At 57.4% G+C, this 135,079-nt stretch overlaps 30 protein-coding genes across 30 annotated transcripts in view; 14 read left to right on the plus strand and 16 right to left on the minus strand.

Moving 5' to 3' along the window:
* Positions 1–1,873: 1,873 nt before the first annotated feature.
* Positions 1,874–3,964, minus strand: DCS_03635 (uncharacterized protein; the record flags this gene model as incomplete). Its single annotated transcript, XM_040800952.1, has 4 exons — positions 1,874–2,916; positions 2,991–3,152; positions 3,232–3,681; positions 3,925–3,964. The coding sequence occupies 4 exons, from the start codon at positions 3,962–3,964 to the stop codon at positions 1,874–1,876; spliced, it is 1,695 nt and encodes a 564-aa protein (XP_040655985.1).
* A 2,669-nt stretch (positions 3,965–6,633) lies between these two features.
* On the minus strand, positions 6,634–8,679 carry DCS_03636 (serine palmitoyltransferase 2; the record flags this gene model as incomplete). The annotated part of the gene is made up of 1 exon (XM_040800953.1): positions 6,634–8,679. One exon carries the CDS (start codon positions 8,677–8,679, stop codon positions 6,634–6,636), a length of 2,046 nt encoding a protein of 681 aa, XP_040655986.1.
* Positions 8,680–12,242: 3,563 nt separating this feature from the next.
* DCS_03637 (uncharacterized protein) lies at positions 12,243–14,531 on the plus strand (the record flags this gene model as incomplete). Its single annotated transcript, XM_040800954.1, has 3 exons — positions 12,243–12,470; positions 12,616–14,348; positions 14,420–14,531. The coding sequence occupies 3 exons, from the start codon at positions 12,243–12,245 to the stop codon at positions 14,529–14,531; spliced, it is 2,073 nt and encodes a 690-aa protein (XP_040655987.1).
* A 4,232-nt stretch (positions 14,532–18,763) lies between these two features.
* On the plus strand, positions 18,764–20,171 carry DCS_03638 (G protein beta subunit; the record flags this gene model as incomplete). The annotated part of the gene is made up of 5 exons (XM_040800955.1): positions 18,764–18,893; positions 18,986–19,704; positions 19,770–19,859; positions 19,940–20,059; positions 20,151–20,171. 5 exons carry the CDS (start codon positions 18,764–18,766, stop codon positions 20,169–20,171), a joined length of 1,080 nt encoding a protein of 359 aa, XP_040655988.1.
* A 3,143-nt stretch (positions 20,172–23,314) lies between these two features.
* Positions 23,315–24,267, plus strand: DCS_03639 (phosducin-like protein; the record flags this gene model as incomplete). The annotated part of the gene is made up of 2 exons (XM_040800956.1): positions 23,315–23,944; positions 24,019–24,267. 2 exons carry the CDS (start codon positions 23,315–23,317, stop codon positions 24,265–24,267), a joined length of 879 nt encoding a protein of 292 aa, XP_040655989.1.
* A 2,550-nt stretch (positions 24,268–26,817) lies between these two features.
* On the plus strand, positions 26,818–28,773 carry DCS_03640 (uncharacterized protein; the record flags this gene model as incomplete). Its single annotated transcript, XM_040800957.1, has 1 exon — positions 26,818–28,773. One exon carries the CDS (start codon positions 26,818–26,820, stop codon positions 28,771–28,773), a length of 1,956 nt encoding a protein of 651 aa, XP_040655990.1.
* A 1,797-nt stretch (positions 28,774–30,570) lies between these two features.
* On the plus strand, positions 30,571–31,576 carry DCS_03641 (uncharacterized protein; the record flags this gene model as incomplete). Its single annotated transcript, XM_040800958.1, has 4 exons — positions 30,571–30,663; positions 30,777–31,197; positions 31,297–31,425; positions 31,488–31,576. The coding sequence occupies 4 exons, from the start codon at positions 30,571–30,573 to the stop codon at positions 31,574–31,576; spliced, it is 732 nt and encodes a 243-aa protein (XP_040655991.1).
* Positions 31,577–33,095: 1,519 nt separating this feature from the next.
* On the plus strand, positions 33,096–34,800 carry DCS_03642 (uncharacterized protein; the record flags this gene model as incomplete). Its single annotated transcript, XM_040800959.1, has 6 exons — positions 33,096–33,107; positions 33,689–33,723; positions 33,804–33,952; positions 34,033–34,422; positions 34,488–34,573; positions 34,666–34,800. 6 exons carry the CDS (start codon positions 33,096–33,098, stop codon positions 34,798–34,800), a joined length of 807 nt encoding a protein of 268 aa, XP_040655992.1.
* A 785-nt stretch (positions 34,801–35,585) lies between these two features.
* Positions 35,586–37,937, minus strand: DCS_03643 (bifunctional purine biosynthetic protein Ade1; the record flags this gene model as incomplete). The annotated part of the gene is made up of 1 exon (XM_040800960.1): positions 35,586–37,937. One exon carries the CDS (start codon positions 37,935–37,937, stop codon positions 35,586–35,588), a length of 2,352 nt encoding a protein of 783 aa, XP_040655993.1.
* Positions 37,938–42,945: 5,008 nt separating this feature from the next.
* On the plus strand, positions 42,946–46,257 carry DCS_03644 (C6 transcription factor; the record flags this gene model as incomplete). The annotated part of the gene is made up of 4 exons (XM_040800961.1): positions 42,946–43,592; positions 43,651–43,962; positions 44,031–45,787; positions 45,851–46,257. The coding sequence occupies 4 exons, from the start codon at positions 42,946–42,948 to the stop codon at positions 46,255–46,257; spliced, it is 3,123 nt and encodes a 1,040-aa protein (XP_040655994.1).
* A 1,662-nt stretch (positions 46,258–47,919) lies between these two features.
* On the minus strand, positions 47,920–52,030 carry DCS_03645 (prolipoprotein diacylglyceryl transferase; the record flags this gene model as incomplete). The annotated part of the gene is made up of 4 exons (XM_040800962.1): positions 47,920–47,966; positions 48,024–51,575; positions 51,686–51,873; positions 51,960–52,030. The coding sequence occupies 4 exons, from the start codon at positions 52,028–52,030 to the stop codon at positions 47,920–47,922; spliced, it is 3,858 nt and encodes a 1,285-aa protein (XP_040655995.1).
* Positions 52,031–53,503: 1,473 nt separating this feature from the next.
* Positions 53,504–55,561, minus strand: DCS_03646 (protein phosphatase 2C; the record flags this gene model as incomplete). Its single annotated transcript, XM_040800963.1, has 3 exons — positions 53,504–53,638; positions 53,809–54,189; positions 54,245–55,561. 3 exons carry the CDS (start codon positions 55,559–55,561, stop codon positions 53,504–53,506), a joined length of 1,833 nt encoding a protein of 610 aa, XP_040655996.1.
* Positions 55,562–57,854: 2,293 nt separating this feature from the next.
* DCS_03647 (SNF7 family protein) lies at positions 57,855–58,597 on the minus strand (the record flags this gene model as incomplete). The annotated part of the gene is made up of 3 exons (XM_040800964.1): positions 57,855–57,995; positions 58,054–58,311; positions 58,385–58,597. The coding sequence occupies 3 exons, from the start codon at positions 58,595–58,597 to the stop codon at positions 57,855–57,857; spliced, it is 612 nt and encodes a 203-aa protein (XP_040655997.1).
* A 1,084-nt stretch (positions 58,598–59,681) lies between these two features.
* DCS_03648 (uncharacterized protein) lies at positions 59,682–62,436 on the plus strand (the record flags this gene model as incomplete). The annotated part of the gene is made up of 2 exons (XM_040800965.1): positions 59,682–62,049; positions 62,102–62,436. 2 exons carry the CDS (start codon positions 59,682–59,684, stop codon positions 62,434–62,436), a joined length of 2,703 nt encoding a protein of 900 aa, XP_040655998.1.
* Positions 62,437–63,208: 772 nt separating this feature from the next.
* Positions 63,209–63,738, minus strand: DCS_03649 (mitochondrial import receptor subunit tom-22; the record flags this gene model as incomplete). The annotated part of the gene is made up of 2 exons (XM_040800966.1): positions 63,209–63,585; positions 63,651–63,738. The coding sequence occupies 2 exons, from the start codon at positions 63,736–63,738 to the stop codon at positions 63,209–63,211; spliced, it is 465 nt and encodes a 154-aa protein (XP_040655999.1).
* Positions 63,739–72,129: 8,391 nt separating this feature from the next.
* On the plus strand, positions 72,130–75,470 carry DCS_03650 (NAD+ dependent glutamate dehydrogenase; the record flags this gene model as incomplete). The annotated part of the gene is made up of 3 exons (XM_040800967.1): positions 72,130–72,325; positions 72,396–75,312; positions 75,377–75,470. 3 exons carry the CDS (start codon positions 72,130–72,132, stop codon positions 75,468–75,470), a joined length of 3,207 nt encoding a protein of 1,068 aa, XP_040656000.1.
* Positions 75,471–77,549: 2,079 nt separating this feature from the next.
* DCS_03651 (SH3 domain containing protein) lies at positions 77,550–81,125 on the plus strand (the record flags this gene model as incomplete). Its single annotated transcript, XM_040800968.1, has 6 exons — positions 77,550–77,577; positions 77,944–78,384; positions 78,545–78,796; positions 78,850–79,209; positions 79,275–79,348; positions 79,401–81,125. The coding sequence occupies 6 exons, from the start codon at positions 77,550–77,552 to the stop codon at positions 81,123–81,125; spliced, it is 2,880 nt and encodes a 959-aa protein (XP_040656001.1).
* Positions 81,126–82,370: 1,245 nt separating this feature from the next.
* Positions 82,371–83,121, minus strand: DCS_03652 (60S ribosomal protein L32; the record flags this gene model as incomplete). The annotated part of the gene is made up of 4 exons (XM_040800969.1): positions 82,371–82,479; positions 82,554–82,675; positions 82,801–82,925; positions 83,076–83,121. 4 exons carry the CDS (start codon positions 83,119–83,121, stop codon positions 82,371–82,373), a joined length of 402 nt encoding a protein of 133 aa, XP_040656002.1.
* Positions 83,122–83,527: 406 nt separating this feature from the next.
* Positions 83,528–84,269, plus strand: DCS_03653 (Ribosomal protein S9; the record flags this gene model as incomplete). Its single annotated transcript, XM_040800970.1, has 3 exons — positions 83,528–83,599; positions 83,717–83,788; positions 83,979–84,269. 3 exons carry the CDS (start codon positions 83,528–83,530, stop codon positions 84,267–84,269), a joined length of 435 nt encoding a protein of 144 aa, XP_040656003.1.
* A 758-nt stretch (positions 84,270–85,027) lies between these two features.
* Positions 85,028–86,548, minus strand: DCS_03654 (uncharacterized protein; the record flags this gene model as incomplete). The annotated part of the gene is made up of 1 exon (XM_040800971.1): positions 85,028–86,548. One exon carries the CDS (start codon positions 86,546–86,548, stop codon positions 85,028–85,030), a length of 1,521 nt encoding a protein of 506 aa, XP_040656004.1.
* A 5,304-nt stretch (positions 86,549–91,852) lies between these two features.
* On the minus strand, positions 91,853–93,299 carry DCS_03655 (uncharacterized protein; the record flags this gene model as incomplete). The annotated part of the gene is made up of 3 exons (XM_040800972.1): positions 91,853–92,283; positions 92,531–92,915; positions 92,979–93,299. The coding sequence occupies 3 exons, from the start codon at positions 93,297–93,299 to the stop codon at positions 91,853–91,855; spliced, it is 1,137 nt and encodes a 378-aa protein (XP_040656005.1).
* A 13,426-nt stretch (positions 93,300–106,725) lies between these two features.
* DCS_03656 (uncharacterized protein) lies at positions 106,726–107,100 on the plus strand (the record flags this gene model as incomplete). The annotated part of the gene is made up of 1 exon (XM_040800973.1): positions 106,726–107,100. One exon carries the CDS (start codon positions 106,726–106,728, stop codon positions 107,098–107,100), a length of 375 nt encoding a protein of 124 aa, XP_040656006.1.
* A 4,482-nt stretch (positions 107,101–111,582) lies between these two features.
* On the minus strand, positions 111,583–114,071 carry DCS_03657 (ATP-dependent RNA helicase dbp-2; the record flags this gene model as incomplete). Its single annotated transcript, XM_040800974.1, has 7 exons — positions 111,583–111,623; positions 111,691–111,837; positions 111,896–112,024; positions 112,479–112,586; positions 112,646–113,614; positions 113,669–113,799; positions 113,974–114,071. 7 exons carry the CDS (start codon positions 114,069–114,071, stop codon positions 111,583–111,585), a joined length of 1,623 nt encoding a protein of 540 aa, XP_040656007.1.
* An 845-nt stretch (positions 114,072–114,916) lies between these two features.
* On the minus strand, positions 114,917–116,797 carry DCS_03658 (putative NDE1-mitochondrial cytosolically directed NADH dehydrogenase; the record flags this gene model as incomplete). Its single annotated transcript, XM_040800975.1, has 3 exons — positions 114,917–114,990; positions 115,066–116,370; positions 116,437–116,797. 3 exons carry the CDS (start codon positions 116,795–116,797, stop codon positions 114,917–114,919), a joined length of 1,740 nt encoding a protein of 579 aa, XP_040656008.1.
* A 3,146-nt stretch (positions 116,798–119,943) lies between these two features.
* Positions 119,944–121,760, plus strand: DCS_03659 (uncharacterized protein; the record flags this gene model as incomplete). Its single annotated transcript, XM_040800976.1, has 3 exons — positions 119,944–120,477; positions 120,540–120,924; positions 120,973–121,760. The coding sequence occupies 3 exons, from the start codon at positions 119,944–119,946 to the stop codon at positions 121,758–121,760; spliced, it is 1,707 nt and encodes a 568-aa protein (XP_040656009.1).
* Positions 121,761–121,893: 133 nt separating this feature from the next.
* DCS_03660 (putative hydroxymethylpyrimidine/phosphomethylpyrimidine kinase 2) lies at positions 121,894–124,150 on the minus strand (the record flags this gene model as incomplete). Its single annotated transcript, XM_040800977.1, has 9 exons — positions 121,894–121,932; positions 121,991–122,070; positions 122,153–122,368; positions 122,737–122,891; positions 122,964–123,123; positions 123,208–123,619; positions 123,684–123,766; positions 123,835–124,016; positions 124,098–124,150. 9 exons carry the CDS (start codon positions 124,148–124,150, stop codon positions 121,894–121,896), a joined length of 1,380 nt encoding a protein of 459 aa, XP_040656010.1.
* Positions 124,151–124,830: 680 nt separating this feature from the next.
* Positions 124,831–129,162, minus strand: DCS_03661 (cytosolic regulator Pianissimo; the record flags this gene model as incomplete). Its single annotated transcript, XM_040800978.1, has 3 exons — positions 124,831–126,612; positions 126,671–128,171; positions 128,222–129,162. The coding sequence occupies 3 exons, from the start codon at positions 129,160–129,162 to the stop codon at positions 124,831–124,833; spliced, it is 4,224 nt and encodes a 1,407-aa protein (XP_040656011.1).
* Positions 129,163–132,072: 2,910 nt separating this feature from the next.
* DCS_03662 (uricase) lies at positions 132,073–133,146 on the plus strand (the record flags this gene model as incomplete). Its single annotated transcript, XM_040800979.1, has 3 exons — positions 132,073–132,856; positions 132,935–133,037; positions 133,101–133,146. 3 exons carry the CDS (start codon positions 132,073–132,075, stop codon positions 133,144–133,146), a joined length of 933 nt encoding a protein of 310 aa, XP_040656012.1.
* A 377-nt stretch (positions 133,147–133,523) lies between these two features.
* Positions 133,524–134,114, minus strand: DCS_03663 (ribosomal protein L13; the record flags this gene model as incomplete). The annotated part of the gene is made up of 2 exons (XM_040800980.1): positions 133,524–134,042; positions 134,094–134,114. 2 exons carry the CDS (start codon positions 134,112–134,114, stop codon positions 133,524–133,526), a joined length of 540 nt encoding a protein of 179 aa, XP_040656013.1.
* Positions 134,115–134,692: 578 nt separating this feature from the next.
* DCS_03664 (uncharacterized protein) overlaps positions 134,693–135,079 on the minus strand; it is a gene marked incomplete at both ends in the record, with an annotated part of 1,063 nt that continues 676 nt past the window's right edge. Inside the window, one exon of the mRNA XM_040800981.1 lies at positions 134,693–135,079. This exon is cut by the window's right edge and continues 128 nt beyond it. Coding sequence (XP_040656014.1) covers positions 134,693–135,079 — 387 coding nt within the window.

Below are 135,079 nucleotides of genomic sequence, written 5' to 3' on the forward strand. Positions count from 1 at the left end.
TGCTTTGGGCACCGTCGAACGCCGTGTGGATTACGACGAGCTGGGAAGAAGCCGAATGGGTAGAACGTATGGATAGAAATCGAATCTTCGATGTTGGCAACAGTGATCCTCGACCCTGACTTTGGCTTGACCGAGGAAGTGCTCTGCTGCGGCTGCAGGTGCAAGTGCTGTAGTGTACGTCATGTGCTCTCACACTGCGCCACAGCTGTGCTCGAAAGGGGGGGTGGCCAAGGACGAGATACGGGTACGAGATGCTCCGCACAGGCTCCACCACATGGCAGTGGCACAGTTGTGCTTGTATTACTACAGTTATGAATTATTACTGTACTTACTTGGGGCACGGAGCAAGTACATGTACAGAACTCTCCGTATTAATTAGGTGCAAACCTACCTTGACACCCACAGCTATTACACCTGCTTGTGCGGAGTACTTGCTCACTGTACCTGGTTGTGCAGTATTCGAGCGAGCACCTTCACCTGGCACCTTCACCTGGCATCGCCACGCATCTACCCTCCCAAGACATGTACATACTTGCTTGCACAGGCAGTGCCAAGATGTACAAAGCAGTCACTGTTAGCACCCCTTCACCACCTGCATGAGCCGTTCGGAGTCAAAAAGGTTCGTGAAACTGGCTAGAAAAATAGCTATGCGAGGCTGTGCGGCCGGAAATTAATTCTTCCCCAGTGCTGACTAGTGCCGCCTTGCCGCTGCGCATACCGAACGTGCGTACCCAACGCTGATGGAGGAGGAGCCTAAATCCTCACCGCCCCGTTTCGGCAGAATGGACAAAGCAAACGGCTTGGGCAGACAGGTGGGCAGACAGGCGGATTCATAGCATGCCTGCGAAAGGGGGGGCCAAGATGACTTTGGCAGTGTGCGGTCAAGTAGGCGTGGCTGCCTGCTTGTGAGCATCTCTCTGCCTTGCTGCCCACCGTTGGCGTCGTCTCCCGGATACCGGTCAAGGCTATTTCACCTTTCTTGCATATGCATGCAGTATGAAGCGCGGCCTTGCTTGTGCACGTTTGCTCGCAGCGAGACTACTCACGTACTCTAGCCAGATGACCGATGATCATCAAACGTCTCCCGTGGCCCCAAGACCCCCATCATGGGGTATGGAATGGAACGCCTGAGCAAGCCTAACCTGGAGAGCCTCGCCTCCCCGCCTCGGTGCGAGTCGGCTGATGGATGCATTCCCCAAAACTGCAAATGCAAATGAACTCGGGTCCTCTAGGCTGCGAAAATACTCGTATACACTCGAGCAGGGCCGTTCGGTCGCAATCCCCGACTCTGGTAGGCCGTGGCAGGCAGAGCTTCAAGTCGTCCGCTGCCTCCGTCGCCGGTCCTCGCCATCAGCCTTCAGGTCGGTCGCTACCTATAATATATTCGCTCGCATGCATACATGCACAAGTATACATACAGTACAGAAGCACAGGGCCGCTTAGCCAGCTTGCCCTCGCCTGACGAAAGAAATAACCGCTGCTGACTGCTAGATCCCTCCACCGTTCCGCCCCCTCTCTCCAACCCCCCTCGCAGGCATGGGCGCTCTCTTGGTATCTCCGAGCACCGACGTGAGGCGACGACCATGAAAGAAGATAATTCTAGCAAAAAGGCGCGCATCATCACGAACGGTCTCTGCCCACAGCGATCCATTCCAAGCCGCCAACGGCCCCCATCCCCCTCCCCTCGCCCTCGCCCTCGCCCTCGCACTCGCCCTCGTCTCCCATCACCATCAGACTGCTTGGGGTCTCCGTCCGTCCTGCGGCCGCCACCGACGTGCCTTCCCTCTCTCCACCCGGCAGGCGGCCAGATCCAAAGGGCCTCGGGGATGAAATCCTGTTGGGGCTTCCGCTTAAAGGTAATTTTCCTCTCGATTCATATGATGCCTCCGGGAGGGTCGTATCCCGTCGGCGCGCCGCGCGCCGCTCCGCTCATGCCGCCGGCGCTTCCGGGCTCGTCGGCGCCGGCGTTGTTCGTTTTCCGAAGCATAAACATGGGCTTCTTTCCTTCCTTGTCGAGTTGCTTGAAGAGAATCAGAGGCTTCTCATCCATGCCGAGGCAACGCTCCTGGTCGCCGTAGACGATGTACAGGGCGTACTGGTCCCAGGGCGCGTTGATCTGGTACTTCTTCAGCGCCGCCGGGAGCACCTTGTAGCACGGGTCGTCCATGCTGACGCGGAACGATTTGAATATCTCGACCGCCGCGTTGCTCGTGCTCGGCGTGTCGGGCACCGGCGTCTCTCGCCGTCGTGGCGGCGCTCCGGCCGATGACTTTTCGCGCGCCGCGTAGTTGGCCGCGTCCGTCTCGTTCAGCGTCGACCTGGCCGACGGCGCTATCGAGTCGCTGCGGTAGGACCGCGACGCGAGCGTTGTCCCGCTCAGGTGCAGCTGCGGCGACGTGGGGGACGGCATGTTCGGGGACGGGTACGGAGCCGCGTTCTGGCCGGTGCCGTTCATGGCCGCGAGGTGCGACGACGAAAGTACGGCGCGCTCGGCCGCGTTGGCCGGGTCCATCGTCTGTTCCACGATGCTCCTCTCGTGCGTCGGCTGCGTCGGCGAGTTGCCCTTGGGCGGTGCCGCGCCGATCAAGATCCGGCGCTGCGAGTAGGCCCGCATCACGCCCGGGCCGGGGCCTTGGCCGGGCGGCGGCGTCGGGGCGGGCGGCGACAGGGCCGCCGGCTCGTAGCTGTACGCCGTGCCGCCGCCGCCGCCGCTCAGGTTCGGCAGCGGCTGCTGCGCATCCTTGACGAGGCGCAAGGCCGGGAGCATGTCTTCCCGGAGCCGTCGAAAATCGTCCGTCATCCTCCGCAGCTCTTGCTCCAGCAGACTCATCCGCTCGTCGCGCAGACGCAGCTGCTCGGCCAGGTGTTTGACGTCCTGCAACGTCGCCGTCGCGTTCTGGGCTTCGGCATCGGCCGCTGCGGAGTATTCGTCAGCAAGCACCTCGGCGTGGGCGAACGGAAAGCCCAAGCCACGGTCGGGGACGACGTACACAGTGGAAGATAATGGTCGCCCTCAAAGGGAGCATCCTGTGCCTTTTTGACATCGTACACGCTCTTCAGGATCGTCAGTCGATGGCCGACGCTGACTATGCCCATGCTCTTGAGGTCTTCGTGCTGGAGCGCCACCAGCGCCTCGCCGACGATTTCGTTTTCTGTCACGGCCGTTGCCTGTCAGCCTCGCCCGGACGGCAGCCGCAAGCTGGAGCCGAGGGCCCGCATTCTCCAACCCACCTAGGAAGCGATCGGCGTATTGGGCCAAGCCAACGGTGCCGAGGAAGTTGGCGCACTCATCGGCGGTCCAGTCGTTGATGATGGCGTCGGGCAGTTTGTCGGCACCGCCGCTCTGGCCGTACGTCGTCGGCGTGTGCTCGGCCGATGTCGAGATCTCGGAATCTATGGGCGAGGTCTCGGCATCTCTCAAGGGAGGGCGGTCGTCGACGCTCCGCTCGTACTCGTCATCGGCGTCCGACTCGGCAAAGGCCGTGCCCCCCTCGAAGCTCATCATCGCCGCCGGCGGAGCGAATGCACGCAGCCCAACGGCGAGCGAGCGAGCGAGCGCTTGTGGCTCGAGCCCGCGATTCGACTCGGTCTTACCACGAGCCTGCGTCTGGCTCGGCTCCGACGATTGTGAGCCGACAGTCGAGGTTGGCACGGACGGCGATCGGCGGGTGGAAGGCGGCGCTGCGGGACCGGTCAATCAACAGGCACCGGGCATGGGGCGTCGCTTGCGGATCGTCAGAGGGACTCGAGCACGAGGGGCACCCGAGGTTGGTGTCGCTTCCGAATCGTCCAAGGAGTTGGTTGTGCTGTATCAATCGAACGTTTGGATCGAGGTTGAGGTTCGAGGTGGTGGGTGCTCAGAGAGGTGCCATGTACGGTACGTACATGTAGGTACCTTCTCATTGCCTACCGACTGTCACTAACCGGTTCTGGTAGAGAAGGAGGGGCAGAACTGTGGTACCATCGTCCGCTACGGAGTATCCTAGTCCAAATTACGAGTGCAATCAAGTAAGTAAGTGCGCAAGACAAGTACTGTACCTTGTACTCCGTACTTGGGTACAATCCAATACTTGGATACATGTACAGTACATGTACGAGTGCAGCAGGGCCGTGCTCTGTACTAGTACCACCAAGCCTACAACGTAGATATTATATGCAAGAGTACCAGTACATGTGGCATGCAGTAATACCAAGTATAGTACTCCGTATGCATTCGCGAGGCTGCTCCCTGAGAGAGAATAATACTTCTTGTACATACAAGTACTCCGTGCTCTACGCGTACTCGCACTTGAGCACGAAGTACTTACAATGCATGTTCTGGGCACTTGCTGTATAGTTCGCCTACAACTACAACTACAGTACAGTATCACTCCGTAGGTGTACTTTTCAGTACTTGAAGGTGTACTTACAGCTAAGTAAATTGTAATGTACTTACAGTACAGTACTTAAGCACTGAACACTCGTACAAGTACTCCGTACTGTACTTGTTAATATCAGCATTATTACTATTGCAATGCATACTACGGATCCGCCTCAACCATTGAACATGCGAGCATGGCTTGTCTATCTGACGGACGGAAAACGGGTATCCAGGCAGATACTCCGTACGGTACGTTGTACGCGTACGTACCATCAGCTCGAATAAATGGTACGTTGGAGTCCGGAGATGTGCACTGATACGTTGTTCAGTTGTCCGTTGGAATAAAGCAGCAGGATTATTACATGGATTACTGTACCCATCATCAATGCGATATACTTACTTACAAATTAACATGTACTCCGTGCCTTGTACTCCGTACTTCCATTACATACTGTACAGTACTTCATGTCAACAAACGTCAAACAATGTACCCCGTACTCGTACGTAAGTACTTGCAAGTACGGAGTACAAACGGTAAATACATGGGTACTAACTACTAGGTACTCCGTGCAACGTCGCCGACACCTCCAGTGGCATGTCCAGATCTGTCGTTGGCAAACCACCATCCGAAATCCGCCGTCAACGACGCTTCAACCCAGCTCCTTGAACGACGCAAAAGTGCATCAAACACTATACAGGAAACCGATGTCGTCCGCTTGCTTCTCCAAGAATCAACAAGGCGAAAGTACCTGGCTTGCCGTCGTTCAGGGCAGGAGGCCCTTCGCCATGTCATCAATCTGTGAATGGACTACGCCCCTCTCGCATAGCAGTTTCAAACATGAACCAACGTCCTAGGTACCCAGCATCGTGGTGGAAAGGGCATCTCGGACTTGCACATGTTGGTAATGATAGTCGCCCGTCGCGCCATCATCACCTCCTGACCACGAGCTCCGGGTCGGCCGAGGAACGAATCAGCCCTTGACATGACCGTGCATGAGGCTGTCTGACCGACATCGACGCCGCCAACGCAGCAACAACTGCTCGCACCACTGCACGATTAAATAACGCCCAACTCTGCGAGGCGGCAGAAGGTCTGATCTGCCGCCATGCAGTTGCAGGCATCATCCATCATCCCTCGTGCGCAACCGACGAACCGATCTTGCGGGAAACCGGCTTGAGCTCATGTCGGCCAGCTTGAAACACCGCTGCCAACTCAGACACGCTGCTTCTCGAACCCGTAACCGCTTCGTGCCCGCGTTTCAGGCCCTCTCCCTCTCTTCCTCACTTCCATCTCCACCTAATCCGCGACTACACCCATGACGATTGCCGGTATCTTTGCACGCATCAGTGACACACCATGCCAGGTAGGCCCTTGTGAGAAGCGGCAAGCATACAAATCCTCGGCCAGGCTCAGTCATTCGCGTCTTGCAACGACCAAGTGGCCGTCCGTCCCTGGACACACAGATACACAATCACATGGTGTGCATCTACGTGTCCATGGACAAGCATCCATCATAGCGCGACGCCTCCGATGCTTCGACTGATGCCATCACAAGCATACCGAGACACCGAATGTGGGTTTGGCTCCGTCACGCCATGCAGTGTCCAGGCAGTCCGCACCCCCGTGCTCGTACGTACATACATGCACTCGTCGACGTGGCAGACAATGGACGTGGAGGACGGTGGACGTGGCGAGATTTCCCGTCGCGTGCCAGCGTCCGACGGTGGATACAGGAGAGGCATGGGCGATTCCATCAGTTCGACTTCGTCCTTCGAATTCATTAGTTTTTCTACTGACGGCTTGTCATGGGTCGATATCTACACTGCCTTGTACGTCATTAGTGTTATGTATACATTCCATCCATCAGAACCATCCGCCGCTCCGCCGCCGCTCCGTCTTCATAGGTAGGGCAGGGCGACGAAAGCAGCGGCCGCACCGACGCATCAGCCTCCCACGTGCCTACCTACGTGAACGCATGCCCCCCGACGCCCCGGCATGCCCTGGCAATTATTGTTGGGTAAAGGTTGTAAGTGGTAAAACGCTCCGGGTGTTTCCCGACGAGCCATCTGTCTGCCGGCGCAAGCAGGGCGAGAATGAAACGATAGGGGAGGGGGGAGGGAAGGAGGAAAGACGATGAACGCTCGCGACCCGTGCAGGGTTGCAAATGGGTGCCGAAAACAAAATGCGGCTGCTCGATTCATGCGTACGTACTGCCTTGTGAGGGGCGGCAAAAAACGTGACCTGACATGTGCAACGTGCTCCCGGGGCCCTTTCACCGGAGAGGTTGCTTGGCGTCGGCGACGCCTCGGCGGATGACGTCGTCCAAGGCCCATCGCGGCGGCTTGACGGGGATCCCGTTCGTCCTCCTCCACTCACGCTCCTCCTCGGGCGCGACGCCGTCGGGAAGCGGCTCGAGACCGCCGGCGACGCCGGTCGAGAACCTGAGCTGCAGGATGTCGGCGACCTCGTCGCACGCGGCCAGCAGCCGGTCCAGGTCGTCCTTGTTGTGCGCGGCCGAGACGCAGAATCGGGCGCGAGAGCTGATGAGGGGCGTGGCGGGATAGCCGACGACGACGACGGAAATCTTGCGCTTCAGCATCTCGTGGCTAAAGGCCGGCATCTTCCCGGGGTGGTAGAGCATGACGGGGATGATGGGCGAGTCGTCGTGGCCGTAGACGATGACGCCGAGACGCTTGAGGCCGAGGCGAAGGTAGCGGGAGTTGAAGGCGATGCGCTGCAGACGCTCCTCGCCTTGGCCGGGGCAGAGCTCGCCGGTGATGAGCTTCAGCGAGGCCAGGATCTGCATGAGAACGCTCGGCGTCGGGGCTTCGCCGTACTGCGTGGCCGCGTTGGTGGCGCGCAGCTTGTCGATGATGTGCTTCTCGGCGGCGACGTAGCCCCCGTTGGCGCCAAAGGACTTGGTCAGGGTGCCCATGAGAATGTCCACCTCGGCGGGATCGATGCCGAAGTAGTCGCAAACGCCGCGTCCGCGGGGGCCGAGGGCGCCGATGGAGTGGGCCTCGTCGACAAAGAGGTAGAACTTGTACTTTTTCTTGAGCGCGAGGATGCCGGGCAGGTCGCACATGGTGCCTTCCATCGAGTACAGGCCCTCGACGACGACCAATATCTTCTTCCAAGGACGATGAGTCCGCGGCTGGCCCTGGGAGATGGCCTCGCGGAGGACCCGCTCGAGGTCGCGCATGTCGTTGTGCTTGAAGGACGAGATGACGGCGCCGGAGAGGCGAGCGCCGATCCGGATGGACGCGTGGTTCAGCTCGTCGGAGATGATGAGGCAGCCTTTGGAGACGAGGGCGGGGAAGGAGGCGGCGTTGGTGACGTAGCCCATGGAGAAGACGAGGGCCTCGGGCTTGCCGACAAAGTCGGCGACTTCGCGTTCGACCTCGAGGGCGAGGTCGGTGGTGCCGACGTCGGCCCTCGGGCTGCAGACGCTCACGCCGTACCGCCTCAGGCACTCCTCGACGGCGTCGGCGCAGGGGCCTTCGGACTGGGCGAAGCCGAGGTAATTGTACGAGCTCATGTTGAGCGTCTCGGTGTGGGTCCCCGTGTACTGGTAGGTTCGGTTGAAGTCGTCGGACCGGCGGTCGAGCAGGGTGATGAAGCGGCCGGGAACGCCGATGGTGGTGCGGGCGAAGCAATCGTCCAGCCTCATCTTCAACCTCCTCGTGTAGAAGCTGTCAAAGTCATCGTTGAGGGGAGCGTATCCATTCTGGACCTTGAGCGAGTTGTAGACCTTTTTGTCGCCGAATCGCTTGCCGAAGAAGTCGCGGATGTGACCGAGCAGGATGAGGATGAGGTAGCTGATGTAGGTGGTGAAGATGTAGTAGTAGGGCGGCTCGTCCTCGACGGGCGCCTCGAGGGGTTCGCCGTGCGACTTGCTGACGTAGAGGTGGCTCGGGTGCACGAGGGGGCCGAACTGAGCGTCGACTCGCCTCCGACGGTCCATCTCGGCGGCCGACTGAGGCTTGAACAGCGTCGTCGTGGCCGGCTCGACGTTGTGGTCGCCGGCGACGGCCGTCGAGAGGGAGATGGTGGGCAGGGAAACGGGCGACGGGGAGGTGGCCGAGGTTCCCGAGCCGAGGAGGAGCAATTGCTGTTGCTGCTGCTGCTGCTGCTGCTGCTGCTGCTGCGCCATGGCCAAGAGCGCCTGCTGAGCCGTCATGTGCTCCTTGGACTTGGGGCTCGAGAAGAAGTGGGCGAGGCGGTTGCCTTTCGAAGTGGAGGGACGTCTCTCGGCCGTCCTTTCGGACTGGGGCATGGCGGAAGAGGCGGAAAAGGGGTTTGCCAGTCTGCGGGGCATGTCTTCGGGAGGCCACAACTCGATCGGTGGTGGTTGAGCCCGTCGCAGTCGCAGTCGGTTGGCCGCAGCGTGTGTCGAACTGGGAGGCAGCAAGCCGTTCGTCACGCCTACCTACTGTAGATAGCAAGTGCCACTGGGTGTCGGAAGCGCATCCGTCCTGCGAGTGGCGGGAGTCAGCAAGGGGAAAACTGCACAGCGAGAAGCGAGCAAACGACTGGCGGGAAAGCCAGGCCACGCGCACAAATTCCACACGAGTCGACGGGTTCCTGCTCGGCAGGCAGGCCCGTCGCGGCAGGCAAAGGAAGGGGGGGGTCGGACGCATCGTGACAACGAGGTCGGCGGCCACGCCACCGGAAGACAACAAGAGGCAAGGATGCAGCCATGCCGAAGCGGCCCTTTGTCACGGTCGAGGCCAGCTCGCGGTTGCGAAGCACGAGATGGACGACGAGACTCGGCGAAGGCTCCCGACGAAGGCCCCAAGCCGGCGGCGGTGAGGACGAGCGAGAACGGCGTCGCGGACAAGAGAGGCGACAATGGTGATGGACGAACGGGCAGACAGGCAGACTCACAAGAACAGATGGCCGCTCGAAAATCGATGCGTACGTTGTTGGGGGTTTTTTTTCAATTGCGTGTCAACTTGCTGCTGGTGGGTGCGGTGGGTGGGTGATTTCAATCCGTCACGGTCGACGCTGATGGGTCCGGTTTGGTCGCAGGGCACTTGACGCGAGCGGCGACGAGTTCGCGGGCGGCGTAAAGGAAGGGAGGCCAAGCGCGCGCGCCCCCGACGGGCCAAGGCGTGTATTGATTGGAAAGGAACGGGACGACGAGCGCGGAGCAAGACGCTGAGCGCGGGCAAGCAGGGCGGAATGAGCAGAGAGCAGAGGCCAAGGACTCGCTCGTAGGTCGCAGGTCGGAAGGTCGGAAGGGGCGGGAAAAAGCAGAGCCAGGTTTTCTGCTGAGCGGGAGGATTTGGTGAGTGGCGAGACGGCAAGCCGAGCGAGCGAGAGAGCGTGAGTGCGAGGGATCCAGGGGCTTGGGCATCCCCCATTCGCCAGACGCGCTCCTCCTCCCATTCGGGCAAACAACCGGAGCAGGCCGCCGGCGGCGCCACAGCCAGAGAGCGAGCGACGCAGCCAAGGCTGGCCGATGCGAACTCGCACTATAGGGGTGCTCGTAGGAATATACAGTGCTACTCTGCTGGCGCTTGTAAGTACTTACATGTACGTTGTACGGAGCGCGTGTACATGCACAGCAGGTAATGAGGTGTACTCCGTACTTGGACTGCGAGTAATTGTCGTCGGCACTACGGTACAGTGCATTGAGGAGCACATGTACTCCGTACATGCAGGTACTTGCCACGACATGTACTCCGTAAGTACGGAGCAGGCCAGGTACTAGTGGAAGGCGCAGTACACCTACTGACCTTGGTACTGTACATGTACAGTACGCCTACAATACTTGCAGTGGAGGTGCACCAGGTCTACCAGCACCACCACTCGCCTACTCCCACGGAGTAAGTAATACATGTTATGTACGGAGTACGGCGTACTGTACCGTACAGTACTTAGTTGTAAGTAAGTGCATCGACTCGTGCCAAGCAAGAGTCCCTACTATAGGTACGGGGCTGTAGTTGTACAGAGTTTTACATGTCACAACAACGAATACTACTATTGCAGAGTATTAATACTAGGTAGTAATTCTAAGGAACCAGCTGCGGTACAGGACGCGCTAGGTCAGGATAGTGCGCACTTAGTGTCGGTTACGGGGCCGTCGAAGCGCATTCGTACGAGGCCCGTTGAGTTTTACTGGTTCCCCGCGCTGCTTGGGGCCTGGCTTCGGCGGGACTGGGGGGGGCCTCCCCTGAGCATCAAGGATCTTGCCTCCGTACTCCGTGCCTATCCAAGTACTGTAGCAGTAGTGTTCCATCAACGTCGAAGGCTAGCTCCACCCGTAATTTGAGCCTTGCTAGAACTCTTCCTCCCGCCTCTTTCTCGGCTATTTTCAGACCGACAAAAGGACGAGAAACTGACGGATGGCTGATGCTTCTCGTGCCCGTTATCGCTCGATGACCCGAGAGGCCTCCGGTGATGGATCCTTTGGACGACCGGCACCCGATCTCTAGTAAGGACTTCTTGGCGCTCGCGCAAGAGGGTGGCCCCGTGACGGAACAAGAGACGCCCCCACCAGTGATGTATAATATACTTTAGCCTCATAATTGCTTGCGGGAAAGGAATCTACTGTAGTGCGACGGTCGCAATGCATGCTCAGGTATTACTTGGCCACACACGACTGGCGGCAACGCAACGTCAATCTCGTGGCATCATCAAGTGCATGTACGGAGTATTAGAGCTATTGTAGACTGCATACTTGTACCAAGTACCTCGTAGTAGAGCAGAGAACGGAGTGCGGATATTTCATGCTCATTTCATACTCTGTACTCCGTACCATTTCCGCGGACATGTAGGAGTACTTGTACGAGTACTTAGGTAATACGGAGCATTAAGTAATACGGAGCACAAGTACAACTACTCCGTACTCCGTAGTAATATTATCTTCGGCACAATGACTTGAGGGAGTCCACATTTTGGGACTCTGCCTTCATCATGTCGGTCGCTTCTGTCAACTCGTCCGTTCACTGACTGCGTGCTGCTGCCAGTTCTACAGTACTTACGTGTACTCTCCAGCACAGAATATCCGCTTCGAGTGCCCCGTTCAAGTTCTCGCTGGCCTGCCAATTCTGAATATCTACAGTGCAAGAAAACGGAGATGGGGATGTAAATTTCGTCCTTTCACCTTTCCCTCGCCGCGGATTTCGGAGTCACCATCGTACGGCGCCCGGCAACTTGTGTGGTCGTTCTTGGGAAGCAACTGGTTGGGAGATGGTAGAGATGATGGCTTGCATCATATCTGCAGTCGATGCAAGTCAACAGCATCAAATGCAGACCATGGTACTCCGTACTCTGTACTTCGTACTCCGTACAGCACTCCGTACAGTACAGACGACTCCGTAATACTTGCAAGTACTGTACATGCAATACTGCTTACAACTACGGAGTGCAAAGTACTTGCTTGTACTTACAGTAAGTACTTGCAGTATGCATACGGAGTATCATCGGTGAGGTGGCCATGGACTTTCGTAATTGCGCGCCCAGCCACGTTCCTCTTGCTCTCCGCCACCCGCCGCGCCACACCTGTACCTGGCAACGGCAGTCAAGGGTTGCACCGGCTTTGCTGCTTGCTGCTTGGCTTGGCTAGCTGCCATCGGAGGACATCATCGTTCAACAAATCTAGCTGCACTTCTCGCCATCGTAACCCAATCCCCTGCATCGATTCCCCCAATCCCTTGCGTTTCCGCCGTCGATTGGTCGTTGCCACCTCGTCTTCGCCACCTCGTCTTGTCGCTTCTTCCATCCATCTCAAATCCTCCTCCCTCAACTTCCTCCCCTCGGTCGAAACCCAAGCGAACCGACAACGGCCCCCTCGCTTCCGGTGTTCGGCCATCCGACAGACAGGCAGACAGACGCGGCGAACGACGTCTTCAAAGGTCATACGGCAAAGGGAACATGGGTGAGCTCGTCAACGGCCACCGCGATGCCTCGGAGGAGCTGTGGAGGCATCCCAGTCCGGCGTCGACGCCCATGTGGGCGTTCCTCCAGCACGTCAACAGGAACCGAGCCGTCCACCTCTCTGGCTATCCGGCCCTCTACTCCTGGTCCGTGAACAACGTCTCCGCCTTCTGGGAGGAGGTCTGGGATTTCGTCGGCATCGTGGCCTCCCGAAAGGCCGACAAGGTAAAACTCACGGTCACGCCGCACGCCTCGACGTCCGAGTCCCGGCCCGACTTGTCGGCGGGCGTCCGGTTCGAGCGAGCTGCGAGGCTTCCCATCCGTGCATCCGCGCGCCATCTGCTGACGGGTCCTCCCACGGCGTGAACAGGCACTCCCCGCCGACGCCCCCATGTACCCGCGGCCCGACTTCTTCTCCTCGGCGCGCCTCAACTTTGCCGAGAACCTGCTCTTCCCGCCGACGGCGACGGCCATCGACCCGTCGTCGCCCGCCGTCATCACCGCCACCGAGCTCCAGGGCGACCTGCGCTTCACCTCGTGGGCGGCCCTTCGCGAAGCCGTCCGCCGGTGCGCCAACGGGCTCCGCGCCCTCGGCGTGCGTCCCCGCGACGTCGTCGCCGGCTACGTCTCCAACCACGTCGAGGCCCTCGTCGCCATGCTCGGCGCCGCGTCCGTCGGCGCCGTCTGGACCGGCATCAGCCCCGACAACGGCGTCTCCGCCGTCCTCGACCGCCTGAGCCAGATCGCGCCTCGGGTGCTCTTCGCCGACAACGGCACCGTCTACAACGGAAAGGAGTGGTCCGGCACGGCCAAGACCAACGACGTCGTCGCCGAGCTGAAAAAGTCGGGCCTCGAGACCGTCGTCGTCGTCGGCAACGTCAAGGGAGAGCTCGGCACGGCCGAGCTCGAATGCCACGGCGTCAAGGCCGTCGGCTACGACGCCTTCCTCGCCGCCGCGTCGGCCGACCCCCTCGTCTTCGAGCAGCTCCCTCCGTCCCACCCGCTCTACGTCCTCTACTCCAGCGGCACGACGGGCCTGCCCAAGGCCATCGTCCACACGGCCCTCGGCACGCTCATCCAGCACAAGAAGGAGCACATGCTCCACTGCTCGCTCTCGGCCTCGTCTCGCATGCTCTACTACACCACCACCTCGTGGATGATGTGGCATTGGAGCGTCGGCGCCCTCGCCGTCGGCGCCACCCTCGTCCTCTACTCGGGCTCCCCCTTCCGGCCGCACGGCCAGCTCTCCCTCCCCAGGGTGCTCTCGGACCTCCGGGTGACGCACTTTGGCACCTCGGCCGCGTACCTGACGGCGCTCGAGGCGAGCAACACCCGTCCCGTCCTGGAGGCGGACGTGGACCTGTCCCGGCTCGAAGCCATCTACTCGACGGCCTCGCCCCTGCCCCCCTCGACCTTCAAGTTCGTCTACGAGGCCTTTCCCAAGACGGTCAACCTCGCCTCCATCACGGGCGGCACCGACATCATCTCGCTCTTCGGCGCGCCCTGCCCGCTGCTCCCCGTCCGCACCGGCGAGATCCAATGCGCCGGCCTCGGCATGGACATTCGCGTCGTCGACTCGAGCACGGGCGAGGAGGTTCCGGCGGGCGAGGCGGGCGACCTGGTTTGCGTGAAGCCCTTCCCGTGCCAGCCGCTGACCTTTTTCGGCGCCGACGGCGAGGGCAAGTACCGGGCCGCCTACTTCGACCGCTTCCACGACGTCTGCGGCGTGCGGGGCCCCGTCTGGCATCACGGAGACTTTATCAAGATTCCCGACGCCGCCACGGGAAGCCTCGTCATGCTCGGCCGATCCGACGGCGTCCTGAAGCCGGCCGGCGTGCGGTTCGGTTCGGCCGAGATCTACAACACCTTGACGCGATTCTTCGCCTCGGAAGTGGAGGATGCCGTGTGCGTCGGCCGCCGCAGGGAGAAGGACACGGACGAGTCCGTCTGCCTCTTCGTCGTCATGGCGCCGGGGAAGGTCTTTGGCGAGGAGCTCGGGGCGCGCATCAAGGCCAAGATTCGCAACGAGCTGAGCCCCAGGCACGTGCCTTGCGTCGTCGAGGAGTGCGCCGGCGGCATTCCCAAGACGGGCAACGGCAAAAAGTACGCCTCGCCCTCCACGCCGCACCCGGTCCCCCGCTCCACGCCCGTCGCGCCGCTAACGAGAGCTCCAGGATCGAAGTTGCCGTCAAGCAAATCATCTCGGGCTTGACCGTCAAGACCAACGCCAGCGTCGCCAATCCGGAAGCGCTCGAATGGTTCGAGAGATGGGCACAGAAAAACTGACAGGGAGCCAGGCGAGCTCGAACGAAAGGCGTGAGGTGAGAAAGGACGGGGCGGCAGGAAGGGTTAGAAACCATGTGCCCCGAGCGAGAGGAAGACGCATTCTCCACAGGGGTGCCGCCACGCACAAGGCGACGGCGGGTCTCGACCTCCTCGATGGGGAGGGAGTCTTGACATGGCCAGCAATGGTGGCCAGCGAAGCGTACCATGGCAAGAGATGGTGTTGCCAAAGCATCGCCTTTATCCACGGCATGGTTGTTGCCATCGGTTGCCTGTCGTGACTGTCTACCATGATTGCGTGGCGGACGGGAACGGATCTACGCTTCTTCCGTAGCCGTCGGTCCACCTGCATGGAAGCGGACGGAATAGAGTTGATCGACTTGAACCTGTTGATCGACTTGAGCCTGCCGCGCACTTTTGCAACCTGACAACCGACTCTCGTCCCGCTCGGTCGGGACGTGAAGAGGTGAAGGGATTGGCAACGGTGAGCGGAGCATGGAATGCCGACGACACCCACGCACCACAACCCTTTGTACCCATCGAGTTTTGAGCTCCCCCAGCGGGTTCCCAGGTGCGGTATTTCCTCGGTACGATCGTGCCGGCGCGCTCTTGGGGGGGGGGGGGGGGGGTGCCTGGTCTGGCGTTTTTCGAGACTGCCGGGAACCGCCAGCAGAACGACAGGAATCCCAACCCCTTTGCGGTCCCGGCGACGGGCGACGGTTTGGATATGTGGCGTGGATCGGCCGGAATTCCTTGCAACGACGACACGGAGAGGAGTTAATATAATATTCACTGGGGATTTCGATTCCATTCCCGCAAGATGCCGCACAAGGCCATCCATTCCATTGAGCAAAGTAGCAGGTGCGGAAGCGGAGGATCGTTGCGTTTCGAGTCACGACTGGATAAACAATAAGGGGGGGGGGTTGGGCACGGAGTGCGAGGAATTAATCAAAGAGGCGGGGGCATCTGAGAGCGCAAGCACGAGCAGATCGATAATTCCCTGTGGCTTTGGGGCACGGAAGGTTCGAGCGTACGGTAGAAATTCCACCCGTTGCGATGAGATGCCGTGAGATGCCACCAAAAAGCAAGGCAACGCTCGGCCCACCGAACCCACCAGGACCCCGGCAAGCGCCGGGAGTGGCTTTCACGGCTGGCCCTGGGACACCTCGCAGTAACAAGCACAGCACATGTACTCGCGTACCATGCAGGTACTTGCAGCACAACTACTTACACCCACTGTACATGCACTATCGAGTATACCTGCAGGCCCTGTACTCGCATATAGAGTACAGCGCAGGTGCAGGAATATGTACCTGTACACGCCGACGGCCCCTCGCGTAGCGTGAGTTGCATGAATTGGATATAATACAAGTACACCTTGGGACGTGATAATACTGAATATTGTACTCCGTATCACAGAGCACACAGAGCACACGCCAGGTGCTTGCATGTGCCTGCACATTGGCGTACGGGGACAACCGCTATTAGCACCTGCGCAGACAATGGCAGGGCTCCTATCGATGCACTCAAGTACTTGCATGCACAACAAGCAAGTACACGTACTCTGTGCCTGTGCCAACTAATGCGGCGTACCTCGATGCCAGCTGCAGCGGTGCAAGCACCTACTGTAGAACAACGACAACCACGCCTACGCCTACGTAGTACCTAGGTACCTGTATACAGTACACCTGCACCACTCCTCCTGAGCAACCCTCTGCACGAATGCCGATGCCTACCTAGTATTTTCCGATGCAGGCTGCAGATGCATGGTTAGTAGCGTCTTTTACCTCCTTTCGCTCGCACGAGTGTCTGGACTCCTGTGGCTGCCATCCAGCTTGCCGTTGCCGAACCGCATCGTAGGGTTGGCATCGCATATGTCGATGGAGCCCGAGGATTGCCCGCCCCGGTGCTCCGTATACGCATGAACCATGGAGGCCTTGTCTTGATACGGGCGAACCATGATTGGAGCGCAGAGCCTCCGACCTGGCAGGCTACAAGTGCTGTCGGTATCGGAGATTTGTGTGCTGGCACTGGCGACAAGGCTGCCTCCCGACACGACACAGCATAACGGCAGCCGTTGGCGAGTGATGCGCGTGCGTTGTACCTTTCTAGATCTAGGCACCACGGAGCTAGGCACCACGGGGCATTTGCATCTGCTTGTTGGTGTACAAGCACCACCATACAAAGGGACTTGCGGGAGCCAGCCCACCATGCAAGCAGAGCATCGCCATGGTCTGTACTGGCTTGGATTGGTATTATTACCTAGTACCGGTAAGTACCAACCTCGGAGTGTTCTTGGAAGCCGACCAGTGGTGAGGGTGAGTGCTTCCTTGGCGGCTAGCACTGGAAACGATGGAAACGACCCAAGTGCTAGTAATACAGAGTACGAGCACTGTACGGAGTACCTCATGGGCACCTCGTGCACAGGCAAAGTACTAGGTACCTACAGTGCTGTCCCCGTACTAATAGAACGGAGTATTCGTGCTAGCATTGGCACCGATCCTAGGAGCCAGCGAGAGGTCCCTGTCGCAACTAACCACCCATCCCGCTCGGTTCGCAGTGCGGAAGCCAAAAAGCAATCATGAATCCAGATGACGAGTGACAAAGCCTTTCATCAGCGTGTGCCTTGAGGAGCAAGCTATTTTTGCATTGCCTCCTCATTTTCTCGACGGCGCGCCTCCCTGTCCTCAGCGTTGGGCAAGTAAAAGCAACTACTAGGTACTGAGGTAGTGGAAAGGGGAGACAGACACCTACGACGGGCTGAGGGCTCCTTGCCATGGTAGAGTGCCCCGGCGGACGGCAATTGTGGCTACCTTGGTACCTACTAGTATATTAGTACCTACCTAGTACCTAGTATTTACATAGTACCTGCCTACCTAGCGCTTGCAGCAGTGACGACGTACTTGCATCTCGTCTGGCAGGCAGCGGCCTGTAGCTTGTGAGAGCCATCCTCTCGCCGCCTGCTAGGTACCAATGTTAACTTGCAAGCAGTAAGTAGTACCTGTTGGATGGAGCAGTTGTACTTGGTTGTAGATGTACTCCGTACTGTACGGAATACCATGGTTGGTTATACGTTGTCCCTGCAGGTTGGTACCTTATACAGTAGTACCTAGTGTGTACGTAGTAAGTAAGCATGTACGGCCTGCAGCATGTACCCCTAGCTGCCATTACTTGTACAATTGCCTACTGCACTTGGCAGGTGTTGCGCGCAGTGCTTGCGGATACTAGGTACTCCGTACAGTACCGAGTATTAAGTACTAGGAAGGCATGTACAAAGTAGGTACCTACCTCGTATCGAGATGGCAAGCACGCAACATCCACCGCCAGTGCCCCTGCACGTGCACTGAATACAGGCACAGCACCATGCACCACGGGCCTGCCCCTCCTGCCTACAGCGCATGTACACCTACATCAGTACCTGTACCTACCTCCTGGGCAGGCATGTACGAGACCGTGCAGCAGGTGTTGGTACTTGCCTGTACACCAACAACAGTGTGCATGTCCGTACGGTGCTGGTACCAAATCACTAGGCGCCACCAAATCATCCACTCCCCGCCCCGCCCCTTTCTAGTACATTCATTAGTGGGTTTACACGTTCGAGATGCCGCAACTGCAATTTCGGTGCCGACAATCTTGCTGCCGCTTCCAAACGAAAGGACGCGACGCCTGCTCTGCGGTGCCGTCGTGCTGGCACCTGCTTACGCGTGCACCCACGGCATCCCGTGTGTCGGAAGCGCTCTCGTCTGCCTGCAGCCGTTCCCGGGGAGGGCTTCTGGACCTGGCCGCCAACGAGTCCCGGCTCGCGCGAGGTGCCACGACTGGGCCGCCGCCACGCGAAGTCGCCTGTGGGCAGAGGGAACCACCGCCCACACCTCCATCCCCCTCCCCCCCCCCGCCCGCGCCCGCCCACCATCATTCATTCGCCCGCCCGCCTGCACCCCCAACCACATTCGCTGCCGCCCGGCCCTCCGCTAAGCCGTTCTCCTCTCCTCCTCCTTCTCTCCCTCTCCGCCCGCCTCTCCACACAGCTCGTCAATTCCATCGCCGCCGCCGCCGACGACGACGCACTCGCTCCCCCCCCAAAAAAAACGTCTCCCTCTCCCTCCTCCCCGTCGAAGCTTCCTGCCCTGCGTCGACAACGCTCGACAAGGCTCGCCGCCGCCCGCCCCGTCCCCCTTCCCCCCCCCCCCCCTCCTCTCGACTCGTCCGTCCGTCCACAGAGCCGGTCCGTCACGATGAATTCGCAGGGCACCAACGACGTGTCCCCCGAGGCCATGCAGGCGCGGGTCCAGCAGGCGCGTCGCGAGGCCGAGACGCTCAAGGATCGCATCAAGCGCAAGAAGGACGAGCTGTCCGACACGACACGTACGTGCCCGCCGCCCACGCCCTCCGGCCTCGGCCTCGTCGCCTCGTCGTCGCGGCCCATGCTGACCGTGGCGTCCTCGTCGCCCTCGCAGTGCGCGCCGTCGCCCAGCAGGCGCACGAGCCCATCCCCAAGAACCAGCTGATGAAGGCGAAGCGCACGCTCAAGGGCCACCTGGCCAAGATTTACGCCATGCACTGGTCCACGGACCGGAGGCACCTCGTCTCGGCGTCGCAGGACGGCAAGCTCATCATCTGGGACGCGTACACGACCAACAAGGTGCACGCCATCCCCCTGCGCTCCTCGTGGGTCATGACCTGCGCCTACGCGCCGAGCGGAAACTTCGTCGCCTGCGGCGGCCTCGACAACATCTGCTCCATCTACAACCTCAACCAGCAGCGCGACGGGCCGACGCGCGTCGCCAAGGAGCTCTCGGGCCACGCCGGCTACCTCTCCTGCTGTCGCTTCATCAACGACCGCGCCATCCTGACCTCGTCGGGCGACATGACGTGCATGAAGTGGGACATTGAGACGGGCCAGAAGGTGACCGAGTTTGCCGACCACCTGGGCGACGTCATGAGCATCAGCCTCAACCCGACCAACCAAAACACCTTCATCTCGGGCGCCTGCGACGCCTTCGCGAAGCTCTGGGACATCCGTGCCGGCAAGGCCGTCCAGACCTTTGCCGGCCACGAATCCGACATCAACGCCATCCAGTTCTTCCCCGACGGCCACTCCTTCGTCACGGGATCCGACGACGCCACCTGCCGTCTCTTCGACATCCGCGCCGATCGGGAGCTGAACGTCTACGGCGTGAGTGGAGAGTCGCCCGCGCCCCCGCATCCGCCGCTTTGCTGACGGCGTCGCCGCCACCGCAGTCCGAGTCCATCATGTGCGGCATCACATCCGTCGCCACGTCCGTCTCCGGACGGCTCCTCTTCGCCGGCTACGATGATTTCGAGTGCAAGGTACGCATCGCCGTCGGCCCGAGCCGCGGCACCGGCCAAGCCCGTCCGATGATGTGCCGACTGCTGACCTCGTCGCGCAGGTCTGGGATGTCACCCGGGGTGAAAAGGTCGGCTCGCTCGTCGGCCACGAGAACAGGGTCAGCTGCTTGGGCGTGAGCAACGACGGCATAAGCCTGTGCACCGGCTCGTGGGATTCCTTGGTGCGTGCGCCACCGGGCTCGTCCAGCCTACGCGCTTGCCGCCCGCCCCTGTCTCCTCTTTCTTTCCGGCCCTTTCGCTGACCGGATGCAGCTGAAAATATGGGCCTATTAACGTGCCACGGATGCGACCACGATGGACGTCCCGTCGCCTGGGGGGGTGCCTTGGCTCCGGGGGCTCGTCGAGCAATCTGCACCCAAGCGAGGGCCATTCTGCCCGCGAATCTCAAAGACTCCCATGACGCCACGACGCCACGTACAGCACGCATTCCCGGCCAGCACAGGACAAAGTCACGAATGACACCTCTTGACGCACAAGAGCTCCGTCTTCGACCGTCGTCTGGGTCTAAAACCGACCATCTGCATGCAGCACGCTCCGGGGACTCTGGGGCAGGTTGTCGGCGATGGCTGCCGCATGGACCGGCCGATGCGGTGCCACTTTTCTTGTCTTTTTTCCTTCCATCTCCTTTGATCTTTCCGGCCGAAGAAGGCACTCGCCTACGCCGACGATGCCTCGGCCGTTTGGCAAAGCCCTGCTCCGTGTTGTATGATGGTTTCCTATGTCCCTCGGCAGCCTGTTTTGTTTTGTATTGACCGAGCTCTTTCGAAGCCCCCCACCCGTCCCTCGGCCAGATGTTGCCGTGCCGGACGACGGAAAAGGCGGCCCCATAGAGCAGGATGAACAGGTCCAAGTGAAAATCGAAAAAAGGGCCTAGAACATGGGCGGAGGGGGGGGCAGCGCGAGAGCGGTGGGAAGGAGTTTTGCTGGCACATACCAAGAGCAGAGCCCCCGACGTAATACACAGCCATGATTCGAGTGCGTCGAGTGTTTTGCTTGCGAGATGACACGCCTAGGGCGAGCGATGCACAGTCGGCACCTGCACGGCGAATGGATCATGCCCGTACGGGGGGGAGATGCCAGGCAAGGGATGCGGCGGAGGTGTTTTTGGTTCTCTACCTCTGCAAGGTACCCAGGAGTTGAGCCAGTCAAGCAGACGGCAATGGTAGGGAATGACGAAAGGAACACCGCCAAGGACGAAATTATCCCACTGGCTTGGTCGAGCGGCAAGGGTGGAGTCGCGGCGGGTACCACGATAGGTACAAGCATACCTCCAAGTATCGCTACGATTTGCTACTGTAGTTACATGTACTCCGTACTTGAGTACTCCGCAATTACTTGGTACTCCGTAGTACTTACTTCAGGACTCCGTACAACTTGCACGTAGGTGTACTTGCAGAGTAACAGAGGTAGCTGTAGGAAGTATTCCTATATTATTAGTAGGTACTCCGTAGTGCTCCATACTAAGTACAGTACAGTACTCCTACAGTACAGTACACCTACAGTACAGTACACCTACAGTGCAGTACACCTACAGTACGGGATACTTACTCCCGGTATAAGTACTTACTTCTGGTATACTGTACAATACACCTACAGCAAGTACATAGCATGTGCTTGAATCGGCCACGGTTGAGCGATGGGCACAGGCGGTGGAATCAGGTGGCATGTCGTGGAACACCGGCGAAGAGACAACCCCCCCGATGCGTGGATGGGATTCATTTGCAATGGCTGCGTATCGATGCGCAATGCTGCGAGTAGTCATGCGCATGCATCGTTCAAGCCATTTCTTCGAGGCCAGAGAATACCTTTTCCCGCATCAAACGCGCTCAGCTATGCGCTTGACGCGGAAAATTCACACGGCACCCGGCTGAGCCACCTGCCAGTGGTGTCGTTACCTAGAACTTGCCTTAGTACCTCGCACCTCGTACCAGAACGTTCTCGTCTCGTTGGTTCCTGCTAGAACTTCCTACCTCACACCCACCTGGAGCTCTCTCACCTCGTAGGTACCGGTAGGGTCGTGGCATGTATTTAGGAAACACATGTACATGCAAGTGGGTGAAAGCCGCGTGCCTCACTAGGTACCATCAAGGCATGCCAGTACTGCCTTGAACGCACAAGTACTTGTCCAGGAGAGGGAGAGTAACATTACCAATTTTCCGTCCAGAGTTTGATGGCGCTACGACTTGGGTGTATTTCGGAGTTCTGGTGTGGACGGTGCAACCAGGTGGTATTGTGTCTATTGCGGTTCCATATCCAGCACCCGAGTCGCCGGCCCAGGTAGCTTTCATGGCATGCGAGTTTTCCAGGTTGGAGAAAATGCACGTCCAAGTACTTGCAGCGCAGCACGCGTTTCAGCAGCAGTCGTCCTCGCTCAGGCTGGTTTCATAATAATACCCTCTCGAACTTTTCGGGGGGGGGGGGACGAAGCGGGGCGGGGAGGGGAGAGGGGCGAGCGTTGGGGGGTGCGATTTGGCAGCTCTCAGTGGCTACTTGCACCTGCCATCCATCTACTTATGCATCATGAAACTCTGGACGGCTTCACAGCGTGCCTGCACTGCCACGTCACCTTCCAGATGCATCGAACGGGACTGGCAGCAGGGACGAGGAGCGGTAGGAATGGCATCATGCCAAAACGCAGGCCGTCATTTTTCGATTCCTTGCCTCGTCCAAAGAGCGTTATCGGTTGCCCCAAAACACGGCCGCCACCAACGAGCGGCTGCTTCTTTTCTTCTCCCTCGCCCGCAACGTGAGCTCGAGGCGAGCCGGACGGCACGAGTCTGCCGACTCCTCTTCCGGCAACCACCATGATCCATCCATCGGCGGCTCGGCCTCGACGAGTGCCAGCGCGCAAATCCAGCGACAATGCGAGCGTCCGTGACAGTGCTTGTGGTGGTGCCCGCAGGCTACAATGCACCCCTCCACTCGCTCTACTTCGTACCCTCTCTGCCCTCCCCTCTCTCTGCCCTCCTCCCCTCTCTCTGCCCTCCCTCCCGCTGCCCTCCCCCCTCTGGCCGCCCTCACCTCGCTACCCTCCCCTCGCTAGCCCCTCCCCTCCCCTCCATTAGGTGTTTAATCCTGGCTGGTTAGCCTAAGATTCGCCGACCCCTTGCCATCTGGGAGGGAGGCCACCCCCCCCCCCCCCCTCCCCCACGCGACAGTGTCACCGCGTCGCCGCTGAAACTACCATTGCTGTCGCATCGTAAGGGCGGCCGCCGCCGCATCGCTTCGTCCCCCTGCCCACTTCATTCTCCCACCTGCTCCACCCTTGCAACGAACACCGTCCGACTCGCACGAACGGCTTGCCGGCTAATACCTGCTACAAAGGCGCATCCCGCATTGTGCAACCCCCCGCCCCGTCGTGGTTGTTTGATCTTTAATTGTTATCTCTTGCTTCCTGCCATCGCATATAACCCGCCATGGCTTCCACCGCCGCCCAAGACGAATTTAACAATCTCGTGAGCAGAAACGCAGCGCGCTCGAAGCTGCATCCCGAAGATCGCGACGACGCCAGTGCCAGTGACAGAGACCAGCAGCAGCGGCGGCGCAACGACGACATCGACGAGGAGACGTACCATCAGAGGGCCCAGATCGACGCCGCCATGCGCGTTCCCACCGGCGCGGCGGAGCTCAAGCTTCCCCCGGCCTCCTTCGACAGCGGCCGCACGACGGGGGTCAAGGGAGTCATCGCCGACGCCCGATCCTTCCAGGCGGCGCGCCAGATGAAATGGATAGACCGTGCCCGGTCCGCTCGGAAGACCATCTTCGGCGGCGCGGCGAGCAACGGAGCCAGGAGCGACAGCGAGACGGATGACGACGCGCAGGGCGCCGCCAACCACTCGGACGAGGAATCCTTCCTGCAGCAGTGGCGGGAGAGCCGGAGGCGGGAGCTGGAGAGCAGCTCCACCTCGGGCGTGCGCAACAGGCGGACGAGCCCGAGCGTGCGCGTGTACGGCCGGCTGGACGAGGTGGACGCCATGGGCTATCTGGACGCCATCGAAAAGGTGCACCGCGAGGCAAAGGTCGTCGTCTTCGTCCACGACAACGAGGTGAGCAACCCCCGCCCTCGGGATCCCCCGCCGTCGAGTCCTCGGGGCCCGCGCTGACCGTCGGCCGACGACAGTGCGCCGTCTCGGCTTCCATCGAGGAAGCCATCCTGCCGCTCGTCAGGGACCACCCGACCATTCATTTCGTCAAGGTTCACTACGACGACATCGAGTTCGACCCCGCCGCCGTGCCGTCCCTGCTGGCCTACCAAAACCAGGGAGACCTCTTCGCCAACCTGACGGGCATCATCGAGATGATGCCCAACGACGACACTTTCGGCAGCGACGCGCTCGCCAAGATCCTGCGCCAGCACAAAGTCCTGTAGCCCTCCTCGGCCGCCGCAGCCTTGCTCTCATCCCCCGACCCTACCCTACCCTACCCCCCGACCGGCATCGTTTCCTCCGCGCCGGTCCGCTCTCCGCTCTCCCCGTCATCGCCACCCTCGCGGAAAGCGAGGTGGCATTTCCGCCTCCTTCGCCCTCCGGCTGCGCCTTGCCTGGACCACCATGGCCGGATCGCGGCGACGCCGAAAGGGAGGGCGGCGAGGGGGGGGAGGGGCATCTGGGATGTCAATGATGATTTTGTGTGAATATCTTGCCTGCCCCGGGCTGACGACGACCCGGCAGCCGTCGCATCGGATTTTTTTGGTCTGTTTTCTTGGCTTCTGTTATTTATTGCCGGCCTGTGTCTTCCTGCAGCTGCAATTTTCGGTGTTCCACCAGTTCGTGCGCGCATTGCATCGTGTACATTGTGTACGCCCATTTGCTTCGGAGTTTGGATTTGCCACGAGTGTTAATTGGCATGACGCATGGAGGGATTCTAGCATGCGTCTGGGTGCGCAAAAAGTCGATGAAAGAATACGAATAGAGACATGCGAAAATTATTGTCCATCGCCGACATCGTTTGGCTTCTATGCATTCTCTGCGTATTTCATTCCTTTTCGTCTCCTGATGTTCAGTCGCCCGGAATTACACGTCAGCAGAGCGTGATGCCGACTGCCCGTACCTAGTAGAGTGCTCACACGGGGTAGGGAGTACATGTAAGTACACGATACCACAGGTGTAGGGGTAAATTGTAATGCCGAGCAAGTACTCCGTACTCCGTACATGGACGAGCACTTACTAAGTACGTCAAGTATTGTACACCTACGTAACCTTAGTAGGTACTAGTAGCCTAGAACTCCGTATTTACCTGGCGATACCTGATGTACAGTAAGTACTTGGTACTCCTTACTCCGTACATTGCAGAGACTTCTGTTGGTGCTGGTGCTGGTGCTTCCAAGTGCTCTCATCAGTGTGCTAAACTTTGCGGCAGTCATCAAGTAACGTGTCACCACGCTCGGGGCGTGAATCTGTCGAATCCAGAGACTAGCAGCAGATAGATCGCATCTTGCACCCTCCAAGCCTGCTTTCAGCGTCACTAGCTTACAAGCTTTTGGTTGTCACCGATCCACCGCCCACACGCATGTGCCAGGGCCATGTCACCAGCAGCGGCAGAAGTAAATGTACGTGTACGTAAATAGCAACCTCCATGCCCTCGTGCACATTGCTTTGTCACGGCCTGGAAGGTGGTATTCATCCCCATGAGTGCTCGCCAACTAGAAATTCACTGCAAGTTCAACCACATCATACGTATGGCGAGCAGGGAGTGGAGAGTGCTGTAGGTATGTACTGTACTGTACTTGTAGATGACCAAGGTAGGTACTTGTGCTGGTACCTCTCATCTGCCTCGCCGCCCCTCATCGAACCTCTTCTCGCCAACGGTTGCTGCAGCGCTCTGGATGGTGACAAGAGCGCCAGGTGCTGCCACTACTTGCATGCGACGGCGGTGCCAATCACGCTCGCTCACTGCCTGCCTCTACTGCCTGAGCCAATTCTATTTCCTGCTAACCCGCCAAACTGCCAAGGGAGACGGATGGCAAGTGGCGGAGACGTACTCCGTACAACATACCAAGTTAGGCCTCATCCTGCTGGGAGGCACTTGGGTTGCAAACTTTGGTAGGTAATTACTATTCTTCCCGTCGGATGCGTACTAGGTATTGCTCCCGTCGCCGTAGATCGTAGGTACCTACGTAGCAGGTACTGGTGGCCGCTGTGGCCAGGCACCCGCGCTGATGCCATGCCTTGCCTTCACCCTCGCCACCCGAGCACTTGCTTCACCCATAACCTTGCACTGTAGGCACCCATCACTAGCATGTCGGTTCCCACCCACCCATCTCGCCAATGTCCTGCGTTCCCTTCATCCCGCCAAGTACGGCACGCAACCACCTGTCCACCCTTCCATCAGGACCACATCCTCGTTCCCTCGTCGTCGTCTTGCGCGACGATCCCCTCTTCCCTCACCAACGCAACAGTACACCACGGTGCCAGCGGACCGCCAGCACTGCCTTCTCTCCAGCACAGTCTGATCCTCGATGCTCGTGCCCGACCCAAGGTCACCACCACCCGAGGCGTGCTGACGTTGCTACCCCACCTCCATCTACCTACTGTACGCCTGTCGACGAGTCAGCGCCAGTCGTGCATCTCGACCGTAACCAGGCCACGGCGTACGAGTATATTCGAATGACATTCGCTTGCCTCCCTCACCCTTCTGCTTCGTCAACGCTTCTCTTACATGGTGGTTAGTTCCCCGTCGTCTCTTCCGTCTTCGCCGCCAGCCTTCACCACCCGCCAACTCCTCCTTCACCGAGCCCCCCCCCTCGTTCGCTGTTCTGCCGCCTCACGGCCCCTCTTCTGCCCGCCGTTCACACCGCACCCCCCACCAAGGAGCCCAACACCACCTGCTCGTTCGGCTTCCCCCTCGACCTGCTCCATGGTAGCCCAGGCAGCAGCCCTCCTGCAGGATCTTCGAGGGCTTGACCCGCTGATGCTTCGTCATGGAGGAGCAGATTCCGACTTCTTCCACGCCGCCGCCCGCGAACCGCCGCCTCACCCAGTCCAGCCGACTTACACCCCCTGAGCCAGCTGCGTCGGCAGCGGCACTCTCCAGCTCCGAGCCGTCCCTTCGATTCCCTCGCCCGCAGGGAAACCGCCGTCTCGCCAACTGGGTTTCCAGCAGCAACCCCGACGTCATGCGTCTCGCCGCGACTGTCGAGGAGACGGGCCTCGCCGACTCCGCCTACGAGCTCATCAACGGCACTGACGGCGAATCGCCCGACGACAACTACGCTGGGTCCATGGACGAGTCCGTCGATTCTCTTGACTTCCAGCGCCCTGATGACGTGCAAAGTCTCGCCGGCACGGAGAACACGCAGGACGATGACTCGATCGCCGACGAGGCCGACACGCTACCCCCGGCCTCGACGATGGACTTGCGCAAGGATGGAGAGGTTGAAGAAGGAGTCGTCAACGCCCCAGGTGACGACGCACGTCACGAAGCATCGTCAAACGGCTCCGAGGCTGACGAAGCCCTCCCTTCGCTATCGTCCCTCGAGTACACGCAGATCAGCCTCGGCACGCCTTCCATCGCCACGCCCGAGGCGAATAAACGTGCAGCGGCGGCGGGCGTCGAGGCCGCCCGCAGCGCGTTGGAGGATCAGCATCAAGATACGGACAGTTCCGAATCCGCAGCGGCCTTTCAGTTCCCACCGAGATCGAGCCCCGCCCTTACGCCCGATGGCAGCATTTTGTTGGAGAGACGGTCGGTGCCCGAGCCTCCTCGGCACGGCGGGCGATGCAAGAAGACGAATCCTGCTCGGGCAAAGTTCGCCGCGAAGCTAGCCGACGATGGGGGAATTTGGGCTCACTTCAAAGATCGCTTGCCGAACACGACATCGGCGACCCTTCCGGGCCTTTTGCTCGCAACCGCCCTGGCCATTCTCATCCCCATTCTATACTCGCCCCCTGCTGACGGCCCCAGGCCGGAGATGGCCACGGTGACGACGACGATTACCGCCACGACAACCTCGGTCGTCATCGCGACGAGCACGCCGTCCTCCCTCTCTCGCCCGAGCACCTCCTCGACGACCGGCGGCATGGGGCTGATTCCCGTGGGTGACAACAAATCTGACGAGGGGCTCTTCGGTGCCAAGAGACCCATCCTCACCTTTACGCCTCACGCGCAAACCGACATCTTGATCCGTGTTCCCAGCAGCATCAAGCAAACGTGGCTTGCGAAGAACTGCCTCGTCGTGGATGCTACCAGGGGAGACCAGCAAGTTCAGGCGGTCCTGTCCCCCGTCGGCGACGGCATTCTCGTCAAGTTTGCCAAGAAGGAGGCCTACGGCGTCATCAAGTTGTCGGTGCGCGCCACGTGTCGCCCGAGGGTCCAGAAGATGATTAAAGTTCACTTCGGCAGGGGTGTCGTGGAGGAAGCCTTGCAGATGACCAAAAACTTGGCTCAAGATCTGTCCGGCCTGGTGCCTGCCGCGGCCGAGGAAGCCGGACGCTGTCTGAAGAGAGCGAGACGGTCGCTCGGTGCCGTGTCCGACACCATCACCAACAACGTCGTCTTCTCCTCCGAAACCATGCTCGGGAGACTCTGGGGCAGCGTTGCGGCATCGCAGGGTTCGTTCTTGAACGCCAACGCCGCTGTCCTCGGTCGCATCAGGGGTGTCGCCGAAGACTTGGCGGAGAGCCTCGGCACGACGTCTCGACAGGCGAGGGAGCATCTGCATAGGGTGCAGGACATTCAGGCAGGGCTCCGCCTTCGGCTCCTTGGAGCCCAGGTGTCGGCAAAGATGTGGTGGCTGCGAGCGACGGGTGGGGAGAAGGAGCATGAAGATTACGAGCACAAGGCCAGAGAGTTTGTGGCAAGCCAGCACGCTGCTGCGAGGGCCGCGAGTTGGGCCAGACGACCTCGGGAGGACGTCGACGTCGACGCCCGATCTTGATGGCAACTGCCACGGCATGGTTCGTGCGAGGCTCGTGGCGAATGCGGACGCCAAACGCCACACTGGCACGAGGTGACGGTGCAGCAGCAGCGAGGGGGTATGCGACGTCGGTGACCAGGGTTGTCGCGGTGCTTCTGTGCCCTGTTGGGCTTGGTGGAATGGCATGAACACGGCTCGAGCCGGTGCCGTTGTCGGGTTTCGTTTCTGTTTTACGCCTTCACTCGCTCTTACTTCTTTTCTTGTTCCTCTCTTGCTTTCGAGACTATTTTTTTTTAAACAACGAGCATGTCATAACTATCTTCAACCCTTGCCGGCTTGGCTTTGCCACGACGGATCATCATGTACAGTAATTTGCCTGCCGTGGAACGAGTATCAGGACTTTGACGTCATTGCGCGGTGCGTTGACCGAGCAGCACATACAACTACGCATGCACATGGCGTAGTCAAAGGAAAGGCGAAACTGTTATTGCTCGACGAACCTTGACAACGGGCGTGTCTCCCGCAAACCACAAGCAGTCGTGGGGGTTTGGCCGACAAATTCCGACAGTGCCAGTGCAGGGTATGTCTTTCTACCGTCTCGGTTGTCACACAACACCAGGCACAGGCAGACGAGACCGGCCGATCCTTGGATGGTACTGCCGCATGCGCGTTGAGATGATTCAATCTCCGACTCGAGACCAAAGATCTCGGTAACTGCTTTCAATCCTTGTCCATCATTGGCTGCAAGACTGGTTGGCAGGAGGGAGGGTTGGATAGTATTATTACAGTACTGTATGTACGGAGTAATACTGTACATCTAGAGTGTTACGGAGTACAGTACTGTAAGTACTGTAAGTACGAACATCGTACCCTTAGTCAGCAACATCGCTCGTATGCAAGTACTTACTCCGTATTACTCGTGTTCCGTAAATGTACGGAGTACTCCTAACTGTAATTACTTACGGAGTACTCCGTAGATTGCGATGAATAAGGCATGGTACAAGCAAGTGCAACTACTTACTTCATATTACTCCGTAGTGACAGCTTATACTCCGTACTATACGTACAAGTACAGTATTTTGCAGGCAAGTAAGTGTACGTGTGCAGTAGCTGGTAAGTACAGTACTCCGTATTTACAGGCAGGCATTGTCTACTGTACTCCGTAGCTGTACAGTACCTGTACTTACATTCTTATCCACTGTAAGTAGTGTACTAGGTGTACGGTGTACTCCGTACCGAGTACCATAATTGTGGTTGTGCAGTATTACTGGTACTTACTCTTGCGGCTCCTCTGGCGGTGCAGAGGAACCTCTGGTCACTGACTCGCCCCCACCAAGACATTTTGGGCTTCGGCCTCTGAACCCCCAATCAAAATGGCTCTTGACCAGTCTCCAGCAGGGGCGGGCTCCTGAGAGGAGGGGCAAAAATCAACCACGTTCGGTCCCCCCCCCCACACACTGCCTTCGTTGCAGTAGCAGCAGCAACAAGCAACTCGTACCTTTGCCGAAACAACAACTTCGCCCCCTCGACGACGGAGTTTGTGCTTTCAGTACTACGTCCATCTTCAGAAGACGGAAGAATATTGCACATAGCCGATGTGAGTGGCCCCACAAGGTGAACTGTTGGCCTGTCTAGCTTTGCACGCCCCTCCCCCTCCTTCTGGTCGGTGGTGGAGCAACCGCAAGCTCCTGGTGCTGGAGGGGTTTTGCAATAACAAATCTAAATCTGCTGGGTCGCGACGCTGACCGGTGGGGGTTTTCCCTCCTTCTCAACCCAGACCGCGAGGAAAGCCAACAGCGACACGCGCAAACCAACAGCATGTCTTCCACCGACAACACCGAGCCCAAGGTCGACGAGACCAAGGCGGCCACGGAGACCAAGCCGACAGAGACCAAGCCGACGGAGACCAAGGTACGCCGCCCACACCGCTTTCCGTTCCTCCTGGCGAAGATGGACGGCCGAGCGTGACATTCTCGGCTGGGAGTTTGAGAACCGTCGTCGGGCTGACGTGGTGCTGTTCGTAGGCTCCTGCCGCCGCCTCCGCGGATGAGTCGAAGCCCGTGACCTCCTCCGCCGTCTTCTCCATGTTCGGCGGCGGCGCCAAGAAGGAGAAGAAGGAGGAGGAGGAGCGCGGAGATGTGTCGGGCAGTGCAAAGGCCCAGCGCGAGGCGGCCAAGGGCGAGGAGGATGAGGCGCCCGAGAGCGAAGACGTGCACTTTGAGCCCGTCATCAAGCTGACGGAGAAGGTGGAGACAAAGACCAACGAGGAGTTGGAGTCGCAGGAGTTCAAGATGCGCGCCAAGCTCTTCAAGTTCATCAAGGAGAGCAGCGAGTGGAAAGAGCGTGGAACCGGCGACGTTCGGCTGCTGAAGCACAAGGAAAACGGCAAGACGAGACTTGTCATGCGCCGGGACAAGACGCTCAAGGTCTGCGCCAACCATTACAGTGAGCAGCCGTGACCATGACCATTCTTTGCCTTCCCCCTCCCCCGGGGATCGAGGCGGAGTGCGGTTGCGAGATTGCTGACGCCAACGCCTCCTCCAGTCGTTCCCGAGATGAAGCTTTCTCCCAACGTTGGATCCGACCGAAGCTGGGTGTGGAATGCGGCCGCCGATGTCAGCGAGGGCGAACCCGAGGCGGTCACCCTGGCCATCCGCTTTGCCAACTCGGAGAGTGAGTTGACGTTCACGGAACGGCGGCACGCGGTGCGCACGAGACTGACACGTTCGCTGCAGACGCCAACCTGTTCAAGGATGCCTTCATGAAGGCCCAGAAGGACAACGAGGCAATCTTCAAGAAGACATCCGAGGAGCCTTCTTCCTAGGCGACCTCGGAGCCGTCGACGTCGGCAGAGCAGCAGCTCGGTGCCGTCGAACCGAGCCACCCCCCTCCCCATTTCCCCTTCCCCCTTCCCCTTTTCATGGCCACATCAACCTTCAGCGTCGCTGCAGCGATGTGTGCAGTCCCCGATCAATAGAAAATTCCCATCACAACTTACACGCAACCGATCCGCCCTGGTGGAGCGACGGCTGGGACAGGATGACGAAAATCGTGCGCGGCGTGGAGAATATAGCATATGAGAGCATAGAGCCACAACACCCGTAATCAGAAAACAGCGGAAGAGGAAAAAAAAATGAGGAAGCGACGCTGCGTCTTGCGTGGCGCCCAATGACGCAACTGGTGATTCGTCTTGTCCGTCCTCGGCCCTCCGGGCACGGAGATGTGGTCTCGTGAGTGAATTGAGCTCGTTCTCGTCAGGTCCAATGGAGAGATGGCGCTGGTGAATGAAGAATGAAGCACGCGTCAGCCAACAGGCACGGAAGGGGAGCGAACCCGCGACGCCAGCCCAGGCTCCGTGGGCGATGACGTTGAACAAGACATGTCATGGGTGACAAGGTACTCCGTACTTGGTTGTGGAAACTGTTGAGGCGATGGCGTGAACGTGGATTGATGGATGGCAGGTGGGACTTTTTCGTCCATCGTGGGGGAGACGAGTTGGTTGGGTGGTGATTTTGTGTGTGGTGTGTCTGTCCTCCGCAGCACGGTATGGTGGCGGTACTGGTGTTGGTGGTAGCGGTGGTGGTGGTAATAGTGGTGGTGGTGGTAATAGTGGTAGTGGTGGTAATGGTGGTAATGGTGGTAGTGGTGGTAATAGTGGTAGTGGTGGTAATGGCGGTAGTTGTGGTAATAGTGGTGGTGGTGGTAGTGGTGGTAATGGTGGTAATAGTGGTAGTGGTGGTAATGGTGGTAGTGGTGGTAATAGTGGTAGTGGTGGTAATAGTGGTAGTGGTGGTAATAGTGGTAGTGGTGGTAATAGTGGTAGTTGTGGTAATGGTGGTAGCGGTGGTAGCGGTGGTAATGGTGGTGGGTGGTGGTGTAGAATACGAACTAGTACCCAAGGTCTTGACCGCACAAGTGGTGGACGCTAACATTGCAGCCTTTCAGCCTCTGAACAGCCTGCGCACGTCCATCTCTCGACATATCACCAAGCCAACGACCAGCTCCGTCCGACTCGTCGTGCTCAAGGCACTTCGGTCGCCATCCGATCGCCATCGCCCCTCGCTTGCTAGATTCGGGCATTTTCCAGAAATCGATTGACAAACGGTCTACGTGCATCCCTTTGCCTTGGTGGTCATCCTGCGCATCCCTTGTTTGCATCGAATCGCAACCGTGTGGAATTTTCTCTACCGTCGAAAAGAGCGTGCAGAGAGACAGAGACAAAGAAAGAGAGAGCCGTGGTAGCTGGACGAGTAACGTGGGACAATCGAAACGAATAGACGAGCCTCAACACTTGGATACGAGCCGGGAAGAGAAGGGAGATAAATACGGGAGCCATCATCACCATGTTGGTCGAGGTACGTCAAAGTCGCCGCCCTACGCGTCTGCTCTGCCGCGCGCTGCATTTTCTGTGCATTCGGTGCATTTGGCCGTTGCCGAGCGAACGAAAACACGAACGACCGACGACCTGCTCACCTCGCCGGCGGTCGCGGCTCTGGTTGCCGTGCCGGTCGAGTTGCCGTCGCTGTTTACCCTTTTGCCGTTGCTGCTGCCATGGACAGCAGGCAGCCTGGAGAACCTTGGCTTCGCAGCCGGGAGTTGCTTCAGTTGCTGCCGTGGCCGCCTCGCCGCCGTGCCATGGACGCATCTGTTTCTCGTCCCTGTCCCTGTTGCCGCTTTCGTTGCAGTTCCGTCCCCGACCCCGTCCCCGTCCCCGTCGCCATCCCCGTCCTTCGTTACCTTGCCTCAGCGCCAGCTCGCTGCCTTTCCGTCTGCCATTCCTCGGCCACAACCAGCTCTCGCTTCTGGGAGCAATTTCTCGATCCTGCTCGTTACGCACCACGCACCCGCCCGTCTCCGTCCCGTCCCATCTTCTGTCATGGCTCCTATGACCCGAGGGCGGACGAAGGTGATATTGAGGACTAACACGTCCGTCCAGCGCAAAGTCAAGGTCGTTACGGACCAGCATCCGATGTACGCCAACCCACCCCCAGCCCTGCCTGCCCGGTGCTGCCCAACGTGCGGTCGATGATGCTGACGGTGACCTTGCGTAGCGACAAGCCCTCACCGGTCGAGGAGTTTCCAATGCGAGAATGGAGCCTGCGGTTGCAGCTGCTGGACGAGGATGGCAACGAGCGACCTGCCGACGTCTTCACCAAGGTCGTCTACCATCTGCATCCGACATTTGCCAACCCCGTCCAGAGTGAGTTCAATCCTTGTCCTCGGGACCGTTGGCGCCACCTCCGGTCACCTTCGCTCGCTGACCTCGTCGTGTACCGCCAGCCTTCACCAAGCCCCCCTTCACTTGCACCAACGAGGGCTGGGGAGAGTTTGAGATTACCGTCGAGTGTTTCACGACGGAGAAGACGAAGCTGGCGCCCATCATCCACGATCTCAACTTCCAGCTGGAGAAGTACGAGGTGACGCATACCGTCACCTTCAAGAACCCCTCCCAAGCGTTGCAGGAGAGGTTGCGCGAGACGGGACCGCTGCCGACGGACGAGGATCGCCCCAAAAAGAAGGGTCTGGCGACGAAAAAGGGGACGCAGAAGCATGACTACGAAAAGATTGCCGAGGCGCTCGAGAAGCTCGAGGAGGAGGACCTGCTGCGCGTCATACAGCTCATCAACGAGAACAAGGGACCGGACACGTACATCAGGAGCGATGTCGAAGGTTCGTGCCCTCCTTCTTTGGAACGCCGGCACCTGCTCTCTCATTGATGCATCGTTGGCTAATAGTTGACAACCTCGGTGAAGCTGGCGAGTTCTCCATCGACCTGTACACGATGCCAGATCAACTCACGACCAAACTCTGGGAGCACCTTGTGAGTTGAGCCGCGCCGGAGCCTCTCGCATCAGCTGACCGTCCGTCCTCTCCGCCCAGTCCAAGAAGGGTCTCGTAAGTTGACCGCCCAAGCCTTTGCCTCGCCGGACTAGGACTGGGACTGGAGACGTCTCGAGCATCGAGACTCTGCAGCCGCAGTCCGTGAAGGAGCCGCCCCGAGCAGCCCGAGCAGGAAGGGTCGACAACGAGAACACCGGAAGGAGTTAAGGTAATGAGGCCGGGCCCGTTCTTGGGCATTGACAGTGCTCGTGTTTTGATAAAGAGCTGGGGAAGGGGAATGAATGGCCTTTAATTTCTTGCACAACCACGTCGTAGGACTCGAGAAATGGCAAATAGAACTATCTTCCTTTCCACCCCTTGATAGAACGCCGTCATCTGCAAGAAGAGGTGCCTTGATCACGAGGGCCTATTGATCAACGAGGACGACGCAGTCGCCTCGAGCCGACGCATCGGCTGTGCCTGGAATGCAAGCCGTGCTGTATGAAGTACGGAAACGAGTGATGAAAGGTGGGCACCCTCGCCCTGGACGCCTGGAAACTGTTCCGTCCTGGATTTGTGTCCAGATGAGGCGGCAAAGCTCTGCTACGGCGCAGGCCTCGAGCTACATGCACTGCTCGTCCTGTTGCCTGGACACGTCGACATGCCAGGCATCTACCATATCCAGAGCCGACTCTCTTGGTGCCGCGGCGGCACCTTGTACCTCGTGCACATTGAGTCCCATTTGATCCCCTGCACCAGCTACGACAAGGGTACTCTATGAAGCAACCAGCCCTCCCCCCCCCCCTATTTGCGCAAGAGACGTCAGGTCCGTATTGACTTTGCATTGAATAACGTCCTGGTTAGGAAAGATGGCGCTGTTACAACTTCGCGACACGTGAACAAGGCGCATGGTGCCGCAACAACTGTTCGTCCATGTTGTATTGTATATCCATCTACCCGAGTTCCATACGCTTGAAGCAACTTGATATCTGACGACGGTACCACCCGCCCTACTACGCCCAGGAATCCAGCTTTTGGATGCTGCAGCCGGCCTGCCCCTGACTACGCTGGACCAGCCGACCCAGCCGGAACACCTTCTCCGATGTCTCGAGCGCCCGCGTCACAGCATTGGCCTTGGCCGCGTCGACGGCGATGACCATTCCGATGCCCGAGTTGAAGGTGCGGCACATTTCTGCCGGCGCAACGTTGCCGTTCGTCTTGAGCCATTGGAAGACCGGAGGAACCTCCCACGTGCCAAACTCAATCTCGGCCGCGAGGGTGTCGGGTAGCATCCGCGGCACGTTCTCGAGAAGACCGCCGCCCGTGATGTGGGCGAGGCCCTTGACCTGATCCAGAACAGGTAGAAGGCTCTTGACGTAGATCCGGGTCGGGGTCAGGAGCGATTCGCCCACCGTCTTGGACTCGTCCCAGGGCGCCCGAGACTCGTACTGCAGGCCCGCACTCTGCACAACCCTCCTCACGAGCGAGAAACCGTTGGAGTGGACGCCGTGGGACGCCAGGCCCAGGAGGACGTCGCCCTCGACCATGGCCTCCTTCCGGGGTAGCCTGAGCGAAGGCGTCACCGCACCGACAGCGCAGCCGGCCGCGTCGTAGTCTTCCCCCTGATACATGCCCGGCATCTCCGCCGTCTCTCCGCCGACCAAGGCGCACCCTGCTTGCCGGCAGCCATCGGCAACGCCCTCGACGAAGGAGGCGGCGGATGGGAGGTCCAGCTTGCTGCAACCGTAGTAGTCGAGGAACATGAGCGGGGTGGCGCCCTGGACGATGAGGTCGTTGACGTTCATCGCCACCAAGTCGATGCCGACCGTGTCGTGCTTCCTCATCGACTGCGCGATCATGAGCTTCGTTCCGACACCATCGATGGCACCGACGAGGATCGGGGCGGCCGCGTATCCGCACCGGGAGAGGTCAAGCTCGCCGCCAAAGCCACCGATCTCGGCGTCGGCACCGGGGCGCTTGGTGCTGGCGACGGCCGTCTTGATCTTCTCGACAAAGTCGTTGCCCGCTTGGATGTCCACGCCCGCCTGCGCATACGTCATGCTCTCCTTGGTCTGGTCGCGGAACGCACGGTGGGCAATGTCCTTTCGGAAGAACATGCCGTCAAAGGTGATGATGTTGGAGGACAGGGCGTCGTAGGCGCCGTCGACGGCAGCCTTGAGCGAGTCGCCGACCGAGTTGACGGCGATGACGCGGCCTCCCGATGTCTTCAACCGATCCCCGTCCAGGGTGGTGCCGGCATGAAAGACGGCGGTGCCAGGCTTGGGCGGCTGGACGTGCATCGGCGTGCCCTTGGCGTAGGAGCCGGGGTACCCTCCAGCGGCGATGACGACCGTCGCACTGAACTTGTTCTCCACCTTGAGATCCAGGTTGTCGAGGTACCCATGGGCGCACGCGAGCATGATTTCGGCCAGATCCGTGTCCGCAGACAGCAGCGGCAGCACCGTCTGGGTCTCGGGGTCGCCGAACCGCACGTTGTACTCGAGCACCTTGGGGCCCGAGCTCGTGATCATGAGGCCGGTGAAGAGGACGCCGCGGAAGGGCTGCTTCTCCCGGCGCATGCCGGAGATGGTAGGGCCGAGAATCTCTCGGTCGATCCTCTCGACCAGCTCCTCGGTGGCGATGTTGGTGGGCGCGTAGCAACCCATGCCGCCCGTGTTGGGGCCCTGGTCTCCGTCGAAGATGCGCTTGTGGTCCTGGGCGAGGGGTAGTGACTTGAAAGTGTAGCCGTCGCAGAAGGTGAGGACGCTCAGCTCGTCACCGAGGAGGAGCTCCTCGATGACGACCTCGTCGCCGGCGGCGCCAAACTCCTTCTCCACCATGAGCTGCTTCAGGCCAAGCTTGGCCTCCTCCTTCGTCCGCGGGAGGATGACGCCCTTTCCGGCGGCGAGGCCGGAGGCTTTGACGACGACGTCATGGTCGACGCCGTCGAGGTAGCGGACGGCCTCGTCGTAGTCGGAAAAGTTCCCGAAGGCGGCCGTCGGAATGTTGTACTTGTTCATGAAATCCTTCGAGTACGTCTTGCTACCCTCGAGACGGGCCGCCTCCTTGGAGGGGCCAAAGCAGGGAATGCCGGCCTTTCTGAAGAAGGCCTCGATGCCGTCGACGAGCGGCGCCTCGGGTCCGGGCACCACCAGGTTGACGCCATTCGACACGGCAAACTGGACGAGCCCGGGGAAGTCCTGGGCGGAAACGGAAGTGACGTTGGTCACCTTGGGGAGGGTCGCCGTTCCACCATTTCCGGGGACGGCAAAGATGGAGTCGACTCGTGCTGACTGGCTCAATTTCCAGGCCAGAGCGTGCTCACGGCCTCCGTTGCCGATGAGGAGGATGCGGACGTCGGCCATGATTGGCTTCGGCTCCGAGGGTCAGGATGGCCAGGTGGCCCGACTGCAACGCAACTGTACAGACGCAAGTGTGCGTGTTTGCCGTTGGGGTTTCGCAATCGTACTCGTCGAAGTCGCGATGTCGACAAAATTTTCGCCGCTTGACGGACGGGACGATCGATGGGGCGGACGCGAACGGAAAAAAAAAAGGCCAGCGCAAGGTTAGCTGGCTGGCTCATGCCGGCCACGCTGAGCCAACCAGCGGCTCAGTGGTCCATCCAGTGGTGTGCAAGTGCAGTACTGCACTTGAGGGGTGTCGGTGGTGGGTGAGTCGTGTCGCGACCAGGCTAACTTGGGCACATCATTCAGACTCCCACCACTCTGCACGGTAGTTGCAAATCATGCTTCTCTCCACCACAATCGTTCGTTCAGTAAGTAGTGTACTGGATAGGCAATTTTATGCACGCACCATGCTTGCGCGAGTGTGTGTGCCCATAGGTTCCATCGAGGAGCTCGTGCCGTCACGCCGGGGTTCTCGTCGGATTCGCCAGAGTGAATGCAGGTACCTGTACGTTTTACTGGCTACCTAGTAGTTTGTACGGTGTATTGCATACAAAGTACTGGTACGGTACGGAGAAACTATGGAGTATGGAGTACTGTACGGAGTACGGAGCAGGTGTGCAGTATCCGTACTGCACAGTAGCATATACTCTCCACCATCACATTGAGGGGCTGGCAGTCTCGTGGAGGAACGATGTGACGGAGGGGAAGATTTCTCTCAAGCGGTCGAAAGCTTCGTCGAGCTCGTGCGGCTTCGATGAGATGGACCAGTTCGAGTTTCAAGAGGATGGCCATGATAAAAACACCAGAACCGAGCAGTGCTTTGTTATCTTATTAGGTAGTATGCACTGTGTGCCCTCGACCACCCGACACTGCTACTGTAGAGGGTGCAAATGCTCTCTGCCAACTCCGTCGCGCCTCCATGGTCGGGTTTACAGGGATGATATCTCGTCCCGTACCATCTTCCATCATCAAAGTCCCGACGGATCCGAACCCATCAGCAGTCTCACCTTCAGCAGCTAGAATGGTATATTCTGCTTTCAAGAGATTGCGAGTACCCGTAGACATACACGGTCAGTGCAAATAGGAGCCGTGAAAAACCTACTGCAGATACGATAGGTCCGGTATAAGTAAGTACTTAAAACCAGGTACGAGGGCAAACAAGTATTGTACATTCATCGTGCATGCTTGCCGAGTACAAGTTAGTACTTACAGGTAGAGACTAGCTGCACCTTATACGTTACAATCGTGACTGACGAGAAGGGCTGGGAAGCCGGAAGGCGGTGAGCCGACTGTCGCATTAGTACCTGCAGAGTCCGTACAAATGCACGCAAGTACTTGCAAGTATACTCGAGTAACCACTGTACATATAACACAAGTATTACTAGGTGTAGTCATCACATCCTACAGTAGGTGTGCATCCGGGATACGAACGGGGTGCTGGTGCTTGCAATACTTACAGTTGTGTGGATGACTGCACACTTGTTGTTGTACATGTAATGTAGATGTACAGTATATTTAGAGGTACACTTACACTTACTTAGGTGCGTACGGAGTACTTCGAAGTAAGTACATGGCGGCGCGTGTATTTACTACGTGCTTGTGCTTGCCAGCCTTGCAGAAACTGAGCAATGCTTACTTGCTTACTACAAGTACAAGTACTCGTATGCCCCCTACTGCTGATATTACATTACAGTAGGGAGGGTCTCTTGGGGCGAACGCTTGTCTCTGCTGGCAGTGCGAGTGGATGGTGGGTTCGTTGGACGATGATCGTACGAAAGCGCAGGTACTGTAAGTGTGTGCGTGCGAGAACAAAAGTAGTTGTACTCCGTACTTGTACTTGTACTTGAATGTCCTAGTTCATTGTTACACACATGCGTATGTGTACATGTACGTGCAAGCATACAACGGACTTGATCAAGTACACGCAGGCAGGCAGGTGGACGGACAGTGGTAGTTTGTCACAAAAACGTGATTGCCTACTCAGGAAAGTACTCTCTGTACATGTACTACAGTAGTTGTACTTAAGTACTGTACTGTGCTTGTATGCACGCAGGTGCTCGTAAGTAACATGTGGGTGGTAAAGGTTACCACCAGCAGGTTAAGAGTACAAGCAGGCCTTGGATACCAACACGTGCATCTATACATGCTCATGTGTTGTGGCAGTCTTCCTACTACAATGCAGCGGCTATGCAAGTAAGAGAGACTACTGTACTTGCAGGTACAAACAGATACCGTAGGTGCACTTGCAGGTACATGCACGCCAACAGTAATTGCACTGCCGTGGTTATCATGGTAGTAGGGGCTGACAACCAAGCTGAAGATGGATGCTGCCGTTGCTCGCCAGGGCTTGTGCCCCTTCCCCGCCAGAACGCGGTGGTAATTCTCCTTGTAGGTGAACATGGAGGTGTACATGTAGGTGCACTGTACAGTACATGCAACATGCACTCCGTAGTAATAGTGCAAATACATGCAAGTATGTAGCTGTAATAGGAAATAGTAGGTAGCAGTCTGAGCGGACTTTTGAGAACGCATGGATCGCCCCTGTTGGTCCCTTTGGGCGAAGTGGCGATTGTGTAAGTGCTGCACTCCGTGCAGCTACTCCATACTGTACATGCATGTGCATGTGCGGAGTACCTTGCACCTGAACGATGCAAGTGCTGCCTGTAAGTACAGTGCACGCGCACCTACAGTACTGCTGCGTAGTAGAGAGGGAAAATCGAGACGTCGAGTACGGGTGCTTAATGGAGAATTGGGAAAGGGCACGTTGCATGCTGGCACGTGGATTCGGATGTCGTTTTTGTACACTTACTTGAAAGTACTAGCCCTGCAGCAGCAGTCTGTTGCTTCGAACTGTATGACCTACCCAGCCATCCAAGTAGGGACTGGTAGTGAGGAGGTATTGGTACTATCCTGATACTGATGCAGTACAGCAAGGCAGGGCATTTCTAGGGCATTTCTAGTGGTAGTTACCAGGTACTAGGTACAGTAGGTCCTCCGCTCGTACTAGTTGTGGGCAAGTACCGCTACGCACATGCACTGGTAGCTGTATCCCTCACTGCAGCTCTCGCTTTCTTTCACATCAGGTGCCCGTTCAGAGCGGGGTAGGTGCTGGGCTGTGTGCGGATTGCTCTGCAGTGCGCGTTGGCTCGCCTTTCACTTGCCAAGTACCGATGCAATTTGACCCAACAGTCCGCCCGTCCTGGCAAATTACATGGTTCCTACAGTAGTACTATACCTACGTACTAAGGTAGGCACTCCTCATGTGCCGTGCTTCCATGCTGGCTGTTAGCGGTTGACAGGTGGTGTCGGACCCGATTCGGGTGCTGGCCAGGCCGCATACGATTCCGCCTCGATTGGCAAAGGAAACAATCATCCAATGGCGTGTCTGAGTCTGCGTGATGTCATGCCGCCGATCCGCAGGCAACATCGTCTGCACAACCTGCAACAAAAGGCTCAACGCCAACGACCAACGATGCTGTAAAAAGGAGGTACATGTGCTACCGGCACCAAACGGATGATGAGCTGCGGCAACACCCTTGCCGCTCAGTACCATAGTACCGTGACGACCCTCGTGCCTCGGTACCGGTACATGCACGACGACACACATGCACCTCTCACTTCATATACCTGCCGATCTACAGTTTAAATTGCGAGCAGATACTTGCATTGCCGACGCGATGGAAGGGTGCCTGGAAGGGAGAATCGATGCCCATTCTCTTCTCGTACTGTACTGGTACCTCGCATCGCCAAGCTAGCGAGCCGATTCTGCATCGAGCACATGGAGTACAAGTACATGTACGTGGTGTTGCATGCTGCTGCTACTGCTACCAACGTGACCCTGCAGACTTGATGACCCCAGCTGGTGGCCAGGGTGTGAGCGGCGATTGGTCACGATTGAATCTTGATTGGCTGCTGGCGCTGCAATGCGACTGACTAGATGCTCCAGCGTGCTCGTGCTTGTACGGTAGTAGTAGGTACAATGGGTAGAGAGGACAGTAGTTGTACAGTAATACGGAGGATTACGGAATGCTACGGAACGAGTTCTTGCATGGACACTGACATGCAAGTACGGAGTGCAGAGTACTCCGTACTCCGTACATACTTATTTATCTACATGTATTACTTTTTGCATTGTACCGTACACCTACTGTAGTCGTAAGCACTCCGTACGGCAAGTAAGTACATGTACAACTACATATGCGAACTGGACTGGTGCTTGTAGCGGCGGCCACGGGTTGTACGAGAGTACCTAAGTATGTACTGTATGTACCCCATCCTGGTGGTACATGTGAGTACTTGCTGTGCATGCACATATCAAAGCCATCATCGATTGGTAGGAGAATGAAGCGCCTGGGCAAGAACGACGGGGCAACAGTGGCTTCGGGGAGCTGTCGAAAGCGCAGGAGCAGACCGATCATCCGGGTCGTGCCCCCCCTCTCCGGCCCTCACTTGCAACTCGGAGCCCCAGTCGAAGAGGAAAGCACGCCCGATAGACGGACGCACTTGCCTTTTCCCTTTCCAGCCTGGAGACAGACATCAATTCTTCCTTTCCCCCCTCACAATCGCGGCAAAAATCATAGACTGCTCGGCGTCGATTTGTTTTCCGCTTCGTTGCGTACGCTGCGGAGCGAGAGCACACGCCATTCGATCGATGCCTTCGCATTTCAATTCCCGAACAGTACTTGCCTCGTTCCTAACCGGCGCCCGCTGTCGCAGCAGCTGAGGCGACCTTTATTTTTAGTACATGTACGACGCGGAACGGCTTTCCAGGTGCTGGATCCGCTGGGGGCCACTCGTCGGAGAGGAGGCAGCGAACCCCGCTCCCAGCCCGCGCTCCCAGCCCGATATCAACGCTTGACTTCGGTCCGTCCTGCGCATCCCCAAGCAAGACCCTCCGACCTCGCCAAACTGCCGCAGATCGAATCGCCATCGCCCGCCACGCCACCGTAGTTTCGGTCTGCCCATCATGGCCCAACCTCAGTACGGCACCGCGCAGTCCAGTCCTGCCGTCTCGTCGACGACGCCCGGCCCGCGGCAGCAATCGCACGACGACGCCCAGCTGGCCGCCGGAGCACCGGCAACGACGGCGGCGGCGGCGGCGGCAGCGGCGGCGGCGGCAGCAGCTGCCCAGCACAAGCGTGTCTACCAGGCCTGCATTCCCTGCCGCCGCCGCAAGGTGCGCTGCGATCTCGGGAGCGTCGACAACCCGCACGATCCGCCGTGCGTCCGCTGTCGCCGCGAGAGCAAGGAGTGCTTCTTCAGTGCCACCCGTCGCAAACGCAAGACCGACGACGTCGAGGGCAGCGACGTGGACGAGTACATCATCCGGAATGGTCGCAAGAGAGCCCATGGCTCCGCCACCTCGCCTCCGCCCCTCCTGGACCGTCGCTATTACAGCGAAGTGCCCTTGACCCCGGGCGGATCCCACGGCAGGAGCCAGCCGCTGAGGCGGCCCGAGGGCAGCGCGTCCAGGGATGGCGGAAACGGGGACTTTGATGGGGAGGGCGATGCGAATCAGCAGCTCGAGAACCTCGAGGCTCAGACGCTCATGCGTCGCGAGATGTACGGGCCCCACGATGCCCTCGATCTGCTCTACAAGGCGGCGACGGATAGGTTCGTTCTCCCATCCTCGAGCGACATGTCGACGGACGCACGAGGCTGACCTGGCCAGCCCGGCCACTCACCACAGGCGAGAGGGCAGCACGACCCCCGTCACCACAGCCCCCCCCCTCCAGCCGACCCCCAAAGCACCCGCGGCGACGAGGGAACCTGCTCGGCTGACGTCCATGTCCATAAAGCTGGAGCACCAGCAGCATCAGCACCAGCAGCATGCCATGCGTCAGCCCATCGATCCCGAGCTGGCGCGGCAGCCTGGTAGCAGGGCAACCCCCGGATACATCAGCGCCCTGAAGGCCTGGAGCCGCTTCCGCTTCGTCCGTGCAGGCTGGTTCACTGCGCAGGAAGCCATCGAGTACATCGACTAGTGCGTCTTCTCTTCTCTCCCCTCCACCCGGCCTCGTGGCTCGCACCGGCGGTGCTGACGGCGTCTAGCTACTACAAATACCTTTCACCCATGACGCCCATATCTCCTCCGACCTTCAGCGACCCCACCTCGCACATCACTCTTCTGACGGAGGAGCCGATCCTGACGGTGACCTTGCTCACCATTTCTTCGAGATATCGCCAAATGCCCGGCACTGGTGGCCACTGCCGGTCCCACGCGATCCCCGACCAGCTCTGGAACTACCTCCGAGGCATGATCGAACGATGTCTGTGGGGTCAGGAAGCCTTTGGCGGTGGCTTTTGCGGCTCAGGGGGCTCGTCCGCCATCATCATGGACGAGTCGGATTCGAACACCACCGCTCCCTGGCGAGGCATGCGCAAGGGTAGCCTGAGGACGCTCGGCACCATCGAGTCGTTGTTGATCCTCACCGAGTGGCACCCGCGTGCCTTGCACTTCCCCCCGCAGGAGGCGACCGACGAGTTGATGCTGCCCGATTTCGACGTGACGCCGGGCATGACCGACACCGATCCGACCAGAAACGTCGGCGCCGGCTTCGGCGGGAAGAGGATCGAGAGCTGGCTTGAGCCGGCCTGGAGGAGCGACCGCATGTGTTGGATGCTTCTCAGCACCGCCATGGGCTTGGCCTACGAGCTTGGCGTGTTCGACGACATTGACGAGCTTCTCAAGGACGACGCCCTCGCTCGACCCGAGTTCCAGGATGAAGGCTACCGGACGAGGGCAAACCGCATCAAGAGGCTGCTGCTCATCTACACTTCCCAGCTCGCTGGACGCCTCGGCTGGACGAGCATGACCCCCGAGCACTTTCGCAAGAACGACCCGGCCGTCGCTCGACGGCGGACAATGTCCAGCGACGGGGCGACGCCGAGCACGTCGTCTTTGGCGAATGGCTTCAACTACGTGCCCGACCTGGAGCTGGATGACCAGATAATCCATTGCTGGGCGGGCATCAGCAACGCGATGCATCTCGGAAACGAAAAGCTGTTCCGATCGCGGAAGCACACGACCGAAATCATCCAGAGCGGCAAGTACGTCGAACTTCTCGGTGAGTTTGGTCCCATGCTTCGGGACTGGTACCGGGAATTTGAGCTCTTCCGGCTCCCTCCCTTCATTCGACACATCCTCACCATCGAGTACGAGTACGTCCGGATCTACGTCAACTCGTTATCGCTGCAGGCGGTTGTCGAAAGATGCACCAATAATGCCGGGCAGACGGCCGCGGCCGCCAGCGGGGATGGACAGACGGCCAACCAGCAACTGTCACCCCAAACGATGATCACGTTCGGAAAGCTGCCCCTGGGACAGCTCGGCGGCTTCACCGTCCACGACCAGGAATACGTTCGAGAGGTCGTCGACGGCTGCAGGAACTTGCTCCGGACCGTCGTCCAGGGCCTGCTTCCCGGAGGATACCTCAAGCATGCACCCGTGCGAACCTATTTCCGCATCATCAGCGGTGCCATGTTCCTCCTCAAAACCTTTGCGCTGGGAGCGCCGCGATCCGACGTCAAGATGAGCATCGATCTCATGGACGCAACCGTCGAAGCGCTGCGAAACTGTGTCGTGGACGACGTGCATCTCGGCATCCGGTTCGCGGACCTGCTCGAGACGCTGACGAGCAGGTTGAGGACCCGCTTCATTCAAGCGCCGACAATGCAACCGTCTTCGGGTAGAGCGCAGAGTCCCGCGCCCGAAGGACTCGGGGTCTCAGGTTTGCCGAACGGCGAGAGCGCCACGAATTGGGTTGGCGGTCACGCCCAAAAGCTGCGAGAAACCCTGAACGGACAATGTACGTGTTGGCAGGTCACCCACGTTGCCTCGCGTGCATTCGCTAACCGATCGTGTGATGCAGATCGGACGGGATCCCCCACTGCCGAAGGGAACAATATCTCCGCTACACCATTCGACCTTTCTACCGGAAACTTCCCGTACCCCGGCGCTTCCTCCATTGGGCCCTCGACGCCGGCAGCTCATGTCGACAGCAACCAGCCCCCGGCCCAGGGCACCAGCACTTACATCCATTTGCTTGAGGAATGGAATAACCCCGGGAATGAGATGTGGTACCTGCCACCCGGGCCAGCTTTTTTCCAGAATATGGAAAACAGCTCGGTCGCCATGACGGCCGAGGGCATTAACGTGGGCGGGTTGGATTTGCTTGAGTATATGGCCATGGATCCTGTACAATTTTCCGGCATGGAAGGCCCGGTGCCTGCTGTCGAGAGCACCAACGGCAATGGAGGAGCCAGCGGTGCTGTCTGAGGGTTGCGATACGAAACGTCGGCGTGTTGTCGGCCACTTATGACTAACGAGAGAGAGAGCCAGGAGAGAAAGGAGAGATGAGAAAGGTCAGAACATATCTGTCCGACGTAGGAGCACTTCTCCTACCACGACGCCGAAAGCTGCCGAGGCAACAATGCCTCGTGCCTCAACCAGCAAGCAACGGCGTTCCGCGCAACCAGCGAGCCGTAAACACCACAAGGCTTACCTGTTGAGATGCGATGGCATTAACTTGGTTGCTCCACCCCATTTTCTTTTACCTCCGGCCTGTGTCGGTTGATCTGTCGACGGCTGGCCATCAAGCATAGATGCAACCGAGCTTGATAAAGGGCTATTTCAGGATGCGACGGACTCTAACATCACATGACATGGCGATGTGCGTATTTATTTACTCTCTTTCAATGCAACATAGGGTGAAACGGCGCATTGGAGTATCAGGCTTGTGGATGGAAGTATCGGTAACAAGGCACTACACAATATGTACCCTTAGATATTGCTAGGCTAGGTATACTTATGGTTGCTAAGAATCAACCACGATCCCTACATGCATTCCAGCCCATCAGAGAAAGCTTTGCAACGTTTGGCGATGGCTCTCAGCAGCAGTGCTTTGGTAGCGGACAATACTATTTAGTGCAGAAGTAGGCCTCGGCCAAGGGAGAATATTCTCTGACATCAGCAGTAGCTAATATCTGCCAGTAGCACCATCATTTTACGTGAGCGAACTGCCCAACGACGAGGCCTGACAACATAGCGGGTGGTTGGTGCACGGCCTTGAACAAAAGAGTTCGAATATCACCATCAGTCAGTCGACATATTATTGAGGGGCATGCATGCTTGCGAAAGCAGTAGCGTCTGTCGAAACGACTGCTGTAAATTCATCAGCGGCCTCGCCGATACTGAACACTAGCCTTTTGTGAGGCTCATCCGCAAGCCTCCTTCTGCCTTCTCTATACAAGTTAACCAACTAACTGCCACCGCCGCTCTTCATCCCAGCCAAATCATCCTCGCCTATTGCTATAACAGACTGACAGAGCTGTAAATTGCAAACGTCGAAAATCGGGTAGAAGGCGCGAAGAAGTAGGAGAAACGGGTGACATCGAAGGTCACGATAGTCACCCCCGATCAGTTCCACAAGGCACACCCGGAAGTATCGACAGGAGAGGCTATTCCGGCTCTGTAACAAAGGAAGCCGTAATGGCCGGCGAATGTATCGAATTGGAAACAGAGGGGGGGAAAGTGAGCAAAAGGAAAGGTAATCGCTGCACGGTAATTATTAATGGTATCATTCCATTTTGGCTCCCGTTTCCGAGTTGAAGGAAGACGACGAGATGTAAGGACAAAGCGGCATAGAGCCATGGGACGTCAGTAGCCAAGGCCTTGAGAAGAAAAAAGCCATGGATGCCAATGCATGGAGGGGGGAGCTAGAGGGCAAACCAAAATGTCAGACGGACAGATGCGTTTTTTGGGCCGACGAGATAGGAAATGCAGCAAGTGTGTTCCTTGCTGCGGTGGAAAACAAAATACGGGGAATGGCGGGAAAGATGACGTCGTAGTCAGTCGTGGGAATTATTTTTGGCAGAGTGCTGGGGTCGTCTAATAGCATGTCGGCGGCACGAAGTCCTGTCTCGACGTCGAACCGAAGGTTCAAAGCCCGTAGGTGGCTCCACGAGTGAGATGGGCGTCTTGTAGAACTGCTTCCAGTGTCAACGCGGCTCCATTTGTATAATTCTCATGGGACAATCACTTACTGTTCAGCGCATTCATCTGCCCGGCCCTATCCTCGCAGGCGATCTGAATGCTAGTGCCTCCGATAAAGTCCAGGACAACGCTATTTGGCAGTTCCTGGACCTCCACATCAGGTATGTACGGAGGCCGGAACTCTCCGAGGTGGTACCGCTTGGTGCCTTGTGCCTGGCGGTTCCTCTGAGCCGGCAGAGTGCCGAGAATGAGGAAACCCTGGGAGTCGAGACACATGCAGCGGCGCTTCCAGAGCAAGTTATCGGGGAACTGCACATTCACGTCCCCCACGTAGGACACAATAGTGGGCGATCCAGTTGTGGCTGGTCTCGTCGCCATGTGCTCTGCCATATTCTCCTCCGTGACTGTGGGCGAGATTCCAGGAGGTGAGATTTTGGTCCGGGATCCAGACAGATTGGACAGGCGACGCATGAATCGTCCCGCTCGAGACAGCTTCTTGTCTCCGTTAGCTGACTTGGCGTCCTCTCCAAAGCTATCCTGAACAGGAGACACCATGATATCAACATCTTTGCCAACGGATGAGCAGTGACTGCTGACAGATACCCTAGGGGAGAAAGCACCAGCTTGGTTAGCAGACGGAGGTCGAGAGGGCGACCGTGATGTATTGATAAGAGCCGGTCCCGGGAAAGTATCTCCTTGATTCGGCGTGACAGACTTGCGACGGTCCTTGAGAAAGTCCTTGACGATGCTCAGAGACGGGTGTGATTTGGTAAGCTTGCCACGCTCCCGAGACCCGGATCTCCTTTCCGAACCTGGGTCGACGTCCACCGGCACCGGCTCAGGAGTTGGCTTTCGGTGGTCGACTAAGAGCGGCGATTGCTTGAGATCTAGGTGTCTGTATTCTGAGGGATTTGTGGGGGGTGCATAGCCAGCCTTGATTTGCTGATTCGGATCTCGAATAATTTTGGCGGTGACAGAGACGTACTCGGAGCGACCTCGCTGAGAGAAGCCCGAGGCAGCGGCACCAGGCGACGACTCGAACATGGACAGGCGACTCGTCACCGAGCCAGAACGCTCTGGTCGTGTCAGCTTCGCAGTATCTTGAGATGATTCCATTGATCGAAACGGTAGATCGGGAGCGTTGCGCAACGAATTCGCCCTCTCCATAACAGACGCCGTCTTCGGTGGTTCCCGTTTTTTCACGGCAAAGAAAGCCGACGACGGCCGGTCTCGTGTGGTAGAAGATGCCACTGGTTCTCCGGTTGCAGCCGACAACTTCTCCAGCGCCTTGATTCGCTGGGAGATGCTCGAGCCAATGTTGGATTTCTTGGCCAAGTTGGAACCGGGTTGTAGATGTTTCGAGGACTGTTCCGGGTGTCCCGTCCCAGTGCTGGCCGACCGTGTCGATTGATTGTTCCGGACAGCAAGGTTGCCCCGAACAGGATTAGAAATGGTGCGAGATATGGACGGCTTCGATGCGTCGAGTTCTGCAAGTTCCTCCTTGCTTTCGGCTGTGGGGAAAGTGGCCGAGCTCGGCGTCATCGCCACAAGCACTGGCCTGGCTTCTTCAACAGCTGCACCCTGCAATTCATCCATCAGCTCGTCGTCATCCGAGAAGTTGGCCTCCGAGCGGGCGTCTTCCCGGCCGTGATGTGCAGGGTTTGTGTCGATGGGTTCAATGATAGGCCTTTGCTTGGGCTGGTCCATCATGGCTGAGATTATCTCAGGCTCGACGCTGGTTGCCCCCTCGTCTTGTCTCTCTTCGGTAGCATCCTGTGAGGAAAGGCTGGGTATTGTTTCAACAATAACGCTCAATTCTTGAGACGCCCCAATTGGCCGTGCGAGATCCTTTCCAGGTGATGGCAAATCTCGTGCCAAGCTCTTGGTTCCCAAGACATATTCTTGTTCAGAAGGAGTTGCTTGATCGTCTTGCGCTGTTATGGTGGTCTTAGCATCAGCCGGTGGCGACTCCTGAATCGAATTTGAAGCCGCGCTCTCAAGCGACTCGTTTGCAATTTCCGTATCCGGCGGGGCGCTGGTAGAAGCTTCTGAACTTGTCGCAGGAACAAACTTTTGAGAGTCGTCGGCATCGATGTTGACCGTTTCGCTAGCACATGAATCTGTGCACGGCGTGGTCTGTGTCGCGTACTCTTCCTGGGCGACGCTCTCGAAGACGATGGAACTTGATGGATCCGAAAGGATAGTACCATGTTCACGTTCTTCCGTTCGAACGGCGGCGACGATGAGGTCAGATTCTGGAACAGCCAGGCCGAGCTCAACGCCGGCTTCTGTCCGATCAACCAACGACGGAGCCGTCGTTTCTTCACGTATTGGCTCGCTCGAATTCTTGTCTTGGAGCATAGTAGTTTGCACCAGATCTTCGTGATGAGGTTCGAGTTCAGGATTGTCGTGATCCAGCGGCGTTTCCGCATTCTTTGCTCGCACCGTGTCGTCGGTTGACTCTGAAAGCGACGACGCCGTTGTTGACTGCTCCGTCTCCGAGGATGCGACCATTGGACTTGGTGGTCGAGAATCCGGCTGTGTCAAACATGGTGTTCGATCCGCCATCACAGAATCAACCTTGGCCGTGCCATTCTCGGCATCGCTGCTGCAGTCTGCGTTGGCGGGAGGCGAGGCTTCCTCCAGATCCGTGGCTCTGTCCCGGATGTCCTCCGCACCAGGCTCCCCGGCTTCCGTAGTGGGTTCGCTCAGTGTGGATGATGCGATCGGCGTTTGCAAGCTCATCTTCTTCTTCTTCTCCCGCAGCTGCATCGCTTTGATCAGGCGCGCCTTCTCGGGAGAGACGATTGGCTTCCTCGTTGCCGGTGGGGGCATCGACGGTGATTCGGTAGAAGCACCGGAACTGGTGGCCGGTCTCGCTCCGACGCGTTCAACCCGCGATAGTGTTTCGGGAGCGGTGGGGGTCGACAAGGAGAAATTGAGATCTGCGCTCCCCTCCTGAAGGGAAGCGGCGGGAAGAGTGTCCTTGCGTCCATGGCTCTTATTGCTTCCTCTACTGAAGAGCTTGAAACCTGCTGGTATGGCGGAAACCGGCCGGAAATTTCCCGCAGTCTGTGGCCGACCGCCGTTCTCCAGCGAAGGACGGGGCCCGAGCTTGATCTTGGGTCTGCTGTAGGGGTACGAGGAGTAGCCGAGTTGGCTCGTCTCAAGCCCGCTCAGCGTAGCAGGCGAGGTTGGCCGATTGCCCATACCCACAAACGTTGGCAACTCTGATGTTGATCCGGCAGAAAACCTACTGTTCTCGGGTGATTCGGCAAGCTGTGAATCAAGCGTCACGGAATCCACCCCTTTCGTGTCGTCCGCTGGTGATTGGGGGCAATCACCGCCGAGCTTCTGAATGGACTGTCTCTTCGTTGCTCGTTTTTCCTCCCCTTCCCCTCCTTCCTCCTCCTCGGCTATCTCCACCAAGCGTCTCCGGCGCAGCGAGCTGGTCGAGGATGAGGTAGAGCAGGAGGCGGCATGCAGCGAGCACAATGCTGACAACTTGGAGTCTTTGAGCTCGGCGGCCTCTGATATTTCGAGCTTGGCGTCATACGGGGAGAATTGTTCGCAGATGGCATTGAAATGGACGGCCACGCGAGCTGGAGAGAACGACGGCGATAGGTCAGCATACGACGTCAAGAAGGGAGATGGCACCGGCTCGAACGATGTGGCACAACGGCCTAGGCGGCATCGGTCGTCAGCTACTGACCTTGGATGAGCCTCGAGCAGCCCTCTGGCAAGTATTTGACGATGACATTCCTCCTGCGGTATTTCAAAAAGCCATAGAGAGGACTCGTCTCGTCGTATTCGGTCACAACGTTGCGCATCTCCCCGAGACCGCCACTGCCAGAGCTCAGAAGCTCGACCTCGTCACGAGTGGCATACTTGAGGAGGAACCTGTTTGGACAAAGGCGGAAGTGCGTCCATGGTCAGCTGTTGTTCTGTGACGAAAGTGCAGGCAGGTAGGTGTGTGCGCGTCATACCATCCAGGCTCTGATGTGGCCGCCCGAAAGGCTTCCGCGACCTTGGGATCGTCGAGTCCGTTGAGCGACATTGTGCCTCAGCCTGCCCCTCTCCTTCCCAGTCAATCCGGAAGACCGACAAACCTGTCGATCGCGTTCGTCGTCCAAGAATGGGGCTTGAGACGCGGCGAGCCCGGGAGCTCGAGTGCGATGGTCGTTGGCTCGCTGTGAACGTCGGTGCCTCGGCGTAACGGTTTGACGTAAAGACGATGATGGAGCGGCAGGGACATGGAAACAACCCAGCGTCAGAGTATCAATGCTGGAGGGATTTCCTTTGTACTCGTCACGCCAGCTTATTCTGAGGGAGCTCGGCGACCGGAACGGATAGGTGCGAGACAAGGGTCAAAAGGGAACGAGTGTAGTGCTCTAAAAAGGGGGTTGGCGTCGGCTTGGGCTGGCATCCGTTGGCTTCGGTCGTCGACGGCGCATGAGCTTTCGGGGCACTTCAGTGAGCGTACGTGTTAATTATTAGTTGCAACCACCACACCGGAGGCGTAGGATTGCCGCAGCGTGTGGTTGGCGTACCTCTTTCCAGGCGGGCGCCCACCCTGCGTAGTACCGACGAAGCCAAGACGCGACCTCAGTTCAGGTCGGCTGAAGGGGAGGGAGAAAGGAGAAATAGGCAGCCAGGCCCGGACTGGTTCTCGCCTGGAGACCGGAGAAACGAGTGGCGTACGGACGACCTTTGGTTTATTTTATTCACCTGGCTTCCCTGCCAAATCCGCGAATGGACGAGGGAAGAAAGGAGGCTGGCAGATTACAAAGTCGGTACCAACATATGCTGGAGACTCCACTTTATCTAGTTGCTCCGCCAGGGTCAGGCAACGGGGGCCTGAGCACCAACGCACCACCACCAGCCGGTGCGCCACAACAAAGCGGATCACAGCAGTCCAGCGCCACGGCGAGCTGCTTATAGGGAGTTGGTGGTGTTCACGATAGAACCACAGCCTGAGCCCCATTACTCGCTCACAATCCGGTCCAAAAGGGTTCTCCATTCCATGTTGGCACACCAGCGAAACAACTCCTTCACTGCCTTCTGATGCAGATGGCATCGAAGCATGCTTGTTCCGTGCCTTTCGGTGCGAGCTCGAGCGGCCGTTACGAAAAATGTCATCAACGTTTCGGGTTCGGGAGGTAATCTAATTCACTCCCTGGATGATGGATGCTGCAGTGCTAAACCCAAATTCACCCGTCAGAACTGCCACCCAACCATGCGGCAGCACACCGACCGTGCGGCAGTCATTACCAGTGGGCATAGTGCGTACGAGTTTGTGCGGCTCGAAATCAGGACTCTTTCCCCGCCGTCCCACGCTCGACGCAGAGCTGGCTCGTCGATATCGTCCGACGCGGTCGAGTGTACGGAAACGGATGTGATGATGACAAACGTACGCCCGGCACAAGCCAGGCCACGCCTCATCTCGGCAAGCACCTAGGAATGGGAGCCAGTCGATGCAAAAGCGCAAAAGCAACATCGTCATGGTTCTTGAGTGGGACAACGATGACCCTCAGGCTGTGGAGTATATTGCTTTGACGCTGCTGGACAACTCTCCAAATACTGTGGTATGCTTGTATGTGTGAATGCCGATACGGGACGAGCGAGATACCATGTACAGGCGGCCTGCCTTCCGTCCCGTGGCATACTGACCGACGTAGCAAGACTCTGCAACTTGGAATGAATAGGGCCAACCTCCAACTTCGGCCACTGCTCCTCCCCCCCCCCCCCCCCCTCTCCTTCGGCACAGGCACACTACATAGCCTCCTTTTCCGCTAGGAAAGGTGCTTTCGAACCATCGTCCTCCTTGCCGACGACTGGCTCTTCTTCCACAGTTCCATCAAGCGTCGTGGGCACGAAGCTACCCTCGTCGGAAGCTACAATATCGTATCCGCGTCCGTTGTTGCTCGCAGACACCCCCACCGCAGGGGTGCTTCCGTCTGCAATCTTCTGCTTCGTGTCCTGGACAATCTTCTCCACCTCGCTGAGCTTTGCGCAGGCAGCTGATTCGGAGCCGCCGGGTTTGGCATTGAGCCTCTTCGCCGCGGCTTCTTTGTCGAAGCGAACGATCATGCAGGAGAGATTATCGGTGCTGAAACGACTGAGGGCGTGGTCGACCAGCAGCTTGGACGCCGACGTAGGATCCTGGACATTTCGAACTAGGTCCACGGCTTCCTGGTCGCTGCATACGTCCCAAAGCTGCGAAACGGTTAGCGCCAACGCTCACAGCATTCGGTTCGAGGATCCCGCTTACTCCATCACAAGCAATGATGATGAACTCATCAAAATCAGGCTGGACCACTGTTTCCGTCGTATAAGGGTGTCCGGTGACCAGCTCTTTCATGTACGCGTCACCGAGAGCCCGAGTGACGGCCAGGACACCGTTTACGCGATTGTTCAGAATGAGGCCTCCTGCATTTGCGATCCTTCTGCCCTCGTTCTCGTCGCTGCCTTTGTGGTCATACGAGAGCCGCAATGCCTTGCCGCTGCGGCAGAGAATGATGCGCGCATCGCCGACGTTGGCTGTGTAGAGAACGCGCCGGCGGTTTGTGGAGCCCTTGGAGCTCGCATGGAGAGTCTCGGATGGACGCTTCTCCGCATCGTCGGATGCATCCGTCAAAGGTTCCTTCCCCTTGTCTGACGAGTGAGCATCGGGCGATTTGTCGTCCGCTTTGGTGGCCGCCTTGGCTGCTTCCGTGGCGGGAGAGGCAGAGGGCACAGAGGCCGTGCCCGATCGGTCGCCAGGCACGCGTTCCTCCCAACGCAAAACAGCGACGGCGGCAGTGCAGCCGCTGTTCTTCAGCGGCAACTTCTCGAGCTGAGCGTCGACCGTGGTAAAGGTCTGGTCGAGAAGTTCCGGAAGGGCGACGGTTGGATGCTTCTTGATCATTTCCTCGAGTATGATGTGCAACTTCTTCCCACACCAGTCCGCGGCAAAGGTCCCCGCGTGTCCATCAAAGATGGCAAAGTAGCCGTTGTCAGACTGAACAACGTCGCGGGCAGACGCCTCCGCCTTGTCTCTGCAAGGTTTGTTCTTCTCGCTCGTGCCCACGGACGCGGCAGGGGTGTCGAGGAAATTGTAGAGAAAGGCGTGAGTGTCCTCCATGGTCCGTCGACATTTCTTGTTCCTGTCCTCCCAGACGCCGACGCGGAAGGTGGATTTGGGGCCGGGGACCGACTCGCCGGCCGAGTTATTTTGCTGGCCCTGGGGCACGACGAGGGCGGAATCTTGCCTGCCGAGCTTCTGCAGAGGAGTCTGCGCGCCGAGATCCGAGCTGCCACGGCTGGCTTGGCCGAAATTCAGGGAATTCCTCGCCGAGGCGAGCAAGCTGCTTGCTTTGCTTCCGACACCGCTACTTCGGCGCTTCTTGTCCGAGGAGCAGCCATTGTCGGCCTGGCCGGGAGGGCTACCGTTGCCGCTGCGCTTCTCTCTGCCAGCTACGAGGTCCGTATTATCGACGGCCGTAGGGCTGGTAGCATCGGGGCTTGAGTCTGGAGAGGGCGATTTGCCTTCGGGCGTGGATTCACTATCAGTCTTTGGTCCTGATGAGCTTGAGCCGCCACCAAACATCCTATTCAGCAGGCTTCCTCCCTGGGAGGAGAGACTGCGACGCTTGTTGCCTGCCAGCTTGTGTTATCTCTCCAGGAGTGAACTTGGCAACCAAAGTAACGAAGCTCGAACGCAGCGGCGACGTCGCAATTCGAATGAGCTCGCGGTATTTTGAATCGAGCTTGTGTGCGAAGCCGACACTGTTGTTCAGGGTGCAATAGGCAGCTCGGAAAATAGGACAGGATCAAACGCCGACGTGTACGTCTCGATTCTCTCTCGCGTATCTAGATCTACAGCTCGCGGGAGGTCGAGGTTCGGCCTAGGGGCAGCAGTGGCCTAGCATGAGGAGTGTCAGTTTTTTTTTTTTTTTTCTGAGACGCTATGGGGGCGATGGCGGTGCAATTGAGAAGCAGACCCTTGCGTGCAAAGGATCTACGTAGGTAGTTGGAGTTGCAACGTGAGCGAGGGGATAGGGACAGGCGATAGTGGGCAAGTAAAGTGTGACTGCCAGCCGCTAGTAGCCCATGCAAGCCTATGGCTCGATGAGAGAAAGTGTTCACAATGAGGGACCTGGATTTGGTCCTGGAGGATGAAGAAAAATAGCAGTGCGGCGTAGAAACGTTCGAGATGGGGCGACGAGGGGGGGCAGACCGAGCAAGGCGAGCAGACTGACGTACCTATATCTCGTACGTAGGCAGTTGTGCCACTCGGATGGCGACGATGGAGGGGGTGACTTGAGATTAGCTGCAACGAAATTCAGGGTGAGTGAAGTAAAGGTAAGACTTGAGCCCGCCGAGCAGCAGGGCGCGATCGTAGGGGTGATGCAAAGGGGACGGTTGCTGACGATGGTGGATTCCGGATGGCGGTTTGTGGTGACGGCTAGCGCTTTTGGAACATGGAGATGGAGGGGGGGAGGGTAGAGGATAAGGCCAGGACTACGGAGTACATGTAAAGTACTTACAGTACGGAGTGTATGTAGTTAAATGTATGGTATTAGGTACTTACAGTATACAGCCATGGTCCAGTTGGGACCGTGGATCATGGTAATCCGTGCTCGTACAAAGAGCTTGACAAAGTACCACTTACTGTAGGTGTAAGTACTAATTACGGGCCCGATAAAGTACAGTACTCCGTACAGCACGTGTGGATGTACATGCGCTGTACTCCGTACATGTACTCAGTACATGTCGCGTATAACACTCAGTACGTGCGACACAGTACGGCTACAACGACAACAGGTTTTGTGTACTCCGTGCCGAGCGTGATGCCGGTACGTACTTGTGCTTGTACCCCGTAATAATCACCAGCAAATACATTGGTCTGACGTACGGAGTACCTACAGCGTTCTTGTAGACTAGTGCTGCGGGGTGGCGTGGCGTCCCATATTGTCATTCAAATGTTGGCCTACGTACTTGCTGTATTCAGCCCGCCATGTCATCAGTACCAAGTTCTATCTTGTCTGTGTCTAGTTACCATCAATCTACAATATGATGATATTGTCCAATGGTTTTCTTGGTGATATCTGCATGGGCATTATCCGCATGTGTGCTGGGTATCCGCTTCGATTGGGCCTCTGGAAGCTCAAGCTTCATGAGGTCCCCCCATGGTAAGATAGGCAAGTACACGTGCTTACTTTGCGGCCTACTATTTTCTCTGTCGTGTCTCTCTCATATTGGAATCCTGCATAGAGGCTTCAGGCACTCTGAAGCTGTTCCTACAAGTTCTTCGTCGCTGGTACCAAGGATGATAAATTCGGCAGCTTGCATTCCCTTAGATCCTGGAAAGCCAGGCCCGAGGCCTGCTCGGAAGACACTTCTGCCATTCGCCATGGGCGAGTGTGAAGCTGAAGGGCGCCGGAAGTAGAGCGAGGGGTTTAATTTAGCAATACAGGGGTAGCTACAGTTGGAGCCCAGTCATATATGGACACCTATAACGTAGTTTTCCGCAGGAATCGAGAAATGTTCTACACAACGCAAAGGATACAATCGCTGCAGCCAAGTACGACAGATACCCGTTGGGCTATTGGTGAATGCTGATGTACACCTCCAGACACTGGCAGGTGCGATGCAACCCATATAATGCCGTCCCTCCCTCTTCGATGTTCGGGTTGAATTTGCATCCGTCTCGGTACGTCCGTGTTCCATTCGAAAAATGTGTTGTCGCCGCCGTGGCCTCGTCATAAACACAGTCCAGACTGGAGGAGTGCTCTCCCTACAAGTGTAAGCATGCTGTAATACGTTGATTGAAATCCAGGGACGAGAGTCGACCGGGATTGGTCGTACCATCTCGACTTTCTCGGCATATCCGGGCATCATCATTTCTTCAAGCTGTCCAGCCGAGCTTGGAGATCATCATCAACAGGGTCGCCAGCGCCTCCAACGCCAGCGCCAAGAGCTTGCGCCACCTTGCCTTCGGATACGGCAGTGCTGCCCAGGGCGGTCGGCGTTTCGCCAAGCTGCAGAGTGGTAAGCCTCGGTCGCGGGAGAAAGCAAGATTCGCAAGGGCAGGCTTACGGCTTGGTTGAAGTCGATTCCAATCTCTTCCAACACTTGGTCGACGACCTCATCTCCCTCTTCCTCAATTCCGACATCCATGGCATCGTCGACGGCGTCATCCATCATCTCCTGTCGCTGCTCCATGATGTCGTTTTCGCGCTCAAACTCCATGGCTATTCGCTGCAGCTGGGGTAAGTTCATCGACTTGTTCATGCTGCCGAGTGCCATCGTAGCCCCCTTCATTGCTTGCATCATCTGCTCGTTTGTCCGATATGTCTGCGCAATTTGCACCTCGGTCAGCCTCCCGTCATCACCCGTTGCCTGGCCAGCTCGCGCGGGGTATTGGTACCTGGAGCCGTAGTGAAATCTTTTGCAGCTGGCTTCGCATGGCAAAGAATTTCTCGATATATCGCCGGGTTCGAACCAAGTCTTTGGCCTGGATCTTGCAAGCGCCCATCTGACCGTTCTTTGCACTCGTCTTGATCTGCTGCACCAGCGTCTTCTCCTGCTTTTCTAGCTTGACCCGTGTTTGATCAAGTTCCCGTATCGCCTTGTCGAGCATACGCTGGTTTTTGCGCAGACGCTCCGCTGGCGTGATGCGCTTGCCAAACGCCCATTCTAAGAGCTGAAGCAGTGGAAGCGGTTAGTGGCTGACCGGTGCAGAATGGGAGACGATGCATGCGACCCACATTCATCTTGTCTCCAGCTCCTTGCTCGAGAGTATGTTGATTGGGAAAGCAGTGCCAGACGCTGCAATGCTGTTCCTGAGCGGTGGACGATGGATATGGTGGTGAAGGTGTGGTTGTCGATGGCCTGCCAGGATGTCAACGTCGGGGGATCTGGATGAGTCTAGTACCGCATTGCCATGACGAACGGAACCGTCGTGCACCGCAAAGTACCTAGTACCAAGGAACTGCTGCACACCAACGTACAAGTTGATGTACGCAGTACTTACTTTCGAGCTACTCACTTACCTAGTACTTACGCAGCAGGTTGCTCGACCCGCAAGGCTAAGGCGCAAGTCGGCTGCCAATGCTGCTTCTCTGTACTCTGTAGCCTGGAGGTACAGGTACTTGCACGTATGCTTACAACTACTGTACGTTGTCCTAACACAACATAACATGTACAACGACTTAAGCAGGTGAACTCCGTACTGGTTGTACCGTGTCCGTGTACTTTGTGCTTTAGTACGACGAGTTCTCGCTCTTCTTGTCCTAGTAATTACTGCACTTGTACTCCATACTGTACAGCACCCAGGAGTATTACTTGCAAGCACAAGTATACTTACAGTACTCCGTACTTGTGAGTACCTACGAGCACAGGTGGGGTTGGGTAGGTCATATGCTGTTGATCTGATGCCCCCCAACTCCCACCGAACTTCTGCCGCTCAAGCCAATCAACGCGTTCCTGAGGATGGATGAAAGTCTTGTATTTATTATCTGCCCAGATGCAACCCAGTAATTATTGCATCCGTCATGCCATCCTCCCGGTTATTAATTATCGCACCACACTTGTTGGCCAACCTTCTAGAAGTCCATTCCTTTGTATATTTTCTCCGCCACCCGAAATCCAGACTTTGAGGCTTTGACACTTCTACCATCAACAACTACCCGCCTTGATCATGCCTCTCGTTGGAAGCCGTTGAGATGAGCCAGGACTATTTCAGCGACAAGGGCAAGGCTCCTGCACGTCTCGAACCGGATGCCGCCGACACGCCCTCGGCCAAGGACACTACTTCGCCGCCATCTGCCCGCCCGCATTATATGACGGTCGGCACCGGGTCTGCCTCGGAGCACGCAGCGCACCTTCAAGGCATGCTAGATGCGGACTCCGGCTACGGAGCAAGCGTGACGGACGATGATCACCGTGCGCTGTCGACGTCATGGGGCGCGGCCGTCCACCACGATCGACCACAGTCTGGCGCGCTGCACCAGATGTGGTACAACTCTCAGCGCGCCACTCTCGGCCGGTCGATAAACGGCGTGTTGGAGCTGTTGCAGACCCTGCGAGAAATGAATTCGTCATGGCCTGCCCACTATCCATCCATTCACCGAGCAGAAACCACCAGCTCGCCGCGTCCAGGCCTCGGGCATACTCTGTCGATGATGGGAGATGCCGTCACCGCTCCTTCGAGCGCAGCGCAACCCCCATCCCTTCGACGATCAATGACTTCTGTCGAGGATGCGTCGGCCGAATCAAGTCGAAGCGCCGAAAATCGAACAGCAGCCGAACCGCGGCTCGTCACACCTCAAATTGCTCAGGAGTTTTCCGTGTTGAAGCTGGACCTGAAGTTGGGATCTCTTCATCAGACGGAGTTGGTACACTCCCTGGAAAAGGGATCGATCGCCTCGCTCCTTGATGGCAAGATCAACTCGAGCATCAAGCATCTGCTCTCCCTCCGGGAGCGCATCGAAGACACATCGAGCAAGGTACTTATTACAGGTGACCTCAACGCGGGCAAGTCGACATTTTGCAATGGACTCTTGCGACGCAAGGTTTTACCCGAGGACCAGCAGCCCTGCACAGCCATCTTCTGCGAAGTATTGGACGCAAGGGAAAACGCCGGAATTGAGGAAGTGCATGCCGTCCATAGGGACACCACGTACAGCCGGACCGACGAATCTACATATGACGTTTTCCCCTTGAAGGAGTTGGAAAGTATCGTCTCGGACAACACGACATACACCCAATGCAAGGTGTACGTGACGGATGTCCGGTCGATCGATGAGTCGCTCCTCAACAACGGCGTCGTAGATATTGCACTCATCGACGCGCCCGGCCTGAACTCGGACACGACGAAAACAACTGCCATCTTTGCTCGGCAGGAGGAAATCGACGTCGTTGTCTTCGTCGTGTCTGCGGCGAATCACTTCACACAATCGGCCAAAGAATTCATCTGGGCTGCTGCTGCTGAAAAGGCTTACATATTCATAGTAGTCAACGGCTACGATGCGATCAAGGACAAGGAGCGCTGCCAAAAGCTCATATTGGACCAGGTCGCCGGCCTCAGTCCACGTACTTTCAAGGAGTCGTCCGAACTGGTGCACTTCGTGTCCAGCAATGCAGTTCTGGCTGCCAGGCCCCCACCAGGTGGCCCCGGCGGACCTGGCGACCCCGTGGGCGGCGGCAGCAGCAGCTCTGGCGGTGGAGGCGGCGGAGACGCCCCAGACGATGACCACAAAGGCAAGGACAAGGACAAGGACCGCGACCTTGGCAAGCTCCGAGACTTTGAGGCACTGGAACAATCCCTGCGTCGCTTTGTTCTCGAGAAACGAGCCCGGTCCAAACTGGCCCCTGCGAGGACATACCTTCTTAACATCCTGAACGATGTCAACACCTTGGCCTCGGTCAACCAAGAAGTGGCCAATTCCGAACTGGAGCGGGTCACGATGGAACTCAAGGAGCTGGAACCCCAACTAGAATCGGGCCAGAAGGCAAAGGCCGAGGTGGGCGAAGAGGTCGATCAAAGCATCGAAGAGACGTGCAGGGAAGTGTACGACCAGACGCGTCGCGAACTCAGCTCGGCCATCACCCATGCTGGCCAGGCCAACTACAGCATTCTGTACCCTGGCTTTCTGAGCGCCTTCCAGTACGCCGAGGATCTGAAGGAGGCGATGCTCTCCAGCATCGCCGATGCCGTCACGAGTTGCGAAGACCACGCGAGGGACCGGACTGTTCGAGGGGTCAACACCATCAAGCAACTCGGCCTCTTGCACATAGGAGACGAGTTCCAGAACCTCCAATTCCGGCCAGACGTCATGTTTCGGCGCAGGCGTGATGCGCTTGCCCGCCAAGTCGACATTCCCACCGACATCTGGGACTTTGTCGATTGGTCGACTCTCCTGCAGCGACAGGAAAAAGTTGCCGGGACGGGTATGGCCCTCACCATTGCAGGTGCCGTCGTGCCACGCATGGTGGGCTTGAACACGTGGATGGATCAGGCTCTGGCAGCAACGCGTGTACTGAACAACGAGAACCTTCGGCAGCTTGCGCTCCCTGCGATTGCCATAGCTGGTAAGATATCGATCCCGATTCCGCCATCGATCTTGTCTAACGTTGTGTTCAGTCATCGCCGCGTCGGCCTACGTCTTGCGCCAGATACCCAAGTCACTACCGCCACGGCTAGCGAACAAGATCTCAACGCAGCTCACTGAACTCGACTACGTGCACGCTAACGCGTCGCGGATTTCCTCGTCGGTCCGCAAGGTCCTCCACTTTCCCGCCGACAATCTTCGCGTTGGGCTGGACCAAAACGTCAAGGAGCTAGGCAAGCGGAGAGAAGAGACGGTCAAGGTCAAGGGTGAGAGCGAACTGGCCTCCAAGTTCTTCCGCGGGCTCGTAGCCAGAAGTCGAGAGCAGCGAAGCATAGTCGAGGGCGTGGACCTCGACACGCCGCCGTAGGACATGCATCAGCCATCTGATCGCCAACGGAGCCTACTTCCGCAAGGACGGGTAAGTCGCTGTTTGCCAAGAAGTGGTCAAGGAAATGGCAGTGGAATTTCGAGAGTTCCTGGACTCTTGAAAGTTTACCAGTGACGGGAAGGCTCCTCTTCTCTGACTTTACGCGTTGCAATTCTTCACACACACACACACACACACACACACACACACACCCCTTCCCCCCTCATAAAAACAGCTTTGATCAAGCCAACCACAAGCATGCCTCCTACGACTTCCCTCGATCCTTGGAACAATAATATACCCGTCTCTCCCTTGCCAAGGGGAATAGAAGATGCTTGGCGAAGGCCAACGTGCCTAAATCTCGGGTCCTGTGCGTGTCATGAGTATTGCAAGCAGTCATCGGCTGCTTGCGAATGTAGGTCCGAGAGCAGAAGGATATTTCATGTTGATGAAAATAACTCACTTGCCTGCACTGCCAAGGGCGAGGGAATTCATTTTCATATACTGCGGCATGACATATACATGCAATACCATGTGCCATGGAGGAGAGATTGATACCACGATCCTTGCAGCCACCGTCTCGTCACATCTCGCCAAAGACACATCCTCTGCCATCTGGCAGGTACTTGCAGCGATTCGCATGGAGAGGGAACACGGCAGTGTCGGTCACTCTTGTTGTACATGTGAGGCTCATTGCTAGCCTCCAAACTCTCAAATCTCAAGGCTGCGTCGAACGAAGTTTCCAATGTCCATCTGAATGTAGCCGAGCAGGTTAAAGGGAGGGCTTGGCCGGGTTGCTACCAAGTGCACTTCCCACCTTCTCAGCGGTGGTGCCCTGATCAGCGCCAGCGGTCAAGAGCTCACTGCCCTGCTGCCTCATGTTGTACTCCTGCTCCATCGCGGTGAGCTGCTGCTCCTGGGCAAAGGACAGCGCAAAGGGGACTCCGAAGAAAAGAGCCGAAGTGGTGATGACCCAGGCTCCTTTTCCGCTGAAGGAGAGAACGCTCCACGCCTTGCTCGAGATGGAGCTGACGTGGCTGGAGACCCAGCCTCTCGTGGTGGGAGGAATGATGTCGCGTAGGGCGTATAGTCGTTCGGCAAACGTCTCGTTTGTGGGATCAAAATCGGATTCGTTTGAAATCTCGGAATCTTTGTGAATGGCAGTCAGCGCGCCTGCGTTGCGTGGAGGCCGGCACATGATGTGATGGACAAACCAGTATCGGTGAAGTCATCCTCGTCAAGGTCGTGCTCAGCCTGGCTGGACTGAAAGTGCTCGTCCTCGACTTCGGTGAGGGTAACCATCTTGGGAGATAAAATAGGTGTAGATGACGAGGGGAGGAGATGGGTTATGAATCAAGGTCCCTTTGGCGATGTCGACCCTGCGCTACCTGACGAGGAGGTTTTCACAAGCCTCGGGGTGAACTCCTTCGACAAGGCGAGCAATACGATCGGTGGTGAGGGCTGACGCAAAGGCTCGATTCGAGAGCTTCCCTAGGCCGTATCGTCAAAGGGGAAGGGATGTCTTTTGCTTGAGTCCACTCAGTTGGGAATCGCGTCGACGGCGTTGCCTTTTCAGAAATTTTGGCCAGTTGGGATATTTAGACTGGCGGAATCTCCGACACCACGACAAGGTACAATCAAGAGGTACACATGTGCTCATGTGCACAGCAGTGGCAGCTCAGAGCTTCTGACTTGAGCCAAGTTTAACCGAAGTAATGGCGGTGTCACGTGAGGTGCTGTGTCATCTTCCGGTCGACCCTGTCGCGTTGGATTATGTAATACAACCCATGAGAAACGAAGTAGTCTTCGGACAGCCCAGACCAGAACGACGGGCCTTTGACCAACAAGAAAGTGATGGCAATCTCGCGGTAGTGCGCTCGTATTCACGTATGCGTACGAGCACGCGTGCATGCACCTATGCTATGCGTACAAGTAATTAAGGACACTCTGGGCACGTAGTCTACAATGGGCAAGGATGGGATTCCTCATCAACCACCACAGGTCACGAGATCTGGCTTCTCCACGACACGGCACCTTGCTTTCACTTCTGTCGTCCCCTGTTCAACTTTTGCACTTGCGTGTACAACAACTCCTTCGCTTGCGGCACTCGTCCTAGGTATTTCGGTCAACAGAAGACGGGCCGTGGACCCGTGTGTGGTACCGCCGCCAGCAACAACCCGAAAAGCTAATAATAGATTTCATTGCTCTAGGGGTCTTGTTCGAGTCACAAGTGAACGTCACTTGACGAAGGCACTTTTACACCGTAGATGGTTGAGAATGAGAAATGATAATGAGACATGAGAAATCGGAACCGCCATACCGGTTGTCGCACCTTGTCTGCCACGCACCATAGAACTGGCACGAGCATGTTTGTTTTCGTCACGGAATCCGGGGAGGACATCCGGTCGGTACGGCATGATGAAGCCGAGTTCATAGGAAGTGGATCGTCGGCGGACGCGGTGGTTGAAGCTGTACAGTCCGTTGTATGAGTTGGTACGAATGAAGTCCTCGTATCCATCCCGTACATGCATTTAGACCGGAATGAAACAATGGTACGTACGTACAGGTACAGTCCGGAGTACGGCAAGTAACACGGAGACGAAGCACCAAAAATATACTGTAGAGGGCGTGAGCAAGTAAGCACCGAAGCATAGCAAGCCCTACATGTACTTGCATGTACGGCGTATCACTGTATACGAGAACGGGTAATGCTGTACTGTACGTGTATTCCACTCGTACCCGTACGCAAGCCGCGCTCGACAAAGTGTTTCCGTGACCTGCTCGCAGGGGTGTTCGGCCGATGAAAGCAAGCAGAGCCGAACGGAAGGCGAATGGCGGCAGGTTCGATTTCTGTTGACCTCGTGATGCAACGCCAACACGCCAGACTCGGGAAGGCACAGGTCGGCGATTGACCGGTGTGCAATTAGGCGGAGGGAGGGGTTGGATATACCAATCGGGCGATGGATCTCGTGGTCATTGTCATCGTCATGAACGCGTTGGTCGTCAGCGCGTCGCGAATTCTAGGCCTGCCTTGCTTGCGTTGTAGGTATCACCGTGGCCCTTTGCCTTTGGAGGAGCGGTTTGGGGAGCGACGATTGATTGGCCACTGGCATCGGTTTGGTTCGGTTCACCGGGGTTTGTTTTCGCTTTGCATCTTGAGAATCCCATGATCACCAGTCCGAAGTGACAGGTCGGCGGACACTACCGTTCTCGAGGAAGGCCGAGCGCGGCGCATCAAGTAAAACGGGGGTAATAGAAACTGGAAGCTGAGAAAGCTGGGGGTAATGGAAATGCTCTAGGGCCATCGAAAGGGGTCTACGGATGAGCCGGCCGACGGTTAGTGGGGCGTGCATCATTGTGCTTGCTTACAGTATAATACTTACTACTCACGTACTTGTACAGTGGCTGGGTCAACTCAAAATCACACTCGACCATCCAACTCCAGCGTCAAGTCGTCGTCCCAGCGGGGACCGAAGGAGGAGCCGGTCCGATTTCTTTTTCCATTTCCCCGCGGCCATTGATTCGAAAGCTGCAACATCGGTAGCGGTATTGAACCTGCGTACCAATGCATGTACAAGTAATTGCTCCGTACGATGTACGAGCGTTACTTTTGTACTTGTACGGAGTACGATACATGTACCCGTAAGTATGTGTAAGCGGATGGGTGTGTGCACGTATCAACGTGACACGTACTTGTCCGAGTACTTGACCAGTACAACATGCAAGCACACGTACAATGCACAAGCATATGTGTAAATGCACATTACAACTATGTATAAGTATGTTGCGCTGTAATTACTTAAGTACTAGGTAGGTACGGAGTAATATACTCGGTACGGAGTACTTTACATGTACTGCAATACTTGCTTGCGCCGACAGTACACCTACGACTACGGCGCAAGAAAAATACCCAAGTACTCGCATAGCAGCAAGTACACCGAACAAGTACGTACGGAGTACGGAGTACGTCCACTTGTCTTGTTGGCACACCTACCCTGCACTTGTAATGATGCATGCAAGAACATGTGGATGCGAGCACAGCACCTACAGTAGAGTACTTCACCTGCAGCACTTCACCTACTGTAAGTACTAACAGTACTTCACCTGCTAACAGTACTTCGCCTACCGTACTTCACCTACCGTGCCTACAGTGCCTCGGTGCTTGTTGGTCGTGTGGTCGTTCCAGAACCTATCCCTTCAAACGAGACCCCGTCCGTCATACACTCGACGCATACTTGCGCGAGTACACCGACTCGGAAAGCGGGCGCCAGCACGGCGGGCGCTGTGACGCCAGAGGCTCATGTGCTTAATTAAGCTCATCCCCTGGCGGCTGCGCCCACTCACCGCGAATCCCGCCACCTCCCAACCATTGGCAATAGCACCTCGCGGTACGTGAGCAAACGAGGCTAGTGCTCACACGACGATCAACAGGGTGAACTCAGACGCAGCCAAGCCTGTAGGTGATCGATCTGCGCCGTGTGACTTGTGCCTGCCGAAGCATTGTCCTTTGCTTGCATGCAGATACAATGCATCGCATGCCACGACCACACCTATACGAGCGTGTTGGCAACCTCATGCACATGCACCTTCACTCTAGTGTACCTGCCACATCTGCAGGTCAGTGTTGGCAGGTATTGGCCAAGTACCGAGCCCTACTCGTTGGGGTTATTGCCCACCAAGTAGCAGGTGCACGAGACACCCTAGTAGGCTGCCCTTCCGGTGTGCCGCTGAGGGAAAAATGCCAGGTCTGCCAACGGCACGGTCGGCGGTACGAATGCACACAGGCATTTGGGCGGGGGGGGGGGGGGGGGGCAAGTACAACAATTACGTGCACTCGCCCGAGTACCTCTCACCAGGAGGTACAGCAGAAAGCACAATTTGGCGAGCTTGTTTCAGTCGCTCAACCAAGTAAGCATGACCACTCTGCCCTAAGCGCAGGTGTCGAACGGAATGCAGCGACATCAAGTATGAGCAATATGTCATCGAGGGCTGAATCCCGGATGGTGATGAGGGAATCGACTCACGGCTCAGGCTCCGATCGCGGCAGGGTGGCTCGTACATGTACAGCACTGTATTACAGTGCAAGTATTACTCCAAGACGCCCTTGTCGGCAGCACTTGCATCTCGCCTGCAAGCACGAGTACGTACAAGTACAAGTACACGTACACGTACTCGCTTACGTGCACGAGTGGTATTGCCGACAACGTGCCCGAAGAACGGTCCGTCTACGGAGTACGGAGTACTGTAGATGCCAATAGTACCTCGCACCTGTGCGTTGTACAGGCACTAGTAGATACTAAAATAATGAGTGAGTAGGGAGTAGTACCGGCAGCTATAGGCACTGTGCTGTACTCCGTACTGTGCAGTACATCGTAGTGCCCAAGTACAGTAGGTACCTACCTGGCAGTACTTCCACGTACTTGGGTGTAGAGACTCGTTCACACCCGCATGAGGTTTGGAGAGCCCGCCCAACCGGACGTTGTCCCTTTCCGCGACACATGTCTGGGGTACAGGGTTGCTCGGGCAAGAAGCGCGATCGAGAAAAAGCTGGGGATGGGAAGCAGCCGCGGACGGCTTGGCCGGCTTGACCGGCTTCCCCAATGATGCACCGCGGAAAATTTCTGATGAGTCTGCTGATGCACTCGCAGGGACAGCGCGGTGTCCATCGTCACCGATGGTGGAGCATCGATACCGATGAGGCTAGTGGCGAGCGTTTGATGGGAGGGTCCTGACTGACTGGTGCAGGACAAGTCGTTTGTACAAGTACTGTACATGTACTTCAGTCCGCGGAGAGCTTCGTGCATGACGATGGGGGCAATGCCTCATACCTGCCGACAAGCCGGACAGCGCGGCAACTTACGAGCACGCATGCTGGTACTACCCGTATTCCTAAAATGCCTGCCTAGCACGTGCAGCATTCATATTCGCATATTTATTTGTGCTCGTTTGTAGGGGTCTCGCTGCGGAACTCGTACGCTACCACCTCGCTGCTCTTTTATCCGAGCAATCCTACTCCGTACATTACCTGCAAGTTCTTCCGGTACAGCGTGCGTGAGCACATGTACTGTAGGTACGTGTACTGTAAGTGTAAGTCCTCCGTCCGGTATTAGGTGTACATGCAAGTACGGAGTACTTCAAGTATAGTACCTTAGTATTGTACTGTACTGTAGGTTGTCCGTATGGAGAACAATACAAGTACTCCAAGTTTCCGCTGCTAGGTGGGGCGGCTAGCACAGGTTCTGCAGAGTTTTCTTAGAACCTCTCAACCCCGCTGGAGATGCTCCGTACGTACTGCTACGTACGCATACAGTAGTACTTACTTACAGCACTTGCACAACTGCAGTACGGAGTACATCTACTTTACTGCTGCGTATAATTAAGTACTTGCTTACCAGTACCTGATTGTATTCCACCGCAGAAGTACCCGTACTGTACTTGCAGGTTCCATTCTTAGTACCTTTGTGTGGAGTCGGTGTACGTGCCACTCATAACATCTCCGTACCTGGATAGGCACAGCAGCTCCAAATACGGAGTACATGTGCAGCTTGTAAGTAAGTGTACTGTACTTGTATTCCGGAGTGTTGGTGAATTATTGTCCACACTCCATATTTGCCAGTAAGTTAGTGGAGAGTACAAGCACACCTACCGTACTCCATACTTGCGGGCAGTACTTACATGTACAGTACAAGTACTGTAACCCTTCAAGTAGTTACGTACCTAGTACAAGCATACTCTTACTCGTATTTAATATGCACTTCCAAGTACACGTACAAGTACGGGGTAATTGCTGCACACTCTACTTCTACTGCACATACGTATACAAAGGTGTACAGTATGCTGCGTGGAGGAGACTGGTGGGTGCCGCTCAGCCGCTCAAGTCCCTCGCCGCTACGGATGCCTGCGTGCCTGCATCTGCGTCGCAGGCCATGTGCCAGAATCCTGGGTCGCACCAGTGCTCTTTTCGCGCTAGCGCTTCGGTGATATTTGGTAATCGACGGGACGGGGAGCCCTTCGCCTACGACGAGCTTGCTTCGGCGGTGATGACGATCGATACCTGGCGATCACGCAAGCATAAAGTACAAGTAAGTACGGAGTGCGGCATACGTGTTCTCCGCGTTGGGTTCCCCGCCTCGGGCGATAAATGTGCACGTGAGGGGTAGCATGCGTTGCTGCTCCTCGACAGGCCAGGCTCGCCGTTGTCGGACTTCAAATCATGTCCTGCAGAGTGGCCTTGGTGGCAAGAGTCATCATGTGCTCCTCCTGTCTTGGACGACGTTGCGAGTGGGAATTCCAACCGAGTTCTGGCAAATAATAATAGACTGTTCCCAGAGCGTCTATGGCAACGGACGGACAACTTTATTAGCGCAGGCGCAGTTCAGGGTCACTTGACCTTGTTTTCATTGCACAGGGGTGGACCACCCGAGTAATGAAATACACACGGCGGCCTTAGAATTACGTACGATGCACTAAGCGTTTTCGTGCCGATAGTTCCTCGACCCTCCAAGTACGTACAACTAATTACGGTACATGCTGCCACGGACCAGCGACGGCCACCATGACCGCTGTGGCGAGCAAGTCAAGCCGCTCCGACATGGCTTCCTGCCATGTTCATGTACCGCCCGACGTTGGCATCTGCCAATGCCTTTCGGTGCAAGAGGCCCGAGGCACGCTCGTGAGGATCTTTCTCGTACGATTGATTAGACGCATCACTCCATGCGGAGGGCTATTCAGATTTGCAGACAGGACGGCAATTGGCCGGCGGGTTGGCACTCGTTCGTGCGCCGGGAGGCTTTGTTCCCGTCGGCGTACTGTACTGCAGCTCGTAACAAACATTGTGCTTGCACTTTATGTCCCAGAAACGGTTTAGCCCTTGGTGCGAGACGCCCGCATGTTCGGCGAGCATTGAGTGTCAGTATAATACAGGGACGTCAAAGGTGTACTTGAGCACTGTACTCCGTACATGCGCATACATACAAGTACTTACTTGTATGTGAGTAGGTACTTGCAACTACTTAATTGTACGTACTGTACTAATGTAAGTATGTACGGAGTACTAATGCACTACATGCACGGTAGCGTGCTGTACATGCGCTGTAGTGCAATGTACACGTGCAGAGTGCAGGGCCAATGTACACATGCACGTACTGTACATGTAGTTGTACTCGGGTACCCAGGTTCCACCTCCTACTGTACATGTACACCCACCCACATGGTACATCTTACATGTACATGTACATCAACTGTACTCCGTGCTTGAAGATTACTCGTGCCGACCAGTCTGGGTCCCGCCTCCCTTCCCAGCCCACCCCGCGAGGTACGAGGAGTACTGTACACTCCGTACCTGCCGGGGTTTAGCTGCCCTGCAATTTGTACCGTTGCCGTACCTCGCTTGATGGGGCGTGAAGGGGGAATGATGATGCTAGCTCTGGCGTGGCCTCGAGCGCTGTTGCGTCAAAAGTACGAAAGCCAAAATATGGTACTTAATGGAAGCCCATCCGCCTCGTCCTTGCCTGGCTCTATATGGGTCACGATTCTCTGGGCATCGATTACGAGTCCTTCCTCCGTCAACCTTCTCGTGCCCTCTCTCCCTCTGCCTCCAATTGGCATATATTTCCTCCATTTCTACTCACCCCCCCCTCGCATCTGCCATCTCCGCGGCAACTCATGCCCCCCTCCATCCCGTACTCTGCCCTCCTACCTCGACATCGCCTGCTTGCCTCCCCCTTGCCTTGCTCGCCGCCGTTGCCTGCTCGGTAGTCTCCTGGTATGTTGGCTCTCTCTCCAATTTCATCAACTATCCCTCCATCTCGAACATGCACCTCGCCCCTGCTCTGCACCGTCCATTCCCTTTCTCTGCCCAGAGCCCGCTGAGGCTGTCAGGCGTTGGGTTGGCCTTTGCCCGCTTTGGTGGCGAGTGAAAGGATGCGAGCCGTGCCGAGGGCCTTGGCTAACGAGGCCGCAGTTTGACGAACATTTCTACAAAATAATCACAAAGTCCCAAGCGTCGTCGCGTGCGCATCCCTCGCCGGCTTGCATACCCTGCCCGTCCATCCTGCAGGGCACCGAAATCGCTTCAACCCCGCCATCTGCCCCGCCAACCGGTCCAACAGTCCGGCCGCGTTCGAGGTGCATTGTGCCTGCAGCGTCGCCGCCAACCATCGGTACCATCGACAGGCTTGGACAACCCAGCAACCTCATTTTCCGCAGTCTCGACTGTGAATTCTGTTCAATTGGCCCGCTGCAACCCCGCGGGTCCATAGGAAACCACGGATTGGTCAAGGTGAGTCCGATGATGGTCGCCATCCCGTCCTGGCTTTCCTTCCTTCGTTCATTTTCTCGCGGCCTGCTGGGTGGTCGAGACCTGCGCACGAAACGTCAGCCGTAACCTCTCCCTCCTACCTACCTTCCCCCCTGGTCACGTCTCGATGCAGCCTGCCCGTGGCCTCGATTCCAGGCCACGGCAAACTTCTCCCTCCGCATCGTTCGTTGCTTCGTCCCCATTCCACACCCTGCTCCGCGCTTCCACATGCGTGCTCGTCCCCTGTTGTGTCGCCTCGTTGGCGTACAAATACGTGCCGCGAACCTACGTCGGTCAGGCGCATCCCTCGACGCAAAAGGCTAACGCTTCCCCTCGAGCAGATTTCGTGCTGAATATTTAATCCGCCAACAAAAGACGAAGAGCCGCCGCCCATCATGGCGTCCATTGTGCCCAAGCTTAAGCCGCTGATCAGCATTCAGTCGGAAGAGTCCAGCCGTGGGCCCTCGCCCCAACCCACACACTTCAGCGTGCCCCTCCACAGCAACACCAATGGCCACCGAACTCTCCAGTCGGGAACTGTCGGCTACGTTGCACCCGAGTTTGCCGGAAAGCTCGAGCAGATGAAGACCGGTAAGCGCCCGCAGGATGCTCGGAGCCGAGTTCGTTGTCTGTCGGTGGCTGACGTCTCCTGCCTTTCCAGTCAAGGACATCATCTTGCAAAATGGATGGATCCCCGAGGCTCTCGTGGAGGAGCAAATCCGCTGGTTCTACGAGAAGCTCGGCATCGACGATGTGTACTTCCGCATCGAGATCCCCGATGTCATTGCCAGCCAGATCACGTCGCTCTACGCCGCAAAGGTGGCGGCCTATTCCCGGGAGGACAAGCGGGAGGAAATCCGCTTGGACATGGAGGCCAGCGACCATGCCATTTACATCGACACCAGCGAACCCGGCAAGGGCCACGTCGCCGGCCCCCGATACGAGTCGCGTCTCGAGGCCAAGTACCTTGACCACCAGGGCAAGACCAAGTATCGCGTCGAGACTTTCCGATCGCCCGCCGTCATCGGCGCCAGTCCCAACTCGAAGGCGACGCTCCGTTGCTACTTCGTTTACCAGTGCCAGTTTCGTCAGCAGCCCGAGACGACGGACCCCAAGGAGACCAACATGGAGCTCATCTCCGACAGCGGCTTCTGGCAGAAGGCGACGGACAACACGAAGCAGATCTACCAGGAGCTCATCGAGCTGGCCGTGAACCGAGCCGGCCCCGTCATCGAAGTCTTCGACATCGAGGGCGTCTCGGAGAAGCGTCTCGTCGTCGCCTTCCGCACCCGCACCGCTCGCGGCATGTTCTCGGCCCTGAGTGACTTGTACCACTACTATGGCGTGACGAGCTCCCGCAAGTACGTCGAGCAGTTCTCCAACGGCATCACCGTCATGAGTCTCTACCTCCGACCCGCTTCGCACCTGGAAGGCTACTTCCCCCCCATGGACGAGTCGATCCGCCAGATCACCAAGGAGATCTCCCTCCTCTACTGCCTGCCCCAGAACAAGTTCCACAACCTCTTCGCCGTCGGCGACCTGAGCCTGCAGGAGGCCGTCTACGCTCACTCCGCGTGGGTCTTCGTGCAGCACTTCCTCAACCGCCTGGGGCCCGAGTACTCGTCGCTCTCCCAGCTCCTGAACCCGACCGACACGGCCCAGGCGGCGCTCCTGTCCAAGCTCAAGCGACGCCTCCGAACGGAGACGTTCACCCCCGACTACATACTCGAGATCATCCAGAACTACCCCGACCTCGTCCGGTCGCTGTACGCGTCGTTTGCCAGCGTCCATCTCGGCGTCGAACGCGATCAGTACATGGTGGCGCCCACGCCCATCGTAGAGGTGCTGTCGGACGAGAGGCTCAAGGAGACCATCTCCAAGAACGTGGCCAACGAGCACGAGGAGATGGTCATGACGGCCTTCCGCGTCTTCAACAATGCCATTCTCAAGACCAACTACTTCACCCCGACCAAGGTCGCCCTCAGCTTCCGCCTGGACCCTGCCTTCCTTCCCGAGGTCGAGTACCCTCGGCGCCTCTACGGCATGTTCCTCGTCATCGGTGCCGAGTCGAGGGGGTTCCACCTTCGCTTCCGCGACATCTCCCGCGGCGGCATCCGCATCGTCAAGTCGCGCAGCAAGGAGGCCTACGCCATCAACGCGCGCAACCTCTTTGACGAGAACTACGGCCTCGCCAGCACGCAGCAGCGCAAGAACAAGGACATCCCCGAGGGCGGCTCCAAGGGCGTCATTCTGCTGGACCCCAAGCAGCAGGATCGAGCCCAGGAAGCCTTCGAGAAGTACATCGACAGCATCCTCGACCTCCTCCTGCCCGCTGCCAGCCCGGGCATCAAGAACAAGCTCGTGGACCTCTACGGCAAGGAAGAGATCCTCTTCATGGGCCCGGACGAGAACACGGCCGACCTCGTCGACTGGGCCACGGAGCACGCCAGGGCCCGAGGAGCGCCCTGGTGGAAGTCGTTCTTCACCGGCAAGTCGCAGAAGCTCGGCGGCATCCCCCACGACAAGTACGGCATGACGACGCTCTCGGTGCGCGAGTACGTCAAGGGCATCTACCGCAAGCTCGACCTGGACCCCTCGACGGTCAGGAAGATGCAGACGGGCGGCCCCGACGGCGACCTCGGCAGCAACGAAATCCTTCTCGGCAACGAGAAGTGGACGGCCATCGTGGACGGATCCGGCGTCTTGGCCGATCCCAACGGTCTCGACCGCGACGAACTGCTTCGCCTGGCCAGGAAGCGTGCCATGATCAGCGAGTACGACATGAGCAAGGTGTCCAAGGAAGGCTACCGCGTCCTCTGCGACGACAGCAACATCACGCTGCCCGGCGGCGAGGTCGTCAGCAACGGCACCTCGTTCCGCAACACGTACCACCTGCGCGACACCGGCATGACCGACGCCTTCGTGCCCTGCGGAGGACGTCCCGAATCCATCGACCTGATTTCGGTCAACAGGCTGATCAAGGACGGCAAGACGACGATCCCGTACATCGTCGAGGGCGCCAACCTGTTCATCACGCAGGACGCCAAGCTGCGCCTCGAGGCGGCCGGCTGCATCCTGTACAAGGACGCCTCGGCCAACAAGGGCGGCGTCACGTCGTCGTCGCTCGAGGTGCTCGCATCCCTGTCTTTCGACGACGAGGGTTTCGTCGAGAACATGTGCGTCGATCCCAAGACGGGCGAGCCGCCCGAGTTCTACAATCAATACGTTCGCGAGGTTCAGGCCAAGATCTGCGAGAACGCCCGGCTCGAGTTCGAGGCCATCTGGCGCGAGCACGAGGCCACGGGCGCCCCGCGGTCCATCCTGTCCGACAAGCTGTCCGTGGCCATCACGGACCTGGACGAGGAGCTGCAGCGATCCGACCTCTGGGCCAACGAGAGCATTCGTCACGCCGTCCTCCAGGACGCCCTCCCCGCGCTGCTCCTGGAGAAGATTGGACTGGAGACGATCATCTCCCGTGTGCCCGACTCGTACCTGAGGAGCATTTTCGGAAGCTACCTGGCCAGTCGGTTCGTGTATGAATTTGGCAGCGAGCCGAGCCAGTTCGCTTTCTTTGACTTGTGAGTACCTTTGACGCCGATGCCGAGCCGTGACGTGAGCTTGTGCACGTAACTAACGCTGCAGCAGCATGTCGAAGCGCATGGCGAAAATGACGGGAAAGAGTGACGGTGCCGAGCAGGTCCGCGAGTTGTCCGTGAGCGGTGGTGTTGGGCTGTAAGCTGAGGGGCAGCGGACAGGACAGGTGGTCGTCGAGGTGGAACGGCACGAGCGGCGCTCGATGTCGTCGGTGTCATTGTTTCATAACCCGTGAGCGTGAGATGCGAGTTGGGTGCACGTTGCGGCTCCGGCGATTCCAACTGCTGCGTCGCCGTCGAGGTGCCAACACTTGGATGTCTCGTACGACGTCGGGTGCGAGGAGAGACGGAACGATCGGTTTTAGTTTGGATTTTGCGTTTGGGACGGGTCGATTAACCATGGATTGCTTCTTGATCCTGAGTTTTGACGTCGTGGTTGGAACGCCCGGTATCGAGTTGAAAAGCAGAACGGCATGAGCAGCATTTGTTGCGGAGAGTTAGACTTTTGTTCAGCATTCATCACAACCCTGCCGGTACATCGGCCTAATACCATTGTGTCTGAAGGTATCCTGCCCGCCGTCAACCGTTCTCTTGGCTGCGACGGCATGACTAGAATGGACCTGGGTGTTCCAACGAAAGGAGACGTCGAACCGTGCAGGCAGAGAACATGACCCGGCCTATGCTGGGAATGTACTCTGTGCAAATGCAGCGTGTGCTTGCCTCGTGTCTCCAGCGTCCAGTGCGACGGTGCCGGGAGAAAGGAGGTGGTTGAAGTACGTTCCTTGCAGCAAAGTTGAGACCCCACGCTACGGTAGCTAGGGAGGTTCCAGTACATATCAGTGCGCTTACTCGACTCGACCGTCCTTGTGGCTGGGACAGAGGTCGGTTGCGCGCATGAATGCCGTTGGATGTATGCGCATGGTGCATGGCGATCATTCACCAAGTGCTACTCGAATCCCTCCAGGAGATACCCAGATGACAATCGACATTCTCGTTCTGTGTTCGCATTGCTGGTACTTGCACATATGCAAGAACCAGCTAGGCGCTTACCTAGGCGTGCAGTAGGCACTGAGTTACAGGTAAGTCGGCGCCGCTACGGCTAGTAATACAGTACAAGTTGTTTCGGCCGTTGAAGGGTTACTTGGTAGGGGGAAGCAACGCAGCATCTGAGCACTCACGTTGATGTTGATTGGACCGCCATGTGGAGCACTCACGCGACTTGTACATGTATGCACTGTAAGTACTTACTAACTTATGGCTTCTCAAGTACTTAAGTAGTACATTGGTCCGCACCCGCCGTACTTCTCCCACGGCAGTTGTACAAGTACTCAGTACTGCCAAATAGTATTAGTGGTGCATAAGTACACCTACTTACTCTCTTGTACTCCGTACTCCTGCACCGCACATGTATTGCCTACTGAGGCTAATCCGTACTGTAAGTACTCCGTAGCTTTTGGCCCCTGCATCTCGCGAACGGAAGCGCCAATCGCGCTCGATGCACGGCGTACGGAGTACAGGGTACGCCGAACGTGCTAGCAACCAAGTGCTGGTGCGCACTCTGAAGCATGGGAGTGCGAGTACCGTGTACTTACATCTACAGTAATAACATTTGTACGCGCTACCAGAGCTATTAAACTCCTACTAAACTCCTACTCCGTACTTGCCCAAGTACTTAAGTACTTGATCGCTGAACTTGATACACCAATCAGTGCCGTACTCGCCATACTTCCGTGTACCTCTACACTCGCACCTGCAGTAGGTGTACCTGCTGGCAACCGCAAACACGTACTTCGGTTCGGCGCCCCCCCCCATCCCTCCATGTTCTTTTTTCGTTCTTGCCGCCGCTTTGCGGGTTAGATTTTGCAACTCTCCCTACAATCATCAGCCTTCCTCCCAGCAACGACGAGAAGGCTCGTCTCGTGCTTTCACTTTGTCGCCTCAAAGCCAATCAAGATCAAGTCCGAAGTGGGAGCAGGGGTGCATCCAAGTACTTCGCCGTGTACATTGTAGACCCTCGAGCCAAGGGGTGTCTACGCCTCCCAGCTTGAGCTGGCGCCCACGTTCCAATACTCGAGCGGCCCAAACGGGCACAGACAGAACCAGACAAACCAACCCCTCCTTACATTTTACCTTCACCGTGCCTACGAATATTCCCAGACCCGGACCGGGTGCTTTCTCTTCATTCATCAGCCTCCCCAAAGCCGAGGAAACGAGGTCTCGTCATGACGAGACCGGCCATCATCCGCGCCGGTACGTCGCTGCCTCCTCCACCCCGTTCCGTCATTCCATTCTTCCTCGTCATGTTCTGTAGTTTCACCCATGGCCGTGTCACTCCCAACACACGCACCCCCCTCCCCCCCCCTTTCTTCCCCGTCCCCTCCTCCTCGTCCCCTTCCCACCCCCTGGCAGAGGTCTGGCGCTGGCTGTCCGCCTTCCCGTCCGTCGTTTGTCTCCAACAAGCCAAGGGCCTCCCCAGATGAACAAGACGAGCCAAGGCAGTGCATTCCAGCCACCCAACCGACCTCGCTTGGATTTTCTCCTTCCCCTTTGTGCCCTTCCCAGCGTCAAAGGTCACCCGCACAAGCTAACGCCTTGCCTCCTTCCGTGCTCGAACAGATACAATCGATCTGCAGGATCACACCGCTCCGTCGGCCAAGGACCATCACCATCCGCCAAAGCCCGCGTCGGGTGCTTCTGCCGTCGCACACGTTGCGCCCCATCAAGCCGAGACACTTCGCGAGATTGCTCACGAAACCGCTGAAGAGGAGGCCCGCAGCCCACCGATTACGTGGACATATCCTCGGGGCGTCGGAACCGGGGACGACCTGCTGCCGCACCGTGACGGAAGCGACCATTCTAGCTCACCTGACCCGACTGTCGACTCCGAGATGCAGCACGAACATCACGAACAACAGGAGGATGACGACCTCGCCCTTGGCCAAAACGGAGGCACCTCGTCTTCGGACGAAGGCGACCTCGATGGCGATGGCGACGGCGACGGCGACCTGGATGATGACATGATGGATAAGATCTCGAGCTCGCCCTCGATTGAAGATGGTGGGTGCAACCCCCTTATCCTGCCTGTGGCCTGGCCACCACGCGTCTCCTCTCTCCCCTCGCTCCCCCCACGCTCGTTTCCGGGCCCGGGAGCCTCTGCGCCTATCGAGGCCGTGACATCCATTCGAGCAGCAGGAGCCCCCCCTCCTCCCATTCCTAGGACAAGTGTGCACCTCCATCAGCTCGGTATGGCAGCCGCCGAGTGGCAATGCTGTCGTCGTCGTCTTCTTCCTCGTCGTGCGCGTGCCGGCTCGTGCCCCAACGATGGCGGCAGTTGGTGCCTGCGCCCTCAACGGCTGGTGCACGAGGCCTCCAGCGACATTCGTCGAGTGCCAGAAGCGGGGACTAGCCGTCGGCTCGAACCGGAACCCAGCACAGAGGTCTAGGAGACCTCAACAGCTGGCAGAAAACTGTACGAGAATGGACGAGTGGGCCCCTGCACTCCGTGGGAGCTGAGGACGGCAGCGAGTGGCCCCGCGCAACGGCTTGAGCTTGAGCCGGATGGGTTGTTTCACTACATCGCGCACGCTGGCCAAGACCCCGACGACCCTCTGTTCCCTGTCCCATACCAGCCGCCATCCGAGGACGAAGATGATGGCTCTGAATGTTCCCTCCCCGACGACCCGCGCTGCATTGAACCTGGCTCTGTGCTCTCATGCTTACCAGGCCCAGGGGACATCGATTTCGAGTTCGTTTACGCCCTGCATACCTTTGTCGCTACTGTCGAAGGCCAGGCAAACGCGACGAAGGGTGACACAATGGTGTTGCTGGACGATAGCAACAGCTACTGGTGGTTGGTGAGGGTGGTGAAGGACAGTAGTATTGGTATGTCGAAGGAAGTGTCTCCGTCGTCGCATGAGGGTATGCTGACGAAGCTGGGGGGGGCATAGGGTACCTGCCTGCGGAACACATCGAAACGCCGACCGAGAGACTGGCTCGTTTGAATAAGCACAGGAACATCGATGTGAGTGCCGATGTCGCAACGTCGTCTTCGGCCCTTTGCTGACGCGCTCAAGCTGTCGGCGACGATGCTTGGGGACCAAGCGCCAAAACAGAAGAACACAAATACCTTCAAGGGAATTCGCAGACGGCGGAAAACGGTGGCATTCTCGGAGCCGACGTATGTCGATTACTCTGACTTTGAATATTCCACCGACGAAGAAGATATTGAAGAGTTGTTCGGTCCCTCCGGCACATCTCAGCAGCAGAATGATACCCAGAAGCCAGAGCAGGAACGCGATCAGCAGGCAGCAGCCGAGGATGAAATCACGGAAGCAAGTCCGACAGTAGAGCCCTCCAAGACCTGGCCGAGCACGGAGGACACCGTCCGCGAATCTGCAAAACAAGACCCCACCCTCGGCGAAGAAGAGGCTCGGGGTAGGGGTAGTGATGAGATGTCGGATAGAAAGCCGGACGGGGTCAGCAGGTCGAGGAATGGCACAGTCCGGAACACGGATTCGTTCTACAAAGACGAGAGCGTCGAGACCAGGAAGATCAGTCTCACTCCAAACTTGTTGCGTGATGATAACACGTCGCGAGGATCGAGCGAATCAAGCACCAGAGAGCTGAAAACGAAGGCGAGCTTGGATAAGTTGGATAAGGAGCTCGTGTCCGACCGGGACAAGAAGAGGATCAAGGACAAGGAGAAGAAGGACAAGGAGAAGAAACCGAACGCGATTCGGAGCTTCTTCTCGAGAAAGGACAAAAGGAAGATGTCCGAGGATGATGACGATTCGTTTGGCAAGCGATCCATGGACTCGATGGCTGAACGACGAGAGAGTGACGACCGCGGAACGGATGAGCAGACTGCTCTAGACAAGCCTTCTGGCAGCGCGCCGCGGAGCCCAAGCAAGCTGCAGAAGCCGGCACCCCCCGGCCATTCCCCTGCCGGTGCTGTGGTACAGAAATCCGTTGAGCTGTCGACCTACTTGGCAGAGGGGCGCACCAACGATGTTTCCAATGTCCCTCCCGCATCGATGAGAATCGTCGATCCCGGGACCATGGAGACCCAAGAAGTGCCGTCGAGTCAGCACCAGCAGCCGAATCGGGAGAGAGCTTCCTCAACTTCCCACCGGGAGGAGAAGTCCTCTCCCTCCAAGGATAAATTTTCTCGAAAGGATAGTATCCCGGACGCAAAATCGCAAAAGGTCATCAAATCCAAGACTCACCGCGAGGTGGACGCCGGCGACGGCGCCGACGCCGACGAAGCGGTTCATGGGAACCTACGGCAGGCCGACCCTGACGCTCTTCTCAAAAAGGATCGAGAGACATCGACGAGGGCCCCGTTGCCAGCTGCGCATCAGCACAGTGGCCAAGCCAAATCGGCCACTGCCGGCGACATCGCCACGACGCAGGAATCTCACCAGAATGCGCCCCGGGGAACGCTTAGGCAGCCCGTCAATACCTCGCCCGCCGGCAGGTCTGACCCGCCGGGGCTTGTGGTCGATACCTCTTCTCCGGAGGGCCATTCGCCGGAGGCTTCACCGTCGCCTGACCAAGCTCGAATGGTGGGTGGCAGGCAGAGACACGGTAGCGTTGCGAGCAGGGAGTCAACGTGGGACGATACAAAGCTGCGGGCTTTCTTCGACGAACCAGATCACATCCGCGACTTGCTGGCAGTAGTCTATGACAAAACCGATGATGACGATGAACCGGCAAGCAGCGATCATCCAATCGTGAGCGGATTATTCCGAGAGCAAAATGCCAAGTTGGCCGAAATTACAACGGTGAGACTTCTCTGACCTACCGCGCTCTAGCCGACACGAAGCTGACATGGAGACGGGCAGCAACTGGACAACATGCTAGGAGACTGGCTGGCGAGAAAGCAGCGTCTTCGGGGAACGATGTAGCCTTGGGAGTGGTCGTTGTGCAACATACGACGGAACGAAGCACGACTGATTGCGACGGAGAAAGCAGGACGTTGCTTGTCCAAAGCACCTCGACGGAAGCACAGCTGTTTTGCTTCTTGAGCGTTACGTATTCCTCCCGTGCTATCGCTGATTCTCTGCTGGGGGGGGTGCAGAAGCGATTGCGCGATAGGCGGCATCACCACCGCCCAGAACCAGGGCGCCAGGATGCCCTTGGGCAAGGCGACAAATGGCACAGCGCGTTTTTCATTCGGGCCATGTTTGTCTGCCTGCATTCCAGAAATGCCTGTTGGACTCTGAAGGGACGCTTTCCTTGCGGTACCTTTTGAATGGAAGCACCTACAGCGATTGAGAAGGCTCTGCCTTCATTCTTACCAGTTGGCGGCAGGGCACCGCGATTGGGCTTGTTTTTCGTTATTTTTCCCTCAGCGTGTCATTTGGTTTCTCATGATGATTGATAGAAACGATATGTGGATTTGGCTAGGATCAGGGCATTTTGCGGAATGGAGGCTGGCGATACCATGTAAGGAAGTTACGATGATCAACGCGGGAACGCCCCGGCATTTTAACGACGGGTATGTTACTTTTGTTTGTACGTTGTACAGTGTATAGCGGTTGAACCTCGAGGTTTGACATGATGGCGTGATGATTCACGATTCGATATGCACCATCGCTCATTTGTCTGCAGCTGCATGCGGAGCACAGTGGTGATGAGCGAATTCATGCGGTCTCGCGGCCAGTTTTGTTTGGCGCATCAACTCACTGGAGAGCCATGGCCTACGGCTCCAACTACATGTATGGACGTCCAGAGATGCCTCTCAACTTCAGCGTCCACTGGGGGGCCGCGTCGCTCACGCTTGCTTGTTGATACACTTCGTGCATTGTGTTCTCTTGGACCACGGTCCATCATCAGCTCACCCGATCAAGGGTTATATCTGAAAATGTTACAGAATCTTGCTGTTCATCGATGCATCATATTCTTCTCTAGTCATCGACGAACACATGCTAGAAGAGTTTCCCGCGCGCCCAAGTGTGTAGCCATGTCTGCGTAACGCAAAACACAAATCTCATTCAGAGACAACAAGCAGCGGCCTCAGTGCCAGTTTTCCCAAACACCATTTACACCTCGGTAGTAACCTTCGCCTTGGCATTCGTGACCTTGACCGCCAATTGCTTCGCACGAGCAATGATGTCGATTCGCTTCCTGGAGGAGACGTTGTGGGCAATCCTGCGCAGTGCAGCAGTTAGCAATGCTCGTTTGAACTGCCGCTGCGCATGACAGATTGAACGGTTGTGACGTACTCGGCAGCATAAGTGCGGTTGTGCATCATCAGGAGCTCAAGGTCCTTGACGTTGCTGACAAGGAAAGCCTTGTGGCCCGAGGGCATCATGTAGCGGGTCTTCTTGTTGGAGCGGAAGCCAATCTACGCATCATTATTAGCATCATCGCTCCAATATCATCATCCATTTCCGATGGCTCCCGCAATCGTTGCGAACCCAAAAAGTCTGCAGCACGAAGAGGTCCAGGATCATCGAGGATTCAACGCACCGAGGGCATGGCCATGGTGCCACGGAAGCGTCTTCGGACACGGTTGTCGATACCCTTGGGCTTGCGCCAGCTGGGGTCGACGCATTTGAACCGGTCACTCTGGTGACGGTTGAAGCGCGTCGTGCCTATTCCCATCCGTCAGCATTCCTTCTTGGCAATGCCGCAATCCCACTCGTCTGGTCATTTCTCGTTTGACTCGAATGATCGTCCGTCGCTTGGTCGGGGTCATGCAGTCGTTCGAAGTCCAGCGTGACTTGAGGGGAAGAGGGACGTACGCTTCTTCACGATCGGGACGTGCTTCTTGGCGGAAACCATCTGCATGAAGGATCAGCATTTCGACCGCCTGGTAGATTTTTGTAATGACTGCGCTGAAAGACTTACCTTGACGGCGGCTACTCCTGGGTCTGATGGTTGTTAATGTTGGCCGGCGTGATGTTCCCTAATGGCGAAATTTTGGCGGAGATGCCATTGCCTGGCGCTATTTCGAAGGGTTTAGGGTTATAATCACGTGTACCAGTGGTATCGCCTTGCCACCCCCGCCAAAACGCTTGCATTGGCCCATAATTTCTCCCAAGATAGATTAGCGCGATTGAAGGGCACAAACCCTCGCAGGGAAAAAAATCAAGGCGAGGATCTGCTAGGCGCCAACGCAATACTCCATCACGCCCGTCCGCTGCCTGAGACTCGCAAGACGCTCCTTTGCAACACCGAAGAAAAGTCAGCAAATATGTCTTCGACGACACAGAGCGTGCAATGCTTCGGCAAGAAGAAGACGGCTACCGCCGTCGCCCACTGCAAGGTTCGTTGCGGCAACGATTCGACCTTCCTCGACAGCTGTGATGATGCCGATGGCTGGGACAACGAGTTGGACATGACAGAATAGAATGGCTAACGATGTGTTTTCGGATGGGTTTAGGCTGGCCGTGGTCTCGTTAAGGTCAACGGCCGTCCTCTTCAGCTGGTTCAGCCCGAGATCTTGCGCTTCAAGGTACGACGATGATGACATCTTTCCCCTTCGAATCCGGTCCTGTTTCCTCGCCATGCCTCGAACTGTGTTTCGAAATAGCTCGAAGCGAATGGCGGTTAGAAGGATTGTTGCCGTCTTTTGGACGGGCAAGACATGGTCAATCGATGGCGGCCTGGCATGAACATTTTGCTGAGACTTCTTGAACCCTCAGGTCTACGAGCCTCTCCTGGTTGTCGGCCTCGACAAGTTCGCCAACGTCGACATCCGCGTCCGCGTTACCGGCGGTGGCCACACCTCGCAGATCTACGCCATCCGACAAGCCATCGCCAAGTCCCTCATCGCCTACTACCAGAAGTACGTCGATGAGCACTCCAAGAACATGCTCAAGCAGGCCCTTGTGCAGTTCGACCGCACGCTGCTTGTTGCCGACAACCGTCGCTGCGAGCCCAAGAAGTTCGGTGGTCCAGGTGCCAGAGCCCGCTTCCAGAAGTCTTACCGATAAACGCGAGGGTCAGGATTGGGGAAGGCATTTGGCTGGGCACGCAAGCTACGTACCGCTACTGCTGCTTGCTGTTCACTGCCTTGGGAGTGGGAGGGGTTTCCCGGCGGGCGGCAGGACGCACGCTGTCACGCCATAGTGTGGACAAAAGGAATCGGAGTCACATATTTCCTGGCGCGGGAATAAGTTTCCTAATGGCGTTGGCATGGCCTCGCTTCAGGCAGTTTGCAACGAGTCTGATGGGCAGGTAAAATATTCACAAACGTTTACCATGACGCATGCAATGAAGTTGGTGATGCTCTCGTGATCCAGGTCCTAACCGAGGATCCCATCCATGTCGGCGCACATTGAAAACAAGTCCTGGACACCTCGGAGCGACGGAAGCTGCCAGTGGCAAATGGTGAAGATGGACAACCTCATGGGCGGGGGGTTATATTGCATTCCTGTCCAGTCCAGGCATCATGCATCGCCTTGTCGTTGGATTGCTTCCGGACTGGCGTCTAGTCTCGGGAAGGTTCTCGTCAGTATTGACTGCATCACCGTCCCGAGTCGCATCCGAGCTGTACCCTGACAACTGCAATCGCGTTCCTGCCAACACCCCCACTCCCCTTCTCAGGCGGTTTGAGAAGCTCCATTCCGAGCCACCAACCTCCCAGGGGCCGCCCCGGTGTCGATCGCTCGTGGCATGACTTATCGACTGAGACGGGTCCCGGGCTCATCCGAGGCTGGACGGTGCGAGACGGCGCTCGGGGTCGTTCCAACTAGTCTGACCATGAAACGAGACCGACCTGACGGCCATTGTCGTCCAGCTCCACGATTTCGGGTGCCCATTCGCCTCGATCGTTTTCCGCTTCCATCTCGTCCAGCTCGAGGTCGATTTCCTCGCCGTCATCCGTCATCACTTTACCCTTCCGAGGGTAGGTGGCCGTCAGGTCCCAGTCCAGTTCCTTCATGAGCACACCCTCAAGTCTCGCAAACGCGTTCCCAACGGCGATTTGTCCAGGAGTGACGGATTCCTTTCCCCGCTCCCCGAGAAGCTCGTCCAAACGTTGTTTGTAGATGATGAGGGCGATGCGCAGATCGTGGGTGTGTGTCTCGCTATAGTCGAGGATGGACCCTTCGAGCCACCGCGTACTATGAGCAAGCTGGGCGGTGAGAGTGCGGATCAACGCTGCTGCGAGATCGGGTTGCTCGAGGGCGAGACGGTAAGCCTTGAGGAAGAGATGCAGCAGGAGGTACCACCACTGTTGAATGCAGGAGTCATTTCCTAGATACATGCCGACGACGTAGGCGAACTGGAACTCTCCTACGATGTCGTCCGAGGCGAGGCGGTCGCTTTGGCTGTCGAGGCGCGCCAGAATGTGGGATGACGTATCCGTAGCGTTGACGGTACGGTCGTGGCCCATGCTCGTGACTTTGTACGTCCGGGTTCCCTGCTGAAAGGAGAACCTGAGTTCGTGCGAGTGGAAAACGGAATGGGGCAGGCTGCTGTCGAGATCCATCTCCGACGGCAGTCTCAGCGAACCTCGTACGCGGTCGCAGGTGTGAAGGTTCCAGCCAACATCCGGATCTCCCGCGATGCGGTCCAGGACCGGCTGGGTGATGGCCGCTGACAGTTGGTGCCAGATGTGCCGGTTGGCATCTGCCTTGGAGGGGTCCAAGGCGCCCACTCCTGATTCCGAGCCAGAGGGATCCCGATATGAGGGCAGATGTGGGTAAATCTTGTCGACATTCTCGGCCTGCAGACGAGTGTCGGTGCGAGTTGGTTGCACGAAGACTTCGTCGTATCCGTGCCATTGCATCACGTGCACGCGGTCGATTCCCGAGCTCATAATCCAGAAGCCACAACGGGAGGATGCGCCGTCGGGATGGGCGGCCCAGAAGAAGTGCGGCCCGGGCGGCACATGCCTGATGCCGACAAAGGTCTTTGCGGTGAAGGAGACGGCGTCGTAGCCGACGGTGTAGGCCTCGGGCAGGTGGAGGACGATGACGATGTCGCCGCCGCCCATGGAATGCATCATGGCGTTGCTCGGCGACTCTGGCTGCATCGATCGTGCCGGTTGCTTCTGCTTGGACGACGACGGGAGGGGCTCCAGTGGTGGAGGCCCATCGTCGTCATCGGCGTCATCATTGTCATCATCATCGGGCCGTACAATGTGCAGGCTGCCGACGGGATATCCGCCGACATCCTTGGTCGAATCACTCGACTTGGTCGAGCGGCCGCCAGCGGATGCGGTGGAGTCGGGCTGGGTGACGGTCCTAGGATCCAACGATGACGACATCTTGGGATCCCTCGGCTGCTGCCGGGAGCTTTTTCGACTCTGTGCAGGGTTCGCGGCGAGTGGCGTTGCGTATCTGCTTGCACGATGGTTTGTGTTTCCGTTGCCAAAGTCTGGGTGCGTCTCGACGACGACAGTGACGGGCCGGAAGACACAGGACTTGGCCGTTGCAGATGGCTCCGACGGTGCACCGGTACGAGGCGAACTGGCTGGCTTCCTTGCCGACGATGACGACGACAAGCCACCAGCGACGTGGAACGGGAGGGAGGATGGCAGAGCCCGCACAAGCTATGCAGACTTGCCGAAGGCGCGAATCGAGTCGAGCGTGAGGCTATCTGCCAGAGGAGGGGGGCGCTCCGTACCAGCCGAGTTCGTCGTCCCCTGCGACGTCGGCCGACGGTAGAGGTTCCTGGGCCGCTTGGCAATGCAAGAGGGGTATGCAGTACCGTGTGTGCGAAGGATACAGACGTCGGTGCCGTGCTGCTGCAGGACGGCCAGACGTGGGCTCCGATGGCCAGGCTGGTCGTGCAGTCGGCGTGCAAAGTCGGTAGAGGCTTGGGCGAAATCAGGTTGCAGCGTTCCAAGGTCCCTGCGGTGCCTGTATTCGGGGGACGTGTGGTGGCAAGGCCGCCGGCTGAGACTGGGCTTTCCCTTCCGCTCCCGCTCCCGCTCCCTCGACCGAGGTCGAGATCGAGGTCGACGGAAGAGACGATTTCCGCTTAGGCGACGGCGTCGATGCCTCCCGTCGTCAGGTAGCAATGCCGACGACCGAGCTGGGTTCGTTGGGATGGAGGCCCGAGGCGAAGCCGGTGCGCATCTGGTTGCGAGCACTCGTCCTCTTGCAATCACAGCGCGGCCTTGTTGCAAGCTCCGAAGTGACACGTTGGATGGCGGCCATGGCCAGCGCAAGTCAAGTCGTGGGGCGGATCATCGTCTTGGGGGACGTGGTTGAGAGGTGGATGGATTGCTCTGTGGGCGTGCGGGTATTTGAACATTTTGGTTGCGCTGCCGCGACGAGGTGAAATCGACACTTTGCCACCCACTAAACGTAATTGTAGTCAGTGCTGTGGTGGTGGAGTTGGAGGGCACAACGGTCCCGTACCTCCTTCGTTGGCCGCACCAACCCATCAGGTAGAATACCGCACGGCGGGGAATTTCGCACCTACTGTTCACCTACAAGTAGTGCACTTGTATCGACACACTTGCAGGCGCTTGAAAGTAAATTTACATGTAATTGTACTGTACGGAGTAGTGGTGAGTACTAACCTGCCACCAGCCCTGTGCGTTGTACACGGAGGGGTAGTTGGTTGTAAACTGCCTAGGAATCAGGGCTCCGTACTCTGTTGCATGCACTACGGCGTGCATCCATGTATTGGTGTACCTACGTACTAGGAATCAGTACGCCGTTCTCTATGCTCTGTACAGTACTCTGTAGCACTGTAGCATGCACCACGGCAAGTACGGCAAGTGTTGCCGTTACAGGTACACAGAGTACCAGGTAATACCAAGTAGGCACTTATTACTATTCCTACACGTTACACCCGTACCAGCTAGGGCATCCGTCCGGCACCACCTGGAGACACTCGTTGGCTCGACTTGTCGTCTCTGTAGACTGGGTACGGTGGCAAGCAATTCGGTGCTAATGCAGCGCTAGACATCATCGGATGAGTCTAGTCGTCGTCGTCCGAGAAGCCTTCGGCAGCTTCCGAGAGGAACTTGTACGTTTTGTGCCTACGTCCCGTCGACGGACGACAGGTGCCATAAGCGCAAACTAACATACTTGGCATACCGCGTCGCCGATGCTAGTTCGCCTGTGCCTTGGCCGACCTGGCTAGCTTCCGAGGTACAGGGGACTTGGTGTTCTCGGAGGGCATGCATCGTTTCTCTCCAACGCTACGCGAGTACGTGCGGATGAAGAAACTTATACGCCTGGTCGCCTGCCCGCCCTGCCCGGTGCGGTGCGGTGGTGACCATGGCGGCCCATATCACGGCGGAATATGCTGGAAGCCAGGTCAGGCTGCCAATCCATCACCGTCGCTGACGGGCACCTCGTGGCACGCACGTCGCACGTCGCACGTCGTCCCTCGAAGCAGAATGTTTTTGCGTCATGCTTCATCGCATTATCGGATACGAGCACGGGTGGGCGGAAGGATGCGTGCAAACGCCATAGAGGCCTTTCGTGGCAGCGACTCAGCACAGCGCTCCTGGACTGTTTTGCTTGCGTGCTGAGATGCGCCACCGAGGGCTCGCACTTGCACGTACGTGTGCGCGCACTTGGTCCCGCGTCGGACAGAAAGGTAAAACAACAAGGTCTGGCCATCCATGTCCTGTCATGTCATCCATCCCATCGCATCGATCCCGGCGCTTTGGATCGCGCTAACAATGCGCACACCCCGCCGAGCCCTCTCTCGTCTCCCCTCGTCTTGACTTGGTTGTGCGTGATATGATGCCGGGGGATGCGATGCCGGGGGATGCGACGCCTGGTGAGCAGTGCTTGGGATGCAGAAAACTATTTTTACACACGGCATACATGTACTTACTTACTGTACGTGCACATGGAGGTGCACGAGTACTGTCTGTATGCATTCTGTATGCATTGATTGTGCTCTATACCCTTTAGCATGGTGTAAGCTACTTACACTGCCCCCTCCGAACTAGACTAGCGCGCTCGATTTTCTTGCCCTCCCTGCTGCGCTCATGTCATGCACAACTCGCAACGGCCGCAGGTTTTCTGCTTCGTCGACCACGGCGCATTGGCTTCTGCTGTATCATCTATATGCGGACATTGATGGGCCATGCTCGCAATTCCTGCCTGCTTGTGCGAGCCGTTTTCGTTTTCAGGTCAGCTCGAACGGACTTGAAACCGCCCATGTTGAGGCGCAAAGGTGCGCCGTGAGAAGAAAGTCGGCGAACGAGGCCATCACCCCATCTCCAATGGCCATCGGCGAATGCTGCAAAGATAATTCCGGCACATGAATGAATGGGGCGCGCCGACGACACAAGCACATGCATGCATGCTACGCATGGAGCGCGCATCCGTACGTGCCATATGCTAGTTTTGTCGCTGGTCAGCTGAAACAAACCCCCGATGGTGAGGATCAGAGATGGACCGGTCAGATGGCGGGACCGACATTTGCGCCGATGGTTGCACATCGCTTCCCTCTCACCCCAGTTCGAGCGAGCCGTCCGTTGCCATTCTCCGTCGTCGGCAACGACGGAAGCGCATTCATGCTCATCGGCCAATCCGCAAGCGAGGCCGGCCGGCATGGCCACTTGACCGCCGCCGCTCGCGGGACTCAAAGTCTCATGGCGGTGATTTCTCGAAACGCAGCATTCGATTCCAAGCCAGCGGAGACGACGACTGCTCGTACGACACCATGCAGGCCAGAGCTCCCGAGCACTCTTCTCCCACCCCCCCCCTCTTCCTTCCCCCGTCCCCCGCCTCAACCATGCCCATGCCTCGTTGCACAACATGAGGCTACTGTACGCCCATGTGCGAGCAGGCCCCTCCGGATCAGCCGACTCCATCACACTCCCGGGTCCCGACCATCTGGCCGAGCAACGTGCTGTGCGGCAATCAATCGCCATCTGCATCCGCGCATTTATGCGTACTACATTACATGTGTGAGCAGTTCCGGCGCTCGCACGCCCCACCGCTCTCGCTTCTGCAGCTGGCACTCTCGCGTGGTCCGTGTCTTGGCTGGGTCAACTAGCTGCCTGCCTAGCTGGCCAAGTTGATGCCTCTGCCATTCCCGGGCTCCCGGTGCGAAGCCCTATATCGCAAGTGCCCGTATAGTGCTTGCTTACAGGCTACTTGCTCCCTAGTCGGTTGGTGGTAGGTTGGTTGCGGTTTAGGGAGGAACTGCTAGTTGGTGCTCCGTACTACCAGCTAGTCTGTGCAAGAGGTGCCACAAATACTGTACGCTACACCGCTAGCCGACGCTTCGTGATTAGTTCATGCAAGTCATCGGTATCTCGTTCTAAGCCCTACCCTAATAGCTAGCTCCCGGCTCCTGAATCGCACCGCATCGCCCTAAGTGACCGTGACAACTTTCGGTGATGCGGGCCGTGCATCGTCTCAACCCCAATCCCAGCATGTCGGTACTCGCTTGTCCGATGCGGCATAGTCCTGCCTGGAATGCACTACAACCCCCCGCCTCCCCCCCGCCATTCACTAACCGGACAGGGGATCATGTACTATAGGATGCGACATACCCGGCCACGACCATCTTCGGACGCAACATATAGTGGTCGTGCAACATCATCCATCGTCGTTGCCCCACCCCTCCTCGGCCATGTGCACGCTTCACTTTTCTCCCTCTGTTGTGCAGCTTCACCTTTCTCCCTCTGTTGTGCAGCTTCACTCTTTTCCCTCTGCCGCGCAGCTTCGGGACGGATGAGGTATGTTGGTGGTGCCAAATGCTAGCTTCTTAGGAACTATCTAGTCTAGCTGTTCGGGCGCAACGTCGTGATGCTGATTCATTCCCGCGCCTCCCTCCGTCCATCGGCTCAAACGTATAATACTCGCTGGTCAAGCTCTGGCTTGAGATTTTGACCTCGAAAAATGCCAAAGTCAAAGGGCCCAGGGACGTCGGTACGGCAGCGCTGGTACGCACCCTTCCACGCCTGGGCCGCAGCGACGGATGGCCCCAATCAGCTTTCCGGCCGACCCGTTGGTCTGGTGGCACACACGGACAAAAAAAAATACTCGACCGAAATCACCAGTTTCTCCCGTGAACACCGCATCCAGGGCGGCTCCTGATAGAGCTCTTGCACCGGGTTTTGAAATAAACAAACCGATGCGCCTGTAGTCACCCAACCGAGCACCTCTCCGCAGTTAGGAACCATGCTCCTGAATGCACCTTTGTAATGCAGGCCCTCCCACTTCGCACCGAAACAAATGCCCATATGAGTGTACGTTGAGCAACGCGAACAAGTACAAGGCAAAACCAAAACGAAAACAAAGCAGGGTTTTAAAAAGGGGGGGGAGGGGGGGTTGGCAAAGTGCCTGGGCTCAAGGGAAAGCTGGCCGCCTGGGTCCGCCCGGCGAGCAACCGAGGACGGCTTCTCCCCTCGAGCCGGACATTTCGCCTTGATATCGGTAGCAAACCCGGCCATTTTCCAAAGATGGCCGACGTGCCCCTTGGGACGACAGCAGGCCCACGCGCGGGAGGGCCGAGCCGAGGGAGCAGTCATGCCGGTCAACCGTCATCAAATGTCGAGTCTGATACTGTACAGCCGTGTACTCCGCGTCATCGAGCTCCGAGGGTGTGTCCCATCATGATGCTCCAGGCACCGGGCCCCGCACTAGTGACTTGGGGGTTGCCCTCCGTTTGCTGCAGCACGGGTCAGCCGTCCGCCTCGGACGGGGGGGGGGCGGGGGTCGAAGGGGAGAGACGTACAGTGACTGTAGATGTTCTGGGACGGCTGGCCGTACGGGGAATGAGGCTGGTAGTTGGAGTACATGTGGTTCGTGCTGTATTCCGCCATGTGCGGCTGGGGCATCCCCGGCGGCGGCGCGGGATATTGAGTCGGCGAGTAGCCGATGGGCGGCAGCTGGACGGCTCGAGCGTTTCCGTACGAGGAGGCGGGCGTCCCGTCCGGACCCTGGGGATCGGCGCCGCCGTTCTGCGCCGCCGCCGCCGCTTGCTGCTGCCGTTGCCGCTCCTCCTCGGCCTTGCGCTGTGCCTCCTCCTCCTTCTTGCGCTGCTTCCACTCCTTTCGGATTTCTTTAAATTCTAGACGGCGCACGTCAGTCAGATGGCAGGTTCCGAGGAGAGGCCGTGGCAAAAGGCGCGCGCGGCCAACCCGACGACCATGGCCAAGGCTGCGGGACCGCCTGCCGGCCCTCTCGCTTGGCGTCGGATGCGGCGACAAGCGACGAGGGGAGCAGCCGGCGGACCTTTTTCTCGGCGCAAGGACGGAAACGGGTCGAGGGAGGGGAGGGGGGGAGGGGGAGGGAGGGGAGGCTGCCTGCCTGCCTACCTTCGGGGGTTCGTTTGGGCCCATGCGACTGCATGGTGACGTGGGCGTTGAGGTGATTCAGGGTGCCGTAAGCCTTTTCGCAACCGTTGTAGCCGCACTTGTACATGCGCTCAATCTCCTCGTACCGCCTTCGGGGTCGCTTGTGTTGCTGGGCCCCGGGGATGGGGACGAACGAATAGACCTGCTGGAGGGGGGACATGTCAGCGCCGGCGTCAGCGTCGGTCGAGGAGGCGCGCGCGCGCGCGGCCAAGGCCGGATGCCGGGCGGTGCGATGAGACGACGGGCCCGAGGCAGGCCGTCCGCGCGCGACGACGGATGGGTCGCGCGGCGCGGGCGCGCAATGCCACGACGGACGGCGGCCCATCGAGATGTCTCGAGACGGCGCCTCCGGCGGTCCCGCGTCACGCAACGGCGGCAGCATTCACGGGCTTTCGCGCCAGAAACGTACCTGGTTTCGCTGCTGGGCAGGCGCCGACGACGACTGCTGCCCGTAGACGGGGTGGCCCGGCGTCAAAGGAGGTCCCCCGTGCTGGCCGTAGCCCGTCCAGTCCGGGCGCGGTTGGGCGTACATGCCTCCGCTGGGATGCGAGTAGCTGTGTGCCATGTCTGGGTTGGAGGCATATGGTGAGTGCTGCCCGTAAGGATAGGTTGGACTGGGGGCCGTGATGGACGGATCTATAGGTACATCGTTGTCAGAATTGACCGCGAGGGCTTGATGGTTTCGCCCATCCTGCTGGGGCATTGACGGACTGTTCTGTTGTTGCGCCATACCGGGGCTGCTGGAGCTGCTAGCTGGAGGGTATGAACGCGGGAAGTGCTGCTCCGGAAAAGGTCCTGATGGCGCCGACGAGGGATAGACACCGTACTTATGGCGACGGCGGAGGCGGCGGCAGCGACGAGAGAGAAGTGGGGGGGGGTCGGCCCTGGATGGGTTGGGGGGGGGAGGGTTGGGGTGGATGAATGGATGGCACCAAGTCCGGAGTGGTGGGATTTGGGCTTTATCGACGCCGCGGTATGGCTGGCTCGTTGTCTTGGACCAAACCCAAAGAGGGGAGGGGGGCGCGAAGGGGGCGTGTGGGGGGGCGTGCGAAATTGGGATTTTTCCGTAGCGCGAATTGGCAGTCGACAACTGGACGAGAAGCTTCTTCTTTCGTCCTCGACGGCTGCTTGCTTGCTTCTTGCTCGCCTTGCCAGTCGTCGTCGCTCACGTCGGTGGCGGACCGTCGTCGTCTGCTGTCCTGTCGACGCGAACTCTGGACCTGAATTGCACGCCGGCTGACTCGCGGTGTGTGTGCGCGTGCCAAGGCAGCAGCAGCCAGAGGGACGGGCGGGAAAAAAATGATATCGACCTGGGCGAGCAGGATGAGAGGGGAAGGTACCGAGGTAAGAGGACGGACGGGGTACGACGAGACGAGTAGGTGGGAAAAGGGCGGGTAGGCAGGCAGGTCGGTAGTAAGCAGGCCAGGTAGGCCGGCGGACAGGCTGGCTGGCTGGCGGGCTGGCTGGTTGGCAGACTGACTGACTGACTGGTTGATTGATTGGTTGATTGATTGATTGATTGATTGATTGACTGACTGACTGACTGACTGACTGACTGACTGACTGACTGACTGACTGAATGGCTGAATGGCTGGCTGGCTGGCTGACTGACTGACTGACTGACTGACTGACTGACTGACTGACTGACGGACTGACTGACGGACTGACTGACTGACTGACTTGACTGACTGACCGACCGACCGACCGACTGGCGGGCCGGTAGGCTGATGTGGGTGGGAAAAAAAATGCTTGGTAGCAAGCAAGCCGGCCTGCTGACGGTCAGGTTTGTTGCGCACGCGTCTTGAGCCCGTGTTGCGCGATCGGCAGTGGGAGGTGGTCCAGCAGGTGTTGGTTCGGCAGGAGGTCCAGGTTGGAGGTAGGTAGGTAGTAGGTAGGTAGCAGGTTGGGGTAGGTGGTGGTGAAGGGAACTAGGTCTAGGTAGGCGCCGCGACGGCGTGGCCAAGGGTAAGTGTTCTCGTCAGAAGTGAGATGGCAGCAAGCTTTTAAGCGGTGGAGTGAGCCAACCGGGGGAGTGGTGAGGAGGAGGAAGAGGTGGGGATGGAAGAAAACGAGGGCGAGGGAGGGGCTCTCTCGACGCTCTCTCGCTCGCTCCGGCCGGTGAAGGAAATTTGAATGACCAGGCCGGATCGTATCCCTGCCATACCGCCCGTCCGCGCAGGTTGCAGAATGCAGCGCAGAATGCAGCTCAGAATGCAGTGGAGATGCAGGCCGTGGTGCTAGACGCAGTGCAAAAGGTAGTGCTGAGGAGGCAGCGCTGTGCAGAATGCCGTGGACAGAGAGAGAGTGGAGCGGACCGAGGACTCGTACTCCTTCGCCGCAGATACTTGCGGTTCTCGTAAGTGACGGACCGGCTGACTGAGCAATACGGCGCAGTCATCTCCCCCTCGTCCGGCTTCAGCAGGGCACGAGAAATTGTGGCGGGCGGCGGGCGTTTTCTCGACGCCGGAAATGTGGCCGTAGAGTACATGGCAGGCCTGCTCTGAACCTGCCTCGCCGAGTCGGCGACGGGCAGCGCCGGTGGCGAACCTTTGCACCTCGTCACCACCCGCCTTTGAGGTGGTCGAATGGCGAACTCTTGACGTTGATATAATATCACGTCAAGCTACGGATGCTAGACGCCAAACTACTGCTATTCCTCCTCGCTACAGCCCGCCTTTCTCTCCGGTGACTTTTCCCACCTCTAGTCGGTAGCTGCGGTACCTACGGATGCTAGCGTCAGACAAGGCACGATGACCACTGCACTAACTGCTAGGTACCCAGGTACCCAGCGCAGCACTAGGTGCACTCGTGCATACGTTCACACTCCGACACCTTGTGCACGCACGCGTACCGAGTACATGTGCGCAGGTACTGACTGTAGGGGTACACGCACGGATGCAGTGCTGCTAGCGCACATGGTACACCAAACGTGCTGTGCTTGCCGTACACGTACACGGTACCGCACATGTACAAGCAAGTACATTTGAGAGTGCCCGGTACGGTACTTGTACTTGCACCTACTGACGTGTACCTGCACCTACTGACATGTACTTGCACCAACTGACGTGTACTTGCACCAACTGACGTGTACTTGCGGCAGGTTGCGAGTACAACTACGTACCGTACATGTATCTAAGTACTTATTCCTAGGTAAGCACGAACGGCTGAGCAAGGGAGTGCTTGCTTCCTTCGTACGGACGGAGCGCATGCGGGGGACATGTGAAAAGCCACTGTGCATGTACAAGTACGTAGGCTTCGATGTACCATGCGCACGCCTGCGAGTAGAGGTACATGTCCGGGTACGGAGCAGAGTCTTTCTTTCGTGAGCAACAGCGCATGCGCACACATGTGCATTCGTGCCTAGTATTCATACCCATGTGCAAAGTGCAGGTACTCTGGACGCAAGTGCAGGTACTCTGTACGCAAGTGCAGGTGCAACTACTCCGTACTCCGTACATACTCTCCGTGCCGTACTCTGAATTTCAAGTACAGCAAGTACATGCATGTACTCTGTGCAGCCAGTCCTATTGATTGTTCGACCACCGAGTACTGTAATATGGCGTACTGTTCGGGCACCTACCTACCCTATGGCTCTCCATGCGAATTATACAAACCTCAATGTCCATGGCTTCCCGGCCATTGAGCGACGGAATATGGGCATGCCTCCTTCACCGAAGCTGTCCATCGCAGGCCGGCTCGTACCATCCGACGCGCCTTTCCACGAGAGCTGCCTGCCAACCCTTTGGCGGCGGGTCGGAGGGTCGCAGGAGGACGGAAGAATGAATGACGGGGAGGTACATTTGCATGATGCCCCAATGCATCTGAAACCCCGGCGATCTTTCGGCGACGGACGGGAAAATGAACAAAGTTGCTTGTCATTTTTTTTCTCCCGCTCAAATACCACCCACGATGCCTGCCTCGATGCGACGGCTGTCACTCGACGGTGATGCCGCATGATCGGCCGGCGCTCAGGAATGTAGCACCGAGGACGAGGAGGATGAAGATGACAATGATACCGTTCGAGCAAGATACATGGGCGCACGAGTTATGCGCACGCGAAATGCAAGTACTTGCTGCACTCCGCATGGGTACACAAACTCCGTACCCCATGCCAACCATGCCTCCCCCCCCGCCAACGTGTGCGAGTGAGATCTGCAGCCATCTTCGTTTTTCTTCTTCGCTGGCGCCTCGCCTGAGCCCAATCAGGGCCTCATTTGCAAGTGCCACCCCTGGCTGCGCGCACCCTCCCCGCGCTCACGGGCAATACGTACTGTGCTGCGTACTAGGTACCCGTACACATGGCCTCATGCGAAGCCTTGCAAGTACAGTGCAGTGCATTAATCAGTTGTACAGTGCAGTACAGCACAGCGCAATAGTTGTACGGAGTACTCCGTACAGTGCAGTACATTGCAGTAGTTGTACAGTACGGTACAGCACAGTACAGTGTACAGTAGGAGTGCAGCGCTCGCGTGTACAAGCACTGCACCGGAGGTCTGTGGATGGACGTCATCGGCTCGGCCTCTGCACGCCGCCTCGCCCCCCCCCAGACGGACGGAGATGCTCGGAGGACTGGACTGGCATCCCCGGCTGCTGCATGGGTTGGCATCGGAGCAAGTGCTGATGGTGGCAGCTCATCGCAGACGAGGGCGAGGGCGAGGGCGAGGGCGAGGGCGAGCGGATCAGGGACGGGCACGGAGATGGGGAACGGGAAAGGGAAATTGACAGGAAGGGAGGGCAATGGTAGGGTTACCAGCGTGGACGGGCCAAGAATGAGAGGGGACATTGGCAGAGGGCACGCCATCGACGGCACGTCGGAGAGAACACAAAGGACCGGCTCGTCTGGATGGAGGCACAGGGACAGGCAACTGGATGCGTCGTTTGGCAGGCAATTACCGGTCGGCGACAACGAGGATGGCGTCGATGTTCGGGAGGTGCGACGCGGCAAGCCGGCCAGGTGGTTCGCGAGTATGAGCCAACCGCCTTTACGGTTGCTTTAGTCCGGGTTCGTCGAGGCTACAGAGGACGGACGGCACGTCAGAGCACGCCTTTGTCGGGACATACAGGCACACTGCTCACCGATCGACGTTAAATCCTTCCACCTTTACTCCGTACTCCGTACTCGCACATGTAATTGCATGGTTATTCCGCGTTCGGCGGTACGTGTGCGGCACCTTGCCAACGCAGGCAAACCGCTGGGGTACGGCCGCTACCCGCCGCAGCGACAACGGGCACCGCCAGTACACAGGCTCGCGCGCACGATGGAGGTCCTGCGAGGTAGCTACTAGAGAGCTTGGTAGCGCTACTCTGCCAGCTGTCCGTCGCTGCGAGTCCTCGGAAATTTGCGAGTGCGACAGCAGGCGCGGTTGGAGGTGAGAGCGATTGCCCAAGAAAAAATCGCATGCAGGGATCTCAGCTCTCTGTGCGTATCTGTACTCCTCGCAGGTCGCGTGTCAACCATGCCGAATCCATGTTTCGCCACCAAGTGAGCTGGATGGGATCGGCCGAGTGAAGTGTACTTGCATGCGTGGGCGTGTACGTCCGTGTACTCCGTACTGTAAGTACTTGCGCAGTGTTACTCGTCCGTGTGCTGCACTCGTCCGCGTGCGAGTGCGGAACAACAACACCACCCACGGGACCAACCCCCCACGTACCGGCGAATGAAAGAGATACCTACCGACTAGTACCTGCACAGGTAGGTACCTGTCCCATGTGCGCAGGGTAGGGGTGTACCCGATGGTGCTCCGAAGGGAATCAAGGTACGGAGTACCCTCGGTAGTACGACGGTTGGGAATGACAGGCGTCCACAGTGCGTCGTCCGCAATGCATCGTATCTCCGCCAGGCGCAGCTACCACCGCCGCGTATTCTGGGCTGCGGGGGGAGTCGCGGGGCGAGAGGGGTTTGCCGTTTATCCATCATTCTCCCGCGACGGAGGGAGGGGGAAAGAAGGAGGGAGAGAGGGCAGGAAGGGAGGGCAGGAGGGGAGGAAGCAGGAGGGGAGGAAGCAGGAGGTGTGAGGGCAGGAGGGGATGAAGCAGGAGGGGAGAGGGCAGGAGGGGAAAGGAAAGGAGGGGGAGGGGGGAGGGGAGGAGGAGGAGGAGGAGGAGGAGGAGAAAAGAGGCAAAGACAACCAGAGATAAATAAACACGCGAGGCGGGCCGGCCGTGTAAGAGGAGTTGCATCAATACCTGGTGCCTGCCGACCCTCCGTAGGCAGCCGCTGCAGGTGGTACGGGAAACATCCAGCTTCCATCATTGTCCGAAGATGCGACGACGACGACCAACACCCCAAGCTCCCACCGCGGGCACCCCAGACACAAGGGCTCAGGACAAGCAAGCCGTCGTTTGACGAGCGGTGCATCCGACGATGGCAAGCCCCCGCTGCGCGTACGGGCGTACTCGCGGCTCGCACGCCTATGGCACAAGGACTCGTATACGCGCATTCGGCGAGTACTGTACTGTGCCTGGCTGCAGTGGCTGGGTCAGCTGAAGCGCGTGCAGATTCGCCCACAAGGTTACTTCCGACTGAGGCTCCCTCGCTCCCGTTGCAGCCATTTACATGGACCTGCGGTACGCGCAGTAGCTGTGGAGGTAGGTAGGTGGACTGTCGCACAAGCCGAATGAATGCATCCCCGTACGGTCATGAAACAAAATTTGCGAGACCCCCAATCAGGACGCCTGAGAGTCGTTTTCGTCCTCGCGGCCACGGACGCCCGGCCTCACGTGGTGAGCCCACCAATGCGCGCGCGCGCACACCCTTGACCGCGCCATGTCGGCAGAGGTGGTCCATTCGGCGTCGGCCGTGCCATGATCCATGATGACGGTTCGAGCAATGCGATGCCGATTGTTCACCAAGCCAAGGCGACTCTAGGACCTGTGTCCGCACCGGTATATAGGTGCACATACGGAGTACATGGACTTGCACCTACGCATCCTGTACCTGTAGGGGTAAGTAACATGCTGATCGACATGTGCACAGATCATTATCCGAACGAGCGAGGCACAGAGTACGGAGTGCCTAGTAGGTATTCACACCAAAGTACAAGCTAGTGTGCTTGCTGTGAGCGCTGTAGCACTTGCATGTGCAGTGCTCACCTACAGCAGTTGGCAGGCACAAGTACCTAGTAGGTGCACGGAGAATTAATTCCTTACTTCATACTGTAATTACTTGCTGCTCTCCATGTACCAGTCCATGTACGGACTAAGTACACATGTCAGCACAGGCGCTTGTACCGCTCGAGGTACGGAGTAATTAATAGTAGCTGCATCCATGCTCCGTGCTCAGGTCCTAGCGCCCCGATGATGCATGCCAACCCCAGAAACCGCCCGCCCTAGATCAGCAGATTAGTGCCTCTATACGTACCAGTACCTAGTCGTTAGCACGTTCGGACGGTACAGCACATGTAGTACTCTGGACAGCCGCGTGGTACCTTCAGAGGTGTCGTTCTAAGTAGAGGCACTAAGTAGGAGACAAGCACGGAGTAATACTAGGGAAGTACTTGTACCGTACACCTGTAACATGTGCGGAGTGCTGTATACTTGCACCCCTAGGAAAGTACTTGTACCAAGCATGACTGGGCATTACAGGTATGAGCTGTACTTTTGCACGCACGCGCGCACCCAAGTAGGTGTACTGATTGGTATTAAATGATCCAGGCCAAGCCTGCCGCGCTTAGCCTGCGTCGATGGCCAACAGGGCCAGGGTGTGACAGGCACCCACGTCACGTCACTCGGTAGGTAGCTCCAAGCAACGAACGAGGCGTACCCTTGGGCATGTCACCTAGGTGTAGTTGTAGGGGCACCTTGGTGTAGGCACCCACGTCACTCGGTAGGTAGCTCCAAGCAACGAACGAGGCGAGGCGTACCCTTGGGCATGTCACCTAGGTGTAGTTGTAGGGGCACCTTGGTGTAGGCACCCACGTCACTCGGTAGGTAGCTCCAAGCAACGAACGAGGCGAGGCGTACCCTTAGGCATGTCACCTAGGTGTAGTTGTAGGTGCACCTTGGTGTCGGCACCACCGACGTTGCCAGCTGCGAGTACATGTACTGTACAGTAGGTATGTGCATGCCTCGTAATACTGTATGCAGGTGCTCGCCTGCCAAACCGGTACTGTACTTGTAGCAGTACTCCGTACTTAATGGTACGATACTCCCTCCGCACATTGCTTGACTGTTGCACGCCACCCACCCGACGGCGCCTTCGGCTGCTCCAGCAATGGAACACTCCACCAAAGCTCCGAATCCGTACGCCCGTACGGGTTCAAGTACAGCAAGTACATGTACAAGAACAAGCAGGTACTTACTCCGTACGGAGCGCAAGTACTCCGTACTTACTGTAGGTACGCCGAGTCGTAACCCGCTCCACAAATCTTGCCTCCACCCGCGGCAGCGGAACACCATAAGTACTTGCAGCAATACCTGCACTTGCAGCACCGCGACATGCCGCAACGAGAGCAATACGGCGTGCTGCACTCGCCCAAGTACAGGCCATACACATCCCTGTACCGCATTTTAAGCACCGCAGACGCTGGAAATTATACCTGGGTGCACTTTACGAATGTGCATGTTCAGTGCACTCACTGCTGCTCGATCAAACACGGTAGTGCACACCTGCAGTACGCGTTCACCCAAGGTAATAGTGCTTGTGTAACAGTACAAGTACCTAGTAGGCACGAACAAACACCTCGGGTGAGGCAGGACTTGTGCAGTATGAGCGTGTGCGCCTACAGGTACGTCTGTTCTGCCTGCCACATTTGCACCATTGCAGCTTTCCTCATGGCTCGTCACAACCTTGCCCCCCCCCCCAATGGCCGACGCTGCAGGCTGCGGTCGGCATGACATTGGCCATCCCGAGTCACTTCACGTACTGCCAACACACCACGACGAGTGCTGCGAGGTGAATGCGGAATACATTTGCAGCACCATGCCATCAAAAAGCGGCATCGATTTCTTTTCTCTCCCTGGTCCTTCATCGGCAGGCTTTAATATTACTGGTAGAAAGCCCAGCCTAGTTTTGCCTACGAAATGGGCGAGTCCGTACTGGCTCGCTCTTCATACCGGGCATCCGTGGGAGCCACCAGGCCGTTCGAGAGCGATGCCAGGGACAGGCCCTATCGCGTTGAAGCGCGCAGCATGCCCTCGGAGGTCGACGCTCAGGGCTGCCCAGAGCACGGCCGTCGAGGCTGGCTTGGAACAGCTTCGTAGGCGCAGACATCTGGATGGATCATCACCACTTCGGAAGGGACACGGGCGCGCGAAAACATTGCAGCCATACCCGTGCTTGCACTCGTACTGCTGCTTGCTGGCTGTGCAGATGTACGTCGAAGGCGGGACCATCCAAGTGCTGTAGGCGTGCACGGATCAAGGTCGGTCGATGACGACTTTGGGTGTGGGAGAACTAAAGAGCCACAGGTCGACCCGTGGCGCGCTACGCCGTATGTGCAATTGTAGGTAATGTACGGAGTACAGTACGGGATACCTGCACAGAGTGCCTGTCGGAGTACCTGTACGGAGTGCAGTACTCGCACTCGTAGGGAGCACAGATGAGAGTAATCCGAGGGCTCCGCACTCCCTGCTGCTTGCCAGTCACAGCACATGTGCTTTGGCGCGAGGGTGATTGCTCGAATGTACACCCATACTGTAAACACGAAAAAAAAAAAAAAGACACCACAAAGCCTCCGATCCGGAAACAAGATCGACAAGCTTGACAAAGCCCACTCACTCGACGAACCGAAAAGGCAGTCGACGGGTGCCTGCACATGCACCGGTACTGGAGCACAAGCAGGTCCAGCATACAAGTACAGGTAGGGAGGGAGGGAGGGTGCTGGTGGTAAGCACTCCGTAAGTACTCCGTATTGCCCGGTACTCCGTACCAGCATTCTACTCCGTACACAGTACTTGGATGTACCACTGTATTGTATGTACGGAGTACGGAGTACCAGTAGATAAGTACTTCACGGTTGTACATGTACTTACCGTACAAGTACTTCACTTAAGTGCATGTCGTACTTGGTCCGTGGGCATAAGTAAGTAAGTACTTGAGTATTCGCGCTGCCGCCGCGAGCGGGGAAAGGGGGGTGTGTGTACCAATGCTCCACCGAAGCCTGGGCTGCTGGCTTTTCGGCGTGGAGGACAGAAACGAGGCCGCGCAATACATGTGCAGCTGTCGGACGCCCTTGCAGGATGAAGGATGGGAGGGAGTCTTACGCACACACCTCCGGGTCCTTGTGCTTGAGCACTGTGCTGTCCATGAGGACGATTGCACGAGGAAATTGTACATGCAAGTACAGCACTCGCATGCATGCGTGTGCGTGTGCGTCGAGCGGAGAGGTGCTGGGCATGCGCGCATCCAAGCGTGCCGGCCGCTGCAGTAAGTACATGTGCTTGCCCGTACCGCACTCAGCACCGCACTCGAGCACTTGCATGTACAGTACGGTACACCTCCATTCCCTCCATTCACCTCCGGCAGACGGCGCTACCTGCTTGCACATGCACAGCAAAAGTCCACGGGCGGCGAGGAAGACGCGAGCATCGGGAACGGCGCAGCCGGGTCAAGGGGGGGGGGCCATCGAGCATGGCCATGCCCGCCCAGTGTTGGAGCTGGTTCGGTGTCTTGCGACATGCAGCCGCCGCTCCGGCAGAGCGCGTCGGCAATCGAATGGCCGACCAGCCATGGCGATGTGTTGGCTGGCACAACCAAGCAGACGGGAGCACTCGCGGCGCCTCCTCGACACGGACTCGATCATGCTCTGCCAGCTGTCACGCTAGCTCTTGGCTGACTACCGAACGGTGGACGAGGCGGGCGGTCTAGTGGCAAAGCTAATCCCTAGCTCCATCCCGACGTGCTGGTTGACGACTTCGGACAGCACCAGCATCGGACGGACGTGGACATCCGGACAATGGCGAATGGCGATGGGCCATTGAGACAGGAGGCTTGGCCCAGTCCCGATCCCCCCCCTCCGCCCAAGTCGCCGCATCGCCACTGATTGGGGGCTCGCACGACGCGCCAAGGCTCCGAGACTTTCGGGATGAGACCGGGATGGGGGCTGCGAGTCCTGGCCGTGCTAACCAGCCAAGCTAGCCAGACGAGGCCTCGGCGGCGAGCTAACGGTGCAGAGCGGACGACCCATACCGTGGCGCCGTGCTGCCAAGTACTGGCACTTGTTCGCATTCGAAGGGTGTGCTCGTCGACATCGTCATGTGCGCATCCGCGCATCCTCGTACGAGCCCTCGTACGGCTCCATCCACCTACCTGTACGCGGACCCGCGCGCGCGTGGAGAGGATGGGGGGCGGGGCGGAAAGGGAGGGAGAGGGTCGGAGGGGAGGGGAGGGGGGAGGGGAGGGCAGCGTGCTGGGCAGGGGGTAGGTTGGCAACATGACATGCGCTTCGGAGGCCCTCGTGGCGCCCGTCGTCGTGGGCATTGGCCGGTCGCGGACGGGTTCGCTCCGCTTCGCGCTCGGCGTCGCTCTGCTCGACTCGGCAGGCGGATGGCAGGGCGAAACAGGCAAGGCACGTCGGGCGGAGATGGTTGACAAACGGTGCCGTCCCGTGCATCGGCAGGATGCAAGCAACCTAGGAGCCGGCCATGGGAGGCAGGCAGCTAACCGACGCCGAACTAGACTCCCGCAGCGCCCGGGGCGCTACCTGCTGCTGCGCATCCATGGCCGCGAACCACGACTCGTGGGCGCCAGTGGCAGCTGTACAGTACTGTACTTGCTAGGTACTTGGCACTGACTGATCCGCGCATGTGCCGTGCAAGGCGCTCATCCCCCCCCAAGTGCCAGTCGCTAGCGAGCACGCCGCCTGCTTAGGTACCTGGCCATCCCCCTAGGCGCTGTAGGTACCGTGCAGCGACACCTACTAATCAACACCTACCGCCTACCTAGCAGGTACCTACCTAGTAGGCAGGTGCGCATTCAGGAACGTGCCAGGCTATGCACGGGAAGCCAGGCCGGGGTCATTGGGCTTCCTCGCCAGCTGTGGGGAATGCCCGTTTCGCTGAGCAGAGGCTGGCTGCCGACAAACTTTGACGGCAGGGAATGCCCGTCTCGCTGAGCAAAGGCAGCGCATGCGGTTCGCGGCATGCGAGCGCCGGCGAGCGGGTGCATGGTGCCAATGGCGATCCCGCCGCGCCGTGACGCCCAGCCGATGCGCACGGGGGTTGCACCGTCGCCGCGGCGGAGCGTCGTTTCGTATCGCGTCGAATCGGATCGATGCCTCTGCGCAGCTTGCTTCCTCCGGTCGCAATGTCGACTGAGACTTCGCACTCGAGACTCCAGCGCGCAAGATGTCGCGTTTCGCGCGTATACGGAATGCCGCCCCACACGCCAGCAGCCAGCGACTAGCTGGACTCCGTACCGTACCATGCCGTGCGATCAGCTACGCCCAGAGCGAGCGCACGCTTGTTCTAGCATGCAATTACGGGTTAGCACGGCGCGGTAAAGGACGTACTCCGCACATGTCCACCTGGCGGTGGTGCATGGCAGGCCACACCTAGCTCGCCGCGCAGACGTTAGTACGAACATGTACGGAGTACATGCGGTAGCCTCCTGGAGATCTTGGACCGTTGGCGGCCACTAGTGCATCTGGCGACGGTGGCAGCTTTGCTGCTAGAGCCTAGCGTGACGGATGTGAACCCCAGAGCCCCCCCCCCCCTACCCCTTTAACCCCAACCCTCCCCCCTTCCCTCCTCCCCAGACACCTAACGCGCACTCAAAGTACTCCGTATACGGTGCTGCCATGGAGGCACACCCAAGCACCTACCCGCTTGTGCCGACGCCGTGCTTGTGCTGGTACGCAGGACGTGTAAGTGGGTGCAGGCGCGCACCCAAGCACGACCATGTGTGCAGCGTTACGCAGCGCTCCAAACTCTGCCGACCGACGCTGGCGTGCCAATGAGCTAGCTCCCATGACCTACGAGGACCAGGCATACCGCATCCCCCGAGCCTCTGCGGCTTCGGCAGCATGGAAGAAGCTCCAAGGCGCAAGTGCTCCGTGCAGGACGGCGAGATGGATTAGCACGTCGTGCCTGGCTTAGTTGGCAAGCGTCCTCGTCCTAGACTGGAGTTGGCATAAGAACGTGCAAACAAGGACGTGCTGGACTCGCACTTCTGCCCGCGCCGTACCCTACCTAGTACGGTAATCCGGTGGAGGCCGGGGGAGTTGCTAGGCACGCGCCGGGCTCATTCCACATTGAGTCACGTGAGCAGCAAACTCTGTGCCACCCAGGCATGTTGTGCGTGAGGGTCGACATCGTGGCTCACCAGCTACGGATACTACTCCCTGTACCTAGATGGTGTTCTACTTGCGTACTTGTAGGTGTGCTGGGGTACATTCGTAGGTCGGTGCCAACAACTCAAGTCCCCTGTCCTGCAGGTATGAATTACTTGTGCTGCAGTACAAGCGTGCGCTGGTAGTTTCCACATTGCGTCTCACAAGTACTGTAGTGCATGTCAACTGCAGTGCATGTCAACTGTAGTGCATGTCAACTACAGTGCATGTTGCTTGCGCATTTAGGCTCCGAGGTGGTGCTCTGTTCAGGGCGGAGTCGCTATGCCGTTCGGCAGGGGTAGTTGTCATCCGTCTGACACTCGGTGCTGCCGATGGACAACAGTGGACGTGCGCACTTTGGGATTCTTTGTGCACCCTGAGCCATTGCATCGCATCCAGCGCAGCTTACTTGGAGGAATAGTAGTCCATGTGCTCCGTACTCGGTGCTTGTGCGTCCGGTATTCGTGCGCATCAGCATGAGCAATGACAAAGGCGCCGACTTGCCTACATGTCTAGTACTGCCTACATGTCTAGTACTTAGTTCTTACAACTACAAGTAGTACCCTGTAGCCGGTAGACCACCGCCCGGAGCGGTACCTTGGGAGGGACGAGTGGGTGTCAATCCAAGTCGCCGATGATCCCTGCGCCCATCTCCCGCCCGAGGCGAGGAAATGATGCAAAAAAAATAAAAAAAAAATAACGTCAGGCCCTGCAGGCACAAAGGAAAGTACTCTAATGTGCCAGCCCCCCTCCTAGGGACATCGTAGCGGCACGCATCGACGGGAGCCAGCCAGGCTTGTCCGTGTCTGCTGCTTGGCCATCGCTGCCCGTCTTGCCTCACATTTCCTGCTTGCGCAGTTTGCTGGCTCCAACCTCGCAGAGTTCATCATGGCGGCGGCAGGCTCGTCTGGCCGGGCATCCCGCTCGCCCTGTATCCCCGTCGGCAAGCGCCATGACCTCTTGGACGCGGGACGGTTGTCGCCTCTCCTCCGCATCGCAGCACGGAGCGGCCGCCTCGCCATCGCGCACCATCCAAGTCGCAACCAACCTACCCCTGCCAAAGGTCCGGCGGCCAGAGTCACGGACCAGTCTCCATCCGGCATCAGCCGAGCGCCGAGGGGCCATCATCTACGATCGGGTCGAGCTAATGGGCTGGTAGGTGTAGTTGCTAAGCTGATCGAAAATCCATGGTTCAGGCACACGTGCGTCCCGATCGACGAGCCGATCAGCGGTCGTCGGTCCTTGCCATGTCGAGAGCAGTAGCGCCTCGGGTCGAGCATCTAAAAACGACTACCTTGGTCGCACCTGCCACCTGCCTGCCTGCGTGTGCATGCCGCCGATTCGGAAGAACCGGGGCGGGGAGGCAGGTGCGAGGTAGGCTTGATGCCGCGAGTAACTAGCATGCTTCCTTCCCAACTTCCCAACTGCCGATCCAACACCGCGGCGCCGTCGGCCGCCATCGACCGATATCCGGTCGCTTGCAGAAGTCGCGACCGACTGCGTGGCGTCCAGGATGCGGCGGTCTTGCCGGCGACATTGCCGTGCCCGGCGCAGGTGCCAGCGGCGTGTCGGAACCACCTTCCTCGCACCCATCTTGGCCTCTCCGTTTGTCGCCGTCTTCCGTCGTCTGGACAAGCACGACTTCATGTCGGCCAGCATATATCCGTCCATGTTCGCGCAGAGGTAGGCTCCCGAGGTGCATATGCTTGCTGACCCCCGAAGCCAGCACAAGCGTACGCCATATCCTGCTTGTGGTGCTCGTTCGACGCCTATCCGGGAACGGTACCCTGCACGGCGGCGAGTCCTTTGGGTGCCCGAGGCAGGCCTTCCGGAGCCAGAGGACGTCCGTCGAGCGTGCACGGCGTGCCCGGCAGCATGGGATGGGGCCATGCATGTCTGGTGTCCGTCCCCCTCTCATCTCGATTCGATCCTCTCATTTGCCGCCCGCCCGCCTCGGATCGGGTCTGACGCCAGACAAACGCACCTTGACGGCATGCCGCCCACCTCCTCGGCCGTACCACCGCCACCTTTCGTCCTGCCATGCAGAATGGCATCCGGCGAGCTGGCCGAGAGATGTATGCCTGCATGCCCATCGCAGCTTGGTCGTCGATACCATGTGAGGGTGCATGCCATGTACTTGCAGTGGCACTTGCCCACACCTTGCCATGCAAAGGCACCCATTCGGGCTGGCAACCCTTCGCACCCGGCCAAAGGCCACCGACTGACTGATATCTAAACGAGCCCGTCCCAAGGCACCCGATGAATTTCGGGGTACGGAGCGGAACGACGAGTATTATTAACGCTTGGCCTCCATTGCACGCCCCTCCCCCCTGCCTCAACCCAAGGGAACCGTGTTCAGTCCACTAATCTCGGGACGGCCGACCGCCGGGAACTTGGGTCCGATTCCCCTCGTGGTCCTCGTGGTGGTGACATTCGGCGTATATCGCACTGTGTGGGACGTTGGTCCCCAGCGGCAGGCGCCATCGACTGTTGTCGGAGTGCGTGCTCTCTACCGCCCACCTAGGTACAAGTACATACGTACAGCCACTACTTACTTACCTCTCACCGCGGAGGTGCTTGTTTGCAAGTACTAAAGTAATATACTCCGTACCTCTGCGTGGAATTACATAGGTGTAAGTGCATGGGAGCATTTCGCATTTTTTTTACGAGCACTCCGTACTTGTGCCTGCCATACTTGTACTGCACGTGCATGCCTGTGCGGTAGCCGTAGAGTAAAAAGTCCTGTACGGAGGAGTCCTTGCTGAGTATCCTGCTCGAGCAGGCATGCTGGGAACGCATCATGTACCCCCATGTACCAAGTACAAGATGCGTCATGTACCAACTATCTCCTCTTGCACGAGTGCCTTTTCTTCGCGCGTGGGCATGCAAGTACAAAGTATAAGTACAAGTGCTTGTATTTATGCTGCACGAGAACTGTGCCTGGGAAATTCATCGTACCTGGTACGTAGCAGTGGCTGCTGCGCACATGCAGGAACTGTACAACTACAGTGATTAATACTTGCAAGTTGCAAGTGATGCGTGTACTGCACACCTAATTCGCCTACCTACCTGTACTTGGTACCTGCAGGTACTTAGGCCAAGCTCATAACAGTGGACGTCACCAAATATGGAGAAACGCGTACATGCATGTACTTGTACACATGGACTCCGTACGGTACGTACAGTACATTCTGCAATACTTGCAGAGCAGCCTCGAACAAGGCATGTCCACGACGCGGTGCCAAATTACATCCAAAGAATTCAAGACACCCGTCCGTCCGAGATGCCACCCCATCTCGTGCCTGTCCTGTGCTGCGGGTAGCCGCTCCTTGTTCGTATACATGTACTCCGTACTGCACAAGCCCACATTTGTCTTGCCCAGACATGAAGTGCCTGCCAGCCCACGGACAATGTGCATGCGTTGGCAATCAGCATACCAACTTACGAACCTACCTACCTTCGAGCACAGCCTCAGCGTGCCCTGTCGTGTACTAACTCATCTACACCTCGGTGTACGGTACGTGCCTAGTACTGTACTTGTACTGTACTTGGCCGTGGTTTTGGTGCACTCGGTACGGAGTACCAATACTTGCGTATACAGTAAGTACGGAGTACAAGCACATGAACGTCTGAACTGTACCGAGTACAGAGAACATGTACAGTAAGTACTACTTGTTACTTGGGCGTATCAATGCTCCGTACGGAGAACCTGCCCAGAAATTTCAACCCAACTCCTTGGCACCTCACCAAATAAGGCTCAACCGAGGCTCAACCGAGGTTCCAACCTACATGTACAGTACGCGTACAGTGCAGGCACTTTGGACCTGCGCAAGTATAAGTACAACTATGTGCCTGCATGTACAGCAAGTATGTCTCTACGGAGTACGGAGTACCTACGGAGTACCTACGGAGTACCTACGGAGCACCTACGGAGTACCTACAGTACGGAGTACAGAGTGGTAATATCTGCAGAGTACAACTACATGTACTGTGCCTGTACGGATCACTTGTACAGTACTTACCCCGGCGTGTGCTCCGTACAGTTACACTTTCCTCTGCTGCCATCTTGTGTGTGCCACTGGCACCTTCGTGGCAGTACGTACCCACCTAGTACGGTATGGCTGCGCTAGAGTCCTCCCGGGACCATCAACCGCCATCAATCCTCCAACACCAACACACTCTCACACACCCACGCACGCACACACGCACACACACACTCCTACACGCCCACACACCCAGACACACGCGCGTTCAGTATGCTCGTACGAGTACATTTACAAAGGCTGCAAGTACATTCCCCTGCACCAGTTAGCCTTTGCACCAAATGACAGTAAAAAAAGGCCAAGGAGCCGGCCATCCGTCAGTCTAGCGCCAGGTTCGAACGACTCCTGACTCCTGCCTAGCGGCGGTTTGCTACACCCTATTTTCCACCCTGAACCCGACTATCCGGTCGACAGTCAAGTTAGCATGAACCTGCGTCCGATCCGTAGGGAGCAATACTGCACTGGACCATTTCTTGCTCTTTGAGGGCCGCCGTCCAGCTGCCGTGCCTGCCTTGCTGCGCTGCACCAAAGTTCAGCAGCCTGCATTTTGGAAGAAGGGATCGAACTGCTTGACAATGTTGCCACCGCCCCTGCACGGGCCGGACATGGTGAATGCTAAAGGGATCACCACCGTTGTCTGCTCTCGCGAATGGGCTGGCAGGAGTTGCGCTGTCGAGCTGTCTTCCCAAGTCGGCGAGGAAAAAGTAAACGGCGAGAGCGTTGTCACGCCTCGCTTCACTTCTTCCTTTTGCCGCCCTTGGACTCGTTTCTCATGACCGAGGACTCACTCGAATGCAGAAGCAGGAACACTCGAATGCAGAAGCAGGAATCTCATTCCCTACCATGCCGAATACCCCGATGAGCGTGACCATTGCTAGGGTGATGCTTCCTAAACTGTGCAATACCGCTGCCGCACACTTGAACCCCCCCCCCCTCCCTCAACCAGCCTCGCTGGACGACGGGCCGTCTCAGCTTCGCCCGCTCCTGGACGTGACCTCGACAACCCGCTCTCTCACACGTATACGTACTGTAGATAGCACAAGAGACTGCTGTCAGCCCAAACCATTGTTGAGTCATGCATGCTGCATCGTTCACTTGGGGCTCCTGGCCGAGCATCAACGAGCATGGCACCGTGTTTCTCTAGCGTTGCTTTGAATGGATATGAAGACTATCAAAAAGATTACACAGCTCGACAAGACGGACCGGGCATTCAGTAGAAGGATTCGCAGGACAACCAAGTCTGGCGAGCCTAAACTAGCAAGAAAGCGGTCTTCGAGTATTCACTCCCCTCCCAACTTCTTCCCCGAGGGTTCAGCTCCCATCGGTCAGTTTCATAGACGAACGGTTGTCGACGCCGTCGCCTTGAACTCATCGAGATACTTCACCCTCATCACGTCGTCGTCTAGACATTGAGGCAACATCCACGATCTCGTTGGGGTTTCCTCGGCGGACCCCCTGGAGGGCGGCGCAAAACACGCGGGACAATAGATCGGGAGGCGCAGAGACCTCGAAAGGGATAAGAGAAACCTCCGGTTGCCAAATCAAAAACATAATGACCGAAAAAGTGCACCTTGCATGCACCCGAGGGCTGGTCGAGGGGGAAAAACATGCCTGTCCTCTATCAAACGCCATTTTGTGCCGTGGCCGGCCGAATTACGATGCACTCTTGCACGAGTGCCGGCGCGTCTGGGCTTTGGATGCCTCACCACCGTCGATTGCCCATGGGCTGGCTGTTGGCGTTGGCTGGCGGCGAGTCAGCTCATCGTTCCCGTACCGTTGCTGGAAGCGCGTCAAGGTCGAGAAAACCTACCTCTACCGCCGCCACGACCGCGGCCGTAGCCGCCCCAGCCCCGGCCGCCGCCTCCGCCGCCGAAGCGAGCCATCTCGGCAAGACGAGGATCGATCTGCTGCTTGGCCTCCTGAAGGACGTTGACAAGATCACGCGCCTGCTTCTGGTCTAGAGTTTACCGTTAGCGGCGGGCGGACGCGCGAGAGAAAACGAGCGGCGGACGTACTGTCAGTGGTGAAGAAAGTGATGGCGGTACCATTCGCTCCGGCGCGACCCGTGCGGCCGATGCGATGGATGTAGTCCTCCGAGTTGTTGGGGTAGTCGTAATTCAACACATGGGTGATGTTGCGAACATCTTGAATCAAACCAGGTTAGCAGGCGATGGTGCTTGCGCGTAGCAACGTTCCAGCGCGGGAATGTGCACAGATGCCTAATTATATAGCCATCCGAAGCTTCACTCCTTTGCAGACTGGGGCAATCCAAGTGCGACTACGAGTGCCATCCATCCTGGGATCAGACCGTTACCGGGTCCTCGGGCGAGGGAGCCTTGGGAGACAACTTGATCTGGTCAAGAAATGCCAACCTCCACGAGTGTACCATATTGGGAGGAACGGTACAAATGTGGAAATACGAGTATAGCGAGCGTGCCAGCTACACAGCGGATCAAGACTCCAGCGAGGGAACCAAGCGGACACGAGCACGTCAGGCAGAATCGCACATCAAAGAGAGCCCCTAGACACGAGAGTAAAGCGCAGCAAGTGTTTGCTGGACGTTGCGGCGGGAGGCGGGGAGGCGGGAGGGGGACTTACCGATACCACGAGATGCCACGTCCGTGGCAACCATGATGGGGCTCTTGGCCGACTTGAACTGGTCCAGGACCCAGTCACGCTCATTCTGCTGCTTGTCGCCGTGGATGGCTAGCGGCGAGTTAGACGATGCATGACAAGAGCGCGCGCGAGAAGCGTCCAAAACTTACAAAGGGCGGGCCAGCCGTCTTGGCGGAGGAACCGAGTGATCTCGTCGGCAACGCGCTTGGTGCCGACGAAGATGAGGATCTTGTTTTCCTTGTTCTCCATGACCTTCTCGAGATGCTTGATCATGCGGTCGCGCTTCTCCATGTCGCTGACGACCTCGACGATCTGCGTGATCCTGTGGTTGGCCGAGAGATCCATGGAGCCAATGTTGACCTGGATGAAGTCGTTGAGGAAGTCCGAGGCCATGGCGCGGACTTCCTTGGGCCATGTGGCAGACCACATGAGCGTCTGTCGGTCGGGTCTGATCTGCTCGATGATCTTGCGAATCTGGGGCTCGAAACCCATGTCCAGCATGCGATCGGCCTCGTCGAGAACGAGGTAGGTGACGCGGCGAAGGTTGGTCTTGCCAGCCTCGAGCATGTCGATCAGCCGTCCGGGAGTGGCGATGCAGACCTCGACGCCTCGCGACAGGTCGCGGATCTGAGGTCCCTTGGGGACACCGCCGTACACACACGTGTTGCGGATGCGCGACGAGCGGCCGAATTTGGTGATTTCCTGCTGGATCTGGACGGCCAGCTCACGGGTGGGGGCGAGGACGAGGACGATAGGGCCATCGCCAGGTGCCAGAAGAGGTTGGGCGTTGATGTGGACGATGGCGGGCAGGCAGTAGGTGAGCGTCTTTCCCGAGCCCGTCTCGGCGATACCGACAACATCACGACCCGAGAGGGCCATGGGCCAGCCCTGAGACTGGATGGCTGTGGGGGCGGGGAAACCCTGGGCCTTGACCTCGTCCATGACATAGCGGGGGAAGCCAGCTTCATCAAAGGTTTCGACAGGCTTGGGCACCTCCACACCGTGGATGGTCATCTGATGCTTGCGACGAAATTCATCCACCTCGGCCGGGGAGCGATTGGCCACCTCGGGGCTTTCCTTGTAGAATGATTTCTCAAACTTGGGCAACGTCGCGAGATCTAAGAGCTGGTTAGCGCAGGATACATGTCGCAGTCGCGACTGGGCATACGAACCCCAAGTTTGCTTTTGTAGCCCGGCACCGAGAGCACCCATGCGATCACCGCCACCTCCGCCGAAGCCGCCACCATAACCACCACCGCCGTAGCCACCACCGCCGGCCCCGTTGCTGTAGCCGTTGCCGCGGCTAGTTTCAATCGTCAGCAAAATAAGCCAGCGGAATGGAGATGAACGAGGGTTGGTTGGCCTCCGATGATCACTGTCCGCCACGCCACTGGTGGCAAAGGCAGGCACACCAGCGTGCGCGGGCAGTGCCGTGCAGGTCATCACCAGCCAACGCCAGCAAAGGCGCGAGACTTACCCTCCGCCGTAGCCGCCGCCTCCGTATCCGTTGCGGTCGCTTCGATCACGGCCATAACTGCCGCCGGCACCGCCGTAGCCACCGCCGTAGCTGGACATGTTCGGCAAGGATCTTGGTTGTGATTGATCGGGGACGACGGTTCAGAGTGTGTGAATGAGCGAGGGAGTAAAAAGGTGCGGAATATGCAGAGTGGGCAGCTGGTTTGATGGAATCGCGTCTGCACGAAGATGGAAAGGAGTGCAAGTGAAGTTGGTGGTTTGAAGGTTGAGAGAATGGGAAATTTGCTGTCGCAGGAGAGTCACGCCTGCAGTCTGACTCGGGCCCGACAATTTTTCCTGCCGCCGTTCCCTCCTGAAATTTTCGGCGCTAGGAAAAACCTGCCGGCGAAGTGAAGCACGTCCCGGAGTGGAGCGCGCAGTGGGCCCACACTGCTGGCGTGATGGGTTCTGGATTGGCTGGCCTCGTTTCAGATGAAGACAGAATCATGACAAGTACGGAGTACTTGGGTGTATTTTACTCCGAAAGGCCATGACCATTCATGATTGTATGACTTGCTCAGTTTTACTGCAATCGGTTTCTAATTGAGGCGATTCCATTCATGGATTCAGGCCCTGGCTAATTCCGTACTTTATAGGCACCAGCTTTAACGGCGTGGTGGCAGATTGCACACCCTGGGACAAGCAGCAACACGCAACGCAGCACTTGCTGCAAGTCGTGACTGGAAGGCAGGACATGCGAGAATCTCCCTCGTTGCCCCTTGGCATCAGGAGGAACCATGCAATGATTGGTCCAACTCGGCCAGGTCAACATACTGTAGGAAAGGCAAGCGTTCGATGTTTGTTTTTGCTCCAACTCGGCAGGCGACATGAATTGCCATGCGAGTCGTGACATGCGGCGGCCATGTAAGCCGTGATGACGAGGACGGTTCGGTCTGATGCCGGCCTCACTCTCGAGACACATCGCGACCAAAGGCCTTGGATTTGAGCCAGTCGACGACGACAAGAACTCTGTTGCGGGCTGCGGGATGGTCAGCTGTGTCAAAGGAGGACGGACGGACGGGCTCCGATGGAGAGGGAGGAGGATGACACTCACTGCTGAAGCACATGGACAGGTAGGCGCTCCTCCAGAATAGGTAGGTCATGCTGCCACCGGTGGCGAAGTTGCCGTTCCACCAGCTCACGTCGGCAACGGCCTTTTCGCTGCCAATGTAGGCAAGGCTGCCCTGGTGGCTGTATCGGAAGGGCTTCACATCCCTGATTCTCCGCAACTTCTTCTCAAGCCTTTCAATCTCCTCGGCTACCTCGGCGGCGTTTCCGGCTTGCAGATTCATGGTGCTGCTCAGCTCCTTGATGCGATCCTCATGCTCCCCCGTCATGGCCATGTTGTTGAGAAGGCGACCGAGGAAGTTTCCTTCCTGGGAGGCGACTTGAGCGGTGGGCGCGTACCCGGCCACGGCGCAGTCGCCGATGGCCCAGATGTCACGGGTGCCCTGGACGACGAGGTACTCGTTCACGGCGAGGCCACGGCGAGAGTCCTTCTGGGCGGGGATTCGCGACATGAGGTCCTTGACGACGGGCCTGACGGCGTTGCCGGTCGCCCAGACAAGGAGGCCGTACGGGATGATGACGCGTTCCTTGGTCCCGTCGGGCCGGCTCATCTCGGCCTCGAGGGAATTCTCCGTCACCTTCTTGACGGCCGTCTTGGTCAAGATGTTGATCCTCTCCTCGCGCAGCGTGTTCTCCGTGTACTCGATCAGCTGTTTCGAGAAGGAGGGCAGGACGTTGGGCAGAGCCTCGATGAGCGTCACCTTGAAGCGTGGGCTGATGTCGGGGACCAACTTCCTGATGTCCTCGTCGAAGAAATCCTGAAGCTCACCGGCAAACTCGACACCGGTGGGGCCGCCGCCGACGACAACCATGTGCATCAGCCGATCGACCTCTTCGGCGCTCTGACCCTTGAAAGCAGCCGTCTCGACGCAGTCCATGATGGTCTTGCGGATCTGCTGGGCGTCGCCAATCTCCTTCAGGAAGCAGCTGTGCTCTCTCACGCCAGGGACACCGAAGGTGGCGTTTTCGGCACCAACGCCGATGACCAGCATGTCGTACGGAATCTCCGTCTCCGATATTGCGCCCTTGATCTCCGAGTTGTCGACGATCTTGATCATCTTGCGGTCGGGGTCGATGCAGGACACCTCGGCTTCGTAGTACTTGACGGCGGCTTTCTTGTGGCGGAGGATGGCGCGGACGGGCTCCATGATGGACCGGTGCTCGATGGTGCCCGTGGTGCAGGAAGGCAGCAGGGGGGTGAAGAGGAAGTAGTTCCGAGGCGAGACGACAATGACGTTGTAGTTTTCGGTGTCAAGTTTCTTGAGCAGGGCGACGGAACCCCAACCGGTTCCTATCGGTGATGGGTGGTGAGCGAACAAGCGCTTGCCGTCGTGCTTGCCGGGCAGTTTTCACTCACCGAGAACGACGAGCGTCTTCTTGCTGGGACTGGGCTCGAACTGGGGTTCGGGGTGGCGGTCTTCGTACACCATGTAGAAGGTATAGCCGACCAGGCCGGCGGCAGAGAGGTATGTCAGCCTCCACATCCACCGCAACGTCCTGCGCAGCTTGCCGGCCTTTGGTTTGGCCTTGGGCGCTTCGGCCGCGTAGTATCTGCGGAAGGCGATTTGGCTTGTCGTCGGGAGCGGGTGCCTCACGGCGGCACGCAAGGGCGTCGTTGCGGAAGCCGTCAAGGCTCGGGATGCCGCGCAGCCGCGAGGGCCGACGAGGCGACCTGCCCTGGCGATGGCCGTCGCCATTGGCCGCTGAAAGGAAGCCATCGTGGTGAAGGGACTGGCGGTTGGAGCGCGCCCAAGGAGGGAAGGGCCTTTCGATGATGGGTACCTATGGTAGGTTGACTGTGAAAAGGATACGTATCGCAGAATTGGCCGAGGGGACAAATCCGCTGGCGTTGTGGCAGGTCGGGCGAGGCCACTGCGCGGAAGAAGCTGACCTGCGGGCCGGTCGGCAGTTGAATGAAGCTGTTGGCCGTCCTATCCGTCCAATTCGTGCCAAGTCCTGCGCTGCGTCCGCACGCGTGGATTTCTAAAAAAGCCGTTTCGCAACGAACTTAATTTAATGTAAGTAAGTACAAGCAAGTACTACGGAGTGCTCGGCGCAAGGGCCCCTGTTGGTGGTCCCTACTAGTAGTAGTACGGATGGAGTTTTAATAAAAATTTCTTTGAAAAAACGGGCACCCAAGATCCAGCCAGTCCCAGTTCTCCAGTTGGCGCCGCCGAGATAGCACCGTTCTACGATATACGCTTGATCTTCCATTGCCGTTTGCATCTGCCTGTCGATAGCCATGTTGTCTCATGTGCGGAACAGGGCAAGAAAGACAAGGAAGCTAACATAGGCAGTACTTATATTCATCCGCTTACAATACAAGGATATTTCCAAGCATCAGCAAAGGTTATAGAATTGTATATTGCAAGTACATGTACTTGAGATAAGTTCATTGATGTACGGAGCGAGTAGTTGTACAAGTACGAGTGCTCTGTAAAATCAGTTGTACAGGCACATCGACGCTTGATTAAAAGCACCACCTACAAGTAACTGTACCTTACTGGTACCTTACTTGGCCTGGCAGATTAGCAGGCAGTAATGCAGTAGTTGTACAGTAAAGCACGGTACAGGCCGCCAATTGGCGGAAATGCCCACTCAATAGGGCACTGTTGCAAGAACAAGTATTATCACTGCAAGGACAGTACGCACCTACCGAGAAACTTGTACCGTATGTACCTAGGTGTACTGTAAGTACATGTAAGTATGGAGTACTCCGTACTCCGTACATTTGGGTAGGATTTGCCTTAAAGCGGAGCAGGTATTAATTACTTAACTCCAGTGCGAGGTCAGTTGTATTATTGTTTAAGTATCAACCTCACTCTTGTTCGAGTTGTGGGATGCGGGAGGAGGGGGGAGGAGGTGCGAGTCGGGTGCAAGCAGGTACTCCGTTCAACCCAGGCGGAACGTTGCCAGGACTGGTGCGTAACATCGTGTATTTAACAGAATATCCATCTAGTACATGTATACTCGTGCTCCATACATTTACATGTACTAGCATCATTGCCGCTGGTGCTACTTTTTGGGCAGCAAGGCTACTATTGCTGACTGCTGGCGATGCAAATGGGTCCTGCGGGTATGCATGGCATCTGCACCTTGCCGAAGCGCCATCAGGGCTCCACTTTCGGCACACCCATCCACTGTAACCACTCCTCCACATGATACCTTGAACGTGGACGGTGCACAAGTCAGCGGGGTGTACACCAGCACTTCAACTACCTGTACACCAACCAGCAGTTACTCCAGGTACCTGCAACTACAGTACAGTACACTATAAGGACTAGGTAAGTTAGTACGGAGCACATGTTCAGTGCCTACACCCACTGTAAGCAAGCACGGAGTAATTACGACATGTACTTACTGTAGGTTCAAGTGGACGAGAAGTATTACTGCACTCGTACACTGGTAGGTACCTAAGGTACCTAGGCGCTGATTCACAGGCACTAAATACAAGGTCTACAGTGAGTACGAGTACTAAACTTACAGGTGAACTCCTTGATGAGAGGCAGCAACTTGCATACATGCACTCCGTATAGCGGCAGCAAGTGTGCTGCTGTAGATGTACCAGGTTAGTGTTCCATTCTAGTACGTGTAGATATCTGTTTATCCGTACAGGAAATGCACATGGCAACTACTAGAAAGTTAGTCATGTGTTACCCTGGCTGTGGCTCAGAGGGGTTGGTAACATCTCGAGCCGTCTTGGTCCCAGGCTTGCGCACCACAACATCCCGTACGGACAATAGAATCCAGGCTGCACCCTCGTGGCGACCAATGCACACGGAGGAGGTTTGTGACCGCACCGAGAGGATCAAATGCGAACGCATATATATCTGTACTGGGATCTGGCTGGCCCTTGGTGCACTCTCGTGAGTCCTCATTCTCGAACAAGAATTCGCAAACTGACTTCATGTTGTCAGAATTCGCCCTCGCCTCCTCAAAGCATCGCCATCGGCGGCCTTCTTCCCCCCCGATCCCAATCCCTGCCAGTTTCTCGACAGACCATGAAACCAAGATTGAACCCAAGCTGCAAAGCTGAACTGCTTACGAGCCAGTCATCGTCGCAAGCCGAATGCACCGACCAGAAATGTTGTCCTGGTACCCCCTGAGACTGGAGACTCAACCAAACGAAATGGACATGTAGAGGTCGAAATCCTTGTTCTTCAATCGCGAGGCCGAAAACTCTAATCTGACCGCTCACCCAATTGCTCGCACGGATCTCGTTTCCAACCGGCTCTGACGATTCCTCGAGCACTGCTGTTGTTTTACGTCCCGAAGATTGGCAACTCCTGACCCAAAACTTTGCCCCAATACCGCGCGTTGCTTGCCGGTGTCTTGCCCTCGGGGGTTCTGGCCCCGGATTGATTCTCCTCCTCAGATCCCCTGATGAGCCTTGGGCTGCTGGGATTATGCTGTCGCCAACAGCATCACTTTCAAAGCTAAGCAGGCGAGCATGGTACATCCAGCCCGGCTCGCCGTGGCTCTCGCCTGTCCCCCACTTCTCATCCTTGCCAGCCCCCTACCAGGTCTTTGCAGCCTACGCGAGGTTCAAGATATCGCGATCTTCCGTGTCGGTGACTCCGCTTGTATCATCATGACTACGTCGATATAGATTCGTTTTTATGGTCCCATTCGTCTTCTGCACTACTTTGTCCATCTCCTTTACCTCATCCTTTCCCACCGACTTCAAGGTGCCGCCTCACAGGCCCGGTGCTCTATCGTACATCGCATCTGAAACCCGCTTCACTCCAGCCTTGCTCACCATCATACGCATTTCTCAGGCCTTGGGACAATACTCGCCCGTACGGATACACGTGCATGGAAATATCCCGATGTTGTTCAAAGTCGTGTTTGTCCAAAAGACATCATGGTTCCAACCATTGAACTTGCAAATTTTCAACTGGCTCCGAGTGAGCCAAACTTCCCACCATGGACCAGAGGCGACGAGGATGAGGAAGATACAGATATTCAAAAGTCGGCATGTCCATATAAGGTCTTCCGATGCCGACGGGAAAAGAGACGAGACAGGTGGCTGATGGATGCCGGCCATGGCCTCCTCCACAATCGAGATTCGATGCCCTCCAACAAAAAACGCCGTCGAAAAGGCCTCTTGAAAGCTTCTACCGGTCCAGATATGGGGAGTATTCCTGGTGCGAAAAATGCCGCCCGTGCCTCCTCTTCTGATGAGAAGGGCCCTTCGAGCGACGATAGTGGCCATGAAAGCGATCATGCATCTGCAGCTGCGGAAGCGCTCCTCCCTACGCCGTCGACGACCCCATCCGCACCTCATCCCTCGATACCGCAACGGACTCCGCCCATCTCCGAATCATCGTCGTCTCAGGCAACAGCTGCGCCAATCGCGGGACATAGGTCTTCGAGCGTAAAGAAAGCACCTGAACTCGTGCGCACGCTTACTCCCTGATGTCCCTGATCCGCTTGGCTGACTATCACTGATGAGTGCAGCTTCCTTCGAATAATAATGCAGACGTCAAACCTAGCCAGTCGCCATCGCTGGATCGGACCCCGGGCAGTTCGTACATTTCAGAGACAATGAGCACAACCGCCTTGGAGCCCTTGGATCCAACACTCACGGCAGGGAGCAATTTTTGGATTGAATTCACCCCGTACATCACTGGCCCAGTTTCAACTTTTGCCTCAATAGTGAGGAACGAAGTGGAACCTCCCGAGACACAGGTGCCGAGTGTCCCTGTGACGAACGGGCCCAAGGTTATGAGCATGGATACCACTTCATACACCGGTGCGGACACGAACAGCTACCGTGTTCATCGTGATCACGAGGATCTTCATGCTACTACACACACGGCCCTGATTGCTGTCGGCTCCATCGGTCAGTGGTTATGATGCCTTTTTGTAACCCGCGCTGACCCGAAATAAGGCGCCACAATCATCATCTTCTTCGCTTTATGGCTTGGATGGAAGTGTTTCCAAATGCAGAGTGGAAATGGCTCCGAAACGTCGACGCTCTCGTCGCCGAGGAAGCCAATGCAGCTGATGACCAGCTTTGTTCCCTGTGTTCCCATTCTGAAAAAGCGTTCTGCTAACCCAAGCGTGTCCGACGTTGTTAAGCCATATGATGATGGGTTTTGGGGTAGCAAGCTGCCGCCATCGGCCGATGGAGGAGTTGAAAATTCAGGAGCCATTACTGTCCCCACGGGGATAGCATCAACACAAGAGGTCAAGGAGTCGAACGCGGTGAGATTGCATCTCAGCCCGCAGAATCAACCTGGATCATCAAATCACCCGCGTCTGAGCAACATTCCCGGCCAACGCATGAGCGAAATCTCATCACTCTCGTCAGGATTTGGCGACGGCGATATCATTATGCCTACGGGAAATAACTTCATCATTGCGGCGGAACGCTTGATGGTTCCCGCACCAGCTGCGCAGCGCTCAAGCGTTGGGGGGGCTTCCCAGCGACGGGAAACAGTATATACGGAAACATCCGAGGACCCTCATCCGCGATTTCGCACCATCAACTCGTGGGTCAAGCAGCAGACAGGTCGAGTGAAGCGAGGTAAACAGCTCGAGATGACAAACGGCGATATACCTCCAGTTCCCAAAATGCCGCTTGAGCAGGATTTCAGATTGATGATGCCGGATGGAGAGGTGCCCCGGCAGGTAGTACCAGGGAAGCGAAGCACAGGCTACGGAATGTCAAAGTGAAAGTGAGGCATGTCCTCGATCGTCCTCAGGGGCAATCATCTGAGAGTGTCTGTTCCACAAAATCCCGGGCTGCGGATCGGTGACGCTTCCATTGCCACGTAGCTGGGGGGCTCCGAGAAGCTCGTCGGGCTTTTCAAGAACAGGGGAACATTTCCCAAAACCCAATTTCCATCTGATGCAATCGTTAGCAAAAACTGCTAGGTTGCTATGGCTTCACATGCGGGACCTACCTTTGTTGCGTGGATGAATATCTTGACTAGCTCCTCTATCCGGCTGGGCGACTGCTGTCGCATTCTATCCTCCAAAAACTCTGCAACCGGTTACGGTCAGTTTGTGTCTTGTTTGCACGTTTTGCAGCGGAAAAGGGCTGCTGCATGATGAATGAGACATACGAGAGCCTTGCTTGACGGCCGCAATATAGTCATCGGCCAAGTAGTTCTCAATCCAGGACCAGTACATGTTACCCTCGCGGCGGGTGTTGGAGTCCGCCTGCAGCATCTTGGCGACGGCAGCATAACCGAGGAGGCAAGGTGCGAGGGCCATCTGCAAGGCGAGCGAGTCATCGCTCTGGCCGACGTCGAGAATATAACGCGTGTAGGCGGTGCAAGCTGATGGTAATTCGCGTCAGCAACACGGTGCGCATTGACAGTTGTAGGTTGGGTGAGAATAAACCATGCCTTGCTGCTCTTCGGTGGCGCGCATCTCATCCACAGCGATGCCGAGGGAGTGACAGTAGTTGATATGCATCTGAAGCTCATGCATGGTGTGTTTTACGATATCGGTAGACCGTGGTCCTCAACCAGCTTTAGCCTGGGCGGCGAGAGAGAAGTGGTGACGCGACAGGAAATATTTACCACGACTATGTCGTCGACATTTTTCGCCTTGTACGACGCGAGGGCATTCGCACGCGCAAAGTGAGTCTTGCAAACGAAATATCAGCGTTAAATGCGGCGCCTGCTCTTTTCGATAGGGATACATGCCAGGAATAAGTAGTCTTGGATTATGTAGCCTTTGAACGACTCGAGAGGGAGAGTGCCATCTCCAAGTGCCTTGACGAACTGGTGGTGCACAAATGGCTTCCACACGTCGCTGACATCGGAGCGCTCGAGGAGGTATTCGACAAAGTAGCCTCTGGCCTTGCCGTCAGCCTCCGACGAAGCTGGGATGGTATGCAGGGGGGGTTGAAGCGTGACCATGGCTTACGAAGAAAAGGGCAGGGTGTATGTCGAGTGAAAGTGGTCCAGGGGCCCATGACCATCGCCAAGCCCCGGGGCTGTCCGGATGCCGGCCTCGACGTATCGGCAGGCAGCCAGGACGGAGGTGGGAACGTCTCGGCCGTTGGCGAGTCCCGATGCGATGGCGGCTGCGAAAAGCGACAGTATCAGATCTCAGTTCGATCATGAAGAGCAGATCGAAAGCAAGTCGACAAGGGGTGGCCGCCTCTCACCTGCGAGAGAGCAGCCCGTGCCGTGGGTGCTGGTGCTTTGCTGCCAGGGGCTCTCGACGCGCAGGACGAAGCCGTTAGGCCCAAGGAGAACATCGACGACCAGATCCATCTCGGACTCGGTCGAAGCAACTCTCATGTCCCGCCTAAAGGGCAGGTGCCCACCCTTGACGAGCACCCACTTTGGACCGAGGGTCTGGATGCGGCGGCCGATGATCTCGATATCGGACACCGATTCTATGTCTCGACCATTCCTCGCGCACGCAGTTTGCGAAGGAGGAGGGTTGGCGTCAAGGATGAGTCTTGCCTCCGGGATATTGGGCGTGAGGATGGTGGTGAGTGGGAAGAGATGACGGCAAAGACCTTGGATGGCATCGTGGGGCAGAAGTTCTGAGCCAGACGTCGAGACCATGACCTGTGAGCAGCGAGTGAGACGGTGGCAATGGGGAGATGGGGTGATGCCGATGGGCGGCCCCTACCGGATCGACAACGAGAATGGGCACTTTGTGCTTCTTCAATTGCCGGGAAACGGCCTCGATAGTATCTGCAGCTGCCAGCATGCCTTATTTCAAAGTCTCCCGTCAGCTCGCCCCCAGCTAGATGGCTAGTTGCTGAATGAGAGCGTCCCACCTGTCGTGACGACATCTGCGCCCACGTCGTTCAAGCAAGCCTCGATCTGACACTCGACAAAACCGGAAGGGATGGGATGAAGAGCGTGAACACCCATAGTGTTCTGGGCTGTCAGCGCCGTCGTCGCCGTCATGGCGTAGCATCCATGGGCGGCGAGCACTTTCTGCCCGGCTTCGAGGCCGCTGGAGGAATCGAGTCAACGTTCAGTATGCGTGGATTGACAAGCCGGGGGGGGGGGCAGGAGATGAAGAGACAGCACTCACGCGCCGCCGGAGCTGTCAGAGCCGGCAATCAGCAACACCCTACCGGTGACCATTCTGCTGTTGCAATCGAGTGAAGTCTCGAGCGTGGTTGGAAAACCTGAGGTGGGGAGGAAGCCTCGCACAAACCCCCAGCACCAGCAGCCTTCCACTTCAGTTCGCCGGCAGCAGTGGGGATATTGCTTCCAAAGTACACGCAAGTATACACAAATGCTGTCAAACAAGTTCGAGCAGTACACAGAGAACCGCAAGCTACGTTGTTAAGAATTAGTAGGTGCCATTACTCTTGCGGTACATCATCGTCTACAGTAGTGTAAGTAGTAGCTGGCTGTGGGGCATCTGAGTCGTGCAGTTTATAGGTCGACTCGATATGACGCAATGACGTACACCCACCTCACACATTGACAAGCACATATACAAATCCTCACGTACCTATCCCCTCACACTTTCACACACTCACAAACATACGCTCACACATTTCTATACGCACCTGTGTATGCTCGTACATACATCACTCTACGTACGGGTGCGAGGCAGAAGGAAAATGGCACGAAGATGGGGAAGCGAGACCGAGAGACATCCAAAAGGAAGAGGAGACCGGGCACTTCATGCTGAAAATAGGCCCCTTCTTTTCAAACCTGGCTTGCTACCGACCAGTCGATACCCATCCGTTCGCCCCTTGCACTGGTGGTGCGCATATGTGGTGATCGGAACGCCGCTTCGCTTCCCCTCCACTCTAATTGCGATTGTTTGGGCCGATTGGGACGCTGCCCTCCGCCCTCGTCGCATCGTCCGTCATTGGGCGGCATCCTTGGCCGGCTCGAGCCTGTTCGCGTCGCACTTGGAGCGGAGCTGGCGCCAGTTCCAAAGTCATCTCCACCGGCTCGCTGACGCTCCTCTGCCTCTCTGTCCTATCGTCGCCGCTGTTCTCGCCAGTCTGGCTGCTCTCGTCGTCGCCGCCGTCGCTCTCATCCTCGCCAAAGACGATCCGTCGCATCACGTTCTTCTCAAATAGATCGATCACCAGCCTACGCACGCCGAGCCTGTAGTGGTTCCACTCCATGAGGCCCATGACTTGCTTGAAAAAGTCGGTGCTTCGGAATGCGTTGGGTTTGCGCTGCTTCAGCTTCTGCAGCTCGCCGAGCGCCTTCTTGTACAAGACCATGTTGCCGAGGTCGACAATGAGCTCCAGGATCCTCGCGTTGACGTCGCGGTCGCTGAGGAGGGGCGGCAGATCCGATGACTCGAGCGGCGGCCGCGCCTGTCGAGCGCGAGGCTGCTTCTGGATGGTGCACTGGGTGTCGTGCAGCTTGATCGACCCTCCGTTGACGTGCCTCCACGGCTTCAGCGAGAACAGCCGGCCGAGGTCGTTGGGGATGCAAAAGCCCAACGAGGTGCCCGTCGACGTCGTGTTCGCATCCCAGCCGTGCTCGGAGACCATCTCCAATCCGTGTGAGGAGCGCGAGATGAGCCCGAGAACGAAGAATGCGGTGCCGCGCATGCTCATCACCTCGTGCGATTCCGCAATTCGAATGATCCTTTCAACAACGTCGCTCGCCTCCAGGAAGGGCGCGCCGAGCTCCATGGAGCCAACGTTTCCGACGGCCCACAGACAACCCTTGACCTTGGTCAGGATCTCGCCGTCGTCCGTCTGCATGCCCTGATCGCGAATGGTCGACACGAACTCCTCAAAGTGTCCCTTGTCGCTCAGGAGCCTGCAGCCCTCGCGAGTGCGAGTCAGCTCTCTGTAAAAGTGTGGTGGCACGTGGCTGTCGTGAAAGTCGGCGTCCACCGAGGCTTCGTCGAACAAGCTCATGCGATGGCCGTGATCGTCCGTCTCGGCGAGGAACGCCCTAGCCAAGCTGGCTTCGATGACGCTCACGTAGGAATCGTTGCGCCCGAGGAACCAATCGTCCATCTCGTTGCTGATGTAATCCAACCCGTCCAGGTAGTGGTATCCAATCGACGTGGACAGGAATCGCAGAAGTAGAGGCGCTCCAATTTCGCCTAGGTGGTCCAAGGCCGGCCGGCATTCAACGATGTATTCCAGATACGTCTTCCTGTTGCACGCGTTCTCCAGGATCTTGACGGCCGTCGAGCACACCTCGATCTCGGGGTCGTACAATTGCGTGACGAGGAGCTGAATCGCCCACTTGGAATCGCTGGCGCTGTTGTGCTCCTTCAACGAGGACACCGGCCGCATGGTGCATTTGCGAAGCGTGTTCGTCGCGTGTATGCGGATGTCCTTTGTGCCCGCCGTCAGGGCCTTGGACAGCAGGACCCGGGGATGACCCTGGAGACTGTAGTCAAAGTTGGACAGCAGCATCTTGATGAGATCCGGTCGTTGTTTCAGGTCGACGATGTGGTACATCATGTTGAACATCCTCCAACGCTCCAGCAGGAGAAGTCCCTTGGGATCTGTGCTGAGGACGCCGAGCATGGAGAAATAGCCGCAACACAGCGTGTCCGTGAGACGATCTCTCGCGAACATTGGGTACTGGGCGGTAAGGCCGCTCGTCTGCGTTCGTGTTAGCCACCGGCGGCGCTATACCAGTCACACGCGGTCAAGAACGCACCGGGTCACATTGAGCCAGACACTCGGCGATCTGTCTCAGCAGCTTGCTGTCGGCAAGGAACTTGACGCCTTCGGGTGTCATCAGCAGGGAATGCACCAGCGCGCACCCTGCCTTGACATATTTCTGCGTGTTCCTCGTGTTCTTGATATCCGCAAACTTGTACTTGAAGGGCCGGTAGAAGCTCATGATCCTCTTCATGAACTTGGACGCTTTGACCGCTTCGTCCAGCCGTTTTCCGATTTGCAGCGGCCCTTCGATGACCTTCATGATGACGTCCCAGTTCCACTTTAGGTAATTGGAGCTATTCAAGACGCCCGTGTCGATGACGAACTGGCGAAATGTCGCATCGTCGAACACGATGGCGGCGTTGGCTTTGGGGTGATCCTCCGTCACGCCCATGTTCTGCATGCTGTCGCTCGAGGGCAGCGCGTCGGCCATGGATTCGGACGGCGCGCTCTTGTAAAGCGTTCTGCTGACACTGCTGATCTGGTAGACGATGCCCGAGGCGACAAAATGAGTTTCGTTCCCGAACTCGGTCGCCGCCGAGAAAAGATCGGGCAGAAGCTGAAGCTCGGCGCTCCACGAGGGAGGAAGAAGGCGACTGGCCAGCTTGAGAACTTCCCCGATCAGCAGCGTGGTCTTGCGCTTCAGCATCGGGTCCTCCTCGGACTGGGCAATCAGCAACAAGCTCTGCAGCAGGCCAGTCTTGATAAAGGTTGCGAGGAGCAGGGCGGTATAATGATCGACAAAGTTCTGCTCGCTGTTGTCCTCTTCGAGGTGCAGCATCGCGCTCTGCTCCCGAAGGCTGGCAGTCTTCATGTTGGCGACCCTTCCGTAGGTTGTCAGTCTCCGGCCGGCCAGAAACGACGTGGCCCACGCGGGGGGTTTGATGCGCAGCAGGGAGAAAAGGAGGTCCAGGACGGTCTCCCGGATGGCAGGATTCGGAAAGAGCAGGCTCGAGATGAGCGACCTGATCGGTCGGAAGTCGTACATGCAGAGAGACATCAGGCCAGACCATGATCTCATGGCCGCGGAGACAGCCCGGGAACTCTGCTTCAGGATGCTCTCCGTGGCGGCCAGCTGGTCTGTGAAGGCGGTGAAGACGGTATCCAGGCCGTATCCCGGGTGGATGTACTTTCGTCGCTGTGGCGTGTCGAAAAGAAAAAGGAAAGCGGCCATGAGACTCTCCGGGGCCTTGTAGGTCCCCTCCGACAAGGCCTCGGAGAGCGGTCCGAGGCCACCAGAGGCCACAAGGAGGGCCGGATCCCGCACCATGATCTCGGCCAAGGTCTCGATACAGATGGGCCGTAACCGGTCGATGTTCTGGTCGGCAGCCTGGACGCCAGGCCGACGTTCCTCTCCTTGTTCCGCAACGGCGACGAGGGTGCGCACGACGGCTCGTGAGATTTCCTTGACTCCGCCCTTGACGTCGAGAAAGGCTCGCACAAACTTGAGAGATTGCTCTCGCTCGACGTCGGCTTTCCGATAGTTGTTCAACGACCTCGCGAAGTTAGCAACATTGTTCCGTGACGGACGGCATCTTCGCCCTACCGTATGACCAGATAATCCGTGTTGAGGCTACGAATTTTTTGAAGGGAAGCCACATCCGTGATGGCGTAGCGGGTTGCCCGGTAGCCGGCGGCGGCGACCTCGCGGCTTTCGCTCAGGAGCATCATCTGCATCCTCAGGCCGAAGACGGACCAGACGAGATCATACTTGATGGTCGGGTGCCGCTTGAAAAGATCGACCAGCTGATTGGCACGGCTGACATAATGCTCCGGTGCCATGCCCTCGACTTCGAGCGCCTGGAGAAGCTCCGCCACGGTAAAGGTCGGGCTCTCAAGCAACTCCTCGACATCGGAGCCAAGGGCCGATCTTGCGATGCTCGGTGGCGAGCGCAGGCTCAAAGCGTGGAAGGTGCTCTCCTGCTGCGTCCGATTCCTCGTCGGCGTCGTCGGCAGTACCGGCCGCGGCCGTTGGGCGTCTGCTATTTTCTGTCGCAGCTCCTTGATCCTCGAATTGCTGGCGCTGAGCTCGGCCTCGACTCTCTGCCGCTGCTCTTTGGTCTGCTTCGCTTTCTTAATGTTCAGCGCCTCGAGCATGTTCTCACTACCTTCCTTGATCTTGAGCTCCCGGTTCAGTCTGTCCTTGAGGACGGAGAGTGCCTGCTCGGCGGCGGCATTCGTATCCTCCGATTCAAACTTGTCCGCGACGCTGCTGGGGTAGACGGAGCCTACGTCAGCACGACTTGCCGTGCGGCCCGACAGCATCTGGCTCCGCAGCTCCGAGCTGAAGCTGCCGGGACCAACGATGGGGTTGAGGCTGCTGCCCCTGGGGGTGAAGGAGCTCGACGAGGCGGTGACGTTGCGTGCGGCACCGCCGTTGGGAAGGTGCAGGGCGTTTCCATCGCGATCGAGGCTCGTTCGACCTTGTTGCAGGTGATGGTGGCCTTGATGTTGGGAGGATTGGGAGGATTGAGACGGCATGGTCATGGCCTTTTATCCCGTCGTCGAGGGAGCTGTCCGCAAGCAAAGGGCCGTGACCTGTCCACCCGGTGGGACTGCGCCCCGGATTCGATGAGGGTGCATCCGTCTGCTCTGTCCTTCTCCGGTCTCTTGTTTGGCTGCTAAAAGGTTACAGAGTTGGCACAAGCCGGATCGACGGCGGAGGTTGGGCAGAGTGGACGACGTCGCAGGCAGAGCGCGATTTGGGGGTGTTGAGAGTGGGCGAATCGGCTAGAATGCCAGAGACGATGAATATCTGTACGGAAGCTGCGCAAGAGTCAACATTTGTGGCTGCGACAAGCAAAGTCCATGCTCAGCGTTTGCCGGGTCGTACGTATACATGTACGAGAAACATCGAGCGCAGAGGACTGGTAGGTTCGTAGGCCGCGTCGACAGGTTGTAGCTACGAGGAGCAGCTGGATGACAGGTGTGGGCTCGTCTGTATCCGAGTCGTAAGTATTACGGAGTAATTAGGTACTACGAAGTACTTCGTGCTAGTACAGTACGTGCTTTCTGACAAGCACAAGTAGGCGGACAATGTACCGACTAGTCCTCGGTACTCTGTCGGCTACGGTGCAAAACTCAAGGTACGTACTGGGGGGTCTTCGTCCAAATCGACGGAGGAACATGTGCACCTGGCAAGTTGTCCAGGCGCATTCGTAGGTGGTAGCTGCTAATAGCAGAGTTGCTAATAGCAGAATTTCACGGCGGTCAAGGTAGGTGTACTACTTCCATAGTATCAACAGGAACACCGGGACGTACAATCAATCACCTACTCGGAGTACGGACTACATGTGTTGGAATAATACTAGTAATAGTAAGGTGGTGGTGGTGTACGGCGCATGGGGCACTCCAACTACTCATCAAAGCAACGACTACTATAATACATGTACATAGGTGTATTGAATTCTCCTTCTGCAGTAGGTAGGTACCTAGCAGATATGCTTGGTCACGTATCTGTACAGAGCAGTAGGTCTTTGGGACCTTGGCACTTGGAATGCTGGTAGGACTGTCCACTTGGCCGGGCGTTTCCATGGAGTATTACCCGTAGGAACCATAGTTTTCTGCGCAGGCACGGGTAATTGCATTGTGCAATAGTAAGGCTACTACGGAGTACTGTGTACTAACAAAGTAATAGTAGTAGTAGTAGTAATACCAAGTATCTACTGCCTCAGTGTGTACGGAGTACAGGAGTTGGTTAGTAATATAAGGTAATAGACGTAGAAGTATCTGCAATTGGGGACGGGTGCTCATTCTATAGTCACACACAGGTCGACGCCAATTCAGGACGGTGTACGAAGTACTCCGTACGGACTAAGGCGTTCTCATTTTCATGGCATGTTACCTACGAATAGGAGGGATATCATACGATCGATGGTGGTGACATACTCCTCAGCATGATGCTAACGATGTCGGAACCCCTTGTACGACTCCCATCTTTTCCCAACGCAGGTGCCTCCTACGATTTGTGTAGGTACATTAGGATAACGATGCATGCATGATAATAGTGGTCGGCGAAGGCAAACTACCGATTGATTACACCTACTCGCCGAAGCGTCTGTAGATGAAACGGAGGGGTGTGGACCAAGCAACGAGCCGCCTTTCGGAACATTCGACTGCCCCAACCCAAGCCCGGTTTTAGAACACAGGCCATTTCCAGGCCGTCCTTGGTGGGGCGTATGCTAATGATACATCGCCGGGTGACCGCTGAAGGAAGCCTCCGCACGAATGCCACTGGTGGGTGTGCGTAAGTACATCTGCCAGTGGTACAGGAGACTGCAGTACCTTGAATTAAGGGAACGCGCTACGACTCAACTGGTTATCACCTGACAACGTACTCCGTACGTACAAGGACGAGTTTGTGCTAAAATCCAGACGGCCTGCGTCGTGTTATGTTTGTACCAGTGCAAGACCGACCTACAGTACAGCATCATGAGCGGACGTTTGTTGAGCCTCTGATCAACAGGTGCCTTGCAGGATACGCATGTATACTCGTACATAAGTATACTACATGTAGGTATCCTGCATGGTCTTGTGCACATACTTAGTTGTACTTCCATACAACTACTTGTACTGTTACATAGACACGTACTGTAAGTACAAGTACTGTACTTACTGAACTCCGTACATGTACTTAGGTATACACCTAGGTGTACTTACGTCCTGTGGGTGTACGGAGTACTCGTACGGAGTACTCGTACGGAGCACGTAACTGTACAGTAAGTAAGTAAGTAAATACTTGTATTCGATATGTGCAAGGAAGGGCATTAAGGGGGGGGCTGGAATTAAATCATCCGATACTCGCAAGATGCAAAGTATGTACTCGTACTTTAGTTCTGCCAGCGAGCATCCTTCCTACACGTCGCCGACACCAGTGACGACAGTGGAGTCCAGGGGAGGGGGTGGCCATTCTTGGTACCTCCACCCAGTACTGCGTTGCTGGCAGGGATTCGGCGGGCTCCGAGCCTCCCCCAACCAGCCATCGCCGGTTTCCAATGGACTTCGATCCAGTTGCGATACGGAGATGGGCCGGCTCGCATCTGGCCGAAACCTGCTCCATGACCCCAAGGTGTCATTGACTCTGCAGTATTACCAGTTATTCCCACGTACACTACCAATGTGCATACAGCCAAGTTGTAGGCATATATATTCATCTCCCCTCCAGTTTCCCTCCTCCTCCTGCCAGAGCCATCCATACTCCCAAAGCCATCCAAATTCACGTCCTTCGCCAAGATAAGATAACGGGCAACGAACGAATCTCCAGCACACCTCCTCGCTGACCGCCGCCGTTGTGCAGCGACAGACAAGCCCGGCATCGGCATTGACGGCCATCACCAGCTGCGCACCTGAAACTTCTAGAAATTTTTGGAATCTCCGGATCCCCAAACCACTATCACCATGCCCTTCGTCTCCGCTGCCCGTTACGGCAAGGACAATGTGCGCGTCCTCAAGGTCTCGCGCGACGCCAAAACCGGCGTCCAGCACGTCGTCGAGATGACCGTCTGCTGCCTCCTCGAGGGAGACATTGACAGCTCGTACACGCGAGCAGACAACAGCGTCGTCGTCGCCACCGACTCCATCAAGAACACCATCTACATCACGGCAAAGCAGAACCCTGTCCACCCGCCCGAGCTCTTCGCCTCCATACTCGGAAGCCACTTCATCCAGAAGTATAGCCACATCCATGCCGCCAACATCTCCGTCATCTCCACCCGCTGGGCCCGCATGGACGTCGACGGGAAGCCGCATCCCCACAGCTTCATCAAAGACGCTGGCGAGACGCGCAACGCCGAAGTGCGCGTATGTCGCAAGGACGGTATCCTCGTCACCAGCGCCATCGCTGGCCTGTCCGTCCTCAAAAGCACCGGTTCCGCCTTCCACGGCTTCGTCCGCGATGAATACACGACGCTTCCCGAGACTTGGGACCGCATCCTCGCCACGAACGTCGATGCTCGCTGGAACTGGAGCCGATTTGCCGACCTCCGAGCCGTCCGGGCCGCCGAGCCCAAGTTCGACCGTGCCTACGACCTAGCGCGCAACATCACCCTCAAGCTATTTGCCGAGGACAACAGTGCCAGCGTTCAAAATACCATGTATAAGATGTGTGAGCAGATTCTTGCTGCTGTTCCCGAGACTCAGAGCGTCGCCTATTCGCTGCCCAACAACCACAACTTCGAGATCAGTGAGTAGCCATTTTTTTAACCAGTACCTTGTACCTTCTTACGCGTGAGTCCGAGACGACTGATCCTTTCCACCACAGACTTGAGCTGGCACAAGGGCCTGAAGAACACTGGCAAGGATGCCGAGGTCTACGCCCCGCAGTCCTCCCCCAACGGCCTCATCAAGTGTGAGGTGTCGCGTTCGTAAGTTGTCCAAGTCCATGCCACCTTCACAGAACAGAACAGTTCTAAATGGAATGCACACAGGGAGACAAGAGGTGACGTGGCCGGTTCGACCCGGTCCAAGTTGTAGATTTCGTGCTGTAACGATAGTTGGGCGATCTTCAATGCACACAAAATCGCCATGATAATGCCATTTTTGGTCTCCTCTCGTGGGTGCTCGTACTTGGTTGTCGTAATTATCGATAACAATTCAGTCTCCATGCCGGCCTTTCAGCTGCCATTTAATCCACCTCGTACAGGGCGAAGGCTGCGACTCGGCGCATAACCCAGTACCATCCGTATAGACGGATGCAATGGCCAATGGAGTGAGGACGGGTAGTATACGGGAGCCTGATGATGAATGCATGTGAGATCGTAACATATGATCATCTGGTAGTGGATGTAGATAGTACATTGGGCCGTTCCCGTAAATGCGTAGTCACCAAACATGCTCCAGGCCGAATCGCCTCATATCCTCTCCTTGTCCTTTTCCCGAATCATCTCGACGGCCTCCTCCCACCCATCGATTCCTACAGCTACGCCACCAAATCGAATCAGATTTTGCTTGTACGGGTGCGAGTCGCCCTCAAACGCTTTTAAACGCGCCAGCCGCTTGTCCCGCAGTCTGTTCTTCGGCAGCATGCCGGAAACAGCTTTGCGCAGAATTTCGCTTCCTCCTTGCTTCTCTATTAGTGCGTCCATTGTGAGCGCCTTGAGGCTACCGGGCCGTGTTGTGTGTCTGTAGTACATCTTTCGCCATTTCTTGTTACCCGTCGTGTGAAGAGCAGCGCAATTCGTCACGACGACGTAATCGCCGCAGTCTGTAGAGGGGTCAAAGATCGGTTTGTGCTTGCCCATGAGCAAGATGGCGATCCGAGAGGCAAGCCGACCCAAGGATGGGGGTGTGACGCTGCTCTGGGTGGAGAGGGAATGGTGTGGTAAGGAGGCCGAGACTTGGTGCCAGACCCGAGAGTATGCGAGTCGGCTCTGGTAAACGGGTCAGGACGCTCCAGGCAGATTGGGCCGGGGAATTCTTACCAGGCCGAGGGTTTGCGACATTGTGGGCTTCCTCAAGCTCACTCGGATAGTGGCTTGTATCGTAGATTGGAGGTGTGCCGTGAGAGCAAGTTTGACGTTTCCAGGTCTCAAACGGAGCCCCGATAGGTTCACTGGTCACGGCGCACGCTGTTCGGTCCATCGCTGAGTCAGCAAAGTCGGCAGTGGCAGAATTTCCTGCCTTGCCATTCCCAGCAACAATTTTTCAATGCCGCATGTGACCGCCCTCAGGAACACAGCACGGAAGGTATTAATTAATGATGTGTCTCACGACGCCTCCACCTGTAATCACTGATATGAAGTGGTCAACGCCGGCCATTACTCGAATTATTTCCGGAATAATACTGTAAATGGAAACATAATACCATCAATCCCGGATTTTATTAGCTCTGCAAGGTTCGCAGATTTGACATTGCATAACCGCTGCCCGTTGTTTACATTTACAGTACTGCAAACATAAGTGTACGTGACCAGCAATCATATGAATTGTTCCTCCTCTCTTCAGCTCTTATCGTACACGTACAGCTCGAAGTAGGGAAAGACCGATGAGCAATAAGTCTGACATTTCCGTATGGCATAAATCACAGCATTCCCTTCTTAACCTCGTCCTTTCTTTCCTCCCACAATGTTTTTCCTGTGCATGAGCAAACTGTCTTGTCGTTGTCCCACATGCCTGCGCTCCTCGCGATGACACCAACCATTGTATCCTCATCATTTGTCAACCACTCGGGGCGCTCTTCTTGCTTGGTGACAACAATGGCACGTCCAATGGTTTCCCAGATCTGAAAAGGTTGGTCGACGAAAGTGGCACCGCGGCCGTCACTGTCAACTTGAACCGAACCCAGCAAGCCCTTTGCTTCCTCCTCACCGGCAGACCAGATGCGCCCAGTAGACCTTGCTCCGTCCTTGAGATCACCAAACTCGCGGATTGTGGCCCGATATGCCCCAGGTGCAGCACCTCGAATCGA

Source organism: Drechmeria coniospora, chromosome 02 (genome assembly GCF_001625195.1).
Source record: "Drechmeria coniospora strain ARSEF 6962 chromosome 02, whole genome shotgun sequence".
NCBI classification, from domain to species: Eukaryota; Fungi; Ascomycota; class Sordariomycetes; order Hypocreales; family Ophiocordycipitaceae; genus Drechmeria; species Drechmeria coniospora.